At 49.4% G+C, this 141,339-nt stretch overlaps 1 protein-coding gene, 3 pseudogenes and 22 gene segments (V, D, J or C); all 26 read right to left on the bottom strand.

Moving 5' to 3' along the window:
• Positions 1 to 1,587: 1,587 nt before the first annotated feature.
• LOC117023244 (immunoglobulin heavy variable 1-46-like) lies at positions 1,588 to 2,109 on the bottom strand. The segment is given in 2 exon segments: positions 1,588 to 1,907; positions 1,991 to 2,109. Coding segments are annotated over 2 exon segments (366 nt in total).
• Positions 2,110 to 5,207: 3,098 nt separating this feature from the next.
• Positions 5,208 to 7,164, bottom strand: LOC117024124 (immunoglobulin heavy variable 1-2-like). The segment is given in 3 exon segments: positions 5,208 to 5,252; positions 6,677 to 6,987; positions 7,071 to 7,164. Coding segments are annotated over 3 exon segments (402 nt in total).
• A 2,555-nt stretch (positions 7,165 to 9,719) lies between these two features.
• On the bottom strand, positions 9,720 to 10,358 carry LOC117024123 (immunoglobulin heavy variable 2-5-like; annotated as a pseudogene).
• Positions 10,359 to 13,669: 3,311 nt separating this feature from the next.
• LOC117024121 (immunoglobulin heavy variable 4-38-2-like) lies at positions 13,670 to 16,852 on the bottom strand. The segment is given in 3 exon segments: positions 13,670 to 13,962; positions 16,310 to 16,630; positions 16,714 to 16,852. Coding segments are annotated over 3 exon segments (660 nt in total).
• A 4,900-nt stretch (positions 16,853 to 21,752) lies between these two features.
• LOC117023387 (immunoglobulin heavy variable 3-23-like) lies at positions 21,753 to 22,325 on the bottom strand (the record flags this gene model as incomplete). The annotated part of the segment is given in 2 exon segments: positions 21,753 to 22,093; positions 22,195 to 22,325. Coding segments are annotated over 2 exon segments (387 nt in total), but the record flags the coding sequence as incomplete, so codon positions are not given.
• A 5,007-nt stretch (positions 22,326 to 27,332) lies between these two features.
• LOC117024119 (immunoglobulin heavy variable 1-3-like) lies at positions 27,333 to 27,845 on the bottom strand. The segment is given in 2 exon segments: positions 27,333 to 27,664; positions 27,747 to 27,845. Coding segments are annotated over 2 exon segments (378 nt in total).
• A 6,479-nt stretch (positions 27,846 to 34,324) lies between these two features.
• LOC117024111 (immunoglobulin heavy variable 3-23-like) lies at positions 34,325 to 34,947 on the bottom strand. The segment is given in 2 exon segments: positions 34,325 to 34,749; positions 34,853 to 34,947. Coding segments are annotated over 2 exon segments (471 nt in total).
• Positions 34,948 to 40,002: 5,055 nt separating this feature from the next.
• On the bottom strand, positions 40,003 to 40,508 carry LOC117023381 (immunoglobulin heavy variable 1-18-like). The segment is given in 2 exon segments: positions 40,003 to 40,349; positions 40,432 to 40,508. Coding segments are annotated over 2 exon segments (378 nt in total).
• Positions 40,509 to 47,021: 6,513 nt separating this feature from the next.
• On the bottom strand, positions 47,022 to 47,685 carry LOC117024107 (immunoglobulin heavy variable 3-23-like). The segment is given in 2 exon segments: positions 47,022 to 47,446; positions 47,550 to 47,685. Coding segments are annotated over 2 exon segments (471 nt in total).
• A 4,267-nt stretch (positions 47,686 to 51,952) lies between these two features.
• On the bottom strand, positions 51,953 to 52,499 carry LOC117024104 (immunoglobulin heavy variable 1-46-like). The segment is given in 2 exon segments: positions 51,953 to 52,326; positions 52,410 to 52,499. Coding segments are annotated over 2 exon segments (420 nt in total).
• Positions 52,500 to 58,763: 6,264 nt separating this feature from the next.
• Positions 58,764 to 59,356, bottom strand: LOC117024100 (immunoglobulin heavy variable 3-74-like). The segment is given in 2 exon segments: positions 58,764 to 59,188; positions 59,292 to 59,356. Coding segments are annotated over 2 exon segments (471 nt in total).
• A 4,009-nt stretch (positions 59,357 to 63,365) lies between these two features.
• Positions 63,366 to 65,358, bottom strand: LOC117024096 (immunoglobulin heavy variable 1-3-like). The segment is given in 3 exon segments: positions 63,366 to 63,509; positions 64,875 to 65,185; positions 65,269 to 65,358. Coding segments are annotated over 3 exon segments (501 nt in total).
• Positions 65,359 to 65,961: 603 nt separating this feature from the next.
• On the bottom strand, positions 65,962 to 71,843 carry LOC117024093 (immunoglobulin heavy variable 4-30-4-like). The segment is given in 3 exon segments: positions 65,962 to 66,085; positions 71,315 to 71,621; positions 71,705 to 71,843. Coding segments are annotated over 3 exon segments (477 nt in total).
• A 4,558-nt stretch (positions 71,844 to 76,401) lies between these two features.
• On the bottom strand, positions 76,402 to 76,998 carry LOC117023378 (immunoglobulin heavy variable 3-23-like; annotated as a pseudogene).
• Positions 76,999 to 81,284: 4,286 nt separating this feature from the next.
• Positions 81,285 to 81,797, bottom strand: LOC117023379 (immunoglobulin heavy variable 1-3-like). The segment is given in 2 exon segments: positions 81,285 to 81,604; positions 81,688 to 81,797. Coding segments are annotated over 2 exon segments (366 nt in total).
• Positions 81,798 to 84,333: 2,536 nt separating this feature from the next.
• On the bottom strand, positions 84,334 to 84,948 carry LOC117024090 (immunoglobulin heavy variable 2-5-like). The segment is given in 2 exon segments: positions 84,334 to 84,815; positions 84,903 to 84,948. Coding segments are annotated over 2 exon segments (528 nt in total).
• Positions 84,949 to 85,042: 94 nt separating this feature from the next.
• LOC117024089 (immunoglobulin heavy variable 4-59-like) lies at positions 85,043 to 91,215 on the bottom strand. The segment is given in 5 exon segments: positions 85,043 to 85,122; positions 85,227 to 85,395; positions 88,756 to 89,060; positions 89,144 to 89,195; positions 91,174 to 91,215. Coding segments are annotated over 5 exon segments (648 nt in total).
• A 62-nt stretch (positions 91,216 to 91,277) lies between these two features.
• On the bottom strand, positions 91,278 to 107,497 carry LOC117024087 (immunoglobulin heavy variable 3-11-like). The segment is given in 3 exon segments: positions 91,278 to 91,291; positions 93,700 to 94,026; positions 107,254 to 107,497. Coding segments are annotated over 3 exon segments (519 nt in total).
• Positions 99,718 to 100,230, bottom strand: LOC117023380 (immunoglobulin heavy variable 1-3-like). The segment is given in 2 exon segments: positions 99,718 to 100,037; positions 100,121 to 100,230. Coding segments are annotated over 2 exon segments (366 nt in total).
• Positions 107,498 to 111,707: 4,210 nt separating the features above from the next.
• LOC117023628 (immunoglobulin heavy variable 1-3-like) lies at positions 111,708 to 112,210 on the bottom strand. The segment is given in 2 exon segments: positions 111,708 to 112,039; positions 112,123 to 112,210. Coding segments are annotated over 2 exon segments (378 nt in total).
• A 3,507-nt stretch (positions 112,211 to 115,717) lies between these two features.
• On the bottom strand, positions 115,718 to 116,221 carry LOC117023629 (immunoglobulin heavy variable 1-3-like). The segment is given in 2 exon segments: positions 115,718 to 116,049; positions 116,131 to 116,221. Coding segments are annotated over 2 exon segments (378 nt in total).
• A 1,944-nt stretch (positions 116,222 to 118,165) lies between these two features.
• LOC117024085 (uncharacterized) lies at positions 118,166 to 123,207 on the bottom strand. Its single transcript, XM_033109431.1, has 4 exons — positions 123,178 to 123,207; positions 122,924 to 122,975; positions 122,536 to 122,840; positions 118,166 to 118,570 (listed from the first exon to the last, which is right to left on the bottom strand). Exons 1-4 carry the CDS (start codon positions 123,205 to 123,207, stop codon positions 118,166 to 118,168), a joined length of 792 nt encoding a protein of 263 aa, XP_032965322.1.
• A 1,082-nt stretch (positions 123,208 to 124,289) lies between these two features.
• On the bottom strand, positions 124,290 to 128,093 carry LOC117024084 (immunoglobulin heavy variable 3-11-like). The segment is given in 3 exon segments: positions 124,290 to 124,355; positions 127,458 to 127,768; positions 127,871 to 128,093. Coding segments are annotated over 3 exon segments (555 nt in total).
• A 5,351-nt stretch (positions 128,094 to 133,444) lies between these two features.
• Positions 133,445 to 133,984, bottom strand: LOC117024041 (immunoglobulin heavy variable 1-3-like). The segment is given in 2 exon segments: positions 133,445 to 133,791; positions 133,875 to 133,984. Coding segments are annotated over 2 exon segments (378 nt in total).
• Positions 133,985 to 136,525: 2,541 nt separating this feature from the next.
• On the bottom strand, positions 136,526 to 137,257 carry LOC117024083 (immunoglobulin heavy variable 2-5-like). The segment is given in 2 exon segments: positions 136,526 to 137,007; positions 137,095 to 137,257. Coding segments are annotated over 2 exon segments (528 nt in total).
• A 2,851-nt stretch (positions 137,258 to 140,108) lies between these two features.
• LOC117024080 (immunoglobulin heavy variable 3-23-like) lies at positions 140,109 to 140,583 on the bottom strand (annotated as a pseudogene).
• Positions 140,584 to 141,339: the final 756 nt, after the last annotated feature.

The raw sequence follows: 141,339 nt of genomic DNA, 5'->3' as shown, positions 1-141,339 counted from the left end.
AGTGAGCTTTTGGGGGATGGTGGGAGGTTCTAACTGTGATTGGCCTGTGGGATGCGTGTGAATACATGGAGGGCTGAGGGAGCTCTGAGATGGTCTGAGTCATGCTTGGACCCTGGGAGTGTTTTATGGGAAAAGGGGCTTTGTCATCCTTGGTTTATTTAGCCATCATGGGAAGAAAACATTTTTCTGAGTGACTCCTAATGCATCCACAGTGTTCATAGCAGAGGGAGGCAGAGGGAGAAGAAAGCAATGTGACCTCTGATGGAAGGTGACCTCCTCCTGGCGGTGACGTTGGAGGAAGAGGACATGGGATGCAAGAAATGCACCTCTAGAAGCTGGATAATAAAAATAAACAGTCTTTACCATTCTATTCCATCCGGGTTGCTATAAAAAGTTTCATATGCTGGGTACATTGTAAACAACAAATATTTATTCCCCACAGCTGTGCAGGTGGCAATCCAACACCCAGGCCCCACACGGTCACCACTGGTGAGGACCCTCTGCCTGATTCACATCCGGTGGCTTCCTGCTGTGTCCTCACAGGTTGGAGGGGACAGCTAAGCTGTTGGTCTCATTAGAGGGGCTCTGCTCCCCTTCCTGAGGGCTGAGCTCTGATGACCTAGCTCCCCAAGTCCCCACCTGCTAACACAACCCTCCCTGGGGGTCACATATTCAACATACAAAACGTGTGCCACACATTGTCAGACCACAGCCTTCCCGCAGACCTTCTGGGGTGTGTGTGGTGCTGCCAAGACCTTGATACCAACCAGTGAAACTGCGCACGTGCTCTGAGCCCCAGACTGTGAGGGAATCACGTGAGTGGATCTGAGCCCAGAGTGTGTGGTAATTAGATTCACTTGTCCTGGGACAGTAACAGGCTGGACGTGGGTCTCACATCATCCAGGGTCTCCCCACGCTGCTCCCTGTGGTGTGAAGACCCCCAGGACTCCCCAGGGACAGGGACACCCGCAGGCTGGGGTCTGAGGGGAGGAGCCTCTTCAGGAACTCACCCCTGCAGGAGAGGCTGAGGGACGGTGAGCTGACGTAGACTGTGCTTGACCTGGCACACCTGTCACCTATGACATTGTCACCACGTGTCATGAAGGTCCTCCCAGATGTCATGTGTGTGGTGCTTGATCACAGGTGGGAAGTAAAAATTCTCCACTCACGCCTATAATCACTTTCCCACAAGCACAGGTCAGTTTTTCAGAATTAAGGGAAACTGAGAGAACTTCCTAGGGAGACACTACAGGCCAATCCCAGAATCTGCTTCCCACCAAGTGATCCCAGGTGACGGCTGAACTACCCTCCCTCATTCAGAGAACACGGAGGCTCCAGATGTGCCCTCTGCAAGGACAATGACGCATGACAGGTCCTTTCAGGAAAGGCTTTCCCTGGTTCTTCCTTGCAGATGTTTGGACCCTGGAAACCTTTCCCTGAATGACTGAGGGGCCCCTGAGGGCCTCACTCCTCGTCTCAGGTCGTGACTCTGTGTGAGGAAGTCAGGAGACTCATCGTCCCTGTCGTCTCCTCAGCCCCGCACAGCTGTCCTCTCCCTCAGGGTTTCTGACACTCTCAGGATGTGGGTCATCTCACTGTGTCCCTCGCACAGTAATACACGGCCGTGTCCTCCGGTCTCAGACTGCTCAGCTCCATGTAGGCTGTGCTGGTGGACGTGTCTGCGGTGATGGTGACTCTGCCCTGGAACTTCTGTGCGTACTTTGTGTCACTATCTTCAGGGTCAATTCGTCCCATCCACTCAAGCCCTTGTCCCGGGGCCTGTCGCACCCAGTGCATATAAGAGCTGGTGAAGGTGTATCCGGAAGCCTTGCAGGACACCTTCATGGAGGCCCCAGGCTTCCTCACCTCAGCCCCAGGCTGCACCAGCTGGACCTCAGAGTGGACACCTGTGCAGAGGAGACAGGAGTGGGTGGAACCCCCGTGACTGGCACAGGTCCCCTCACCAGCCAGGGACTGGGGAGCCCCTTACCTGTCGCCACTGCCACCAGGAAGAGGACTGTCCATCTCCAGTCCATGGTGAGGGCTGTGCTGTCAGGACGTCTGTAGGGGAGCGTGTGGCTGTGGGGCGATGCTCTCAGGGCCCAGACATGTCCGTATTTAACCCCGCCCACCTCAGCTCATTTGCATATTCATGAGCAGAGGGTTTCATAGCTGAAGACTTGGCCCAGCTGAGAGAAGATCGATGACACAGGGACCGTGATCAGTGGGCCTCTGAGGGGCCAAGTCCTAATCCTTGTTGGAGGATGTGTGTCCCCTGCCAGATTCCAGAATCTGTGCAGAGAGAGCTCCTCACACTAAGGAACAAGCCCCCCAGGACGTGATCCTCACTGAGAATCCACCTTTGAATGACACGGAGACAACCTGAGCCTGTGCTGGGCTTTGATCTGAATGACTCAATCCTAGGGTCAGTGTCCCCAAATTTTAAAATTTCAAGTTAGTAAAGCGATCCTTGCCATTCAGATTCTTTGTAGGACATCTTGAAGTCATGGAAACCCCAATTTAAAATTGATCTTATTGACCATAGTGTTTGGGAAATTCTCCTAGTAGAACAGGATATTTACAGACACTTCAGGAGTCCTTGCCCAAATCTTGTTTTACATGTTTTTCTCTTCTGTAAAGAGGAAGGAAGCCCCAGCCCCTCAAGGAAGCCCCTCCTCCGCTCTCTCCCCTCCTTCTCCTGGGGCTGCAGCCGGGGGTGGTACCGGAGCGCCCCCTGCAGCCCAGCCTGTGCCCTGCAGGGGAGGTTCTGTCAGAGCTCACAGGGCATCACCTGGAGCGTCTCTAGTCCAGTGTTGCATGTCTGTGCCCTGACCTCACAATGCTCTGTCAGGGACACCATGAGCTTTGACATCCTCCTGGGAAACCGTGATTTGGCGTCACTAAACCCCAATGACACTGTACATTGTCCCCATGCAAGGGCTTTGTAAAACCACCAGGGAGCCCCTTCCCTGGGGCTGCGAGATGCACTGACAGAGCCCTGAGTCCACAAGCTCAGGGGGAGGGGCTCTCATCTCCTGTAGGTTCCTCTGGTTGAAGGTCACATCTGACTATATCTGCAGGTGCAGACTCACGGAGCTGAAAGCCCACTCCACATCTGGTCGTCAGTAAAACACACACACACACACACACACACACACACACAATCACACAATCACAAACACACACACACTGAATTTCGTGCTAAGGAACTCCAAATCTGCCTTCATCTCTGTAGCTCACAATGGAGTGACCCGCACACCCACTCAACCTGGGTGTGTGACCTGCTTTGACAAACAGAACAAAAGCAAACATGACTGATACTGAGGGGACCTGGATTGATCCCTCTTGAAATAGTCTTCAGGGAACCAGGGTCTGCTGGTACCTGTCACCCTTCCATTCCTGGATTAAGTGCACATGATAGGAGCTTAATGAACGGTCGGATGCTATGAAGTGCTAAGTGCACAGGTACCTACTGTGCGTGAGGCATGTCGCCAGCAGGTAAGAGGTGTGACCTCCCCTGACTGACAGTCCTTGCTGTCCATTTGACCCAGGACAAGGTGTCCGTCAGGTCTTTAGAAGAAAACACAGGGTCAGCTCCCTGGGAAGGACCTGCGAGGGGCTGCTGACCACCTGCACTGCCGTCCACGGAACAGGGAAGGCCTCCTGCATCCTTGCAGCCCACTCTAAATAGACCCAGGGCATCACCCTAAGACCACTGGAGTCTGTCCCTGCAGGTGACCTGAAACCTGGCACTGCCAGGGCCACTGGCCAGGCCCCAGAGCAGATGGCACCATGATGTGACAGCTTTCCCCAGGTCACAGGTCGGAGACTTGGCATTTACTTCTTCCTTAAAATAACCGTCATGTACACTCTGTGAAAATGTAGGAAACTGTTCTCTTATAAGTTAACACTTCCTGCACTTATTATTTACTCTAAAGCTGCCTGGGGAGTGCTGCTCTCTTTCTATCCACCTTCCCTCTCTGTGTTTCCACTATGACTCCTTTTCAACCTGTGTCCTGCACTAATTAACTGTCTCTTTTTCAACAGCTTGTGCAGACACTAACACCCTCTTATGACAGTTTACCAAACGCTGGTGACATTAACTAACCAATGTGATGGCTGGTTATGTCGACACCTCAATAGTGCAAAAGCACCAGGCTGTGTTCCTGCCGATGTGAACACCTGGTGGACTGGGGACATGCCTGTGACAGACAGGGTGTGGTGTCCATGACAACACAGACATCACTTGGCCTCTTCTGCTGCTCAGTCACTCAGGACCAGGGAATTCTACACAAGCTCAGGGACTGTACTTACCTGGAGGGAGACACAGGAGAGAAACGTCCCCTGAGCACTGGAAGCAGATATGAAACTGGGCATTCCTGGTAACATATCAGGACAGCACTGCACTCAAACTTTGTGGTCTGAGTCCACAGGGGGCACGACCAAACCTCCAAGGAGACTAAGTGACTGTAGCCCCACCTTCTGGGCCCAGGTTCCTGCCGGCTCACCAGGTGTTTGGTGGCTCATCCACCTCCCCCATGTGACTCGGTTATTGAAGCTGCTCCCGAATCAGCTGCCAGATACCACAGACTGTGTGTGTGTGTGTGTGTGTGTGTATACCAAACATGTGGACTGTCTCAGCCAGACAGCAAGACGCAGCTTTACAGCTGCCACAGGCCGATGACAGTCGGTCTACAGCAGCTATTTCACACCCGTACTGCTCTCACACACCGACACAGCACGTGGAGGCTGGAGACACTGACGTGACTCATGAAATACTTCAGATCCTGAGATCTACAGATTCCACTGTGACCCTGTCTGTGAGGCAAGGTCGTTTACTTGTGTGTTTGTTTAAAGTATTGAAGGGATCCCACCAAAACTGTCAGGACCACGTGGACTCGGGTATGTGGCTGCTTCTGTCCCTCCACACGCCACCCTGAAAGCAGCCACATTACACATTTAGGGCCCTGTGTTCATAAGTGTGTCCCTTACACCTGCCATGTGAGAATGGCAGGAAGTCCACCTGCATATCACAAGTCCAAGTTCTTTTCAGTGCTGAGGGTCTGATTCCCACTCTTTGGAGACTATGAATTGGAAGAAGTGACCTTAAGTCTCTCCAGGGCAATGGAACGAGAGCTCCCCACCACTGCACACACTGCAGGACGTGAACCCACGAGTCTCTGTGGTACCTCAGGTACACTGACCCCCTAGGAGGAGGAGCCTGTGTCGTCACAGATGAAAATGCTGCTTTTCTGTAAAGTGAACGGGACACACGGAATCTCACTCAATCTGGTAAAAGGGCTGTTCACACTTTCCATCAGATCAATGATGCAGAGGTGTCACTGGACAGGCCTGTCCCCAGGGACGGGGACTGGTCTGATGGGTTTGTGGAAAGAGCTGCACTGCAAAGTGTCCTTTCCTGTTTGTCATCCTCGTTCTGTCTCCTTCTCTCCTTTGCAGATGTCTTAGCACTCAACTTCCCACCCGTTGTCTCTCTCCACAGCCAGCAGTGCAGCTCTCACTACAGGAGACTTTCAGGACTTTCAGAGGAAGAAACTATTGGGGCCGCGGGCAGGCTCCCCAGGATACCCCACAATAGAGTATAACTTTCAAACGAGTTACTTGCAAAGGAGGCAGAGAAAGAAGGGTATATGGACCCTCCATTGTGTCCTCAAATGAATTAAATAAATCTCCCCTGTGTAAAGGGCTGTCCTTGATCCAAGGGTGGGCTCCTAAGGTATCAAGGTCTTTATCCCAAGAAATGGAAGGAATTTTGAAAATATGATACATTAAAAAATTTTTTTCTTTTTTTTTTAATATATTGGGGTGACAAAAAAAAATGTTAAGATGGAGAGACTGACTGGACCTCTTGCATGGACACTGATGCCCACACACTGTCCTTGGAACAAAAAAGTAGGGGGAGATTCTACTCCAGGGTCAAAAGCCACACAGGAATGGATGGGACGTGTAGGGACCTGCCATGAGCCTCAAATGCAAGGGATGCAGCTCTGATGGTGGAACAAGCCCCGGCAGCCTCTGGGAGACGCACAGCTCTGGGGACACTTTGATTTAGACCCAGTTTAGCTCTTTTCCTGAACAGTAAGAGGATAAGTCTGCTTTTCAAACCATGTTGTGGTGTTTTGGGACAGTTTCCAGAGACACCAACGTGCAGGTCCTACACGTACGTCCACACAGGACTGTGGATGCCTGCGTTCTCCAATGACTGTTTAGGGACAGAGACATATGTCAGGACTTCTGTGTTCTCTGTCCTCCATTCTGCTTCCTGCCGTGACCCTTAGACTGTGATGCAGTTTATCTTCTCTGACCACAGAGAGGGAGCCGCCTGCTCCTGCTCCAAGGAGAAGATTCTGGCATCTTTTGAGGACTCAGTTATAGGATGTCATGTTCCAATCCACCATCATGGTCATATATACACAATGAAAATAAGTAAACACTACAGAAAGTTTAATTATTTTCTCTCCTCCTAGGGGTTGGTTTGCCAACGCAGAACTGAAAATATTCCAAAAATAATTAATGAAAGCAGTCCCTTTGTCTCTCTATCCATAACCCTAAGTTAAAGAAAGGCTGTGCCCAGCTGCCTCTGTCGTCTCCTCCGCCCCACACAGCTGCCCTCTCCTCAGGGTTTCTGACACTCTCAGGATGTGGGTCGTCTCACTGTGTCCCTCGCACAGTAATACACGGCCGTGTCCTCAGGTCTCAGACTGCTCAGCTCCATGTAGGCTGTGCTGGTGGACGTGTCCCTGGTCATAGTGACTCTGCCCTGGAACTTCTGTGCGTAGTTTGTACCGCCACTGTTAGGGTTAATTTCCCCTATCCATTCAAGCCCCTGTCCCGGGGCCTGTCGCACCCAGCTCATCCAGTAGCTGGTGAAGGTGTATCCGGAAGCCTTGCAGGACACCTTCACGGAGGCCCCAGGCTTCCTCACCTCAGCCCCAGGCTGCACCAGCTGGACTTCGGAGTGGACACCTGTGGGGAGGAGACAGGAGTGGGTGGAACCCCCGTGACTGGCCCAGGTCCCCTCATGAGCCAGGGACTGGGGAGCCCCTTACCTGTCGCCACTGCCACCAGGAAGAGGACTGTCCATCTCCAGTCCATGGTGAGGGCTGTGCTGTCAGGACGTCTGTAGGGGAGCGTGTGGCTGTGGGGCGATGCTCTCAGGACACAGACATGTCCGTATTTAACCCCGCCCACCTCAGCTCATTTGCATATTCATGAGCACAGGGTTTCATAGCTGAAGACTTGACCCACCTGAGAGAAGCTCGATGACACAGGACCATGTTCAGTGGGCGTCTGAGGGTCCAAGTCCTAATCCTTGTTGGAGGATGTGTGTCCCCTGCCAGGTCCCTGAATCTGTGCAGACAGAGCCCCTCCCACTAAGGAACAAGCCCCCCAGGACGTGATCCTCACTGAGAATCCACCTTTGAATGACACGGAGACCACCTGAGCCTGTGCTGGGCTTTGATCTGAATGACTCAATCCTAGGGTCAGTGTCCCCAAATTTTAAAATTTCAAGTTAGTAAAGCGATCCTTGCCATTCAGATTGTTGCTGTAAGATATCTTGAAGTCATGGAAACCCCAATTTAAATTTTATTTTATTGCCCATTGTGTTTGGGAAATTCTCCTAGTAGAACGGGATATTTACAGACACTTCAGCAGTCTTTGCCCAAATCTTGTTTTACATGTTTTTATAAAGAGGAAGGAAGCCCCAGGCCCTCAGAGGAAGCCCCTCCCCCGCTCTCTCCCCACCTGTTCCTGGGGCTGCAGCTCCTGCTGGGTGGGTCCTGAGCGCCCCCTGCAGCCCAGCCTGTGCCCTGCAGGGGAGGGTCCTGTCAGAGCTCACAGGGCGTGACCTCTAGCGTCTCTAGTCCAGTGTTACATATCTGTGCCCTGACTTCACAATGCTCCCTCAGGGACACCATAAGCTTTGACCTCATTTCTAGACATAGTGAATTGGCCTGAATAATTCCCGATGACACTGAAGATTGTCCCCAAGTAAGGGGCTTATGAAACCTCCAGGGAATCCATTCCTGGGGTTGCCAGATGCAATGACACAGTCCTGAGTCCACAAGCTCAGGGGGCTTTCAGGGCCTCTCATCTCCTTTAAGTTCCTCTGTTTGAAGGTGACATCCGACTGTATCTGCAGGTGCAGACTCATGGAGCTGAAAGCCTACTCCACATCTGGTCGTCAGTAGGTCACAGACACACACAGACACACACACACACACACACACACACACACACACACACACACACACTGCATTTCGTGTTAAGGAACTCCAAATTTGCCGTTCGTCTCTGTAGCTAGCACATGGGTAGTATCCCCGCACTGACAGTTGCCCTGGCTGTATGACCTGTTTTGACAAACATAATTTTCATGATTATTAGTTGCCTGTAAATAATTTCATCATTTGCAATTGATCTAAAAAATGTCTTTTCTGATGTCTTAAAGTGGTGACATCGTCACTCATTCACATGTGTTAACACCTTATTTCTTTACTAATTTGTAGACTCTGGTGATTCTTCTTCATGGTATGGTCTTCATAAAATGACGACAATTCTAGTTTCATGCTCCAAATTTAACTTGAGACGCACTGAGAGATGCTTTGCTGTATATTTTCTGCCAGATTGCTCGTCAGATGTAATACATGTGCTTCTGGTGTGAAACTTAGGCATCTCTGTTTCCAGGTTTAAATGTATCACTATCGCGGCCTGTCATGGCTCTCTGGGCACAAAATCAAGTTCCTGGAGCAAGTTTTATGCGTCACACCTCCCGTGTGACACCACTGACCATCATCTGTGCACGGCCACTGTCAGTCACTCCATGAGGAGAGCACCGTCCATCTGTGCTGTCATTTCGTACATTATTGATTCGTGCATTTTGGACCACTTTTTCTTCTTCATGGCAAGAGAAGCTGGGATATGAAACTCTGGAATTCATTAGGATTTCTTATCACCTAATGCTACTTCAACATGAAATCCAGCATTTTTTTTTTAATTTATTGCGGTGACAATTGTTAGTAAAATTACTTAGATTTCAGGTGTACAATTCTGTATCACATCATCTATAAATCCCATTGTGTGTTCACCACCCAGAGGCAGTTCTCCTTCCATCACCATATATTTGATCCCCTTTACCCTCATCTCCCACCCCTCACCCCTCCTTACCCTCTGGTAACCACTAAACTATCGTCTGTGTCTATGAGTTTTTGTTTCTCACTTGTTTGTCTTGTTCTTTTGTTGTTTTTGGTCTATATACCACATATCAGTGAAATCATAAGGTTCTCTGCTTTTTCTCTCTTATTTCGCTTAGCATCATACTTTGAAGATCCATCCATGTTGTCACAAATGTTCCTATATCATCTTTTCTTACCAACAAATAGTATTCCATTGTGTATATATATACCACAACTTCTTTATCCATTCATCTATCGAAGGACATTTTGGTTGTCTCCCTGTATTGGCCACCGTAAATAAAGCTGCAATGAACATTGGAGCACACGTGTCTTTACATATAAATGATTTCAGGAAATCCACATTTTAATCAAAGATGACCTTGTGTTTGTTTGTATTCTGTCACTTACAGGGACAGCAGCCCCTGAAACAGCAGCATTCTGTGGGTGACCTTGCGTCCACGTACCTGACCTTGTCAGGTTAAATGCTGATGAAACAGAATTGAGCCTCTCACCTGTATGCAGCACTCACAGGGCTGTGGGTCTTCTAAGGAGAGAAGAGATAGGAAGACGGGGATCCGAGGCTGTGGGTGGGGAGGAACCCCAGAGCCTGGCAGGAAATGCCATGTGCCACACGTTCCTGGGCTGCAGACGTGGGGGCCAGTTGAGGCCCAGCCTGGGTTCTTGTACAGGAGCCCCCTGGGCTGTGTCTCTGTGCCTCCGTGCACAGAAATACGTGGCTGTGTCTGCAGGGTCCATGCTGGTCATTTTTAGGACCACCTGGTTTCTGGAATTGTCCTTGGAGATGGAGAGCCAGCTCTTCAGAGATGGGCTGTAATACTTATCATCATCCCACCAAATGTCTGCGAGCCACTCCAGGGCCTTCCCGGGGGGTTGACGGACCCAGCCCACAGCCATACCACTAGTGCTCAGTGAGAACCCCGAAAGGAGCAGGTCAGCGTAAGGGTCTGGGTGGGTCTCACCAGCCCAGGACCCGACTCCTGCAGGGTGACCTGGGACAGACAGAACCCCTGTGGAGAAAGCACGAGAAAGGTGAAGCTACTTCTGGACGAGAACTGGAGTCCCTCCATCCCTGAGTGTGTCCTGACCAGAGCACTCACAGGAAGGGACGGTCAGCAGCAGGAGAGTGGAGCAGAGCGTGTCCATGGTGGGGCACAGTCACTGCCCCAGGCCAGGGCTCGGCTTTTCAATCCACGGAGGGGGGTGGGGAGATTTGCATGGTGTCACACGGTGCTGACCCCTATGGGTGACTCAGGTCTGTGCAGTAGGGGAGCGAGTCTGTGCTGTAGGAGAAGCGAGCCCTGGGCGTGGGCTCCACGTCTGCTCTCCATGGGACTCAGGACTGGGTGTCAGGAGACAAGTCCTCAGAAGTGCCCAGTGGGTGGATGGAGTCTGGGCTGTGACACCTCTCTTCCCACAGACAGTGTCCTCTGCGTGGACGCCCCTCCAGGGACCCTCGCCCTGGGGGTCCTGTCCTAGAGGAGTGGGAGTGGAGAACTGGCCGAACGGTGCTCCTCCTGCCTCCAGGGCTGATGTGTGAGCCTGGGCAGAGCAGGAGGCTGAGCCCGCTGTCGTGTCCGAGCTTCCCTGTGGTTAGGAGACGGAGGGTCAGTGGACACGTCACTCACACTTACTGTGTGAACAAGTGCAGCTCATGGGCGTGTTCCCACTGCGTGTGCATCCCACAGGGTGGTCCCGACGTGGACCTCGTCAGGGGGCACAGTCACCTCTGTGGGCTCAGTGACCTCACGTCGGCCTCCCCTCTTCTCCCCCGTGACCCCGACATTCTAGGGCATCCAGTGCTCTGTATGCTCCTCCGTGCTGGCCGTTCTGAGCTCCATGATTTTCCATAACTGTGGTCACTCCCTGTCCTGTAATGTTGCTCTGAACCCACAGTTCTGTCGTGATTAAACACGTGTGGTTTGTGTGGGGTCTATTGCCTCAGGTTTCGGGGCCAAGAGCATGAAACGTGCCTGAGTGACAGTGCTATTAGAATACTGCACAGGCACAGTGCGCTCAGCGTCAGGAAGAGCCTGGAGGAAGCCTGCAAAGGGCTGAGTGTCAGTCAGGGTCACACCTGATAAGCCCTGGACTTATGTCACTGCCTCTCACAGAATGACCGGGTGACAACTAAGCTTCCTATATCCTCGGGTCAATCCACGTTTCAGAATCCTGGGAAGAGCATATGGGCCTACATTTGGTCACACATTCAATTTATGAGAAAGAAGGAGTTGCTGGGAATAAATTGCTTTCATTAAAGCAATTTAATCAGCTTCTCAAATAAAACTATTTGATATCAAAAGTTGGAATGATGATAGATAGAGATGAAAATATTATTACCCTGCAATTTGGCCCCTCCCACACACGGACACACACACACACGCACACACACACACACACGAATGGACTCACACACACAGGGACAGACTCAAGCACAAACTGTTCACTCAGATCTGCATTAAATTACTGCTGTGTCCAGTGAATGCAGCAAACTCATATACAATGTAAAGCAAATCCACACACACATTAAACTCTTCTGCTGAGGGAAACTCCATTTAATTAATGGGGTAAAATGTATTCCACATAGGACATCATGTCCTGTGTCACAATGCTAATTGTACATCTTCCTTTCCAATTTGGAGCCTTCATTTAATTTTTTGGTGAAATTTCTTTGGGTCTGACCTGCACCCCTGTGATGGACGGGAGTGGAGAGTGTGGCATCTTTGTCTTCCTCCTCATCCTCGAGGGAAAGGTCTTATTCTTTCCCTGTGGAGAATGAAGTTATGTGTGCACTTGTGACATAGGGCCTTTATTGTATGTCACAGTTTCCTTCTATTCCCATTGTGTTGCATGATATTAAAATAAAAAACCATGCTGAATTTTGTCATTTTATTTTCGTGCATTGATTGATCTCCTGATGGAAAAAGAGCAGTGTCATCAAGAAATGGTGCTGGGATCAGTGGACATCCTCCTGCAAAAGAATATAACTGAACCTTGTCATATACTATATACAAAAATTAATTCAAAATGGTTGAAGGACCCGAATATAAGACGTAAAAGCATAAAATCCCTAGAGAACACACAAAGGAAAGCTTCATGACAATGGATTTGGCAATAGTTTATTCAATATGATAGGAAAACACAGGCTACGAGCACAACAATAGACAAATCAGGATAGATGAAACTCGAAATTGTATGTGCATTAGAAAGGCACAATGGACATCATGAAAAGGAACTTATTGAATCCTAGAAAATAATTGCAAATTATATATCTGATAGTGTGATAATATCTAGATTGTAAAAGAACCTCTAAAACTGAAACCCAGAAAACAAAATAGCATAATCACAAAAAAGTAACAAATCTGTATTAACAAGAACAAAAAAGAGATAATAAATGGTGGCACAGAGGTGCAGGAAAGGGAACTCTCATGTCCTATTGTTGGTAAATAAATGGGTGCAGCTACTGCAGAAAACAGTATGCAGGTTCCTCAAAATACTAAAAATAAAACTATCCAGCAATCCCACCTCTGGGTATTTATCTAAATGAAACAAAGTCACCATGTCGCAGAGTTATCTGTGCTCCCATGTTTACTGAAGCTTTATGTACCATAGCCGAGACATGGAAACAACCTAAGTGTCCATCAACAAGTGAGTGAATAAAGTATGTGTAATGGAATAGTATTCAGCCATAAAAAGAAGGAAATGCTACTATTTGCAGGAACGTAAATGGACCTCTAGGGCATAACGGTAAACTATGTAAGTCACACAGAGAAAGGCAAACACTGTATGACCTAACTTATGTGTGGAATCTAAAGAGAATCACACAAAAAGGGATCGTATGTGTCGTGACCGTGGGTGGGGGCTGGGCAGTGGGAGAAGTGCGTGATGATGATGAAAAGGTACAAACTTCCAGTTACAGGAGAAGTGAGCGCCGGGATGTAGTGGACAACTCGCTGGCTGCAGTGAACACTGCTGTGTGCTGTGTTGGACGTCGGTGAGGGAGTCGACCCTCAAAGTACTCAGCACACGGAAAACACACTTTCCCTCCTTGTTCTTTTGTTGTCTATTTTCTCACTTTTTTTGTAACTATATGAGATGATAGATATTAACAAAACTTATGTGGCAATCATTTTACAGGGTATGAAGACACAATTTTATTTATAATAATTGTTCTGCTACTTGCTCAGTACACACACTCCACAGATGCACTCACACACACATACACACTCAAACACACCCACCCTGTGCCACATTTTCTTGTCTATTGAAGAATTCATCCTGACATTTTATTTAAAGTTGACAAGTGCTTATCTGTTACTTTCTAGAAGAGCTTTGATAGAAATCCACACCCTCTGACCATCACGATTATGGATGGTGCTTGTGGAACATTCAGCCCCAGGGAGTGCGGTGGTCCCCACGGGCTGCCGCTGGGATTCCAGCATGCTTCTGATAAAATCTCACTGCAGCAAAGCTTGAAAGCCACAGATCCAGGAGGAAATCTGGGAGAAATTCGGTGATACACATCCCAGCGCTCCCTGGCACATGTCCCCACTGTGGTGCTGCCACTGCTTCCTGCAGGGCACTGGCTCCTCTGGAGGATAGATGTGGGGGATCCCTCTGTTCGGAGCACTGAGCTGACAGCTCTCCTTGGGAAGCCGTGTGTTCCCAGAGATGACAGGGTGAGTTCCACCAGCCGAGAGCTTGACCAGTCCTGTCAGCAGATACAGCGCCCGGCTGCCGTCCCTGGAACCTGGACAGGGAGAGGGTGTGGAGCTCTGTGTCCACCTGTGAGACGCATGTGGAACTGGTCCCAGAGCCACATCAGTCAGCAATAGACCTGTGGTGTTGAGACCCTCAGTGAAAAGCTAAAAAGACACCGAGGAAAATCACACACACTTAGAACACATTGTTATCAGGCATATTTTTCATTATCTGAGCCATTTTGTAGAAAAATTAGAACATGCTATGAAGACACATGAACGTCTTGCCTTTCCATGAGAGTTACGCCAGTACAAAGAGTATAACAGTCAGAAACATGTAGGTTACACATGCACTAATGCACACAGCACACACACTGACACATAAAACAGCACGTACTAGGGAGAGCACAACCAGTTACATCCACACACTGAAACACCAAACTTACACATGATGAAATGCACACATGTCACACACACAATCTTTAATAGACACACTCACACAGATAGACTAACAGTTGCCCACACAGATACGAGAGTAGGAAGGAAGGTGTGCTAGAAAATACTTTCAGTGCAAGGAGAAGAAATGCCAGGCTAATTCAGGAAACGTGTTCTCAGCCTCCCTCTTCACCTGCTCCCCACATGGGCCCCTGTGTGACCTGTGGTCCTGAGCGCCCCCTGCACCCCGACCTCACCCTTGCTCCCTGAAGTGGGACTTTGGTGTCTGCACCCGTACTGCCTCCGTCCCTGTGTATGAAGCAGGGATACACAGCCGTGCCCTCGTGCCGCCAGTGGTCACGCAGCTCAGCTGCAGGGAGAGCTGGTCTTTGGACTTGTCTCTGGAGTCACGATTGTGCTCTGTAGGAAAGTTTGGGGCGTGCACAACCTCTGCTTCCCATGTATCCCGTCCATTGCAGCCCCCCTCCTGGGCCTTCACCAGTCCTGTGTCTGACCCATGCAGCTCTCCTGGGACAGGACACCTGGGGACAAGATGGACACTGTGATTGGGGGACCCTCACCCTGAAGCCTTTTTATATCAAAGTCTGAGACACTCACAGAGGTGAGTTTTCATCAAGGAGAAGAAGATCCCCAAAGATGCTGTGTCCCTGACTCTCTCTTCTCCTCAGGCTGACACTCACCCAACAGACATGGGTAACAGGTTTTCACTTCCAGGAGCCCGGTTATCATTTACAAGTGAGAAAGTCCTTGTTCCCTGAGCCCTGGGGGCTTACAGAACAGAGACTCAAAACATACATGCGCACAGCCTCACAAACACACATGCAAAGACGTTAACAAGTGCACACACATCCATAACAAGTGCAAAAACTTTACGCGTGCCCACACACTCACACTTAGACACGTGCAAACTAATTAACATGTATACACATACACTCACACGTTCACACACTTGCAAGCAAGTGAACTTGCACACAGACACACTGTCACACATGTGCACACAAATTTACATGTGCACATACACACACACACTCTCTCACACAACTCCCAGCACCACAGGAAACATAACCTTCTCCAGGTTCCTGAGTGGCCGTTGAGGACCTGATCTCCAGCGGGGGTGTGATGAGCTGAACAGGGACCCTCAGGAATATGGAGAATCTTATCGCTGGGACCTGTGAGTGTTCTCTAATACGACAGGACTTCGCAGACCTGACTAAGGGTGCTGACGTGGCAGATCACCCTGCATTATGCAGCTGGGACCTAACTGTCATCCCAAGTGTGCTTCTCAGAGGGAAACAGAAGGAAATTGGCCTGAAAGAGGCATTGTGACAGTGGAGACAAGATGTTTGGGTGGGTTTCTACATCCAGCTGAGTAAATGGTGATCAACAGGGTAATGTGTTGTAGGGAGGACAGAGACCCTGGGTGGGTGTCTTGGGCTGTTGATCCCCCGTGGAACCACGTGTGCCGGTGGGAAGGAGAGGCCATGTGGGGACACCGTGGTCGTGTGGGGGGCAGAGAGCCTGAGCTCGGCACACGGGACCTGGACTGTGCCGGGTCTGTCTTTGTAGAACGTGTTTCCCGACCACAGGGAAGACGAGAATCCTCCAGGTGGTCACTTTACCAAGAAAAAAATGACACACAGGACATTGGTGAAGGAGTGGTCCCCAGTGACTGATATATCATCTGCAAACAGGCAATGTCCCTTCTTCACTTGTCTGCAGTGAGAGGATGAGAAAACAGCCACAAAGAAGAAGCAAGTGTTGTCCCTGGGGGCAGCTGAGAGCTCTGAGAGGAAATCCCTGCTCCAAAAAAAGAACCCATTCCCAACCCAGATGCACAGCTGTTCCCTGTCCCTCTTGAGCGTGACCTGGTGTCCCAACCATCCTCTGCAGCCCAGCCCCCCTGTCACCTGCAGGGAGGTTTGTGTCTGGGCTCACACTGACTTCCCCTCACTGTGTCCCTCGCACAGTAATACACGGCCGTGTCCTCGGTGGTCACAGAGCTCAGCTGCAGGGAGAACTGGTTCTTGGACGTGTCTCTGGAGATGGAGGAGCGGCTCTTGAGGGACGGGCTGTAGTATGTGTTCCCATTATAGCATATGCGCCCGATCCACTCCAGTCCCTTCCCCGGGGGCTGTCGGATCCAGTGCCAGCAGTAACCACTGGTGATGGAGAATCCAGAGACAGCGCAGGTGAGGGACAGGGTCTGCGAGGGTTGCACCAGTCCTGGGCCCGACTCCTGCAGCTGCACCTGGGACAGGACACCTGGGGACAAGGAGAATCAGTCTGTCACTCACCTGCAGTCACATCCATCCCACAGACCCGTGTCTGACACCTGGGACCCTCACCTTGGGGGGCTGTCACCAGGCACAGGAGAAGACCCAGCAGTGCCATCTTCTTCTAGACCACAGCTCTGCCTTCCCCAGAGACCTCAGCCCTGTGTGAGGAGAGAGCTGGGAGCTCACAGCCCAAGGAGGGTTTTACCCTGGAGCCTGAGGAGAAATTTGCATGTGGGGCAGCCTGTTCCTATAAGTGGGGAGGGACTGAGTCAGGCTCCCCTGGTCCTTATGGGCCCAGTAGGGTCTCTCTCTTGAATTCATACAGCCTCTGAGTCTGGGATGAAAGAGCCCATGGTCTATAAGATACACTGAAAAGGTCAAAGACAAGCCCAGCTTTTCTGTGTATAAAACTAAATGCTGGACTAGTTGAGTAGATCATCAGTTTTTAAAACTTTAGGATATTTGTAATAATTGTTAAAGTGATTAGCGTTCTCTGCAGACACATTCTGACAGTGAACAGACTAAATATACTTAGTAACAAAGTATTTATAGTCATAATTGAGATATAATATTTTAGTCAACATTAGTGTAAACATAATCCCAAAATTAAAGCCAGTCCTTCCCAATGTCCTGTTTCCTGTTGCTTTTCTAAGGGCTGTACTGTCTGTGTCACATCAGGAAACCCTTGTCTTATCCAGGGTCCCACCCATTCTGCTCCATTGACGTGTGTCTCTCCCTCCACCAATGACACACAGTCTTGATTATTGCAGCCACTTCACAAGTCTCTTCCCACTTTCAGAAACTCTTCAGTAGTAACTAAAATAACAGAACACTGGGCAGGGTTGGATTCTGGAGCATCCTGAGAAGGGCTGCAGGCAGATCTTTGTCTCCATGTCCATCATCTGTAGGTCCCGGGAAGCCCACATCCTGGTCTGAGGACTGGGGGCCCCCCATCCCTTTCTGATGGACGTCAGGGACAGGTGGTGTCGGCTGTGGGGTCACTGATGACTCAGGGACATGTGCACATGGCCTGCAGCCTCCTCGTTCCCCACTGTCTATTCTGATGCCCAGGGCTGGGGTGTGCTGACCGCTGGCCCTTTGTGACATAGGTTAGAGGTCAATGAAGCCGTCCCAGGACAGGGCTGAGCCTGTTCTCTCTCTTCTCTGCTCAGGGAGGTTCCCAGTGTCTGGGCTCAGCTCCAGAGGCTTCTGGACAGGTGCTCAGAACCCACAAAACCCCACCCCTGAGAGAGACATAAACCTCTGCCCACAGTTTAACACAGGAGGTGATGACTGATTCCAAATGAGGCCACAGAGAGTAGCACAGAGACACTCTCAGGAAACCCCATGTGACACTGAGTTTTCCCAGATGTCAGAGTCCAACTGAGACAGCCAATCGTGAAGACAAGCAGTTATGGGGCGTCTCTAAGACCCCCCTCAATACTAGACCTTCCTGCTTTAGTACCAATTGTCTGCATTCTTCCATGAGATGTCAGTCAGGCACGGCCACCAGAGGACACACAGGAGGGGATCAGGGGAAAACAGAGTTTATCACGCTCACAGGTCCTACAAACAGGAAGCTCGGGACCACGTGAGACCACATGGAAGGACCAGGGTGGTCAGCAGGCAGGAGACAGGGAGCAGAGGGCAGCTGAGGACCTGGTCTCACTGGCCTTTCCCTGGGAAAGGAGGGGCAGGCAGGTGATCAGCGTTGGATGGACCAGGTTGAGTAATGTCAGTGGGCTCAGACATGAGGGGCGTGTCCCTGTGCCGGGCACGTGGGCCTGGGATGATGAAGGCAGAGAAGTGTGTCCTGGTGTGCGGGCCAGAGAGAGGCGGTGCTCTGGGTGGGTGAGTTTGTGTGTGAAAGGCCTGCTCCAGCCTGGGCCTGTGCTGCCTCTGAGGACTGGGTGTCCACGAGGGGCTGTCTCTCCCCAGCAGGAAAGGTCTGTAAAGACGTGGAAACATGATAAGTAGATAAGGTGATAAAGTGCATGAACACACACGATGCAGGAGGTGCCTTTCTGCATTCCCAGCAGCTGCTCCTTGCCCTGTTCTGTCCCCATTTTATGCAGGAAAACCATGGGTCCTCTATCCTCTACCGTGAACCACGGAGACAGGCCTGGGAAACAGAGTCGTACCCCCAGGAATCTCCTATTCAGACCCCTGAGAACCCCAGGTTCCAGCACCCAAGTTCCTCTCCAGACTCGGGGTTCAGCTCCCCTCTGCTCGTCAGCTCGGGCTCAGGCTTCATGTGGGCGTGTGGGTGGGGCTGTAGGCTGTACACTGTGTGCTGGGCGGGGGCTCCGATACACTCGGGGTCTAGTGTGTGAGCTCTCTACCCTCTCCCATGATTCCTTTCTATTTGATAAAGTAGATGAGCCCATATTTATCCAGGACACAATGGGATGGATGACAGAAGGCTAGCTTCTATAAAAACAGATCTAACAGGTGGAACGGTCTACACCATACAGTGAATTAATCCTGTTCTCCTTGGATTAGGGATGCTGGGCCGTCCCCATGAGGAGTGGACACAGAAATGTCCCTCATAGCGACGAGGGGCCACTTCTGTGAGAAGCTCAAATGCTCCTTAGTCTCTCCGACCAGGAAACTCAGACAGAAATGCAAACATATGGGGTTCCCTACATGGGAAATCTCAGCCCTTCTGATCACACCCACCTGCATCAACCCCTCTGAATGGATGTCTTCCTGAGTGTGGTGAGTCCTTACAGCAAAGACCTTTACGTGGGTGTAAAGCTAAAGTCACCAGCAGACCACCTGTGCCATGTCAGGGCCCCGTGCAAATCAGTGTGAGGGACCCTTGTTAAAGGTTAAGAATTCAGTGACACTGAGAGCACAGCATACACTCTCAGTGATGCACAAATGCTGTTTCTCACTTCTCTTCAGTTGAATGGCTTTAACATGACTCCCAGACTTTAGCTTCATTCTGCAACAGGAAGTGTCTCCTCTTCTTATTGATACCAAGTTGGGCTTATGCCACCAGGTGACCTGGTGCAGGATCGTGGAAGTGACCTGTCCCCCGGTGGTCACGCTGAGCCACACGGGCTGCAGGACGCAGGCGCGTTGTCAGGATTCCTTTCCTTCTATCAAAGACTTTGGGATGAAAGACTGACATTTAAGTTCAGTGTTTTCTCTGCAAAGAGAATAGGACATGAAGACCCAGGGTGAGAACACCTTTCATCACTTACAACTCTTTTAATTGCAGAAATGTGTTGTGTGGGGAGCCATGATTTCTTGATGCTTTGGAACTTTAAGAACTGGCTCAGTTTATCATTAACTTGTTTCTGCTCCTGAGGCATTGTCTTGCCTGCACCTGGAGGGTGCTTGCACACTGCTGAGGTATGCGGTGGGAACGGCCAGTTTCTTGGACACAGATCACTGATGGCTATCAGGATAATGGATAGATTCTGTCATGGGATAATAGCTTTTGAGGAGTTCTTTAGTGATTTTGTAAGTTTCTGGGTAGAAGTTAAAAATTTACTTTCTGTGAGGTAATGCACACTTGTGATTGTTAAACTGCACATACTCAAAGGGTATATAAACGGTGGTAGTGAATAAAGACGGTGCTTCAGGATCACTGAAGACCGGCCGCATCATCATTTGTGTAAGTGTCTCTTTTTCATTCCCACTCCCCTTGTCAGGAACTGTTCGACTCGTAACGGCTGGTCCGCTACAGTTTTGTATCTGCTTGACTCAAAAGTGCAATTGTTTGGTGATTACTTCTATATGGGTACAACCAAATGGATACTTTAAGAAAAACTGTGTAAATGTTAAGACAAGTCAGAAAACAATATTTTATATATTTTCACTGAGAGTAATACTCAATTATTTTCCATTCTTTATCCAGCTTCTTACGTACACTCAGCTCATATGTCTCTGCTGTATTTTAAAATTTCTCCTAAACAAACTTCCATTGTGGGTTCTGTCTGTCCTACTTCATGTCTTTCCCATAACTTAGCTCACAAATATCTGACTATACATATGGGCTGGTCACTGAGACGTGACAAGAGACCAGCACACCCACTACACGTATGTTCCCTGACCTGTCTCAACATTGCGACTCATGAAGTGTCCACCACCGTGGTCTGTACAGGGGGCTCTGTAAGAATGTCCTGTGTCATAAAGCTTCTGAATTGTTAGTGGTGCCTCGTGGTCAGCAGCCAGCTGTTCCCCCACCTGACACAGGCCTGTCCCGCAATAGTGCCTGTGTCACCATGAGTCACATGATTCCATGACATGTGGGCTCAGCAGGGCCACCTGAAAACCCTAGTGAGTGTAACCTGCCCTGGGTGCCCACAAAGGACAGACATGTTAGATGAATTAGATGACATGGGGACACATGAATGCCCATGTATTTACTGGACCTCCCTGCTGTGAAGGGCACTGTGGGGAGAGCTGGGGGTGTGAGCAGAGCTCCAGCCCCGTGGAGCTTAGGGTCTAGGACAGAGTGAGTGAGAATTAGGACAGGAGGTGACAGAAGGTGATGTTGGGGAGGGTTTCAACATTGATTTCACGAAATGAGGAACCAGACACTAAAGGTAAAGAGTTGTAGGGAACACGGAGACCGTGGATGGCAGAGGTCCTGGGGGACTGACCCCCATGGGGCTATGTGAGCCTGTGTGAAGTATGGGCCCCTGTGGGGACACCGTGGGCATGTGGGGGGCAGAGAGCGTGGGCTTAGCCCACAGAGGCCTGCACAGAGCTGGGGTCTCTCTGTGTGGGAAATGTTTCCCAACCACAGGGGAGACGGCAGCCCTCAGGATGGTCTCTCTGTGACAACCAGGACACACAGGAATTTGGTGAAGGAAAGGCCCCAGTGCCTGGCGATATGTCATTGTAAACACTGCTTCCACTTTGTTGGCTGCTGAGAATCCGCAACATTAGAGTCAGAAAGATGATTCACGACTTGTCCCTGGGGGCAGCTGAGAAATTTCAGAGGAAATCTCTGTTCTCAACAGGAAGCCCCTTCCCCACCCAGGTCCCACCTGCTCCTGGGGCTGGTCCCTGTGCTGGGTGTGTCTTGAGCGCCCCCTGGTGTCCTGAGTGTCCCCTGCAGCCCAGCCCCCCTGTCCCCTGCAGGGAGGTTTGTGTCTGGGCTCACACTGACTTCCCCTCACTGTGTCCTTCCCACAGTAATACACGGCCGTGTCGTCAGCTCTCAGGCTGGTCATTTGCAGATACAGCGTGTTCTTGGCATTGTCTCTGGAGATGGTGAATCGGCCCTTCACGGAGTCGGCGTAGTATGTGCTACCACCACTGCTACTAATGTATGAGACCCACTCTAGTCCCTTCCCTGGAGCCTGGCGGACCCAGTCCATGCAATAGCTACTGAAGGTGAAACCTGAGGCTGCACAGGAGAGGCGCAGAGACCCCCCAGGCTGCACCAAGCCTCCCCCAGACTCCACCAGCTGCACCTCACACTGGACACCTGCAAACAGAGACATCCTGGTCAGAAACTGTCACACATCCACTGTTTCTCGCACTCATATTCTCTCACATATTCAGAGTCTCCTGTTCTCCATAATTTACCTCTTAAAACAGCCACAAGGAAAACCCAGCTGAGCCCAAATTCCATGGTGTGTCGTCTGTGCTCAGTCCTGATCACGGAATGGGGACACCTGGGGATCCCGGGGCTGGGGCTCCAGTCCCACAGCTGCAGGGTCAGGGCTGGGCTGGTTTTCATCAGCACAGGGGCCCCTATTTGCATATCCTCCTTCCATATAGGGAGCTCCGGGCTTGGACACCTAGACAAGGGCAGGGCCTCATGCAGGCGTGAGTGTCCTGGTTGGTTGTTGGTCACGTGAGAGTTCAGGAAAACATGATTTCTTACACGGGATGGTGCTGGAGTGAGTGCTCAGCACCCATGACCTCATTTCATTTGTGTGTGAGCACCCAGAGCAAGTGACCGAGGTATCAATCCCACCTGCATGTTGCAGAGGTAAAGCTACACACGGCAGCCTGAGGAGCCGTGTGATGTGTCCAAGGGCACATATCAGCTGAGAGGGAGCCCCAGTACCCTTCCCATGGACCCTACTGCTCCGTCATCCCACTCCAGGGCAGGGATGGACGTGCCAGGTGAGGTTCCAGAACCTCTTTCCTGTAATGAGAGTATGTGTGATTTTCTGCATGGTAGTATTTACCTAAGAATGTAGAGAATCTGAGTTCATGCAGATGTATTTTCATAAGTGTGACATTTTGCATGCTGTTGTCTGTTGTCTATAAGTCTTTCCTTAGCAATTGTCCATTTATTTACTTGTACTGGCTTTAATGATGAATATTTGACCATAGTAAATGGCAGAGTTTAGCATCATGCAGGTCTTACCTGAATCTATAGATATTTTATTGGACCTGGAAGCCAGGAGCACGAGTAAGACAGCCCCACCCATTGTCCTCTCGCTGGGTCATTCCCAGTGTCCCACCTGAGGGACTTGTGGTGATGCCCAGCTCAGGTGGGCTTCTCGTGCAGGAGACTAGCAGGCAGGGAAAGAGCCACCATGGCAGGGACAAGGGACCCTATCAGTAGTGTGGGGCTGTGACTTCCCAGTGGGGAACGAAGACGTTTAAGTCTTAGTGAACCCACAAGGGTACATTTGGAACTGCTCAGTTTTGATGACATGTGGACAAGTGCCAATATCAATATATAATTGAGTGAATGATACTAAATCTAGTGGTGTGTGGACATAGCAGGGGGAAGATGTAAGTGTATGTTGTCAGCCACATTGTATGTAGTGAAATGTCGACATGCATGTTCTTCAAAGCAGAAAAATAAAATAACCCCTATTTATCCTCGGACACCTACTGACTGACAATCCACCAGAATTCCCAGTTCTGTCAATATTATAAGTTAGATTCCTAACAGTATTTCAAAGTCGATGCCAATTCTGACAACGGCCTGGTGTGTCCTCCCCAGCCTGCAGCATCCCCACACCACGTCACTGCCCTGTGCAAACAGCCCACTGGGTCTCCACCAGGAGACTGAGGAGGAGGACACCTGCCCTCACCTGCCATCACCGTCAGTCCCAGACCTCAGTGTTTGCCTTCCTGAGCTGCACGTGCTGAGCCATACGGGCAGCTGGACAGCAGTGAGGGGTGGGTGTGCTCTTCTTCCTGGGAGATGGTCCTGGGGTCTGGGGACACATGTGCCCTGGGAAAGGGGCCCCGGGCTGCACATCCTGTAAGAGTGCACTCGGTGTGCACGTGATGGTGGTGCCCTCACCCCTGGGCACCTCTGGCTTCCCGACCTTCAAGGAGACCAAGAAGACGGAAGAGTTGAGAGGATGCTTTTCTATCCCTGGGACTTGGAGATCCTGAGAAGTTAGAGAGAGAGTCATGGAGCTGATGGAGAGGCTGAGGGTTCTCAGTGACCACAAGGGCCATTTCCACAGAGTCTCTGCCTGGACAGTCAGGAAAGAGCGTCAACAAGTTAATACAATAGAATAATTGGTGACGTCAGTTAGGAACACCCGCCATCAGGAGGAATGCTGTTATTGAAGGTTGGTTATTTATCTATGACACAGAAGTCACTGCCGTCCCAAACTCATGGCTATTACATGATTATAGGAGAGGAAGACGTCGCAGTGCCTGGCCCTTGGGAACTGTGCTCATTACCGTGATGACAGCGTATGTCACGTCCAGCGCAACACGGGCAGTGAGGGAACGAAAAGGGGCGGCATTAGGTTAAGTTTTGAGAAAGAAAGAAACAGACTTGATGCAGTTGAATCTCAGAGGGCCCAGGGTCTCAGAGTCGTGAGACTGGTGTGCAGAATCAGGCCAACTGGTGGCTTTTATTGATTATACAAGGGAGTAAAAATGATCTCATCTACGGTCTGTGAAACTCATCCATCAGATCACAAAGGTGATTTAATCCAATTACCCCTGTCTGCAAACAGCCGGAGCAGAAAGTCCTATGATGACTTATTTAAGGTATGTTCCCTCCTGGGGACAAGCCTCTCATGATAAAACGTTGTTATTGAGCTAAACAGGGAGAGCGGATATTACTGCTCTCCTAATCCTCTCTCACAATCAGGTGAGAGAGAAAGCCAGTGTCAGCAACGGCTTCCTTTTGGCAGGGGAAGGGAGGCAATACTCCTTCCCTTATTTTCCATCATAGCTCATTGGGGTCCGCACACGGTTCCGCCTGTGTTAGGTTGTTCCTCATGTGAGAAATCTGACCCATCCCGGCTGCAAACCATCTTTTGGGGACCGAACAGAGAGACATGAGGTGTAAACATAAAGATGAAGCAAAGTCCCAAGAAAGCAGTCTCACAGACTCTTCTTTCCTTAGGGAACGGTACGAGGGGACAGTCGGCTAGACTGCGGCGTGACAACCAGCGTATTCTAAATAGGAAAGTACAGTGCGGGGAATACAGTCAACAGCATTGTGAAGACTGTACAGTGTCAGACGGGTAGTCGCATATTAGGCGTTCCCGTCATAAATTATATAAATGTCTAACCACTACGCTGCACACATGACACTAATATAAAACTATTGGACGTCAGCTATAATTTGAAATTTAGTCACGTGGATGTGTAGTGCAGCATGTGGAATATAGTCAGTAAAGTTCTAATAGAAAAAAAAGGGGGGAGAGGACACTTCTGTGTTTCCAGAACGTTTAGAAAACACTTTCTGCTGCGTGAACGTCAGGAGGAGGATTGAGGAGCCTGGAGACCAAACCCTGACAGGAGAGCAGCCCTCAGCCCACTCCTCCCGGGACGTGAATTGAGTGCGTCCCGAGCGCCCCCTGGTGGTGCGCGAGCGCCTTTGTCCCAAAGCCCCTGCGGACAGACTGTGTCCCTTCCCCTTTATCCAGCGTCAGTGTGGGACCCTTGGAGCACAAGTGCTCTACACCCTCCTGTGCACAGAATTTATCATTACCTGACCCCTCCATTTCATCTCTTTGGAATGCAAGCGTCCGTAACTCTTATCCTTTGCCTGCCCTGCTGTTGTATTTTAAGAGACAACTTGTCTTCTAGTGTCAGACAGAGAGGATTTTACCCCAGGATAGATCCACCCAAATTGTGACCCATAACTGATTCAGAGATTGTATTTGGGACTTTTGAGATGATGGTACTCAGACATTTCAGACTGGATTTCATGCTTTAATGAGTAAGCTTTTGGGGGATGGTGGGAGGTTCTAACTGTGATTGGCCTGTGGGATGCGTGTGAATACATGGAGGGCTGAGGGAGCTCTGAGATGGTCTGAGTCATGCTTGGACCCTGGGGGTGTTTTATGGGAAAAGGGGCTTTGTCATCCTTGGTTTATTTAGGCATTATGGGAGGAAAAGTTTTTCCTGTGTTTTCTGAGTGACTCCTAATTCAACCACAGTGTTCATAGCAGAGGGAGGCAGAGGGAGATTAGATCCAGGAGAAGAAAGCAATGTGATCTCTGATGGAAGGTGACCTCCTCCTGGTGTGACATTGGAGGAAGAGGACATGGGATCAAGGAAAGCACCTCTAGAAGCTGGAAAATAAAAATAAACAGTCTTTACCATTCTATTCCATCCGGGATTCTGTTCCATATTCTGGGTACATTATAAACAACAATCATTTATTCCCACAGTTCTGCAGGTGGCAATCCAACACCCAGGCCCCACATGATGACAACTGGTGAGGACCCTCTGCCTGGGTCACATCCGGTGGCTTCCTGCTGTGTCCTCACAGGGTGGGAGGGACAAGTAAGCTGCCTGGGGCTCTGCTCCCCTTCCTGAGGGCTGCGCTCTGATGACATAGCCCCTCCCAAATCCCCACCTGCTAACACAACACTTCCTGGGGGTCAGGATTTCAACACACACATTGTCAGAGCACAGCCTCCCCCAGACCCTCCGGGGTGTGTGTGGTGCTGCCAACACCTTGATATCGTCCAGTGAAACTGCCCACGTGCTCTGAGCCCCAGACTGTGAGGGAATCACGTGAGTGGATCTGAGCCCCGCGTGTGTGGAATTAGATTCACTTGTCCTGGGACAGTAACAGGCTGGACGTGGGTCTCACATCATCCAGGGTCTCCCCACGCTGCTCCCTGTGGTGTGAGGACCCCCAGGACTCCCCAGGGACAGGGACACCCGCAGGCTGGGGTCTGAGGGGAGGAGCCTCTTCAGGAACTCACCCCTGCAGGAGAGGCTGAGGGGACGGTGAGCTGACGTAGACTGTGCTTGACCTGACACACCTGTCACCCATGACGTTGTCACCACATGTCATGATGGTCCTCCCAGATGTCATGTGTGTGGTGCTTGATCACAGGTGGGAAGTAAAAAGTCTCCACTCACTCCTATAATCACTTTCCCACAAGCACAGGTCAGTTTTTCAGAATTAAGGGAAACTGAGAGAACTCCCTAGGGAGACACTACAGGCCAATCCCAGAATCTGCTTCCCACCAAGTGATCCCAGGTGACGCCTGAACTACCCTCCCTCATTCAGAGAACACGGAGGCTCCAGATGTGCCCTCTGCAAGGACAATGACACAGGACAGGTCCTTTCAGGAAAGGCTTTCCCTGGTTCTTCCTTGCAGATGTTTGGACCCTGGACACCTTTCCCTGAATGACTGAGGGGCCCTGAGAGCCTCACTGCTCGTCTCAGGTCCTGACTCTGTGTGAGGAAGTCAGGAGACTCATCGTCCCTGTCGTCTCCTCAGCCCCGCACAGCTGCCCTCTCCTCAGGGTTTCTGACACTCTCAGGATGTGGGTCGTCTCACTGTGCCCCTCGCACAGTAATACACGGCCGTGTCCTCAGGTCTCAGACTGCTCAGCTCCATGTAGGCTGTGCTGGTGGACGTGTCTGTGGTGATGGTGACTCTGCCCTGGAACTTCTGTGCGTAGTTTGTGCCACCACTGCCAGGGTAGATCCATCCCATCCACTCAAGACCTTGTCCTGGGGCCTGTCGCACCCAGTGCATATAGTTACTGGTGAAGGTGTATCCGGAAGCCTTGCAGGACACCTTCACGGAGGCCCCAGGCTTCCTCACCTCAGCCCCAGGCTGCACCAGCTGGACCTCGGAGTGGACACCTGTGGGAGGAGACAATAGTGGGTGGATCCCCCGTGACTGGCCCAGGTCCCCTCATCAGCCAGGGACTGGGGAGCCCCTTACCTGTCGCCACTGCCACCAGGAAGAGGACTGTCCATCTCCAGTCCATGGTGAGGGCTGTGCTGTCAGGACGTCAGTCGGGGAGCGTGTGGCTGTGGGGCGATGCTCTCAGGGCCCAGACATGTGCGTATTTAACCCCGCCCACCTCAGCTCATTTGCATATTCATGAGCAGAGTGTTTCATAGCTGAAGACTTGGCCCAACTGAGAGAAGCTCGATGACACAGGACCATGCTCAGTGGGCGTCTGAGGGTCCAAGTCCTAATCCCTGATGGAGGATATGTGTCCCCTGCCGGGTCCCTGAATCTGTGCAGATAGACCCCTCCTACCGAGGAACGAGCCCCCAGGACGTGCTCCTCACTGAGAACCCCCTTTGAACGACACGGAGACCACCTGAGCCTGTTCTGGGCTTTGATCTGAATGTCTCAATCCGGGTTAGTGTGTGTCCCCAGTTCTTTAAGTTAGTAAAACCATCCTTGTCATTCATATTGTTGGTGTAAGACACCTTGAAGTCATGGAAAACTCATTTGAAATTTGATTTTATTGCACATTGTGTTTGGTAAATTCTCCTAGTAGAATAGGAGTTTTACAGACACTTCAGGAGTCCTTGCCGAAATGTTGTTTCACATGTTTTTTAAAGAGGAAGGAAGCCCCAGGCCCTCAGAGGAAGCCCCTCCTCCACTCCCTCCCCACCTGCTCCAGGGGCTGCAGCCCCTGCTGGTTGGGTGTGAGCGCCCCCTGCAGCCCAGCTGTGCCCTGCAGGGGAGGGTCCTGTCTGGGCTCACAGGGCATGACCTCTAGCGTCTCTAGTCCAGTGTTACATGTCTGTGCCTGACCTCACAGTGCTCCCTCAGTGACACCATAAGCTTTGACATCATCTGTGGAAATAGTCAATTGGCCTCACTAAACCCCAATGACACTGCAAAGAGACCTTAAACAAAGGTTTCATAAAACCCCAGGGAGACCTTTCCTGGGGCTGCCAGATGCACTGACACTCCTGAGTCCAGAAACTCAGGGGGCTTTGGGGGCCTCTTACTTCCTTTGACTTCCTCTGATTGAAGGTGACATCTGAGAATCCCTGCGTTGTATCACAGACCGCACTACCTCTGCTCGTGAATAAATTAGACACACAGAGTGGATGATTTTAGCAGTAATGAACCCCAAATTGTCCTTGTCCCCTGTACCAACTACATGGGCAGTCCCCCAATCTGACCCTAGGCATCTGTGTATGATTTCTCTTCTCTTGTCAATAGAACCCCAGGAAATGTGTCAAACACACAGACTTGGGAAGAACCTACACCCTGGCTCTACTATTCCTCAGACAATGGAATACGTGCAGAGGACCCATGAGATGGGACAGTCTTGTCCCTCAGATTGTCAGATATGATGTCCAATCACACTATTGCCCACTCACGGCACCTGCAGTGGGCGTCCTTTGGAGAACCCATGTCTGCGGGAGGGGAGACACCTGAGAATTTGGAGGAGGAGGAGGCAGCACCATTGTCAGCTGACTCAGGTGAGACTGCTCGTGTGTGTGTGACGTTATGTATCCTTGTGATTAATCACCTGTGAGGTGGTCCCCTGGGTCTGGCTGTGACCTCCTCAAGGGCTCTCCCGTGGTCAGCTCACTTCCCTGTGACCCCGCCCTTCCCCCTGCAGCACCCATAGTCTCTTCCTGACTCCGTTAACCTGGCAACTGTGCCCCCTCCCCAGGTCTGTCATAGGTAAGAATTCCCGCCCACCACTCAAAATAGGGTTCAGGAAAAGTCCTTCCCCTGGAGGGTCTGCCTGAGGGAAGTTCTGGGTGGATTTCTCAGTGTTCGTCCTCCCCTCCCCCTGTCAGGGACATGAGGGGACCCACATGCATCCTCCCTGGAGAACCTGGATGTGTCTGGAGGGAAAGCCCCCAGAAGTGTGGGGTGTGGCCCCAGGACCCCTCCCCCCCAGGAGCCCACCCGTGTGCTCCATCCACTCAGAATACTCACCTGGAAGTGCTCCTACCAGCTGAACCTCCAGCAGCTTCTGCCCCAGGTGAGCAGAATCACCTGCACTCTGGATGTGCCTGTGTTTCCAGTTATCACAGTGGAGGCTGTTCTTGCAATTTTAGTTCTGTGACGGGTTCAGGACACATGATTGATCTTCATTTTTCCAGGTTCTCTTCTAAGAAAGGGAGTGATGATTTCCAAGGTCTTTAATGTTGGTGCAGAAAGCAGATGGACCTTCACAGGTCATCTTTGACCTGTTACTAGAGGTGGGAATCTCACCTCACTAAGAGTAAGAGGCACCTGGACAGACATAAGTGAACATAACATCCCTGAATGTCTAAGGAACTACAACTCCTTCCCAGGAAGCTGGAAAATGGAATGTACAACAGGCCAGGAACCTGTTAAGCCTCAGGTGATGTCACACTTGGAAGGGCATCCGTGCCCCTGGCTGGACCCAGGAGGTGCCCCTGCAGCCTCACACCAGAAAGAGGAGCTCCCACTCCTTCAACACAAGCCAACAGGTGAGAATGCTGTTTCCCAGGTGGGTGCAGAGCAGGGTGGGGAGATGGAGGTGCCCTTGGCTTCCAGGATGCACTGGACACGGGGCCCCAAATCCCATCTGAGAGGCTCTGATCTAAGTGTGAGGACGTCTCATTAGCTCTGCCTTCTGAAACCTGTGGCTGAGTCAGGATGATCAGGAATGTGACTTATTCCCTCTGGTCATGAAACCTGCTTCACAGGGAGCTTGTGAGGGAGTGAATTCTCTCCCCCACCAGTCACATATTGAAGCCCTAAGACCCAGTGGCCTGTTCTTGGAGAAGGGCTTGTAGGAAGTACTGATGGTTAAGTGAGGTCATTAATTATGTTTAAATGAGGTCATTCAGTAGCATTGGTGGCCTTATAAGAAGAGGGAGAGAAAGAGAGATGTCCCTCTCTCTCCACCACATGAGATTACAGTGAGACGTCAGCTGTCTGCCCATCAGGATGAGTTCCCACTGGTAATCGATTCATCTGGCAACTTGACCTTGGCCTTCTGGTCCCTCAGAATGTGAGAAAATAGATTTCTGTTGTTTAAGCCACCCAGACGTTGGTTTTGGTACATAGATCATCGTGAACACAGTGGTGGTTGAAACGTGGACCTAAGAAGCCACTCTGCTGAGGCTCAGATGGAAATAAGGAGCATGTTATGGGTCCCTGAGGAATGGTGATCCTTGTTATAAAGTGTCGAAGAGCTTGGCTGAACTGGTTTCCTGTGTCATGTGGAAGGTAGAACTTGTGAGCAATGGAACTGGATGTTCAGCTGAGGAGATTTCTAAGCCAAGTGTAGGAGGGGCTTGGCTCCTCCTGGCTGCTTCTCCTAAAAGGTGAGGGAGGCAGATGGACTGAGCATCGCAGTATTAATCGAATGCTAATCTGAATTTGGAGATTTGAAAAACTGTCAGCGTATCCATATTTCCACAATAAGCTAGAAAGCTGATTGTGAAGAGGGCATGAAAGGTGTTGCTGAAAAACCCTTTGACAAATAAAATCATGGGTATGCCTCACTGGTTTAATCAGGTGTCTCAGCATAAGCCGGGAGTAGAGATGAGGCCATACCAGCAGATACACTGTCATTTAATAATACACAGGGACGAGAAGGTGGGGCAGAAGGAAGGAATGCTGTCAGACTCCTGGGAATCTAAAGAACAGGATCATAGTTCAAATTGGCTGTGGATATGCATTACTGGATAAAAAGAAGGAACGAAGACCTTAAAGAGGATTTAGAGGTCATCAGGGCTGACTGCTGGTTTCAAAGACTTTAACCATCTCCTTGGTTTGAACAGGCGACACGACCAGCAGCAAAAGCCTTTGGGTGGGACCCACCCGGCAGAGCCTGCGATGCGTGACCCCTGCCAGCACAGCCGTGGTGAGACTGCCCTAGTGGCTCCAGAAAGTGAAAGATCACCTGAGTGGGGTTGGTAAGTGGGACCATCACCCTGTTCCATACAGAATGGGGGCCATCCAGCCAAAGAAGACAGTTCTCCAAACTTCATGTCCCATGGAATTTTCCTGGCAGGTTACAGAGCAGATGGGGATCCATCACTCCTTCCTTCTTTCCTATTCATCACTTTCCAAATGGAAATGTCTCCCCTATGCCTGACCCACCTTCACATTTAGGAAGCACATAACTTGTCTGGTTTCATAGGTTCACAGCTGGAGAGGAATTTTGCCTCAGGATGAATCACACCTCAAGGTCACCAATATCTCATGAGACTATACTTAGGTGAGATTTTGGACCTAGCCTTAGAGCTGATGCTGAAATGAGTCAGGCTTTAGGGCTGTGGGGGTAATGTCAGACTCTTTTATATGTGAGGAAGGCATGAATTTGGGGGGACCAGAGGTGGGATGTTATGGATTGAACTGGGTGCCTCCCAAATTTGTATGTTGGAGTCTTACTGCTCAATGATGGTGTGTAAAATAGAGCTTTGAGAAGACAAGTAAGGTCACACGAGGTCAGAATGTGGTGGTGGAACTCCAATAGGTTTGGAGCATTGTACGAAGAGGAGGAGAGAGATCTCCCTCCACCATTTAAGGCACGTAAGGACTCAGTAAGAACGTGGTCAACTGCGAGCCAGGTCAGACCTTTCACCAGGACCTAAATCAGCCGGGCCTTGGTTTTGAACTTTCCAGCCTCCACAACAGTCAAAATCAATTACTGTCGTTTAAGCCACGTGGCCTTTGGTACCTTTTCCTGGCAGTCCAAGCTGAGTGAGAAAGCTTGGTATTCGTAATTATACAAAAATATTTGATACTTTCATGGAAGGGAACACATATGTAAGTGATTGATAAATACAAAGTAAAATGGAGACAAAATAGTGATGTTAAATAAAGATAAACAATATTAGAAATTCGCTTAGGAAAAGAAAATGAAATATTGTGCTTCTGCATTTTTCTTATAAGAATGTATCTTCTAATAACACATACATTAAATACATCTGTGTGTATGTGTTTGTGTATGTGTGTGTGTGTATGTGTGTATGACGATAACAACATTGCATAAAATAAAGTTATTTATTAAGTGTCTCTTAGGAAGTCCGGGGACGTGATCCTCAATGGCCACATAAGATGGAAAAAAAATCGAATGAGGCACCAGCTGCTTCACCCACAGACACTTAGGCTTTCCTCTTTCTTCTCTTTTCTCCTGAGGACACGAGACTCTACATAGGGTCGGGGACTAAGCCTGGGAAATTGCATTCCTGAAAGCTGCTGAACTAAGAGGGATAGACCATATTTTGCTGTGTATAATGTGCATTCATGTTTTTGGTCCAAACTCTCAGGGAAAAATCTTTTGTTTTAATTTTTGAATTCACAGTTTTCTTTGTTTACCTACAGGTACTTGATTTTGTATTACAGAGGAACTTCAGCATTTTTAAAACATATTATTGTACAAGAAATTTTACATAACATATAATTGCAAAACACAGAACAGGTATAAGGTACAAAAAATTTATGTATTGGCAACAAATTTGTGATATTTATGCATCATAGAAGGCCAGGAACTCTTCGTCGTTGCAAGTTTGTCATAAGTTCAACAAAATTGATTATTGTCTTCCAGCGTATTGTTTTCCATATGGATAGCTTTATTGGTTTCTAGTGTTACACCATTAATTCACAAGCATAAATAAAAGAATCAAAAACATTTACCCCCCCTTCTTCGTTCTCCTTCCTCCCTCCAGTTCAAGCCGTTGTTTCTCAGTCTAGTTGTGTGGGACACAGCTCCTTGGCCTGTGCTGGTATTAAGAGCCATGCGCTCCTCCCTGAGGCTTTCGGTCACCAGTCATCGGTAGGCTGCTCACAGCTGCTCACGGCAGCTCAGTTCCAGGGAGAGCTGTTGGTCACAATCTTAGCTGTACGGGCTCAGCACACCAGCTGGGAATCGAACTGTCGGCCTTCGGCATTAGGAGCACGGAGCTCCAACCGCCTGAGCCACCGGGCTGGCCCAAAAACATTTATATAGATATGGAGTTAGTACTTCCCATGTATAATGCTCATGCTTATTTTTCCCTCACACATTTGGGGAAAAAACTGCACACTGTACACGGCAAAATGTATATGTTCTCAGGTTATTTGGGTAAATAATATTGGAGATTTAAATTCCAATACAGATTAATTTTCTATACCAAAACTTACTGTTCCTAATATTATACAAATAAACATGTGGAATTTATTATTATTATTATTATTATTATTATTACTATTATTATTATTACTATTATATTAGCTGAAGATTCCTGAGACTATCCAGACAGGGACCTACATTGTGCAAATTCACTTCAGTGACAACTGCATGAGACTCTTGTGCACAATACAGACCCTATTTAAGAGATGAAGCAAAAAATATGTACCTACGTAAATGTGTGCCATGTGTAAATGTCTATTGTGTTTGAATACTTAACACACCATGTCATTATTTAGAATAGATAAATAATGGGGGAGTCTCTAGTGGTACATATTTTTAATTAAATTAAGCTGACTCTACATGGTGACAGGACACTCCCTTCCCATGTCCCCTCCTTCCCTGTTACACCTGCCCTCAGGCTCCTTCCTGAGTTGAAATGTCACAAGTGTCCCAGGAGGTCGGAGCACAGCCTCCTGGACCTGACCGCCCCCTGGTGTCCTGAGTGTCCCCTGCAGGGAGGTTTGTGTCTGGGCTCACACTGACTTCCCCTCACTGTGTCCCTCGCACAGTAATACACGGCCGTGTCGTCAGCTTTCAGGCTGGTCATTTGCAGATACAGCGTGTTCTTGGCGTTGTCTCTGGAGATGGTGAATCGGCCCTTCACGGAGTCGGCGTAGTATGTGCTACCACCACCATTACTAATGGCTGAGACCCACTCCAGGCCCTTCCCTGGAGCCTGGCGGACCCAGCTCATCCAGTAGCTACTGAAGGTGAATCCAGAGGCTGCACAGGAGAGGCGCAGAGACCCCCCAGGCTGCACCAAGCCTCCCCCAGACTCCACCAGCTGCACCTCACACTGGACACCTGCAAACACAGAGACATCCTGGTCAGAAACTGTCGCACAGCCACTGTTTCTCTCACTCATATTCTCTCACATACTCAGAGTCTCCTGTTCTCCATAAATTACCTCTTAAAACAGCCACAAGGAAAACCCAGCTGAGCCCAAACTCCATGGTGTGTCGTCTGTGCTCTGTCCTGATCACAGGAATGGGGACACCTGGGGATCCCGGGGCTGGGGCTCCTGTCCCACAGCTGCAGGGTCAGGGCTGGGCTGGTTTTCATCAGCACAGGGGCCCCTATTTGCATGTCCTCCTTCCATATAGGGAGCTCCGGGCTTGGACACCTAGACAAGGGCAGGGCCTCATGCAGGGGTGAGTGTCCTGGTTGGTTGGTGGCCACGTGAGAGTTCAGGAAAACATGATTTCTTATACGGGATGGTGCTGGAGTGAGTGCTCAGCACCCATGACCTCATTTCATTTGTGTGTGAGCACCCAGAGCAAGTGACCGAGGATATCAATCCCACCTGCATGTTGCAGAGGTGAAGCTACACACGGCAGCCCAAGGAGCCGTGTGATGTGTCAAGGGCACATATCAGCTGAGAGGGAGCCCCAGTACCCTCCCCATGGACCCCACTGCTCCCTCATCCCACTCCAGGGCAGGGATGGACGTGCCAGGTGAGGTTCCAGAACCTCTTTCCTGTAATGAGAACATGTGCGATTTTCTGCATTGTAGTATTTACCTAAGAATGTAGAGAATCTGAGTTCATGCAGATGTATTTTCATAAGTGGGACATTTTGCATGTTATTGTCTGTGTCTGTAAGTCTTTCCGTACCAATTGTCCATTTGTTTACTTATAGTAGCTTTAATGATGCATATTTGACCATAGTAAACAGCAAGATTAGGAGGATGCAGGTATTACCTGAATCTATAGACATTTTATTGGACCTGGAAGCAAGGAGCACGAGTAGGAACAGCCCCACCGATTGTCCTCTCTCTGGGTCATTCCCAGTGTCCCAGCAAGTGGAGGGACTTGTGGTGATGCCCAGCTCAGGTGGGCTTCTCGTGCAGGAGACTAGCAGGCAGGGAAAGAGCCACCATTGCAGGGACAAGGGACCCTGTCAGTAGAGTGGGGCTGTGACTTCACAGTGGGGAACGAAGACGTTTAACTCTTAGTGCACCCATGTGGGTATATTTGGAACTGCTCAGTTTTGATGACATGTGGACAAGTGCCAATATCAATATATAATTGAGTGAATGATACTAAATCTACTGGTGTGTGGACATAGCAGGGGGAAGATGTAAGTGTATGTTGTCAGCCACATTGTTTCTAGTGAAATGTCCACATACATGTTCCTCGAAGGAGAAAACTAAAATAAACCCTAATTCTCCTCTGACACCTACTGACTGACAAACCACCAGAATCCGCAATCTGTCTATATTATAAGTTATATCCCTAACTGTATTTCAAAGTCAATGTCAATTCTGACAACGGCATGGTGTGTCCTCCCCAGCCTGCAGCATCCCCACACCACGTCCCTGCCCTGTGCAAACAGCCCACTGGGTCTCCACCAGGAGACTGAGGAGGAGGACACCTGCCCTCACCTGCCATCACCTCAGTCCCAGACCTCAGGGTTTGCCTTCCTGAGCTGCACGTGCTGAGCTATACGGGCAGCTGGACAGCAGTGAGGGGTGGGTGTGCTCTTCTTCCAGGGAGATGGTCCTGGGGTCTGGGGACACATGTGCCCCTGGGAAAGGGGCCCCGGGCTGCACATCCTGTAAGAGTGCACTCGGTGTGCACGTGATGGTGGTGCCCTCACCCCTGGGCACCTCTGGCTTCCTGACCTTCCAGGAGACCAAGAAGACAAAGTGTTGAGAGGATGCTTTTCTATCCCTGGGACTTGGAGATCCTGAGAAGTTAGAGAGAGAGTCATGGAGCTGATGGAGATGCTGAGGGTTCTCAGTGACCACAAGGGCCATTTCCACAGAGTCTCTGCCTGGACAGTCAGGAAAGAGCGTCAACAAGTTAATACAACAGAATAATTGGTGACGTCAGTTAGGAACACCCGCCATCAGGAGGAATGCTGTTATTGAAGGTTGGTTATTTATCTATGACACAGAAGTCACTGCCGTCCCAAACTCATGGCTATTACCTGATTATAGGAGAGGAAGATGTCGCAGTGCCTGGCCCTTGGGAACTGTGCTCATTACCGTGGTGACCGTGTATGTCACGTCCAGCGCAACACGGGCAGTGAGGGAACGAAAAGGGGCGGCGTTAGGTTAAGTTTTAAGCAAGAAAGAAACAGAGACTTGATGCAGTTGAATCTCAGAGGGCCCAGGGTCTCAGAGTCGTGAGAGACTGGAGTGCAGAATCAGGCCAACTGGTGGCTTTTATTGATTATACAAGGGAGTAAAAATGATCTCATCTACGGTCTGTGAAACTCATCCATCAGATCACAAAGGTGATTTAATCCAATTACCCCTGTCTGCAAACAGCCGGAGCAGAGAGTCCTATGATGACTTATTTAAGGTATGTACCCTCCTGGGGACAAGCCTCTCATGATAAAACTTTGTTATTGAGCTAAACAGGGAGAGCGGATATTACTGCTCTCCTAATCCTCTCTCACAATCAGGTGAGAGAGAAAGCCAGTGTCAGCAACGGCTTCCTTTTGGCAGGGGAAGGGAGGCAATACTCCTTCCCTTATTTTCCATCATAGCTCATTGGGGTCCGCACACGGTTCCGCCTGTCTTAGGTTGTTCCTCATGTGAGAAATCTGACCCATCCCGGCTGCAAACCATCTTTTGGGGACCGAACAGAGAGACATGAGGTGTAAACATAAAGATGAAGCAAAGTCCCAAGAAAGCAGTCTCACAGACTCTTCTTTCCTTAGGGAAAGGTACGAGGGGACAGTCGGCTAGACTGTGGCGTGACAACCAGCGTATTCTAAATAGGAAAGTACAGTGCGGGGAATACAGTCAACAGCATTGTGAAGACTGTACAGTGTCAGACGGGTAGTCGCATATTAGGGGTTCCCGTCATAAATTATATAAATGTCTAACCACTACGCTGCACACATGACACTAATATAAAACAGTATTGGACGTCAGCTATAATTTGAAATTTAGTCACGTGGATGTGTAGTGCAGCATGTGGAATATAGTCAGTAAAGTTCTAATAGAAAAAAAAGGGGGGAGAGGACACTTCTGTGTTTCCAGAACGTTTAGAAAACACTTTCTGCTGCGTGAACGTCAGGAGGAGGATTGAGGAGCCTGGAGACCAAACCCTGACAGGAGAGCAGCCCTCAGCCCACTCCTCCCGGGACGTGAATTGAGTGCGTCCCGAGCGCCCCCTGGTGGTGCGCGAGCGCCTTTGTCCCAAAGCCCCTGCGGACAGACTGTGTCCCTTCCCCTTTATCCAGCATCAGTGTGGGACCCTTGGAGCACAAGTGCTCTACACCCTCCTGTGCACAGGATTTATCATTACCTGACCCCTGCATTTCATCTCTTTGGAATGCAAGCGTCCGTAACTCTTATCCTTTGCCTGCCCTGCTGTTGTATTTTAAGAGACAACTTGTCTTCTAGTGTCAGACACAGAGGATTTTACCCCAGGAGAGATCCACCCAAATTGTGACCCATAACTGATTCAGAGATTGTATTTGGGACTTTTGAGATGATGGTACTCAGACATTTCAGACTGGATTTCATGCTTTAATGAGTAAGCTTTTGGGGGATGGTGGGAGGTTCTAACTGTGATTGGCCTGATTGGCCTGTGGGATGCGTGTGAATACATGGAGGGCTGGGGGAGCTCTGAGATGGTCTGAGTCATGCTTGGACCCTGGGGGTGTTTTATGGGAAAAGGGGCTTTGTCATCCTTGGTTTATTTAGGCATTATGGGAGGAAAAGTTTTTCCTGTGTTTTCTGAGTGACTCCTAATTCAACCACAGTGTTCATAGCAGAGGGAGGCAGAGGGAGATTAGATCCAGGAGAAGAAAGCAATGTGATCTCTGATGGAAGGTGACCTCCTCCTGGTGTGACATTGGAGGAAGAGGACATGGGATCAAGGAAAGCACTTCTAGAAGCTGGAAAATAAAAATAAACAGTCTTTACCATTCTATTCCATCCGGGATTCTGTTCCATATTCTGGGTACATTATAAACAACACACATTTATTCCCACAGTTCTGCAGGTGGCAATCCAACACCCAGGCCCCACATGGTCACCACTGGTGAGGGCCCTCTGCCTGGGTCACATCTGGTGGCTTCCTGCTGTGTCCTCACAGGGTGGGAGGGACAAGTCAGCTGCCTGGGGCTCATTAGAGGGGCTCTGCTCCCCTTCCTGAGGGCTGCGCTCTGATGCTTAGCCCCTCCCAAATCCCCACCTGCTAACACAACCCTTCCTGGGGGTCAGGATTTCAACACACACATTGTCAGAGCACAGCCTCCCCCAGACCCTCCGGAATGTGTGTGGTGCTGCCAACACCTTGATATCGTCCAGTGAAACTGCCCACGAGCTCTGAGCCCCAGACTGTGAGGGAATCACGTGAGTGGATCTGAGCCCCGCGTGTGTGGAATTAGATTCACTTGTCCTGGGACAGTAACAGGCTGGACGTGGGTCTCACATCATCCAGGGTCTCCCCACGCTGCTCCCTGTGGTGTGAGGACCCCCAGGACTCCCCAGGGACAGGGACACCCGCAGGCTGGGGTCTGAGGGGAGGAGCCTCTTCAGGAACTCACCCCTGCAGGAGAGGCTGAGGGATGGTGAGCTGACGTAGACTGTGCTTGACCTGGCACACCTGTCACCTATGACGTTGTCACCACGTGTCATGCTGGTCCTCCTAGATGTCATGTGTGTGGTGCTTGATCACAGGTGGGAAGTAGAAATTCTCCACTCGCTCCTATTCTCACTTTCCCCCAAGCACAGCTCTGCTTTTCAGAAATAAGGGAAACTGAGGGAACTTCCTAGGGAGACACTACAGCCAATCCCAGAATCTGCCTCCCACCAACTAAACCCAGGTGATGCCTGAACTACCCTCCCTCATTCAGAGAACACAGAGGGTCCAGATGTGCCCTCTGCAAGGACAATGACACATGACCCGTCCTTTCAGGAAAGGCTTTCCCTGGTTCTTCCTTGCAGATGTTTGGACCCTGGACACCTTTCCCTGAATGACTGAGGGGCCCTGAGAGCCTCACTGCTCGTCTCAGGTCCTGACTCTGTGTGAGGAAGTCAGGAGACTCATCGTCCCTGTCGTCTCCTCAGCCCCGCACAGCTGCCCTCTCCTCAGGGTTTCTGACACTCTCAGGATGTGGGTCGTCTCACTGTGTCCCTCGCACAGTAATACACGGCCGTGTCCTCAGGTCTCAGACTGCTCAGCTCCATGTAGGCTGTGCTGGTGGACGTGTCTGGGGTGATGGTGACTCTGCCCTGGAACTTCTGTGCGTAGTTTGTGCCACCACTGCCAGGGTAGATCCATCCCATCCACTCAAGCCCTTGTCCTGGGGCCTGTCGCACCCAGCTCATCCAGTAGCTGGTGAAGGTGTATCCGGAAGCCTTGCAGGACACCTTCACGGAGGCCCCAGGCTTCCTCACCTCAGCCCCAGGCTGCACCAGCTGGACCTCGGAGTGGACACCTGTGGGAGGAGACAATAGTGGGTGGATCCCCCGTGACTGGCCCAGGTCCCCTCATCAGCCAGGGACTGGGGAGCCCCTTACCTGTCGCCACTGCCACCAGGAAGAGGACTGTCCATCTCCAGTCCATGGTGAGGGCTGTGCTGTCAGGACGTCAGTCGTGGAGCGTGTGGCTGTGGGGCGATGCTCTCAGGGCCCAGACATGTGCGTATTTAACCCCGCCCACCTCAGCTCATTTGCGTATTCATGAGCAGAGTGTTTCATAGCTGAAGACTTGGCCCAACTGAGAGAAGCTCGATGACACAGGACCATGCTCAGTGGGCGTCTGAGGGTCCAAGTCCTAATCCCTGATGGAGGATATGTGTCCCCTGCCAGGTCCCTGAATCTGTGCAGATAGACCCCTCCTACCGAGGAACGAGCCCCCAGGACGTGCTCCTCACTGAGAACCCCCTTTGAACGACACGGAGACCACCTGAGCCTCTTCTGGGCTTTGATCTGAATGTCTCAATCCGGGTTAGTGTGTGTCCCCAGTTCTTTAAGTTAGTAAAACCATCCTTGTCATTCATATTGTTGGTGTAAGACACCTTGAAGTCATGGAAAACTCATTTGAAATTTGATTTTATTGCACATTGTGTTTGGTAAATTCTCCTAGTAGAATAGGAGTTTTACAGACACTTCAGGAGTCCTTGCCGAAATGTTGTTTCACATGTTTTTTAAAGAGGAAGGAAGCCCCAGGCCCTCAGAGGAAGCCCCTCCTCCACTCCCTCCCCACCTGCTCCAGGGGCTACAGCCCCTGCTGGTTGGGTGTGAGCGCCCCCTGCAGCCCAGCCTGTGCCCTGCAGGGGAGGGTCCTGTCTGGGCTCACAGGGCATGACCTCTAGCGTCTCTAGTCCAGTGTTACATGTCTGTGCCTGACCTCACAGTGCTCCCTCAGTGACACCATAAGCTTTGACATCATCTGTGGAAATAGTCAATTGGCCTCACTAAACCCCAATGACACTGCAAAGAGACCTTAAACAAAGGTTTCATAAAACCCCAGGGAGACCTTTCCTGGGGCTGCCAGATGCACTGACACTCCTGAGTCCAGAAACTCAGGGGGCTTTGGGGACCTCTTACTTCCTTTGACTTCCTCTGATTGAAGGTGACAGCTGAGAATCCCTGCGTTGTATCACAGACCGCACTACCTCTGCTCGTGAATAAATTAGACACACACAGAGTGGATGATTTTAGCAGTAATGAACCCCAAATTGTCCTTGTCCCCTGTACCAACTACATGGGCAGTCCCCCAATCTGACCCTAGGCATCTGTGTATGATTTCTCTTCTCTTGTCAATAGAACCCCAGGAAATGTGTCAAACACACAGACTTGGGAAGAACCTACACCCTGGCTCTACTATTCCTCAGACAATGGAATACGTGCAGAGGACCCATGAGATGGGACAGTCTTGTCCCTCAGATTGTCAGATATGATGTCCAATCACACTATTGCCCACTCACGGCACCTGCAGTGGGCGTCCTTTGGAGAACCCATGTCTGCGGGAGGGGAGACACCTGAGAATTTGGAGGAGGAGGAGGCAGCACCATTGTCAGCTGACTCAGGTGAGACTGCTCGTGTGTGTGTGACGTTATGTATCCTTGTGATTAATCACCTGTGAGGTGGTCCCCTGGGTCTGGCTGTGACCTCCTCAAGGGCTCTCCCGTGGTCAGCTCACTTCCCTGTGACCCCGCCCTTCCCCCTGCAGCACCCACAGTCTCTTCCTGACTCCGTTAACCTGGCAACTGTGCCCCCTCCCCAGGTCTGTCATAGGTAAGAATTCCCGCCCACCACTCAAAATAGGGTTCAGGAAAAGTCCTTCCCCTGGAGGGTCTGCCTGAGGGAAGTTCTGGGTGGATTTCTCAGTGTTCGTCCTCCCCTCCCCCTGTCAGGGACATGAGGGGACCCACATGCATCCTCCCTGGAGAACCTGGATGTGTCTGGAGGGAAAGCCCCCAGAAGTGTGGGGTGTGGCCCCAGGACCCCTCCCCCCCAGGAGCCCACCTGTGTGCTCCATCCACTCAGAATACTCACCTGGAAGTGCTCCTACCAGCTGAACCTCCAGCAGCTTCTGCCCCAGGTGACCAGAATCACCTGCACTCTGGATGTGCCTGTGTTTCCAGTTATCACAGTGGAGGCTGTTCTTGCAATTTTAGTTCTGTGACGGGTTCAGGACACATGATTGATCTTCATTTTTCCAGGTTCTCTTCTAAGAAAGGGAGTGATGATTTCCAAGGTCTTTAATGTTGGTGCAGAAAGCAGATGGACCTTCACAGGTCATCTTTGACCTGTTACTAGAGGTGGGAATCTCACCTCACTAAGAGTAAGAGGCACCTGGACAGACATAAGTGAACATAACATCCCTGAATGTCTAAGGAACTACAACTCCTTCCCAGGAAGCTGGAAAATGGAATGTACAACAGGCCAGGAACCTGTTAAACCTCAGGTGATGTCACACTTGGAAGGGCATCCGTGCCCCTGGCTGGACCCAGGAGGTGCCCCTGCAGCCTCACACCAGAAAGAGGAGCTCCCACTCCTTCAACACAAGCCAAGCAGTGAGAAAGCTGTTTCCCAGGTGGGTGCAGAGCAGGGTGGGGAGATGGAGGTGCCCTTGGCTTCCAGGATGCACTGGACACGGGGCCCCAAATCCCATCTGAGAGGCTCTGATCTAAGTGTGAGGACGTCTCATTAGCTCTGCCTTCTGAAACCTGTGGCTGAGTCAGGATGATCAGGAATGTGACTTATTCCCTCTGGTCATGAAACCTGCTTCACAGGGAGCTTGTGAGGGAGTGAATTCTCTCCCCCACCAGTCACATATTGAAGCCCTAAGACCCAGTGGCCTGTTCTTGGAGAAGGGCTTGTAGGAAGTACTGATGGTTAAGTGAGGTCATTAATTATGTTTAAATGAGGTCATTCAGTAGCATTGGTGGCCTTATAAGAAGAGGGAGAGAAAGAGAGATGTCACTCTCTCTCCACCCCATGAATTTACAGTGAGACGTCAGCTGTCTGCCCATCAGGATGAGTTCCCACTGGTAATCGATTCATCTGGCAACTTGACCTTGGCCTTCTGGTCCCTCAGAATGTGAGAAAATAGATTTCTGTTGTTTAAGCCACCCAGACGTTGGTTTTGGTACATAGATCATCGTGAACACAGTGGTGGTTGAAACGTGGACCTAAGAAGCCACTCTGCTGAGGCTCAGATGGAAATAAGGAGCATGTTATGGGTCCCTGAGGAACGGTGATCCTTGTTATAAAGTGTCGAAGAGCTTGGCTGAACTGGTTTCCTGTGTCATGTGGAAGGTAGAACTTGTGAGCAATGGAACTGGATGTTCAGCTGAGGAGATTTCTAAGCCAAGTGTTGGAGAGGCTTGGCTCCTCCTGGCTGCTTCTCCTAAAATGTGAGGGCAGACAGATGGACTGAGCATCACAGTATTAATCGAATGCTAATCTGAATTTGGAGATTTGAAAAACTGTCAGCGTATCCATATTTCCACAATAAGCTAGAAAGCTGATTGTGAAGAGGGCATGAAAGGTGTTGCTGAAAAACCCTTTGACAAATAAAATCATGGGTATGCCTCACTGGTTTAATCAGGTGTCTCAGCATAAGCCGGGAGTAGAGATGAGGCCATACCAGCAGATACACTATCATTTAATAATATACAGGGACGAGAAGGTGGGGCAGAAGGAAGGAATGCTGTCAGACTCCTGGGAATCTAAAGAACAGGATCAGAGTTCAAATTGGCTGTGGATATGCATTACTGGATAAAAAGAAGGAACGAAGACCTTAAAGAGGATTTAGAGGTCATCAGGGCTGACTGCTGGTTTCAAAGACTTTAACCATCTCCTTGGTTTGAACAGGCGACACGACCAGCAGCAAAAGCCTTTGGGTGGGACCCACCCGGCAGTGCCTGTGACGCGTGACCCCTGCCAGCACAGCCGTGGTGAGACTGCCCTAGTGGCTCCAGAAAGTGAAAGATCACCTGAGTGGGGTTGGTAAGTGGGACCATCACCCTGTTCCATACAGAATGGGGGCCATCCAGCCAAAGAGGACAGTTCTCCAAACTTCATGTCCCATGGAATTTTCCTGGCAGGTTACAGAGCAGATGGGGATCCATCACTCCTTCCTTCTTTCCTATTTATCCCTTTCAGAATGGAAATGTCTCCCCTATGCCTGACCCACCTTCACATTTAGGAAGCACATAACTTGTCTGGTTTCATAGGTTCACAGCTGGAGAGGAATTTTGCCTCAGGATGAATCACACCTCAAGGTCACCAATATCTCATGAGACTATACTTAGGTGAGATTTTGGACCTAGCCTTAGAGCTGATGCTGAAATGAGTCAGGCTTTAGGGCTGTGGGGGTAATGTCAGACTCTTTTATATGTGAGGAAGGCATGAATTTGGGGGGACCAGAGGTGGGATGTTATGGATTGAACTGGGTGCCTCCCAAATTTGTATGTTGGAGTCTTACTGCTCAATGATGGTGTGTAAAATAGAGCTTTGAGGAGACAAGTAAGGTCACACGAGGTCAGAATGTGGTGGTGGAACTCCAATAGGTTTGGAGCATTGTACGAAGAGGAGGAGAGAGATCTCCCTCCACCATTTAAGGCACGTAAGGACTCAGTAAGAACGTGGTCAACTGCGAGCCAGGTCAGACCTTTCACCAGGACCTAAATCAGCCGGGCCTTGGTTTTGAACTTTCCAGCCTCCACAACAGTCCAAATCAATTACTGTCGTTTAAGCCACGTGGCCTTTGGTACCTTTTCCTGGCAGTCCAAGCTGAGTGAGAAAGCTTGGTATTCGTAATTATACAAAAATATTTGATACTTTCATGGAAGGGAACACATATGTAAGTGATTGATAAATACAAAGTAAAATGGAGACAAAATAGTGATGTTAAATAAAGATAAACAATATTAGAAATTCGCTTAGGAAAAGAAAATGAAATATTGTGCTTCTGCATTTTTCTTATAAGAATGTATCTTCTAATAACACATACATTAAATACATCTGTGTGTATGTGTTTGTGTATGTGTGTGTGTGTATGTGTGTATGACGATAACAACATTGCATAAAATAAAGTTATTTATTAAGTGTCTCTTAGGAAGTCCGGGGACCTGATCCTCAATGGCCACATAAGATGGAAAAAAAATCGAATGAGGCACCAGCTGCTTCACCCACAGACACTTAGGCTTTCCTCTTTCTTCTCTTTTCTCCTGAGGACACGAGACTCTACATAGGGTTGGGGACTAAGCCTGGGAAATTGCATTCCTGAAAGCTGCTGAACTAAGAGGGATAGACCATATTTTGCTGTGTATAATGTGCATTCATGTTTTTGGTCCAAACTCTCAGGGAAAAATCTTTTGTTTTAATTTTTGAATTCACAGTTTTCTTTGTTTACCTACAGGTACTTGATTTTGTATTACAGAGGAACTTCAGCATTTTTAAAACATATTATTGTACAAGAAATTTTACATAACATATAATTGCAAAACACAGAACAGGTATAAGGTACAAAAAATTTATGTATTGGCAACAAATTTGTGATATTTATGCATCATAGAAGGCCAGGAACTCTTCGTCGTTGCAAGTTTGTCATAAGTTCAACAAAATTGATTATTGTCTTCCAGCGTATTGTTTTCCATATGGATAGCTTTATTGGTTTCTAGTGTTACACCATTAATTCACAAGCATAAATAAAAGAATCAAAAACATTTACCCCCCTTCTTCGTTCTCCTTCCTCCCTCCAGTTCAAGCCGTTGTTTCTCAGTCTAGTTGTGTGGGACACAGCTCCTTGGCCTGTGCTGGTATTAAGAGCCATGCGCTCCTCCCTGAGGCTTTCGGTCACCAGTCATCGGTAGGCTGCTCACAGCTGCTCACGGCAGCTCAGTTCCAGGGAGAGCTGTTGGTCACAATCTTGGCTGTACAGGCTCAGCACACCGGCTGGGAATCGAACTGTCGGCCTTCGGCATTAGGAGCACGGAGCTCCAACCGCCTGAGCCACCGGGCTGGCCCAAAAACATTTATATAGATATGGAGTTAGTACTTCCCATGTATAATGCTCATGCTTATTTTTCCCTCACACATTTGGGGAAAAAACTGCACACTGTACACGGCAAAATGTATATGTTCTCAGGTTATTTGGGTAAATAATATTGGAGATTTAAATTCCAATACAGATTAATTTTCTATACCAAAAGTTACTGTTCCTAATATTATACAAATAAACATGTGGAATTTATTATTATTATTATTATTATTATTATTATTATTATTACTATTATTATTATTACTATTATATTAGCTGAAGATTCCTGAGACTATCCAGACAGGGACCTACATTGTGCAAATTCACTTCAGTGACAACTGCATGAGACTCTTGTGCACAATACAGACCCTATTTAAGAGATGAAGCAAAAAATATGTACCTACGTAAATGTGTGCCATGTGTAAATGTCTATTGTGTTTGAATACTTAACACACCATGTCATTATTTAGAATAGATAAATAATGGGGGAGTCTCTAGTGGTACATATTTTTAATTAAATTAAGCTGACTCTACGTGGTGACAGGACACTCCCTTCCCATGTCCCCTTCTTCCCTGTTACACCTGCCCTCAGGCTCCTTCCTGAGTTGAAATGTCACAAGTGTCCCAGGAGGTCTGAGCACAGCCTCCTGGACCTGACCGCCCCCTGGTGTCCTGAGTGTCCCCTGCAGGGAGGTTTGTGTCTGGGCTCACACTGACTTCCCCTCACTGTGTCCGTCGCACAGTAATACACGGCCGTGTCGTCGGCTCTCAGGCTGGTCATTTGCAGATACAGCGTGTTCTTGGCGTCGTCTCTGGAGATGGTGAATCGGCCCTTCACGGAGTCGGCATAGTATGTGCTACCACCACCATTACTAATGGCTGAGACCCACTCCAGGCCCTTCCCTGGAGCCTGGCGGACCCAGCTCATCCAGTAGCTACTGAAGGTGAATCCAGAGGCTGCACAGGAGAGGCGCAGAGACCCCCCAGGCTGCACCAAGCCTCCCCCAGACTCCACCAGCTGCACCTCACACTGGACACCTGCAAACACAGAGACATCCTGGTCAGAAACTGTCACACAGCCACTGTTTCTCTCACTCATATTCTCTCACATACTCAGAGTCTCCTGTTCTCCATAAATTACCTCTTAAAACAGCCACAAGGAAAACCCAGCTGAGCCCAAACTCCATGGTGTGTCGTCTGTGCTCTGTCCTGATCACGGAATGGGGACACCTGGGGATCCCGGGGCTGGGGCTCCTGTCCCACAGCTGCAGGGTCAGGGCTGGGTTGGTTTTCATCAGCACAGGGGCCCCTATTTGCATGTCCTCCTTCCATATAGGGAGCTCCGGGCTTGGACACCTAGACAAGGGCAGGGCCTCATGCAGGCGTGAGTGTCCTGGTTGGTTGGTGGCCACGTGAGAGTTCAGGAAAACATGATTTCTTACACGGGATGGTGCTGGAGTGAGTGCTCAGCACCCATGACCTCATTTCATTTGTGTGTGAGCACCCAGAGCAAGTGACCGAGGTATCAATCCCACCTGCATGTTGCATAGGTAAAGCTACACACGGCAGCCTGGGGAGCCATGTGATGTGTGCAAGGGCACATATCAGCTGAGAGGGAGCCCCAGTACCCTCCCCATGGACCCCACTGCTCCCTCATCCCACTCCAGGGAAGGTATGGACATGCCAGGTGAGGTTCCAGTACCTCTTCCCATAATGATATGTGTGATTTTCTGCATTGTAGTAATTACCTAAGAATGTAGAGAATCTGGGTTCATGGAGATGTAATTTCACAAGCGTGACATTTTGCATGTTATTGTCTGTAAGTCTTTCCTTACCAATTGTCCATTTGTTTCCTTGTAGTAGCTTTAATGATGTATTTTTGTCCGTAGTAAACAGCACAGATCAGGAGGATGCAGGTCTTACCTGAATCTATAGACATTTTATTGAAACTGGAAGCAAGGAGCACGAGTAGGAACAGCCCCACCCATTGTCCTCTCGCTGGGTCATTCCCAGTGTCCCACCTGAGGGACTTGTGGTGATGCCCAGCTCAGGTGGGCTTCTCGTGGAGGAGACTAGCAGGCAGGGAAAGAGCCACCATCGCAGGGACAAGGGAACCTGTCAGTAGTGTGGGGCTGTGACTTCACAGTGAGGAACAAAGACGTTTAACTCTTAGTGAACAAGCAAGGGTATATTTGGAACTGCTCAGTTTTGATGACATATGGACAAGTGCCAATATCAATATATAATTGAGTGAATGATACTAAATCTACTGGTGTGTGGACATAGCAGGGGGAAGATGTAAGTGTATGTTGTCAGTCACATTGTATGTAGTGAAATGTCCACATGCATGTTCCTCGAAGCAGAAAACTCAAATAGCCCCTTAATTCTCCTTGCTCACACCTACTGACTGACAATCTGCCAGAATCAACAATCTTCTAGTATTTGTAAATAAAATCCACCTTTTATTTCAAAGTCGATGCCAATTCTGACAACGGCATGGTGTGTCCTCACCAGCCTGCAGCATCCCCACACCACGTCACTGCCCTGTGCAAACAGCCCACTGGGTCTCCACCAGGAGACTGAGGAGGAGGACACCTGCCCTCACCTGCCATCACCGTCAGTCCCAGACCTCAATGTTTGCCTTCCTGAGCTGCACGTGCTGAGCTATACGGGCAGCTGGACAGCAGTGAGGGGTGGGTGTGCTCTTCTTCCTGGGAGATGGTCCTGGGGTCTGGGGACACATGTACCCCTGGAAAAGGGGCCCCGAGCTGCACGTCCTGTAAGAGTGCACTCGGTGTGCACGTGATGGTGGTGCCCTCACCCCTGGGCACCTCTGGCTTCCTGACCTTCAAGGAGACCAAGAAGACGGAAGTGTTGAGAGGATGCTTTTCTATCCCTGGGACTTGGAAATCCTGAGAAGTTAGAGAGAGAGTCATGGAGCTGATGGAGAGGCTGAGGGTTCTCAGTGACCACAAGGGCCATTTCCACAGAGTCTCTGCCTGGACAGTCAGGAAAGAGCGTCAACAAGTTAATACAATAGAATAATTGGTGACGTCAGTTAGGAACACCCGCCATCAGGAGGAATGCTGTTATTGAAGGTTGGTTATTTATCTATGACACAGAAGTCACTGCAGTCCCAAACTCATGGCTATTACATGATTATAGGAGAGGAAGACGTCGCAGTGCCTGGCCCTTGGGAACTGTGCTCATTACCGTGGTGACCGTGTATTCTAAGTAGGAGAGTACAGTGCGGGGGACACAGTCAGCAGCATTGTGGAGACTGTACAGTGTCAGAGGGGGGCTCCTTCATAAATTATATAAATGTCTAACCACTACGCTGCACACATGACACTAAGATAAAATAGTATTGACGTCAGCTGCAATTTGGAAAGTAGTCACACGGATGTGTAGTGTCATATGGGGAATGTGGTCGATAATGTTCTAATACCTGAAAAAGGGAGGACACTTCTGTGTTTCCAGAACGTTTAGAAAACACTTTCCGCTGCGTGAACGTCAGGAGGAGGTTTGAGGAGCCTGGAGACCAAACCCTGACAGGAGAGCAGCCCTCAGCCCACTCCTCCCGGGACGTGAATTGAGTGCGTCCCGAGCGCCCCCTGGTGGTGCGCGAGCGCCTTTGTCCCAAAGCCCCTGCGGACAGACTGTGTCCCTTCCCCTTTATCCAGCATCAGTGTGGGACCCTTGGAGCACAAGTGCTCTACACCCTCCTGTGCACAGAATTTATCATTACCTGACCCCTCCATTTCATCTCTTTGGAATGCAAGCGTCCGTAACTCTTATCCTTTGCCTGCCCTGCATGTATTTTAAGAGACAACTTGTCTTCTAGTGTCACAGGTGTACAGACGGAGATTTTACTCCACGATGTGTCCACCCAAATTGTCACCCTTACCTTAGTTAGAGATTATATTTGGGACATTTGAGAGGATGGCACTCAGATACATTTCAGACTGGATTTCAATCTTTAACGAGGTAGCGTTTTGGGGAATATTGGGATGTGCTAAGTATAATCAGTCTGTGGCCTGGATGTGAATACATGGAGGGCTGAGGGTGGACTGGGATGGTCTCAGTCATGCTTGGACCCTTTGAGTGTTTTATGGGAAAAGGGACTTGCCATCCTTGGTTCATTTAGGCACCAGGGGAAGAAAAGGTTTTCTGTGTTATCTGAGTGACTCCTAATTCAACCACAAGTGTCCGTGGCAGAGGGAGGCAGACAGAGATTAGACTCCAGGAGAAGAAAGCAATGTGACTTCTGATGGAGGGTGACCTCCTCCTGGCTGTGACGATGGAGGAAGAAGACATGGGATCAAGGAAAGCCCCTCTAGATGCTGGAAAATAAACATAAACAGTCTTTACCAGTTATACTCCATCCTGGCTGCTATAAAAAGTTCCATATCCTGGTAAATTATAAACAATATACATTTATTCCCCACAGCTCTGCAGGTGACAATCCAACACCCAGGCCCCACATAGTGACAACTGGTGAGGGCCCTCTGCCTGGGTCACATCCGGTGGCTTCCTGCTGTGTCCTCACAGGGTGGGAGGGACAAGTCAGCTGCCTGGGGCTCATTAGAGGGGCTCTGCTCCCCTTCCTGAGGGCTGCGCTCTGATGACATAGCCCCCCAAGCCCTCTCTTGCTTACACAACCCTCCCTGGGGTTAGGATTTCAACACACCAATATGAGGGGAACACACAGTTTTGGACCACAGCCTCCCCCAGATGCTGTGGGGTGTGTGTGGTCCTGCCAACACCTTGATACCAACCAGTGAAACTGCCCACGTGCTCCGAGCCCCAGACTGTGAAGGAATCACGTGAGTGGATCTGAGCCCCGAGTGTGTGGTAATTAGATTCACTTGTCCTGGGACAGTAACAGGCTGGACGTGGGTCTCACATCATCCAGGGTCTCCCCACGCTGCTCCCTGTGGTGTGAGGACCCCCAGGACTCCCCAGGGACAGGGACACCCGCAGGCTGGGGTCTGAAGGGAGGAGCCTCTTCAGGAAATCACGCCTGCAGGAGAGGCTGAGGGGACGGTGAGCTGACGTAGACTGTGCTTGACCTGGCACACCTGTCACCCATGAGGTTGTCACCACGTGTTATGATGATTCTCCCAGTTGTCATGTGTGTGGTGCTTGATCACAGGTGGGAAGTAGAAAGTCTCCACTCACTCCTATAATCACTTTTCCCACAAGCACAGGTCAGTTTTTCAGAATTAAGGGAAACTGAGAGAACTCCCTAGGGAGACACTACAGGCCAATCCCAGAATCTGCTTCCCACCAAGTGATCTCAGGTGACGCCTGAACTACCCTCCCTCATTCAGAGAACACGGAGGCTCCAGATGTGCCCTCTGCAAGGACAATGACACATGACCCGTCCTTTCAGGAAAGGCTTTCCCTGGTTCTTCCTTGCAGATGTTTGGACCCTGGACACCTTTCCCTGAATGACTGAGGGGCCCCTGAGGGCCTCACTGCTCATCTCAGGTCCTGACTCTGTGTGAGGAAGTCAGGAGACTCATCGTCCCTGTCGTCTCCTCAGCCCCGCACAGCTGCCCTCTCCTCAGGGTTTCTGACACTCTCAGGATGTGGGTCTCTCACTGTGTCCCTCGCACAGTAATACACGGCCGTGTCCTCAGGTCTCAGACTGCTCAGCTCCATGTAGGCTGTGCTGGTGGACGTGTCCCTGGTCATAGTGACTCTGCCCTGGAACTTCTGTGCGTAGCTTGTGCCACCACTACTAGGGTTGATATATCCCATCCACTCAAGCCCTTGTCCTGGGGCCTGTCGCACCCAGTGCATATTGTAGCTGGTGAAGGTGTATCCGGAAGCCTTGCAGGACACCTTCACGGAGGCCCCAGGCTTCCTCACCTCAGCCCCAGGCTGCACCAGCTGGACCTCCGAGTGGACACCTGTGGGGAGGAGACAGGAGTGGGTGGAACCCTCGTGACTGGCCCAGGTTCCCTCATCAGCCAGGGACTGGGGAGCCCCTTACCTGTCGCCACTGCCACCAGGAAGAGGACTGTCCATCTCCAGTCCATGGTGAGGGCTGTGCTGTCAGGACGTCTGTCGGGGAGCGTGTGGCTGTGGGGCGATGTTCTCAGGGCACAGACATGTGCGTATTTAACCCCGCCCACCTCAGCTCATTTGCATATTCATGACCACAGGGTTTCATAGCTGACCACTCGGCCCTCCTGTAAGAAGCTTGATGACACGGGATCGTGCTCAGTGGGCGTCTGAGGGTCCAAGTCCTAATCCTTGTTATAGGATGTGTGTCCCCTGCCGGGTCCCTGATTCAGTGCAGACAGAGCTCCTCCCACTGAGGACACAACCCCCAGGATACGATCGTCACTGAGAACCCCCTTTGAATGACACGGAGACCACCTGAGCCTGTTCTGGGCTTTGTTCTGAAAGTCTCAATCCGGGGGTCAGTGTGTCTGCCAATTTAAAAAATTTCAAATTAGTAAATTCATTCTTTTCATCCAGGTTTTTTTTTCAACTAAAGTTTATTTTGGTGACAATTGTTAGTTTTTATTAAGATATGCTGTAGCCCTAGAAACCCCACTTTCAATTAGGTTTTACTGCTTATTCTCTTTGGTACATACTCCCGATAGAATAGGATATTTACAGACACTTCAGCAGTCTTTGCTCAAATTTTGTTTTAGATGTTTTTATAAAGAGGAAGGAAGCTCCAGGCCCTCAGAGGAAGCCCCTCCCCCGCTCTCTCCCCACCTGCTCCGGGGGCTGCAGCCCCGCTGGGTGGGTCCTGAGCGCCCCCTGCAGCCCAGCCTGTGCCCTGCAGTGGAGGTTCTCTCCGGGATCGCAGGGCATCACCTGTAGCATCTCTAGTCCTGTGTTACATGTCTGTGCCTGACCTCACAATGCTCCCTCACGGACACCATAAGCTTTGCCATCATTTCTGGAAATAGTGAATTGGCCTCACTAAACCCCAATGACACTGCAGGGAGACCTGAAACAAAGGTTTTATAAAACCCTCAGGGAGACCTTTCCCTGGGGCTGCCAGATGCCCTGACACACTCAACACTCCTCTGAGCCCACAACCTCTCAGGGGTTTTGCAGGCCTCTCATCTCCTTTAGCATTTTCTGGATGAAGGTCACGTCTGACTATATCTGCGATGCAGACTCACGGAGCTGAAAGCCCACTCCACATCTGGTCGTCAGTAGGACACACACACACACACACACACACGCACGCACACACACACACACACACACACTGATTTTTGAGCGGAGGAACTTCAAATTTGCCATCCTCGGTGTAGCTTTCACATGGGTACTGTCCCTGCACTGACACTCGGCCTCCGTATGTGACCCTTTTGACAAATACAAGAAAAGCAAACATGACTCAAACCCAGGGGACCTGGATTGATCCCTCTTCCAATAGTGTTCAGGGAATCGGGGTCTGCTGGCACCTGTCATCCTGCCATTCCTGGATTAAGTGCACATGATAGGAGCTTAATGAACGATCAGATGCCATGAAGTGCTAAGTGCACAGGTACCTACTGTGCGTGAGGCATGTTGCCAGCAGGTAAGAGGTGTGACCTCCCCTGACCAGCAGGTCTTGTTATCCGTTTGTATCCGAGCCCAGGTGTCCGTCAGGTCTGTAGAAGAAAACACACGGTCAGCTCCCTGGGAAGGACCTACGCGGGGCTGCTGACCACCTGCACTGCCGTCCACGGAACAGGGAAGACCTCCTGCATCCATGCAGCCCACTCAGAATACTCACCTGGAAGTGCTCCTACCAGCTGAACCTCCAGCAGCTTCTGCCCCAGGTGAGCAGAATCCCCTGCACTCTGGATGTGCCTGTGTTTCCAGTTATCACAGTGGAGCCTGTTCTTGCAATTTTACTTCTGTGCTGGGTTCAGGAGACATGACTGATCTTCATTTCTCCTGGTTCTCTTCTAAGAATGGGAGTGATGATTTCAAAGATCTTAAGCATTGGTGCAGAAAGCAGATGGACCTTCACAGGTCATCTTTGACCTGTTACTAGAGGTGGGAATCTCTCCTCACTAAGAGTAAGAGGCACCTGGACAGACATACGTGAACATAACATCCCTGAATGTCTAAGGAACTACAACTCCTTCCCAGGAAGATGGAAAATGGAATGTACAACAGGCCAGGAACCTGTTAAGCCTCAGGTGATGTCACACTTGGAAGAGCATCCGTGCCCCTGGCTGGACCCAGGAGGTGCCCCTGCAGCCTCACACCAGGGACAGGGGCTCCCACTCCTTCAACACAAGCCAACAGGTGAGAATGCTGTTTCCCAGGTGGGTGCAGAGCACGGTGGGGAGATGGAGGTGCCCTTGGCTTCTAGGATGCACTGGACATGGGGCCCCAAATCCCATCTGAGAGGCTCTGATCTAAGTGTGAGGACGTCTCATTAGCTCTGCCTTCTGAAACCTGTGGCTGAGTCAGGATGATCAGGAATGTGACTTATTCCCTCTGGTCATGAAACCTGCTTCACAGGTATTTATAACTGGGGAGCTTGTGAGGGAGTGAATTCTCTCCCCCACGAGTTACATGTTGAAGCCCTAAGACCCAGTGGCCAGTACTGGGAGAAGGGCTTGTAGGAAGTACTGATGGTTAAGTGAGGTCATTAATTATGTTTAAATGAGGTCATTCAGTAGCATTGGTGGCCTTATAAGAAGAGGGAGAGAAAGAGAGATGTCACTCTCTCTCCACCCCATGAATTTACAGTGAGACGTCAGCTGTCTGCCCATCAGGATGAGTTCCCACTGGTAATCGATTCATCTGGCAACTTGACCTTGGCCTTCTGAGCCCTCAGAATGTGAGAAAATAGATTTCTGTTGTTTAAGCCACCCAGACGTTGGTTTGGGTACATAGATCATCGTGAACACAGTGGTGGTTGAAACGTGGACCTAAGAAGCCACTCTGCTGAGGCTCAGATGGAAATGAGGAGCACGTTATGGGTCCCTGAGGAACGGTGATCCTTGTTATAAAGTGTCGAAGAGCTTGGCTGAACTGGTTTCCTGTGTCATGTGGAAGGTAGACCTTGTGAGCAATGGAACTAGATGTTCAGCTGAGGAGATTTCTAAGCCAAGTGTAGGAGAGGCTTGGTTCCTCCTGGCTGCTTCTCCTAAAATTTGAGGTGAGACAGATGGACTGAGCATCGCAGTATTAATCGAATGCTAATCTGAATTTGGAGATTTGAAAAACTGACAGCGTATCCATGTTTCCACAATAAGCTAGAAAGCTGATTGTGAAGAGGGCATGAAAGGTGTTGCTGAAAAACCCTTTGACAAATAAAATCATGGGTATGCCTCACTGGTTTAATCAGTGTCTCAGCATAAGCCGGGAGTAGAGATGAGGCCATACCAGCAGATACACTATCATTTAATAATACACAGGGACGAGAAGGTGGGGCAGAAGGAAGGAATGCTGTCAGACTCCTGGGAATCTAAAGAACAGGGTCATAGTTTAAATTGGCTGTGGATATGCATTACTGGATAAAAAGAAGGAACGAAGACCTTAAAGAGGATTTAGAGGTCATCAGGGCTGACTGCTGGTTTCAAAGACTTTAACCATCTCCTTGGTTTGAACAGGTGACACGACCAGCAGCAAAAGCCTTTGGGTGGGACCCCCCCCCCCCGGCAGTGCCTGCGACGCGTGACCCCTGCCAGCACAGCCGTGGTGAGACTGCCCTAGTGGCTCCAGAAAGTGAGAGATCACCTGAGTGGGGTTGGTAAGTGGGACCATCACCCTGTTCCATACAGAATGGGGGCCATCCAGCCAAAGAGGACAGTTCTCCAAACTTCATGTCCCATGGAATTTTCCTGGCAGGTTACAGAGCAGATGGGGATCCATCACTCCTTCCTTCTTTCCTATTTATCCCTTTCAGAATGGAAATGTCTCCCCTATGCCTGACCCACCTTCACATTTAGGAAGCACATAACTTGTCTGGTTTCATAGGTTCACAGCTGGAGAGGAATTTTGCCTCAGGATGAATCACACCTCAAGGTCACCAATATCTCGTGAGACTATACTTAGGTGAGATTTTGGACCTAGCCTTAGAGCTGATGCTGAAATGAGTCAGGCTTTAGGGCTGTGGGGGTAATGTCAGACACTTTTATATGTGAGGAAGGCATGAATTCGGGGGGACCAGAGGTGGGATGTTATGGATTGAACTGGGTGCCTCCCAAATTTGTATGTTGGAGTCTTACTGCTCAATGATGGTGTGTAAAATAGAGCTTTGAGGAGACAAGTAAGGTCACACGAGGTCAGAATGTGGTGGTGGAACTCCAATAGGTTTGGAGCATTGTACGAAGAGGAGGAGAGAGATCTCCCTCCACCATTTAAGGCACGTAAGGACTCAGTAAGAACGTGGTCAACTGCGAGCCACGTCAGACCTTTCACCAGGACCTAAATCAGCCGGGCCTTGGTTTTGAACTTTCCAGCCTCCACAGCAGTCAAAATCAATTACTGTCGTTTAAGCCACGTGGCCTTTGGTACCTTTTCCTGGCAGTCCAAGTTGAGTGAGAAAGCTTGGTATTCGTAATTATACAAAAATATTTGATACTTTCATGGAAGGGAACACATATGTAAGTGATTGATAAATACAAAGTAAAATGGAGGTAAAATAGTGATGTTAAATAAAGATAAACAATATTAGAAATTCGCTTAGGAAAAGAAAATGAAATATTGTGCTTCTGCATTTTTCTTATAAGAATGTATCTTCTAATAACACATACATTAAATACATCTGTGTGTGCTTGTGTTGTGTGTATGTGTGTGTGTGTATGTGTGTATGACGATAACAACATTGCATAAAATAAAGTTATTTATTAAGTGTCTCTTAGGAAGTCCGGGGACGTGATCCTCAATGGCCACATAAGATGGAGAAAATCGAATGAGGCACCAGCTGCTTCATCCACAGACACTTAGGCTTTCCTCTTTCTTCTCTTTTCTCCTGAGGACACGAGACTCTACATAGGGTCGGGGCCTAAGCCTGGGAATCTGCATTCCTGAAAGCTGCTGAACTAAGAGGGATAGACCATGTTTTGCTGTGTATAATGTGCATTCATGTTTTTGGTCCAAACTCTCAGGGAAAAATCTTTTGTTTTAATTTTTGAATTCACAGTTTTCTTTGTTTACCTACAGGTACTTGATTTTGTATTACAGAGGAATTTCAGCATTTTTAAAACACATTATGGTACAAGAAATTTTACATAACAAATAATTACAAAACACAGAACAGATATAAGGTACAAAAAATTTATGTATTGGCAGCAAATTTGTGATATTTATGCATCATAGAAGGCCAGGAACTCTTCGTCGTTGCAAGTTTGTCATAAGTTCAACAAAATTGATTATTGTCTTCCAGCGTATTGTTTTCCATATGGATAGCTTTATTGATTTCTAGTGTTACACCATTAATTCACAAGCATAAATAAAAGACTCAAAAACATTTACCCCCCTTCTTCGTCGTCCTCCCTCCCTGCAGTTCAAGCCGTTGTTTCTCAGTCTAGTTGTGTGGGACACAGCTCCCTGGCCCATCCCGTGCTGGTATTAAGAGCCATGCGCTCCTCCCTGAGGCTTTCGGTCACCAGTCATCGGTAGGCTGCTCACAGCTGCTCAGGGCAGCTCAGTTCCAGGGAGAGCTGTTGGTCACAATCTTGGCTGTACAGGCTCAGCACACCGGCTGGGAATCGAACTGTCGGCCTTCGGCATTAGGAGCACGGAGCTCCAACCGCCTGAGCCACCGGGCTGGCCCAAAAACATTTATATAGATATGGAATTTGTACCTCTCATGTATAATGCTCATGCTTATTTTTCCCTCACACATTTGGGCAAAAAACTGCACACTGTACACGGCAAAATGTATATGTTCTCAGGTTATTTGGGTAAATAATATTGGAGATTTAAATTCTAATACAGATTAATTTTCTATACCAAAAGTTAACTCTTCCTAATATTATATAAATAAACATGTGGAATTTATTATTATTATTATTATTATTACTATTATTATTTTAGCTGAAGATTCCTGAGACTATCCAGACAGGGACCTACATTGTGCGAATTTACTTCAGTGTCAACTGTATGCGACTCCTGTTCACAGTACAGACCCAATTTAAGAGATGAAGCAAAAAATATGTACCTACGTAAATGTGTGCCATGTGTAAATGTCTATTGTGTTTGCATAGTTAACACACCATGTCATTATTTAGAATAGATGCAGTGGGGGGTCTCTAGTGGTACATATTTTTAATTAAATTAAGCTGAGTCTTCGTGGTGACAAGACACTCCCTTCCCATGTCCCCTTCTTCCCTGTTACACCTGCCCTCAGGCTCCTTCCTGAGTTGAAACTTCACAAGTGTCCCAGGAGGTCTGAGCACAGCCTCCTGGACCTGACCGCCCCCTGCTGTCCTGAGTGTCCCCTGCAGGGAGGTTTGTGTCTGGGCTCACACTGACTTCCCCTCACTGTGTCCGTCGCACAGTAATACACGGCCGTGTCGTCAGCTTTCAGGCTGGTCATTTGCAGATACAGCGTGTTCTTGGCGTTGTCTCTGGAGATGGTGAATCGGCCCTTCACGGAGTCGGCGTAGTATGTGCTACTTCCATCAGTATTAATTTGACCAACCCATTGCAGCCCCTTCCCTGGAGCCTGGCGGACCCAGCTCATCCAGTAGCTACTGAAGGTGAATCCAGAGGCTGCACAGGAGAGGCGCAGAGACCCCCCAGGCTGCACAAAGCCTCCCCCAGACTCCACCAGCTGCACCTCACACTGGACACCTGCAAACACAGAAACATCCTGGTCAGAAACTGTCACACATCCACTGTTTACCTCACTCATCTTCTCTCACATATTCAGAGTCTCCTGCTCTCCATAAATTACCTCTTAAAACAGCAACAAGGAAAACGCAGCTGAGCCCAAACTCCATGGTGTGTCGTCTGTGCTCAGTCCTGATCACAAAATGGGGACACCTGGGGATCCCGGGGCTGGGGCTCCTGTCCCACAGCTGCAGGGTCAGGGCTGGGATGGTTTTCATCAGCACAGGGGCCCCTATTTGCATGTCCTCCTTCCATAAAGGGAGCTCCGGGCTTGGACACCTAGACAAGGGCAGGGCCTCATGCAGGCGTGAGTGTCCTGGTTGGTTGGTGGCCACGTGACAGTTCAGGAAAACATGATTTCTTATACATCATGGTGCTGGAGTGAGTGCTCAGCACCCATGACCTCATTTCATTTGTGTGTGAGCACCCAGAGCAAGTGACCGAGGTATCAATCCCACCTGCATGTTGCAGAGGTAAAGCTACACACGGCGGCCGGAGGAGCCATGTGATGTGTCCAAGGGCACATATCAGCTGAGAGGGAGCCCCAGTACCCTTCCCATGGACCCTACTGCTCCCTCATCCCACTCCAGGGCAGGGATGGATGTGCCAGGTGAGGTTCCAGAACTTCTTTCCTGTAATAAAACCACGTGTGATTTTCTGCATTGTAGTATTTACCTAAGAATGTACAGATCAGGGTTCATGCAGATGTATTTTCATGAGTGTTACATTTTGCATGTTATTGTCTGTCTTTACTTACCAATTGTCCCTTTGTTTCTTTGTAGTAGCTTTAATGATGCGTATTTCAGCACAGTAAATGGCACAGATCAGGAGGATGCAGGTCTTACCTGACTCTATAGGCATTTTATTGCACCTGGAAGCAAGGAGTACGATTAGGAACAGCCCCATCCATTGTCCTCTCTCTGGGTCATTCTCAGTGTCCCACCTGAGGGACTTGTAGTGATGCCCAGCTCAGGTGGGCTTCTCGTGCAGGAGACTAGCAGGCAGGGAAAGAGCGCACATGGCAGGGACAAGGGACCCTGTCAGTAGTGTGGGGCTGTGACTTCACAGTGGGGAACGAAGACGTTTAAATCTTAGTGAATCCACAAGGGTATATCTGGAACTGCTCAGTTTTGATGACACATGGACAAGTGCCAATATCAATATATAATTGAGTGAATGATACTAAATCTACTGGTGTGTGGACATAGCAGGGGGAAGATGTAAGTGTATGTTGTCAGCCACATTGTCTCTAGTGAAATGTCCACATGCATGTTCCTCGAAGGAGAAAACTAAAATAACCCCTAATTCTCCTAGGACACTTACTGACTGACAAACCACCAGAATCCCCAATCTGTCTATATTATAAGTTAGATCCCTGATTGTATTTCAAAGTTGATGCCAATTCTGACAACGGCCTGGTGTGTCCTCCCCAGCCTGCAGCATCCCCACACCACGTCCCTGCCCTGTGCAAACAGCCCACTGGGTCTCCACCAGGAGACTGAGGAGGAGGACACCTGCCCTCACCTCCCATCACCGTCAGTCCCAGACCTCAGTGTTTGCCTTGAATCATGGAAACTCATTTTAAATTTGAATTTATTGCCCGTGATGTTTGGTAAATTCTCCCAACAGAATAGGATATTTACAGACACTTCAGCAGTACTTGCACAAACCTTGTTTTAAAATCTTTTCTTTTACATAAAGAGGTAGGAAGCCCCAGGCCCTCCGAGGAAGCCCCTCCCCTTCCCACTTCCCAACTACTCAGGGGCTGCAGCTCTTATTTGGTGGGTCCTGAGCGCCCCCTGCAGCCCAGTTTGCACCCTGCAAGGGAGGGTCCTTTCAGGGCTCACAGGGCATGACCTCCACCAGCGTCTCTAGTCCAGTGTTACATGTCTGTGCCCTGACTCACAATGCTCCCTGAGGGACTCCATAAGCTTTGACATCGTACTGGGAAACTGATTTGGCGTCACTAAACCCAATGACACTGTACATTGTCCCCATGCAAGGTCTTTATGAAACCACCAGGGAGCCCCTTCACCCTAGGCCTGGGAGATGCAACAATACAGTCGTGAGTCCACAAGCTCAGGGGGCTTTGGGGGCCTCTCATCTCCTTTAGGTTCCTCTGGTTGAAGGTAAGTGCAGGTGCAGACTCACGGGGCTGAAAGCCCGCTCCAAATCTGGTCTTCAGTGGCTCACACTCACACTCACACAAACACTCACACACACTCACACACACACACAATTAATTTCGTGCTAGCAACTCCAAATCTGCCTTTCATCTCTGTAGCTCACAATAGGCCTGGGTGTGTGACCTGCTTTGACAAACAGAACAAAAGCAAACATGACTGATACTGAGGGGACCTGGATTGATCCCACTTGAAATAGTCTTCAGGGAACGAGGGTCTGCTGGCACCTGTCACCTTTCCATTCTTGGATAGAGTGAGCATTATAGGAGCTTAATGAACGATCGGATGCCATGAAGTGCTAAGTGCACAGGTACCTACTGTGCGTGAGGCGTGTCGCCAACAGGTAAGAGGTGTGACCTCCCCCGACCGGCAGGGCTTGCCGTCCCTTTGGACCTGGGACCAGGTGTCCGTCAGGGCTTTAGAAGAAAACACACGGTCAGCTCCCTGGGAAGGACCTACGCGGGGCTGCTGACCACCTGCACTGCCGTCCACGGAACAGGGAAGGCCTCCTGCATCCATGCAGCCCACTCTAAACAGACCCAGGGCATCACCCCAAGGCCACTGGAGGCTGTCCCTGCAGGTGACCTGAAACCTGGCACTGCCAGGGCCACTGGCCAGGCCCCAGAGCAGATGGCACCATGATGTGACAGCTTTCCCCAGGTCATAGGTCAGGAGACTTGGCTTTCACTTCTTCCTTAAAATAACCGTCATGGACACTCTGTGAAAATGTAGGAAACAGTTCTCTCATGAGTTAACACCTCTCACACTATTATTTACTCTAAAGCTGCCTGGGGAGTGCTTCTCTCTTTCTATCCACCTTCCCTGTCTGCGTTTCCACTATGACTCCTTTTCAAACTGTGTCATGCACTAATTAACTTTCTCTTTTTCAACAGGTTGTACAGACACCAAATGCCCTTTTATGCCAGTTTACCAAACCCTGGTGACATTAACTAACCAATGTGATGGCTGGTTATGTCGACACCTCAATAGTGCAGAAGCACCAGGCTGTTTTCCTCCCGATGTGAACACCTGGTGGACTGGGGACATGCCTGTGACAGACAGGGTGTGGTGTCCATGACAACACAGACATCACTCCACCTCTTCTGCTGCTGAGTCAGTCGGGCCCAGGGTGTTCTACACAAGCTCAAGGACTGTACTTACCTGGAGGGAGACACAGGAGAGAAACGTCCCCTGAGCACTGGAAGCAGGTATGACACTGGGCGTTCCTGGTGACATATCAGGACAGCACTGCACTCAAACTCTGTGCTCTGAGTCCACAGGTGGCACATCCAAACCTCCCAAGGAGACTAAGTGACTGTAGCACTACCTTCTGGGCCAAGAAGGTGTTTGGTGGCCCACCTCCACCCCATGTGTCTCGGTTATGGCAGCTTTTCCCTAGTCACTTCTCGATACCATGTACTCTGTGTGTGTGTGTGTGTGTGTGTGTGTGTGCGTGTGTGTCTGCACCAAACATGTGGACTGGCTCGGCAAGGCAACAGGACCCAGCTTTACAGCTACCGCAGACCAATGACAGGCTGTCTACTGCAGCTATTCCATATATGTTCTGCTGCCACACACTGACACAGCACGTGGAGGCTGGAGACACTGATGTGACTCATGAAATACTTCAGATCCTGAGAACTACAGATTCCACCGTGACCCTGTCTGTGAGCCCAGGTCCTTTATTTTGTGTGTGTGATTAAAGTATTAAAGGGATCCCACCAAAACGGTCAGGACAACGTGGACTCGGGTATCTGGCTCCTTCTGTCCCTCCACACGCCACCCTGAAAGCAGCCACATTACACATTTAGGGCCCTGTGTTCATAAGTTGTGCCCCATACACATGCCAGGTGAGAATGGTAGGACATCCACCTATGTATCACAAGTCCCAGTTCTTTTCATCGCTGAGGGTCTGATTCTCACACTTTTGAGACTAATAATTGGAAGAAGTGACCTTAAGTCTGTCCAGGGCAATGGAACGAGAGCTCCCCACCACTGTGCAAACTGCAGGACGTGAACCCCTGAGTCTCTGTGGCCTCAGGTACAATGACCACCCAGGAGGAGGAGCCTATGTCGTCACTGATGAAAATGCTGCTTTTCTGTAAAGTGAACGGGACACACGGAATCTCACTCAATCTGTTAAAAGGACTGTTCACACTTTCTATCAGATCAATGATGCAGAGGTGTCATTGGACTGGCCTGTCCCCAGGGATGGGGACTGGTCTGATGGGTTTTCAGAAAGAGCTGCAAAGTGTCCTTTCCTGTTTGTCCCTCCTCGTTCTGTCTCCTTCTCTCCTTTGCAGATGTCTTAGCACTCAGCTTCCCACCCGTTGTCTCTCTCCACAGCCAGAAGTCCAACCATCACTACATGACACTTTCAGGGACGTTTAGAGAAGGTAACTGTTGGGGCCCTGGGCAGGTTCCCCAGGATATCCCACAATGGGGTGTAACTATTTAGAATGAGTTAATTGAAAAGCAGCCAGAGCAAGAAGGGCACGTGGACTCTCGTTCTGTCCTCAAATGGAAGAAATTAATCTCCCCTGTGTAAGAGGCTGTCCTTGCTCCAAGGGTGGGCTCCTAAGGTATCAAGGTCTTGAACCCAGAAATAGAAGACATTTTGAAAGTATGATACATTGAAATACTTGAAATGGAGACTGAATGGACCTCTTGTATGGACACTGATGGCCACACACCGTCCTTGGAACAACAAGGTGGGGGGAGATTCTGCTCCAGGGAAGAAGGCCACATGCTGCTGGGTGGGACGTGTAGGGACCTGCCATGAGCCCCAAATGCAAGGGATGCAGCTCTGATGGTGGAACGAGACCCTGCAGCCTCTGGGAGACGCACCGTCCTGGGGACGCTGTAATGTAGACCCAGTTTAGCTCTTTTCATGAACAGTTAGAGGATAAGTCTGCCTTTCAAACCCGAGTTGTGATGCTTTGGGACAGTTTCCAGAGACACCAACGTGCAGGTCCTACACGTCCACACACGACGGTGGATGCCTGTGTTCTCATAACTACCAGGGGCGGGGACATATCTCAGGGCTTCTGTGTTCTCTGTCCTCCATTCTGCTTCCTGCCGTGACCCTTAGACTGTGATGCAGTTTATCTTCTCTGACCACAGAGAGGGAGCCGCCTGCGACTGCTCCAAGGAGAAGATTCTGGAATCTTTTGAGGACTGAGTTCAGGGATGTCATTTTTCAGCCACCATCATGGTCACATTTATACTGTGAAAATTAGAAAACATTACAGAAAGTTTAATATTTTTTCTCCTGTTGGGAGTTGGTCTGTCACACAGAACTGAAAATATTCCATAAATAATTAACGAAAGCAGTTCCTTCATCTCTATATCCTTAATCCTAAGTCAAAGACAGGCTGTGCCCAGCTGTCCCTGGCGTCTCCTCAGCCCCGCACAGCTGCCCTCTCCTCAGGGTTTCTGACACTCTCAGGATGTGGGTCTCTCACTGTGTCCCTCGCACAGTAATACACGGCCGTGTCCTCAGGTCTCAGACTGCTCAGCTCCATGTAGGCTGTGCTGGTGGACGTGTCTGCGGTGATGGTGAATCTGCCCTGGAACTTCTGTGCGTACTTTGTGCTACTATTTTCAGGGTCAATTCGTCCCATCCACTCAAGCCCTTGTCCTGGGGCCTGTCGCACCCAGTGCATATTGTAGCTGGTGAAGGTGTATCCGGAAGCCTTGCAGGACACCTTCACGGAGGCCCCAGGCTTCCTCACCTCAGCCCCAGGCTGCACAAGCTGGACCTCGGAGTGGACACCTGTGGGGAGGAGAGAAGAGTGGGTGGAATCCCCGTGACTGGCCCAGGTCCCCTCATCAGCCAAGGACTGGGGAGCCCCTTACCTGTCGCCACTGCCACCAGGAAGAGGACTGTCCATCTCCAGTCCATGGTGAGGGCTGTGCTGTCAGGACGTCTGTCGGGGAGCGTGTGGCTGTGGGGCGATGCTCTCAGGGCCCAGACATGTGCGTATTTAACCCCGCCCACCTCAGCTCATTTGCATATTCATGAGCAGAGGGTTTCATAGCTGAACACTTGGCCCAGCTGAGAGAAGCTCGATGACGCAGGACCATGATCAAAATGGGCGTCTGAGGGTCCAAGTCCTAATCCCTGTTGGAGGATATGTGTCCCCTGCCAGGTCCCTGAATCTGTGCAGACAGAGCCCCTCCCACTGAGGAACAACCCCTCCCCCAGGATACGATCCTCACTGAGAACCTCCTTTGAACGACACGGAGACCACCTGAGCCTGTTCTGGGCTATGATCTGAATGTCTCATCCTATGTTCGTGTCTGTCTTCAAATTTTGAAAATTTCAAACTGGGAAATTCATCCTTTTCATCCAGGTTTTTTTTTTTTTTTTTTTTTAACTAAAGCTCATTGGGGTGCCAATTGTTAGGTTTTATTACGACATACCGTATTCTTAGAAACTTCAATTTCAATTAGATTTTACTGCTCATTGTCTTAGGTAAATTCTCCCGATAGAACAGGATATTTACAGACACTTCAGCAGTCTTTGCACAAATCTTGCTTTAGAGGTTTCTAGAAAGAGGAAGGAAGCCCCAGGCCCTCAGAGGAGGCCCCATCCTTTCCCCTCAACACCTGCTCCTGGGGCTGCAGCCCCTGCTGGTGGGTCCCGAGCGCCCCCTGCTGCCCAGTCTGCACCCTGCAGGGGAGGGTCCGCTCTGGGCTCACAGGGCGTGACCTCTAGCGTCTCTAGTCCAGTGTTAAATGTCTGTGCCTGACCTCACTATGCTCCTTCGGGGACACTCTAAGTTTTTAACATCATGGATAAAATAATGAATCGATATTACTAAACCCCAATGACTCTGCAGGGAGATGTTAAGAAAGTGTTTTTTAAAAGACCCAGAGAGCCCTTCCCTGCGGCTTCCAGATGCACAGACACTGTCCTGAGTCCCGAAGCTCTCGGGAACTTTGGGGGTGGGGAGGGAGGCTCTTATCTCCTTAAGATTCCTCTCCTTAAAGGTGACATCTGGAAATTCCTGGATTGTCTCACAGCCCACTCACCTCTGCTCGTCAATAAAATAGACGCACACAGAGGGAATGATTTTAGGAGGAATGGACCACAAAGTGTCCTAGTCCCCTGTACTTAATACGTGGGTGTGGGGGCAGAGCCCCAGAGAGCAGTTTCCAGGCTCTCGGCCTCACGGGGAAAGGTTCTGGCTCGGGTAGTAGATGGCCGTCAGCTGTGGCTAGTTGGCCATCAGCTGTGGCCCTTGAGCCATTGGCCACTAATATAAGTGCCGCGGGTGCGTTAGGGAGGGAAGTCGAAGAGAGAGTCGGTCAGGTGGCAGAAAGTGGACAGCAAGTCACACGTTGTGTGAATCCAGCCTCCAGTGAGACTATAGTGGTGTGACTCCCCTACCTATGGTTCCGTGGGTGTTCCTTTTTGGCCTCGCCACATCCTGCATTCTTATGTGGGGAGCGGGAGCAGAGACCCCGCAGGCCGCCCTGCACGACACATGGCACAGCAAGCAGGGTCTCCTGCATGACAGTTACCCTGGTAACTGTGCCTCTTCTCTAGGGTGTCATAGGTAAGAATTCCCACCCACCACTCAGAATAGGGTTCTGGAAAAGTCCTTCCCCTGGAGGGTCTGCCTGAGGGAAGTTCTGGGTGGATTTCTCAGTGTCCGTCCTCCCCTCCCCCTGTCAGGGACATGAGGGGACCCACATGCATCCTCCCTAGAGAACCTGCATGTGTCTGGAGGGAAAGCCCCCAGAAGTGTGGGGTGTGGCCCCAGGACCCCTCCCCCACAGGAGCCCACCCGTGTGCTCCATCCACTCAGAATACTCACCTGGAAGTGCTCCTACCAGCTGAGCCTCCAGCAGCTTCTGCCCCAGGTGAGCAGAATCACCTGCACTCTGGATGTGCCTGTGTTTCCAGTTATCACAGTGGAGGCTGCTCTTGCAATTTTACTTCTGTGACGGGTTCAGGAGACATAATTGATCTTCATTTCTCCTGGTTCTCTTCTAAGAAAGGGAGTAATGATTTCCAAGATCTTTAATGTTGGTTCAGAAAGCAGATGGACCTTCACAGGTCATCTTTGACCTGTTACTAGAGGTGGGAATCTCTCCTCACTAAGTGTAAGAGGCACCTGGACAGACATACTGAACATGGCGTCACTGAAAGTCTTAGCGATTTCAAGTCCCTCCCAGGATGCTGGAACATGGAAAGTACAACAGGCCAGGTTCCTGTTAAACCTCAGGTGATATCACACTTGGAAGGGCATCCGTGTCCCTGGCTGGACCCAGGAGGTGCCCCTGCAGCCTCACACAAGGGACAGGAGCTCCGACTGGTTAATCACAAGCCAAGCAGTGAGAATGCTGTTTCCCAGGTGGGTGCAGAGCAGGGTGGGGAGATGGAGGTGTCCTTGGCTTCCAGGATGCACTGGACACGGGCCCCAAATCCCATCTGAGAGGCTCTGATCTAAGTGTGAGGACGTCTCATTATCTCTGCCTTCTGAAACCTGTGGCTGAGTCAGGATGATCAGGAATGTGACTTATTTCCCTCTGATCATGAATCCTGCTTCACAGGTATTTATAACTGGGGAGCTTGTGATGGAGTGAATTCTCTCCCCCACCAGTCACATGTTGAAGCCCTAAGACCCAGTGGCCTGTTCTTGGAGAAGGGTTTGTAGGAAGTACTGATGGTTCAGTGAGGTCATATGGTTGGGGTCCTCATCTGCTAGAACTGGTGGCCTTATGTGTAGAGGGAGAGGAAGAGAGATGTCCCTCTCTCCACCACAGGAGATTACAGTGAGCAGTCAGCTGTCTGGCCATTAGGACGAGTTCCCACCAGTAACTGATTAACCTGCCAACTTGACCTTGGACTTCCCAGCCCCCAGTATGTGATGAAATAAATTTCTGTAGTTTCAGCCACCTGGTCATTGGTTTTGTGATGGAAGTTTGAGCAGATGGGATGGAGTTTTGGTCCTGAGAGTGGGGTGCTGCTGAACAAATACTTAAGATGGTGTTAGTGACTTTGGAAGTGGGTGATGAGTAGAAGGTAGAAGATTTTTCAAATGCACACGTGAAAATTCCAAGATTGCTGTGAAGGGATGTGAAAGGTCACTGTGCTGAGAGCTCAGAAAGAAGACCGGAGAGCTGTCGAGAAGGCTCCATATTCTAAGACGATACATAGATCACCGTGAACACAGTGTTGGTTGAAACGTGGACCTAAGAAGCCACTCTGCTGAGGCTCAGATGGAAATGAGGAGCACGTTATGGGTCCCTGAGGAACAGGGATCCTTGTTATAAAGTGTCGAAGAGCTTGGCTGAACTGGTTTCCTGTGTCATGTGGAAGGTAGATCTTGTGAGCAATGGAACTGGATGTTCAGCTGAGGAGATTTCTAAGCCAAGTGTAGGAGGGGCTTGGCTCCTGGCTGCTTCTCCTAAAATGTGAGGGAGGCAGATGACTCCATGATGGCAGTAATAATCAAATGCTGATCAGAATTTGGAGATTAGAAACACTGTCAGCCTATCCATATAACCAAAATCCAGAAAGCTTATTGTGAAGAGGGCATGAGAGGTGTTGCTGAAAAACAATCTGATTGAAAAAAAAACCAAGGGCGTGTCCAATGGATTTCATCAGCTGTCTCAACATGAGCCAGGAGTAGAGATGGGGTTATACCAGCAGACACACTGTCACTTAATAATAATCGGGGATGAGAAGGGGGACAGAACGAAAAAAGGTTTATTTGGATTTTATACAACAGGATCATAACTCAAATTGGCTGTGAAAATGCAATATCATTGAAGAAAAGGAAAGAATGACCTTGAATGAAATTTAGAGGTTATCAGGGCTGACTCCTTGGTTTCAAAAACTTCAACCATCTCCTCTGTTTCAACAGGTAACACAAACAACAACCAAAGCCTTTGGCTTGGACCTCCGTCCTGTCAGAGCTTGGGATGTGTGACCCCTGCCAGCACAGCCATAGTGAGATAGTTCTGGTGGGTCCAGAAAGTGAGGCAGCACCTCAGTGGGGTTGGGAGGTGGGACCACCACCCCATTGGGTGCAGAATAAGGGGCATCCGGGCAAAGAGGACTCTTCTCCAAACTTCATGCCCCATGGGATTTTCCTGGCAGGTTTTGGACCAGGTTGGGCCCATCACTCCTTCCTTCTTCCCTATTTACCCTTTCAGAATGGGAACGTCTCCCCTCTGCCTGACCCACCATCACATTTTGGAAGCATGTAACTTGTCTAGATTCCTAGGTTCAGAGCTCGAGCGGAATTTTGCCTCAGGGTGAATCACAGCTCAAGGTCCCCAGGATCTGATGAGACTATATTTAGGTCACGCTTTAAACCTTAGGGTTTAGAGTCGATGCTAAAATATGTCATAACGTGGGTCTGTTTGTGTACAGCTCATGTCGTTGCCTGTGAGGAGGGGACCCTAGGTGGGATGTTGTGGATTGAACCGGGTGCCTCCCAAATCGTATGTTGGTGTCCCAGTGCTGAATGGTGGTGTGTGAAATAGGGTTTGAGTGGACGAGTAAGGTTACCTGAAGTCATAATGTGCTGGTCCAACCCCAATAGGATAGGAGTGTTGTACAAGGAGACAGATCTCTTCCATTGCCACCATTTAAGGCACGTAAGGACTCAGTAAGAGCGTGGTCAACAGCGAGCCAGGTCAGACCTTTCGCCAGGACCTAAATCAGCCGGCATCTTGATGTTGAACTTTCCAGCCTCCACAGCAGTGAAAATCAGTAACTTGTTTAAGCCACATGGCCTGTGAGCTTTTTTTCTGGCAGTCCAAGCTCAGTGAGAAAACTTGACATTTTTAATTTATGGAAATATTTGCAAATTTTACAGAAAAAGAATATACATGAAAGTGATAGATAAATAAGAAGTAAAAGTATAGTTTAAACAGAGGTATTGAATAACATGAGGAATTCTCTTTGGAAAAAGGAAATGAAACATTTTGAATCTGCATTTTCCATTTTATAAGAATATATTTTCTACTAACACATACACTAAGAACTGTGTGTGCTCGTATGTGTGAGTGTGTGTATATTTGAGTGTGTGTGACACTAATAGCATTCCAGAAAATACTCATCTATTAAGTGTCTCTCAGGAAGCCCAGGGACCTGGTCCTCGATGGCCACAGAAGTTGGAGAAGATCCAGTGAAGCCCCAGCTGCTTCACCCACAGACGCTCAGGCTTTCCTCTCCTCATTCTCTTTCCTCCTGAGGACACTGGGCTCAACATAGGGTTGGGGACGAAGCCTGGGGACCTGCATTCCTGAAAACTGCCGGGTGAAAACTGCCGGGGAAAGAAGGATGTATGTGTTCTCAGGTCCTTTGGGAAAACAATATGGGAGTTCTAATTTCCAATTCAGATTAATTTGTTATACCGAGTTCACCCTACCTAATGTTAAACAAGTAAACGTGGAGTTTTCTATTTTATTATTATTATTTTACCTGAGGATTCCTAAGACAACCAAGACAGGGCCGTACATTCTGAGACTTTCCTGTAGTGTCAGCTGTATGCGACTCCTGCCCACAATACAGACCCAATGTAAGAGATGCAGCAAAAAAACATGTATGCCATGTGTAAATGTGTGTTGTGTTTGAAGTGTTAATACACCATGTCATTGTTTCGATTAGACGCACTGGAGTGACTAGCAGTAGATATTTTTAAATAGAACTGAGTCTACCTGGTGACAGGACACTCCCTCCCCTGTCCCCTTCCTCCCTGTACCACCTGCCCTCAGGCTCCTTCCTCAGCTCAACTGTCACAAGTGCCCCAGGAGGTCCGAGCACAGCCATGGACCCCGAGCGCCCCCTGGTGTCCTGAGCGCCCCCTGCAGCCCAGCCCCCTGTCCCCTGCAGGGAGGTTTGTGTCTGGGCTCACACTGACTTCCCCTCACTGTGTCCCTCGCACAGTAATACACGGCCGTGTCCTCGGTGGTCACAGATTTCAGCTGCAGGGAGAACTGGTTCTTGGATGTGTCTCTGGAGATGGAGGTGCGGCTCTTGAGGGCCGAATTATATGCTATGCTCCCATCATAACATATGATCGCAATCCAGTCCAGTCCCTTCCCCGGGGGCTGTCGGATCCAGTCCCAGCAGTAACCACTGGTTGTGATGGAAAATCCAGAGACAGCGCAGGTGAGGGACAGGGTCTGCGAGGGCTTCACCAGTCCTGGGCCCGACTCCTGCAGCTGCACCTGGGACAGGACACCTGGGGACAAGGAGAATCAGTCTGTCACTCACGTGCAGTCACATCCATCCCACAGACCCGAGTCTGACACCTGGGACCCTCACCTTGGGGGGCTGTCACCAGGCACAGGAGAAGACCCAGCAGTGCCATCTTCTTCTAGACCACAGCTCTGCCTTCCCCAGAGACCTCAGCCCTGTGTGAGGAGAGAGCTGGGAGCTCACAGCCCAAGGAGGGTTTTACCCTGGAGCCTGAGGAGAAATTTGCATGTGGGGCAGCCTGTTCCTATAAGTGGGGAGGGACTGAGTCAGGCTCCCCTGGTCCTTATGGGCCCAGTAGGGTCTCTCTCTTGAATTCATACAGCCTCTGAGTCAGGGACGAAAGAGCCCATGGTCTATAAGATACAATGAAAAAGGTCAAAGACAAGCCCAACTTTTCTATGTATAAAACTAAATACTGGACTAGTTGAGTAGATCAACAGTTTTTAAAACTTAAGGATATTTGTAATAATTATTAAAGTCATTAGTATGATGCACAGACACATTCTGACAGTGAACAGACTAAATATACTTAGTAACAAAGTATTTGTAGTCATAATTGAGATATAATAATATTTTAGTCAACCTTGGTGTAAACAGAATCCCACAATTAAAGCCAGTCCTTCCAAATGTCCTGCTTCTTATTGCTTTTCTAAGGGCTGTACTGTCTGTGTCACATCAGGAAACCCTTGTCTTATCCAGGGTCCCACCCATTCTGCTCCATTGACGTGTGTCTCTCCCTCCACCAATGACACACAGTCTTGATTATTGCAGCCACTTCACAAGTCTCTTCCTACTTTCAGAAACTCTTCAGTAGTAACTAAAACAACAGAACACTGGGCAGGGTTGGATTCTGGAGCATCCTGAGAAGGGCTGCAGACAGATCTTTGTCTCCATGTCAATCATCTATAGGTCCCGGGGAGCCCACATCCTGGTCTGAGGACTGGGGTCCCCCATCCCTTTCTGATGGACGTCAGGGACAGGTGGTGTCGGCTGTGGGGTCACTGATGACTCAGGGACATGTGCTCATGACCTGCAGCTTCCTCGTTCCCCACTGTCTATTCTGATGCCCAGGGCTGGGGTGTGCTGACCACTGGCCCTTTGTGACATAGGTTAGAGGTCAATGAAGCCGTCCCAGGACAGGGCTGAGCCTGTTCTCTCTCTTCTCTGCTCAGGGAGGTTCCCAGAGTCTGGGCCCAGCTCCAGAGGCTTCTGGACAGCTGCTCAGACCACACAACACCCCACCCTTGAGAGAGACACATACCTCTGCCCACAGTTTAGAACAGGAGGTGTTGCCTCTTTCCAAATGAGGCCACAGAGAGCAGCACAGAGACACACACAGGAAACCCACGTGACATCGAGGTTTCCAATCGATTGCTGTGCCCAACCGAGATGTGCAATTGTGAAGACAAGCAGTTACGGGGCGTCTCTAAGACCCCCCTCAATACTAGACCTTCCTGCTTTAGTACCAATTGTCTACAATCTTCCATGAGATGTCAGTCAGGCACGGCCACCAGAGGGCGCACAGGAGGGAATCAAGGGAAAACAGAGTTTATCACACTCACAGGTCCTACAAACAGGAAGCTCAGGACCACGTGAGACCACATGGAAGGACCAGGGTGGTCAGCAGGCAGGAGACAGGGAGCAAGAAGCAGCTGAGGACCTGGTCTCACTGGCCTTTCCCTGGGAAAGGAGGGGCAGGCAGGTGATCAGCTTTGGATGGACCAGGTTGAGTAATGTCAGTGGGCTCAGCGATGAGGGGCGTGTCCCTGTGCCGGGCACCTGGGCCTGGGATGATGAAGGCAGAGAAGTGTGTCCTGGTGTGCGGGCCAGAGAGAGGCGGTGCTCTGGGTGGGTGAGTTTGTGTGTGAAAGGCCTGCTCCAGCCTGGGCCTGTGCTGCCTCTGAGGACTGGGTGCCCACGAGGGGCTGTCTCTCTCCAGCAGGAAAGGTCTGTAAAGATGTGGAAACATGACAAGTAGATAAGGTGATAAAGTGCATGAACACACACGATGCAGGAGGTGCCTTTCTGCATTCCCAGCAGCTGCTCCTTGCCCTGTTCTGTCCCCATTTTATGCAGGAAAACCTTGGGTCCTCTACCCTCTACCATGAACCATGGAGACAGGCCTGGGAAACAGAGTCGTACCCCCAGGAATCTCCTATTCAGACCCCTGAGCACCCCAGGTTCCAGCACCCAAATTCCTCTCAAGACTCGGGGTTCAGCTCCCCTCTGCTTGTCAGCTCGGGCTCAGGCTTCATGTGGGCGTGTGGGTGGGGCTGTAGGCTGTACACTGTGTGCTGGGCGGGGGCTCCTATAAACTCGGGGTCTAGTGTGTCAGCTCTCTACCCTCGCCCATGATTCATTTCTATTTGATAAAGTAGATGAGCCCGTATTTATCCAGGACACAATGGGGTGGATGACAGAAGGCTAGCTTCTATAAAAACAGATCTAACAGGTGGAACGGTCTACACCATGCAGTGAATTAATCCAGTTCTCCTTGGATTAGGGATGCTGGGCCGTCCCCATGAGGAGTGGAAACAGAAATGTCCTCATAGCGACGAGGGGCCACTTCTGTGAGAAGCTCAAATGCTCCTTAGTCTCTCCGACCAGGAAACCCAGAGAGAAATCCAAACACACGAGGTTCCCTAAACGGGAAATCTCAGCCCTTCTGATCACACCCACCTGCATCCACCCCTCTGAATGGATGTCTTCCTGAGTGTGGTGAGTCCTTACAGCAAAGACCTTTACGTGGCTGTAAAGCCAAAGTCACCAGCAGACCGACTGTGCCATGTCAGGGCCCCGTGCAAAATCAGTGTGAGGACCCTTGTTAAAGGTTAAGAATTCAGTGACACTGAGAGCACAGCATACACTCTCAGTGATGCCCAAATCCTGTTTCTCACTTCTCTTCAGTTGAATGGCTTTAACATGACTCCCAGACTTTAGCTTCATTCTGCAGCAAGAAAGTGTCTCTTCTTCTTGTGATACCAAGTTAGATACTCATGCCACCAGGTGACCTGGTGCAGGATCGTGGAAGTGACCTGTCCCCTGGTGGTCACGCTGAGCCACACGGGCTGCAGGAGGCAGGCACGTTGTCAGGATTCCTTTCCTTCCATCAAAGAGTTTGGGATGAAAGGCTGACATCTAGCTCAGTGTTTTGCTCAAAGAACAGAATTGGAAATGGAGACAAAAGATGAGGACACCTTTTAGCACCTACACTTCGCTTTAATTGCAAAAGTTTGACGATAGCTGTTTCGTTTGATATATCGAGGCTACCAAAAAATGTACACACATGACTCGTATTTATCTTTCATTATTGGTATATGTTGAGTATTACAATTTTAATGCACTTTTTTCCTTTCTTAAAATGTGCATATATTTTTTTCACCCTCTGTATGTTCATTTTTTGTAGCTATTTCTTTAATTCTACAATCAAATAGATTGAAACTTTTAGAGAATTTGAGTGAATATAAATTGAGAAAACAATATTTTAAATACTTGTATTGAGAGCAATACTCAATTATTCTCTATTCTGTATTGAGTTTCTTTAGTACATTCAGCTCATATGCCTTTGCGATATTTTTAATTTAATGTCCTAAACAATGTTTCAGTTCTGGGTTCCCTGTCAGTCCTGCTTCATGTCTTTCCCATAACTTTAGCTCACAATATCTGACTCGGCACGTGGACCGCTCACTGTCACATGAGAAGTGACCAACACACCAACTGTGCTCCATGATCAGTGTCTCGACACAGCCACCTATGAGGTGTTCACCGTGATTCTCTCTAAATGTGGTCCGTTGGGGTGTCCTGTGTCATAAAGCTCCTGACTTGTTAGTGGTGCTTGTTGGTCAGCAGCCAAATCTGTCCCCACCTGACACAGGCCTGTCCTGCAATAGTGCCTGTGTCACCATGAGTCACATGTTTCCATGACACATGGGCTCAGCAGGGCCCCTTCAAACCACCTGAGCATAACCTGACCTGTCCTGTCCACAAACGGACACACATATTAGATGGATCAGATGACATGGGGACACGTGAATGCCCATGTATTTACTGGACCTCCCTCCTGTGACGGGTACTGTGGGGACAGCTGGGAGTGTGAGCAGAGCTCCAGCCCATAGAGCTCAGGGTCTGGGACAGAGTGAGTGAGAATTAGGACAGTAGGTGATAGCAGGAAATGTTGGGGTGGGTTTCAACCTCCACCCAGTAAATGAGGAATAAGAGGTTAATGTGTTATAGGGAGGACAAAGACCGTGTGGGTGGAGGTCCTGGGGGCTGCACACAATTCCGTGGGGCCGTGTGTGCCTGTGGGAAGGACGTGCCCATGTGGGGGGCACAGAGCCTGAGCTCAGCACACAGGGGCCTGGGCTGTGCTGGGGTCTCTCTGTGTGGGAGATGTTTCCCGACCACAGATGGTCTCCACCGAGAACTAAAACCAGGACACAGACAAACTTGATGGAGGAAAGGTCCCCAGTGACTAGTGATAGTCGTTGTAAACAATGTTACCTCCTTGTAACATCTGCTGAGAATATCAGATGTTAGACTATTAAAGGTGATTCATGACTGACTTGTCCCTGTGGGCAGCTGAGAAATTTCAGAGGAAATCTCTGTTCTCAACAGGAAGCCCCTTCCCCACCCAGGTCTCCACCTGCTCCTGGGGCTGGTCCCTGTGCTGGGTGTGTCCTGAGCGCCCCCTGGTGTCCTGAGCGCCCCCTGGTGTCCTGAGAGCCCCCTGCAGCCCAGCCCCCCTGTCCCCTGCAGGGAGGTTTGTGTCTGGGCTCACACTGACTTCCCCTCACTGTGTCCCTCGCACAGTAATACACGGCCGTGTCGTCGGCTCTCAGGCTGGTCATTTGCAGATACAACGTGTTCTTGGCGTCGTCTCTGGAGATGGTGAATCGGCCCTTCACGGAGTCGGCATAGTATGTGCTACCACCACCATTACTAATGGTTGAGACCCACTCCAGGCCCTTCCCTGGAGCCTAGCGGACCCAGCTCATCCAGTAGCTACTGAAGGTGAATCCAGAGGCTGCACAGGAGAGGCGCAGAGACCCCCCAGGCTGCACCAAGCCTCCCCCAGACTCCACCAGCTGCACCTCACACTGGACACCTGCAAACACAGAGACATCCTGGTCAGAAATGTCACACAGCCACTGTTTCTCTCACTCATATTCTCTCACATATTCAGAGTTTCCTGTTCTCCATAAATTACCTCTTAAAACAGCCACAAGGAATACCCAGCTGAGCCCAAACTCCATGGTGTGTCGTCTGTGCTCAGTCCTGATCACGGAATGGGGACACCTGGGGATCCCGGGGCTGGGGCTCCTGTCCCACAGCTGCAGGGTCAGGGCTGGGCTGGTTTTCATCAGCACAGGGGCCCCTATTTGCATGTCCTCCTTCCATATAGGGAGCTCCGGGCTTTGACACCTAGACAAGGGCGGGGCCTCATGAAGGCGTGAGTGTCCTGGTTGGTTGGTGGCCACGTGAGAGTTCAGGAAAACATGATTTCTTATACGTGATGGTGCTGGAGTGAGTGCTCAGCACCCATGACCTCATTTCATTTGTGTGTGAGCACCCAGAGCAAGTGACCGAGGTATCAATCCCACCTGCATGTTGCAGAGGTGAAGCTGCACACGGCAGCCTGAGGAGCCATGTGATGTGTCCAAGGGCACATATCAGCTGAGAGGGAGCCCCAGTACCCTCTCCATGGACCCCACTGCTCCCTCATCCCACTCCAGGGCAGGGATGGACATGCCAGGTGAGGTTCCAGAACCTCTTTCCTGTAATGAGAACATGTGCGATTTTCTGCATTGTAGTATTTACCTAAGAATGTGGAGAATCTGAGTTCATGCAGATGTATTTTCATTAGTGGGACATTTTGCATGTTATTGTCTGTTGTCTGTAAGTCTTTCAGTACCAATTGTCCATTTATTTACTTGTAGTAGCTTTAATGATGAATATTTGACCATAGTAAATTGCTGAGTTTAGCACGATGCAGGTCTTACCTGACTCTATAGACATTTTATTGGACCTGGAAGCAAGTAGTACGAGTAGGAACAGCCCCACCCATTGTCCTCTCTCTGGATCATTCCCAGTGTCCCACCTGAGGGACTTGTGGTGATGCCCAGCTCAGGTGGGCTTCTCGTGCAGGAGACTAGCAGGCAGGGAAAGAGCCACCATCGCAGGGACATGGGACCCTATCAGTAGTGTGAGGCTGTGACTTCACAGTGGGGGAACGAAGATGTTTAACTCTTAGTGAACCCACAAGGGTATATTTTGAACTGCTCAGTTTTGATGACACATGGACAAGTGCCAATATCAATATATAATTGAGTGAATGATAAGTAAATCTACTGGTGTGTGGACATAGCAGGGGGAAGATGTAAATGTATGTTGTCAGCCACATTGTATCTAGTGAAATGTCCACATGCATGTTCCTCGAAGCAGAAAAATAAAATAACTTCCTAATTCTCCTCTGACACCTACTGACTGACAATCACCAGAATCCCCAATCTGTCTATATTATAAGTTAGATCCCTGATTGTATTTCAAAGTCGATGCCAATTCTGACAACGGCATGGTGTGTCCTCACCAGCCTGCAGCATCCCCACACCACGTCACTGCCCTGTGCAAACAGCCCACTGGGTCTCCACCAGGAGACTGAGGAGAAGGACACCTGCCCTCACCTGCCATCACCGTCAGTCCCAGACCTCAGTGTTTGCCTTCCTGAGCTGCACCTGCTGAGCTATACGGGCAGCTGGACAGCAGTGAGGGGTGGGTATGCTCTTCATCCTGGGAGATGGTCCTGGGGTCTGGGGACACATGTGCCCCTGGGAAAGGGGCCCCGGGCTGCACATCCTGTAAGAGTGCACTCGGTGTGCACGTGATGGTGGTGCCCTCACCCCTGGGCACCTCTGGCTTCCTGACCTTCAAGGAGACCAAGAAGACGGAAGTCCTTGACAGGATGCTTTTCTATCCCTGGGACTTTGAGATCCTGAGAAGTTAGAGAGAGAGTCATGGAGCTGATGGAGAGGCTGAGGGTTCTCAGTAACCACCAGGGCCATTTCCAAGGAGTCTCTGCCTGGACAGTCAGGAAAGAGCGTCAACAAGTTAATACAACAGAATAATTGGTGACGTCAGTTAGGAACACCCGCCATCAGGAGGAATGCTGTTATTGAAGGTTGGTTATTTATCTATGACACAGAAGTCACTGCCGTCCCAAACTCATGGCTATTACATGATTATAGGAGAGGAAGACGTCGCAGTGCCTGGCCCTTGGGAACTGTGCTCATTACCGTGGTGACCGTGTATTCTAAGTAGGAGAGTACAGTGCGGGGGACACAGTCAGCAGCATTGTGAAGACTGTACAGTGTCAGACGGGGGCTCCTTCGTAAATTATATAAATGTCTAACCACTACGCTGCACACCTGATACTAATATAAAACAGTATTGACGTCAGGTGCAATTTGGAAAGTAGTCACACGGATGTGTAGTGTTATATGGGGAATGTAGTCGATAATGTTCTAGTACAAAAAAAAGGGGGGGGAAGGACGCTTCTGTGTTTCCAGAACGTTTAGAAAACACTTTCTGCTGCGTGAACGTCAGGAGGAGGTTTGAGGAGCCTGGAGACCAAACCCTGACAGGAGAGCAGCCCTCAGCCGACTCCTCCCGGGACGTGAATTGAGTGCGTCCCGAGCGCCCCCTGGTGGTGCGCGAGCGCCTTTGTCCCAAAGCCCCTGCGGACAGACGGTGTCCCTTCCCCTTTATCCAGCATCAGTGTGGGACCCTTGGAGCACAAGTGCTCTACACCCTCCTGTTCACAGAATTTATCGTTACCTGACCCCTCCATTTCATCTCTTTGGAATGCAAGCGTCCGTAACTCTTATCCTTTGCCTGCCCTGCTGTTGTATTTTAAGAGAAATTGTCTTCTAGTGTCACAGACAGAGAGGATTTTACCCCAGGATAGATCCACCCAAATTGTGACCCATAACTGATTCAGAGATTGTATTTGGGACTTTTGAGATGATGGTGCTCATACATTTCAGACTGGATTTCATGCTTTAATGAGTGAGCTTTTGGGGGATGGTGGGAGGTTCTAATTGTGATTGGCCTGTGGGATGCGTGTGAATACATGGAGGGCTGAGGGAGCTCTGAGATGGTCTGAGTCATGCTTGGACCTGGGAGTGTTTTATGGGAAAAGGGGCTTTGTCATCCTTGGTTTATTTAGGCATCAGGGGAGGAAAAGGTTTTCCTGTGTTTTCTGAGTGACTCCTAATTCAACCACAGTGTTCATAGCAGAGGGAGGCAGAGGGAGATTAGACTCCAGGAGAAGAAAGCAATGTGACATCTGATGGAAGGTGACCTCCTCCTGGTGTGACGTTGGAGGAAGAGGACATGGGATCAAGGAAAGCACCTCTAGAAGCTGGAAAATAAAAATAAACAGTCTTTACCATTCTATTCCATCCGGGATTCTGTTCCATATTCTGGGTACATTATAAACAACATACATTTATTCCCACAGCTCTGCAGGTGGCAATCCAACACCCAGGTCCCACATGGTCACCACTGGTGAGGACCCTCTGCCTGGGTCACATCAGGTGGCTTCCTGCTGTGTCCTCACAGGGTGGGAGGGACAAGTAAGCTGCCTGGGGCTCATTAGAGGGGCTCTGCTCCCCTTCCTGAGGGCTGCGCTCTGATGCTTAGCCCCTCCCAAATCCCCACCTGCTAACACAACCCTCCCTGGGGGTCAGGATTTCAACACACACATTGTCAGAGCACAGTCCTCCCCAAGACCCTCCGGGGTGTGTGGTGCTGCGAACACCTTGATATCGTCCATTGAAATTTACTGAATGCGGCGAGTCCCAGACTGTGAGGGAATCACGTGAGTGGATCTGAGCCCCGAGTGTGTGGTAATTAGATTCACTTGTCCTGGGAAAGTAACAGGCTGGACGTGAGTCTCACATCATCCAGGGTCTCCCCACGCTGATCCCTGTGGTGTGAGGACCCCCAGGACTCCCCAGGGACAAGGACACCCGCAGGCTGGGGTCTGAGGGGAGGAGCCTCTTCAGGAACTCACCCCTGCAGGAGAGGCTGAGGGGACGGTGAGATGACGTAGACTGTGCTTGACCTGGCACACCTGTCACCCATGACGTTGTCACCACGTGTCATGCTGGTCCTCCCAGATGTCATGTGTGTGGTGCTTGATCACAGGTGGGAAGTAGAAATTCGCGCTTCATTTTATACTCTCTTTTCCCCAAAACATAGTTCTGTTTTTCAGAAATACGGGAAACTGAGAGAACTTCCTAGGAAACTCTAGAGTCCAATTTCATAATCTACCTCCCACCACGTGATCCTACGTAGTGTCTGAATTAACCTCCCTCATTCAGAGAAGAAGGATGTTCCATACCTGTCCTTTTCAGGGAATTTGAGACATGATAGAATCCTTCCAGGAAAGGCTTTTCCTGGTTCTTCCTTGCAGATGTTTGGACCCTGGAAACCTTTCCCTGAATGACTGAGGGGCCCTGAGAGCCTCACTCCTCGTCTCAGGTCCTGACTCTGTGTGAGGAAGTCAGGAGACTCATCGTCCCTGTCGTCTCCTCAGCCCCACACAGCCGCCCTCTCCTCAGGGTTTCTGACACTCTCAGGATGTGGGTCATGTCACTGTGTCCCTCGCACAGTAATACACGGCCGTGTCCTCAGGTCTCAGACTGCTCAGCTCCATGTAGGCTGTGCTGGTGGACGTGTCTGCGGTGATGGTGACTCTGCCCTGGAACTTCTGTGCATACTTTGTGCCACCATTGCCTGCATAGATCTCCCCTATCCACTCAAGCCCTTGTCCTGGGGCCTGTCGCACCCAGTGCATATAGTAGTCAGTGAAGGTGTATCCGGAAGCCTTGCAGGACACCTTCACGGAGGCCCCAGGCTTCCTCACCTCAGCCCCAGGCTGCACCAGCTGGACCTCGGAGTGGACACCTGTGGGGAGGAGACAGGAGTGGGTGGAACCCCCGTGACTGGCCCAGGTCCCCTCACCAGCCAGGGACTGGGGAGCCCCTTACCTGTCGCCACTGCCACCAGGAAGAGGACTGTCCATCTCCAGTCCATGGTGAGGGCTGTGCTGTCAGGACGTCTGTAGGGGAGCGTGTGGCTGTGGGGCGATGCTCTCAGGGCCCAGACATGTCCGTATTTAACCCCGCCCACCTCAGCTCATTTGCATATTCATGAGCAGAGGGTTTCATAGCTGAAACTTGGTCCACGTGAGAGAAGATCGATGACGCAGGACCATGATCAGTGGGCGTCTGAGGGTCCAAGTCCTAATCCTTGTTGGAGGATATGTGTCCCCTGCCAGGTCCCTGAATCTGTGCAGACAGAGCCCCTCCGACCGAGGAACGAGCCCCCAGTACATGATCCTGACTGAGAACCCCCTTTGAATGACACGGAGACCACCTGAGCCCGTTCTGAGCTTTGACCTAAATGCTTCAATCCTGGGGTCAGTGTGTGTCCCCAAATTTTTAAAATTGTGAGTAAAACCACCGTCATCAGTTAGATTGTTGCTGTGAGACATCTTGAAGACATGGAAACACCATTTTAAATTTAATTTTATTGCCCCTTGTGCTTGTTAAGTTCTCCCAATAGATTACGATATTTACAGACACTTCAGGAGTCCTTGCCCAAATCTTGTTTTACATGTTTTTATAAAGAGGAAGGAAGCCCCAGGCCCTCAGAGGAAGCCCCTCCCCCGCTCTCTCCCCACCTGTTCCTGGGGCTGCAGCCCCTGCTGGGTGGGTCCTGAGCGCCCCCTGCAGCCCAGCCTGTGCACTGCAGGGAGGGTCCTGTCTGGGCTCACAGGGCGTGACCTCTAGCGTCTCTAGTCCAGTGTTACACGTCTGTGCCCTGACTTCACAATGCTCCCTCAGGGACACCATAAGCTTTGACCTCATTTCTAGACAGTGAATTGGCCTGACTAATTCCTGATGACACTGAAGATTGTCCCAAGTAAGGGGCTTATGAAACCTCCAGGGAGTCCATTCCTGGGGCTGCCAGATGCACTGACAGAGGCCTGAGTCCACAAGCTCAGGGGGCTTTCAGGGCCTCTCATCTCCTTTAAATTCCTCTGCTTGAAGGTAACATCCGACTGTATCTGCAGGTGCAGCCTCACGGAGCTGAAAGCCCACTCCACATCTGGTCGTCAGTAGGTCACAGACACACTCACACACACACACACACACACAGACACACACACACACACTGAATTTCATGTTAAGGAACTCCAAATTTGCCGTTCGTCTCTGTAGCTAGCACATGAGCAGTGTCCCCGCACTGACAGTTGGCCTGGCTGTATGACCTGTTTTGACAAACATAATTTTCATAATTATTAGTTGCCTGTAAACAATTTCATCATTTGCAATTGATCTAAAAAATTTCTTTTCTGATGTCTTAAAGTGGTGACATAGTCACTCATTCACATGTGTTAACACCTTATTTCTTTATTTCTTTGTAGACTGGTGATTCTTTTTCATGGTATGGTCTTCATAAAATGACGACAATTCTAGTTTCATGCTCCAACTTTAACTTGAGACGCACTGAGAGATGGTTTTCTGTATCTTTTCTGCGAGATTGCTCGTCAGATGTAATACAGGTGCTTCTGGTGTGAAACTTAGGCATCTCTGTTTCCAGGTTTAAATGTATCACTATCGTGGCCTGTCATGGCTCTCTGGGCACAAAATCAAGTTCCTGGAGCAAGTTTTATGTGTCACACCTCCCGTGTGACACCACTGACCATCATCTGTGCACGGCCACTGTCAGTCACTCCATGAGGAGAGCACCGTCCATCTGTGCTGTCATTTCGTACATTATTGATTCGTGTATTTTGGACCACTTTTTCTTCTTCATGGCAAGAGAAGCTGGGATACGAAACTCTGGAATTCATTAGGATTTCTTATCAGCTAATGCTATTTCAACATGAAATCCAGCATTTTTTTAAAAATTTATTGTGGTGACAATTGTTATTAAAATTGCATAGATTTCAGGTGTACAATTCTGTATTACATCATCTATAAATCCCATTGTGTATTCACCACCCAGAGGCAGTTCTCCTTCCATCACCATATATTTGATCCCCCTTACCCTCATCTACCACCCCCCTCCCCCCTTACCCTCTGGTAACCACTAAACTATTGTCTGTGTCTATGAGTTTTTGTTTCTCATTTGTTTGTCTTGTTCTTTTGTTGTTTTTGGTCTATATACCACATATCAGTGAAATCATATGGTTCTCTGCTTTTTCTCTCTTATTTCGCTTAGCATCATACTTTGAAGATCCATCCATGTTGTCACAAATGTCCCTATATCATCTTTTCTTACCGCCGAATAGTATTCCATTGTGTATATATACCACAACTGCTTTATCCATTCATCTATCGAAGGACATTTTGGTTGTTTCCTTGTCTTGGCCACCGTAAATAAAGCTGCAATGAACATTGGAGCACACGTGTCTTTACATATAAATGATTTCAGGAAATCCACATTTTAATCAAAGATGACCTTGTGTTTATTTGTATTCTGTCACGTGCAGGGACAGCAGCCCATGAAACAGCGGCATTCTGTGGGTGACCTTGTGTCTACGTACCTGACCTTGTCAGGTTGAATGTGATGAAACAGAATTGAGCCTCTCACCTGCATGCAGCACTCACAGGGCCGTGGGTCTTCTAAGGAGAGAAGAGATAGGAAGATGGGGCTCTGAGGCTGTGGGTGGGGAGGAACCCCAGAGCCTGGCAGGAAATGCCATGTGCCACATGTTCCTGGGCTGCAGACAAGGGGGCCCAGCTGAGGCCCAGCCTGGGTTCTTGTACAGGAGCCCCCTGGGCTGTGTCTCTGTGCCTCCGTGCACAGAAATACGTGGCTGTGTCTGCAGGGTTCATGCTGGTCATTGTTAGGACAACCTGGTTTCTGGAAGTGTCCTTGGAGATCGAGAGCCGGCTCTTCAGAGATGGGCTGTAATACTTATCATCATCCCACCAAATGTGTGCAAGCCACTCCAGGGCCTTCCCGGGGGGCTGACGGACCCAGCCCACACCCATACCACTAGTGCTCAGTGAGAACCCCGAGAAGGAGCAGGTCAGCGTAAGGGTCTGGGTGGGTCTCACCAGCCCAGGACCCGACTCCTGCAGGGTGACCTGGGATAGAGCCCCTGTGGAGAAAGCACGAGAAAGGTGAAGCTACTTCTGGACGAGAACTGGAGTCCCTCCATCTCTGAGGTCTTGACCAGAGCACTCACAGGAAGGGACGGTCAGCAGCAGGAGAGTGGAGCAGAGCGTGTCCATGGTGGGGCACAGTCACTGCCCCAGGCCAGGGCTCGGCTTTTCAATCCACGGAGGGGGATGGGGAGATTTGCATGGTGTCACACGGTGCTGACCCCTATGGGGGACTCAGGTCTGTGCAGTAGGGGAGCGAGTCTGTGTTGTAGGAGAAGCGAGCCATGGGTGTGGGCTCCACGTCTGCTCTCCATGGGGACCCGATTCAGGACTGGGTGTCAGGAGACAAGTCCTCAGAAGTGCCCAGTGTGTGGATGGAGTCTGGGCTGTGACACCCCTCTTCTCACAGACAGTGTCCTCTGCGTGGACACCCCTCCAGGGACCCTTGCCCTGGGGGTCCTGTCCTAGAGGAGGGGGAGTGGAGAACTGGCCGGACGGTGCTCCTCCTGCCTCCAGGGCTGAGGTGTGAGCCTGGGCAGAGCAGGAGGCTGAGCCCGCTATCGTGTCCGAGCTTCCCTGTGGTTAGGAGACGGAGGGTCAGTGGACACATCACTCACACTTACTGTGTGAACAAGTGCAGCTCCTGGGCGTGTTCCCACTGCGTGTGCATCCCACAAGGTGGTCCCGACATGGACCTCGTCAGGGGGCACAGTCACCTCTGTGGGCTCAGTGACCTCACGTCGGCCTCCCCTCTTCTCCCCCGTGACCCCGACATTGTAGGGCATCCAGTGCTCTGTATGCTCCTCCGTGCTGGCCGTTCTGAGCTCCATGATTTTCCATAACTGTGGTCACTCCCTGTCCTGTAATGTTGCTGTGAACCCACAGTTCTGTCGTGATTAAAGACATGTGGTTTGTGTGGGGTCTATTGCTCCAGGTTTCGGGGCCAAGAGCACGAAACATGCCTGAGTGACAGTGCTATTAGAATACTGCACAGGCACAGTGCGCTCAGCGTCAGGAAGAGCCTGGAGGAAGCCTGCAAAGGGCTGCAGTGTCAGTCAAGGTCACACCTGATAAGCCCAGGACTTATGTCACTGCCTCTCACAGAATGACCCAGTGACAACTAAGTTCCCTATATCCTCGGGTCAATCCATCTTTCAGAATCCTGGGAAGAACATATGGGCCTACATTTGGTTACACACTGAATTTATGATGTAGAAGGAGTTGCTTCGAATAAATTGCTTTCTTTGAAGTGAGGTAATTGCACGTAACAAGGAGAGTTTCTCAAATAAAACTGTTTGTTATCAAAAGATGGACTGGTGACAGATACAAATGAAAATATTATTACCCTGCAATTTGGCCCCCTCCACACACACACACGAATGGACTCACACACACAGGGACAGACCCAAGCACAAACTGTTCACTCAGATCTGCATTAAATTACTGCTGTGTCCAGTGAATGCAGCAAACTCATATACAATGTAAAGCAAATCCACACACACATTAAACTCTTCTGCTGAGGGAAACTCCATTTAATTAATGGGGTAAAATGTATTCCACATATGACATCATGTCCTGTGTCACAATGCTAATTGTACGACTTCCTTTCCAATTTGGAGCATTCATTTAATTTTTTGGTGAAATTTCTTTGGGTCTGACCTGCACCCCTGTGATGGATGGGAGTGGAGAGTGTGGCATCTTTGTCTTTCTCCACGTTTTTGAGGGAAGGTTTTATTTTTTCCCTGTGGAGCATGAAGTTATGTGTGCACTTCATACAGGGCCTTTATTATATGTCACAGTTTCCTTCTATTCCCATTGTTGTTGCACGATATTAAAATAAAAAACCATGCTGAATTTTGTCATTTTATTTTCATGCAATGATTGATCACCTGATGGAAAAAGAGCAGTGTCATCAAGAAATGGTGCTGGGATCAGTGGACATCCTCCTGCAAAAGAATGTGACTGAACCCCATCATATACCATATACAAAAATTACTCAAAATGGTTTAAGGACCCGAATATAAGACGTAAAAGCATAAAATCCCTAGAGAACACACAAAGGAAAGCTTCATGACAATGGATTTGGCAATAGTTTATTCAATATGATAGGAAAACACAGGCTACAAGCAGAACAATAGACAAATCAGGATAGATGAAACTCACAATTGTATGTGCAGTAGAAAGACACAATGGACATCATGAAAAGGAACTTATTGAATCCTAGACAATAATTGCAAATTATATATCTGATAGTGTGATACTGTCTAGATTGTAAAAGAACCTCTAAAACTGAAACCCAGAAAACAAAATAGCATAATCATAAAAAAGTAACAAATCTGTATTAACAACAACAAAAAAGAGATAATAAATGGTGGCACAGAGGTGCAGGAAAGGGAACTCTTATGTCCTATTGTTGGTAAATAAATGGGTGCAGATACTACAGAAAACAGTATGCAGGTTCCTCAAAATACTAAAAATAAAACTATCCAGCAATCCCACCTCTGGGTATTTATCTGAATGAAACAAAGTCACCATGTCGCAGAGTTATCTGTGCTCCCATGTTTACTGAAGCTTTATGTACCATAGCCGAGACATGGAAACAACCTAAGTGTCCATCAACAAGTGAGTGAATAAAGTATGTGTAATGGAATACTATTCAGCCATAAAAAGAAGGAAATGCTGCCGTTTGCAGCAACATAAATGGACCTCTAGGGCATAACGGTAAACTATGTAAGTCACACAGAGAAAGGCAAACACTGTATGACCTAACTTATGTGTGGAATCCAAAGAGAATCATACAAAAAGGGATCGTATGTGTCGTGACCGTGGATGGGGGCTGGGCAGTGGGAGAAGTGCGTGATGATGATGAAAAGGTACAAACTTCCAGTTACAGGAGAAGTGAGCGCCGGGATGTAGTGGACAACTCGCTGGCTGCAGTGAACACTGCTGTGTGGTGTGTTGGACGTTGGTGAGGGAGTCGACCCTCAAAGTACTCAGCACTAGGAAAGCACACTTTCCCTCCTTGTTCTTTTCTTTGTTTTCTTCTCTTTTCTTATTTCCATATGAGATGATGGATGTTATCAAAAACTTATGTGGTAATCATTTCTGACGATATGGAGACATAGTTTTATTTATAGTATTTGATACTGTAGTGGGTAAAAATGAAGCGAATTCTAGTAAATGGTCATTATGAGCTACACGTCATGGCAATATCAGGAGGACGGGCCGTCTGCCCTGAGAACATTGCACACTGTACGTCACTGTGCAGGAGGCGTCGGGACACCGTTCAGAGGAAACCATGTGCAACATCATGTGCCCTCAGAACACGTTTCTGTGTGATTGTGCATGTGTGAATGCATTTGTTTTTCTAAAACGTGTGTGTCTGAGTGTGTGAGTATGTGTGTGTGTGTGTGTGTGTGTGTGTGTGCTGATCAAGTAGCATGACAACAGCGTGAAACCTGATCACTACCTGTGTGAGCAGACACACTCTGGGGCACATTTTGTTGTGTATTGAAGAGCTCACATGACATTTTACGGAAAGTTGTCAAGAGCTCATCTGCTCCTTTCTAGAAGAGCCTTCAGGATGGTCGTTTTATCAAGAAAGAAATAAAGGACACTCAGGAATTTGGTGAAGGAGTGGTCCCCAGTCACTGTGATATGTCATCTGAAAACAGACAATGTCGCTTCATCACTTGTTGTCTGAGTGAGAGTATGAGAAAACAGAGCCACAAAGAAGAACCAATTATTTTCCTGACGGCAGCTGAGAGCTTTGAGAGGAAATCCCTGCTCCCAACAAAGAGCTCCTTCCCCTCCAGGTGCACACTTGTTCTCATTGGGTCTGGAGCGCCCCCTGGTGTCCTGAGCGCGTCCTGCAGCCCAGAGCCCCTGTCACCTGCAGGGAGGTTTGTGTCTGGGCCCACACTGACTTCCCCTCACGGTGTTCCTCGCACAGTAATACACGGCCGTGTCCTCGGAAGTCACAGAGCTCAGCTGCAGGGAGAACTGGTTCCTTGATGTGTCAGCCGTGATGGGGATTCGGCCCTGGAACGCTGGGTTGTAGCTTGTGCTCCCTGTCCAGTACCCCATCCACTCCAACCCTTTACCAGGGCTCTGGCGGATCCAATGCCAGTAGTAAATGCTGGTGACAGAGCCCCCCGAAACGGTGCAGGTGAGGGACAGGGTCTGCGAGGGCTGCACCAGTCCTGGGCCCGACTCCTGCAGCTGCACCTGGGACAGGACACCTGGGGACAAGGAGGATCAGTCTGTCACTCACGTGCAGTCACATCCATCCCACAGACCCGTGTCTGACACCTGAGACCCTCACCTTGGGGGGCTGTCACCAGGCACAGGAGAAGACCCAGCAGTGTCCTCTTCTTCTAGACCACAGCTCTGCCTTCCCCAGAGACCTCAGCCCTGTGTGAGGAGAGAGCTGGGAGCTCACAGCCCAAGGAGGGTTTTACCCTGAAGCCTGGGGAGAAATTTGCATGTGGGGCAGCCTGTTCCTATAAGTGGGGAGGGACTGAGTCAGGCTCCCCTGGTCCTTATGGGCCCAGTAGGGTCTCTCTCTTGAATTCATACAGCCTCTGAGTCTGGGATGAAAGAGCCCTAGTCTATAAGATTCACTGAAATAGGTCAAAGACTTGCCGTACTTTTGTGAGTCGATCACCAGTTTTTAAAACTTACCGGTATTTGTAATAACTATTAAAGTTCTTAGCATTCCGTGCAGACACATTATTACAACCAACACATTAAACATATTCACAGTTTCCAAATGTTCATAGATAAAAATTCAACTAAAATAAAATGTTGATGTCAATTTCCTGTAAATATATCAGAAACACAAACAGTCCTTCCCACCTCTACTTCGTTTGTGCTCATGTGACTTCATTTTTCTCTAAGTAACTGACTCCCTGCACAGTCAGGGTTGGAGGCTAATCATTAAAGAAGTTGGACATTTATACTGTGGTGTGTCTCACTTCTTGATAAGCAGTAAACAGTCTTTCCATATTCTATACACTGCTTCATAAGATATCTATCTTAGTGTAGTTTGTAATGTGGTTTTTATATTAATTTGCTTGAAATAAAATTTTAATTATCAAAAATTACTTTTATAAAAATTGGCACATTTTTTTCTTCCCAATAAAGTTTATTCTTTCTTTTTTATGTAGATTTTTTTTAATTTAAATTTTAAATTTTTTAAGTTTATTGGGGTGACAATTGTGCTCCAGTGTTCATTGCAGCTTTATTTACGGTGGCCAAGACGTGGAAACAACCAAAATGTCCTTCGATAGATGAATGGATAAAGCAGTTGTGGTATATATACACAATGGAATGGTATTCGGCGGTAAGAAAAGATGAAATAGGACCATTTGTGACAACATGGATGGATCTTGAGATTATAATGCTAAGCGAAATAAGTCAGACAGAAAAGGCACATGCTTTCTTAAAGAACGTGCTTTGTGTTTCATATCAGGAAACCCTTGTCTTATCCAAGGTCCCACGCATTCTGCTCCATTGACGTGTGTCTCTCCCTCCACCAATGACACACAGTCTTGATTATTGCAGCCACTTCACAAGTCTCTTCCCACTTTCAGAAACTCTTCAGTAGTAACTAAAACAACAGAACACTGGGCAGGGTTGGATTCTGGGGCATCCTGAGAAGGGCTGCAGGCAGATCTTTGTCTCCACGTCAATCATCTGTAGGTCCCGGGAAGCCCACATCCTGGTCTGAGGACTGGGGTCCCCCATCCCTTTCTGATGGATGTCAGGGACAGGCGGTGTCGGCTGTGGGGTCACTGATGACTCAGGGACATGTGTCATGACCTGTAGCCTCCTCGTTCCCCACTGTCTATTCTGAAACCCAGGGCTGGGGTGTGCTGACCGCTGGCCCTTTGTGACATAGGTTAGAGGTCAATGAAGCTGTCCCAGGACAGGGCTGAGCCTGTTCTCTCTCTTCTCAGCTCAGGGAGGTTCCCAGAGTCTGGGCTCAGCTCCAGAGGCTTCTGGACAGCTGCTCAGACCACACAACACCCTGACCTCAAACAGACTCCTACCTTTGCCCACAGTTTAGGACAGGAGGTGTTGCCTCTTTCCAAATGAGGCCACAGAGAGCAGCACAGAGACACACACAGGAAACCCACGTGACATCGAGGTTTCCAATCGATTGCTGTGCCCAACTGAGATGTGCAATCGTGAAGGCAAGCAGTTACGGGACATCTCTAAGACCCCCCTCCATACTAGACCTTCCCGCTTTAGTACCAATTGTCTGCATTCTTCCATGAGATGTCAGTCAGGCACGGCCACCAGAGGACACACAGGAGGGGATCAGGGGAAAACAGAGGTTATCACACTCACAGGTCCTACAAACAGGAAGCTCGGGGCCACGTGAGACCACATGGAAGGACCAGGGTGGTCAGCAGGCAGGAGACAGGGAGCAAGAAGCAGTTGAGGACCTGGTCTCACTGGCCTTTCCCTGGGAAAGGAGGGGCAGGCAGGTGATCAGCTTTGGATGGACCAGGTTGAGTAATGTCAGTGGGCTCAGACATGAGGGGCGTGTCCCTGTGCCGGGCACCTGGGCCTGGGATAATGAAGGCAGAGAAGTGTGTCCTGGCGTGCCGGCGAGAGAGAGGCGGTGCTCTGGGTGGGTGAGTTTGTGTGTGAAAGGCCTGCTCCAGCCTGGGCTGTGCTACCTCTGAGGACTGGGTGCCCACGAGGAGCTGTCTCTCCCCAGCAGGAAAGGTGTGTAAAGATGTGGAAACCTGTTAAAGTAGATAAGGTGATAAAATGCATGAACACACAGGATGCAGGAGGTGCCTTTCTGCATTCCCAGCAGCTGCTCCTTGCGCTGTTTTTTTCCCATATCAAAAGATAGACTGGTGACAGATACAAATGAAACTATTATTACCTTGAAATTTGGCCTCTCCCACACACACGCACACACACACACACACACACACACACACACGCGAATGGACTCACACACACAGGGACAGACCCAAGCACAAACTGTTCACTCAGATCTGCATAAAATTACTGCTGTGTCCAGTGAATGTAGCAAAGTCATATACAATGTAAAGCAAATCTACACACACATTAAACTCTTCTGCTGAGGGAAACTCCATTTAATTAATGGGGTAAAATTTATTCCACATAGGACATCATGTCCTGTGTCACAATGCTAATTGTACGTCTTCCTTTCCAATTTGGAGCCTTCGTTTAATTTTTGAGTGAAATGTCTTTGGGTCTGACCTGCACCCTGTGATGGATGGGAGTGGAGAGTGTGGCATCTTTGTCTTTCTCCTCGTCTTCGAGGGAAAGGTTTTATTCTTTCACTGTGGAGCATGAAGTTATGTGTGCACTTCATACAGGGCCTGTATTATATGCAGCAGTTTCTTCTATTCCCAGTGTGTTGTATGATTTTTTTTTAAATTAGAAGCCATGTTGAATTTTGTCCTAAGTGCCCATCAACAAGTGAGTGAATAAAGTATGTGTAATGGAATACTATTCAGCTATAAAAGGAAGGAAATGCTGCCGTTTGCAGCAACATAAATGGACTTCTAGGGCATAACGTTAAACTATGTAAGTCACACAGAGAAAGGCAAACACTGTATGACCTAACTTATGTGTGGAATCTAAAGAGAATCACACAAAAAGGGATCGTATGTGTCGTGACCGTGGGTGGGGGCTGGGCAGTGGGACAAGTGCATGATGATGATGAAAAGGTACAAACTTCCAGTTACAGGAGAAGTGAGCGCCGGGATGTAGTGGACAACTCGCTGGCTGCAGTGAACACTGCTGTGTGGTGTGTTGGACGTTGGTGAGGGAGTCGACCCTCAAAGTACTCAGCACAAGGAAAGCACACTTTCCCTCCTTGTTCTTTTCTTTGTTTTCTTCTCTTTTCTTATTTCCATATGAGATGATGGATTTTATCAAAACTTATGTGGTAATCACTTCTGAAGATATGGAGAAATATTTTATTTATAATAATTGTTACTGTAGTGGGTAAAAATAAAACAAATTCTAGTGAAAGGTCATCTCTAAAGTACAAATAGTAACAATATTAGGAGGACGGACCATGTGCCTCGAGAATATTGTTGATGGTCCATGAACAGGTGGAAGGTGTCTGGACACATTTTAGAGGAAACCACATGCAACATCATGTGCCCTCAGAACACATTTGTATGACGGCTTGTGTTTGAATGTATTTCTTTTTCTAAAACCTGTGTGTGTGTGAGTTTGAGGATGTGAGTTTTCTGTGCTTGTGTGTGAGTGTCTCTGTGTGTGTGTGTGAGTGTGTGTGTCTGTGAGCCTGTGTGAGTGTCAGTGCACGTGTGTGAGTCCGTGTGTGTGTATGTGTGTGTGTGTGTGTGTGTGCTGATCAAGTAGCGTGAGAACAGCATGAAACCTGATCACTACCTATGTGAGCAGACACACTCTGGGGCACATTTTGTTGTGTATTGAAGAGTCAACATGACATTTTACTTAAAGTTGTCAAGAGCTCATCTGCTCCTTTCTAGAAGAGCCTTCAGGATGTTTTTTTTTCAAGAAGTAAATAAAGGACACACAGGAACTTGTTGAAGGAGTGGTTCCAAGTCACTGCCATATGTCATCTGAAAACAATGTCCCTTCTTCACTTGTCTGCAGTGAGAGTATGAGAAAACAGAGCCACAAAGAAGAAGTAAGTGTTCTCCCTGGGGGCAGCTGAGAGCTTTGAGAGGAAATCCCTGCTCCCAACAAGGAGCCCCTTCCCCACCCAGGAGAACACCTGTTCTCTGTGGGTCTGGAGCGCCCCCTGGTGTCCCGAGCGCCCCCTGGTGTCCTCACCGCCCCCTGCAGCCCAGCCCCCCTGTCCCCTGCAGGGAGGTTTGTGTCTGGGCTCACACTGACTTCCACTCAATGTGTCCCTCGCACAGTAATACACGGCCATGTCGTCAGCTCTCAGGCTGGTCATTTGCAGATACAGCGTGTTCTTGTTGTTGTCTCTGGAGATGGTGAATCGGCCCTTCACGGAGTCGGCGTAGTTTATGTAACCACCATTATAACTGATGTATGAGACCCACTCCAGGCCCTTCCCTGGAGCCTGGCAGACCCAGTTCATGCCATAGTCACTGAAGGTGAAACCTGAGGCTGCACAGGAGAGGCGCAGAGACCCCCCAGGCTGCACCAAGCCTCCCCCAGACTCCACCAGCTGCACCTCACACTGGACACCTGCAAACACAGAGACATCCTGGTCAGAAACTGTCACACAGCCACTGTTTCTCTCACTGATATTCTCTCACATATTCAGAGTTTCCTGTTCTCCATAAACTACCTCTTAAAACAGCCACAAGGAAAACCCAGCTGAGCCCAAACTCCATGGTGTGTCGTCTGTGCTCTGTGCTGATCACGGAATGGGGACACCTGGGGATCCCGGGGCTGGGGCTCCTGTCCCACAGCTGCAGGGTCAGGGCTGGGCTGGTTTTCATCAGCACAGGGGCTTCTATTTGCATGTCCTCCTTCCATATAGGGAGCTCCAGGCTTGGACACCTACACAAGGGCGGGGCCTCATGCAGGCGTGAGTGTCCTGGTTGGTTGGTGGCCACGTGAGAGTTCAGGAAAACATGATTTCTTACACATGATGGTGCTGGAGTGAGTGCTCAGCACCCATGACCTCATTTCATTTGTATGTGAGCACCCAGAGCAAGCGACCGAGGTATCAATCCCACCTGCATGTTGCAGAGGTAAAGCTGCACACGGCAGCCTGAGGAGCTGTGTGATGTGTGCAAGGGCACATATCAGCTGAGAGGGAGCCCCAGTACCCTCCCCATGGACCCCACTGCTCCCTCATCCCACTCAAGGGCAGGGATGGACATGCCAGGTGTGGTTCCAGAACTTCTTTCCTGTAATAAAAACACATGTGATATTCTGCATTGTAGTATTTACCTAATAATGCAGCTGTATTTTCATGAGTATTACATTTTGCATGTTATTGTCTGTCTGTCTTTACTTACCAGTTGTCCCTTTATTTCCTTGTAGTAGCTTTAATGATGCATATTTCACCACAGTAAATGGCCCAGATCAGGAGGATCAGGTCTTACCTGAATCTATAGACATTTTATTGGACCTGGAAGCAGGAGCACGAGTAGGAACAGCCCCACCCATTGTCCTCTCTCTGGGTCATTCTCAGTGTCCCAGCTGAGGGACTTGTGGTGATGCCCAGCTCAGGTGGGCTTCTCGTGCAGGAGACTAGCAGGCAGGGAAAGAGCCACCATGGCAGGGACAAGGGACCCTATCAGTAGTGTGGGGCTGTGACTTCACAGTGGGAGAACGAAGACGTTTAACTCTTAGTGAACCCACAAGGGTATATTTGGAACTGCTCAGTTTTGAAGACATATGGACAAGTGCCAATATCAATATATAATTGAGTGAATGATACTAAATCTACTGGTGTGTGGACATAGCAGGGGGAAGATGTAAGTGTATGTTGTCAGCCACATTGTATGTAGTGAAATGTCCACATGCATGTTCCTCGAAGCAGAAAACTAAAATAACCCCTAATTCTCCTCTGACACCTACTGACTGACAATCCACCAGAATCCCCAATCTGTCTATATATAAATTAGATCCCTGATTGTATTTCAAAGTCGATGTCAATTCTGACAACAGCCTGGTGTGTCCTCCCCAGCCTGCAGCATCCCCACATCACGTCACTGCCCTGTGCAAACAGCCCACTGGGTCTCCACCAGGAGACCGAGGAGGAGGACACCTGCCCTCACCTCCCATCACCGTCAGTCCCAGACCTCAGTGTTTGCCTTGAATCATGGAAACTCATTTTAAATTTGAATTTATTGCACATTATGTTTGGTAAATTCTCCCAACAGAATAGGATATTTACAGACACTTCAGCAGTACTTGCACAAACCTTGTTTTAAAATTTTTTCTTTTACATAAAGAGGTGGCAAGCCCCAGTCCCTCCGAGGAAGCCCCTCCCCTTCCCACTTCCCAACTACTCCTGGGCTGCAGCTCTTATTTGGTGGGTCCTGAGCGCCCCCTGCAGCCCAGTTTGCACCCTGCAAGGGAGGGTCCTTTCAGGGCTCACAGGGCGTGACCTCTAGCATCTCTAGTCCAGTGTTACATGTCTGTGCCCTGACTTCACAATGCTCCCTCGGGGACGCCATAAGCTTTGACATCATTTCTGGAAATAGTGAATTGGCCTCACTAAACCCCAATGACACTGCAGGGAGACCTGAAACAAAAGTTTTATAAAACTCCCAAGGAGACCTTTCCTGGGGCTGCCAGATGCACTGACACACTCAACACTCCCCTGAGCCCACAACCTCTCAGGGGATTAGGGGGCCTCTCATCTCCTTTAGCTTCTTCTGGATGAAGGTCACGTCTGACTGTATCTGCAGGTGGAGACTCACGGAGCTGCAAGCCCACTCCACATCTGATCGTCAGTAGGACACACACACACACACACACACACACACACACACACTGATTTTTGAGCTAAGGAACTTCAAATTTGCCTTCCTCAGTGTAGTTTCACATGGGCACTGTCCCTGCACTGACACTCGGCCTCAAAATGTGACCCCTTTGACAAATACAAGAAAAGCAAACATGACTCACACCCAGGGGACCTGGATTGATCCCTCTTGAAATAGACTTCAGGGAACCGGGGTCTGCTGGCAATGGTCACCCTAAATTTCCTGGATTAAGTGCACATAATAGGAGTTTAATGAACGATCCGATGCGGTGAAAGGCTAAGTGCACAGCTACCTACTGTGCGTGAGGCATGTCGCCAGCAGGTAAGAGGTGTGACCTCCCCTGACCAGCAAGCCTTGTTGTCCATTTGACCCAGGACAAGGTGTCCATCAGGTCTTTAGAAGAAAACACGGGGTCAGCTCCCTGGGAAGGACCTACGCGGGGCTGCTGACCACCTGCACTGCCATCCATGGAACAGGGAAGGCCTCCTGCATCCATGCAGCCCACTCTAAATAGACCCAGGGCATCACCCCAAGACCACTGGAGGCTGTCCCTGCAGGTGACCTGAAACCTGGCACTGCCAGGGCCACTGGCCAGACCCCAGAATAGATGGCACCATGATGTGACAGCTTTCCCCAGGTCACAGGTCGGGAGACTTGGCTTTCACTTCTTCCTTAAAATAACCGTCAGGGACACTCTGTGAAAATGCAGGAATCAGTTCTCTTATGAGTTAACACCTCTCACACTATTATTTACTCTAAGGCTGACTAAGGAGTGCTTGTCTCTTTCTATCCACCTTCGTCTCTGCGTTTCCACTATGACTCCTTTTCAACCTGTGTCCTGCACTAATTAACTGTCTCTTTTTCAACAGGTTGTGCAGACACCAAACGCCCTCTTATGCGAGTTTACCAAACCCTGGTGACATTAACTAACCAATGTGATGGCTGGTTATGTTGACACCTCAATAGTGCAAAAGCACCAGGCTGTGTTCATGCCGATGTGAACACCTGGTGTACTGGGGACATGCCTGTGACAGACAGGGTGTGGTGTCCATGACAACACAGACATCACTCGGCCTCTTCTGCTGCTGAGTCAGTCGGGCCCAGGGTGTTCTAAAAAAGCTCAGGGACTGTGCTTACCTGGAGGGAGGCACAGGAGAGAAACGTCCCCTGAGCACTGGAAGCAGATATGATACTGGACGTTCCTGGTGACAGATCAGGACAGCACTGCACTCAAACTCTGTGGTCTGAGCCCACAGGTGGCATGTCCAAACCTCCCAAGACTAAGTGACTGTAGCCCCACCTTCTGGGCCCAGGTTCCTGCCAGCTCACCAGGTGTTTGGTGGCTCATCCACCTTCCCCATGTGACTCGGTTATTGAAGCTGCTCCCGAGTCAGCAGCCCGATACCACGTACTGTGTGTGTGTGTGTGTGTGTGTGTGCACCCAACCTGTGGAGTGGCTCGGCAAGGCAACGGGACACAGCTTTACAGCTACCGCAGACCAATGACAGGCTGTCTACAGCAGCTATTTCACAACCGTTGTGCTCTCACACACCGACACAGCACGTGGAGTCTGGAGACACTGACGTGACTCAAGAAATACTTCAGATCCTGAGAACTACAGATTCGACTGTGACCCTGTCTGTGAGCCAAGATCCTTTATTTTGTGTGTATGATTAAAGTATTAAAGGGATCCCACCAAAATGGTCAGGATGACATGGACTCGGGTTTATGGCTCCTTCTGTCCCTCCACACGCCACCCTGAAAGCAGCCACATTACACATTTAGGGCCCTGTGTTCATAAGTTGTGCCCCTTACACCTGCCATGTGAGAATGGCAGGAAGTCCACCTGCATATCACAAGTCCAAGTTCTTTTCAGCGCTGAGGGGCTGATTCCCACACTTTGGAGACTATGAATTGGAAGAAGTGACCTTAAGTCTGTCTAGGGCAATGGAACGAGAGCTCCCACCACTGTGCAAATTGCAGGGCGTGAACCCCCGAGTCTCTGTGGTGCCGCAGGTACACTGACCACCCAGGAGGAGGAACCTGTGTCGTCACTGATGAAAATGATGCTTTTCTGTAAAGTGAACGGGACACATGGAATCTCACTCAATCTGTTAAAAGGATCGTTCACACTTTCCATCAGATCAATGATGCAGAGTTGTCATTGCACTGGCCTGTCCCCAGGGATGGGGACTAGTCTGATGGGTTTGCGGAAAGAGCTGCAAAGTGTCCTTTCCTGTTTGTCCATCCTCGTTCTGTCTCCTTCTCTCCTTTGCAGATGTCTTAGCACTCAGCTTCCCACCCGTTCTCTCTCTCCACAGCCATCAGTCCAGCTCTCACTACATGACACTTTCAGGGACGTTCAGAGGATAAAACTGTTGGGGACCAGGGCAGGCTCCCCAGGATATCCCACAATGGGGTGTAATTCATTTAGAATGAGTTACTTGAAAAGCAGCCAGAGCAAGAAGGGCACGTGGACTCTCGTTCTGTCCTCAAATGGAAGAAATTAATCTCCCCTGTGTAAGAGGCTGTCCTTGCTCCAAGGGTGGGCTCCTAAGGTATCAAGGTCTTGAACCCAGAAATAGAAGACATTTTGAAAGTATGATACATTGAAATACTTGAAATGGAGACTGAATGGACCTCTTGTATGGACACTGATGGCCACACACCGTCCTTGGAACAACAAGGTGGGGGCAGATTCTGCTCCAGGGAAGAAGGCCACATGCTGCTGGGTGGGACGTGTAGGGACCTGCCATGAGCCCCAAATGCAAGGGATGCAGCTCTGATGGTGGAACGAGACCCTGCAGCCTCTGGGAGACGCACCATCCTGGGGACACTGTGATGTAGACCCAGTTTAGCTCATTTTCTGAACAGTAAGAGGATAAGTCTGTCTTTCAAACCCGAGTTGTGATGTTTTGGGACAGTTTCCAGAGACACCAACGTGCAGGTCCTACACGTCCACACACGACTGTGGGTGCCTGTGTTCTCATGACTATTTGGGGGCAGGGACATATCTCAGAGCTTCTGTGTTCTCTGTCCTCCATTCTGCTTCCTGCCGTGACCCATAGACTGTGATGCAGTTTATCTTCTCTGACCACAGAGAGGGAGCCGCCTGCGACTGCTCCAAGGAGAAGATTCTGGAATCTTTTGAGGACTGAGTTCAGGGATGTCATGTTTCAGCCACCATCATGGTCACATTTATACCGTGAAAATTAGAAAACATTACAGAAAGTTTAATATTTTTTCTCCTGTTGGGAGTTGGTTTCTCACACAGAACTGAAAATATTCCATAAATAATTAACGAATGCAGTTCCTTCATCTCTCTATCCATAACCCTAAGTCAAAGACAGGCTGTGCCCAGCTGCCTCTGTCGTCTCCTCAGCCCTGCACAGCTGCCCTCTCCTCAGGGTTTCTGACACTCTCAGGATGTGGGTCATCTCACTGTGTCCCTCGCACAGTAATACACGGCCGTGTCCTCAGGTCTCAGACTGCTCAGCTCCATGTAGGCTGTGCTGGTGGATTTGTCTGCGGTGATGGTGACTCTGCCCTGGAACTTCTGTGCGTAGTCTGTACCACCACTGTTAGCGTAGATATATCCCATCCACTCAAGCCCTTGTCCCGGGGCCTGTCGCACCCAGTGCATCCCGTAGCTGGTGAAGGTGTATCCGGAAGCCTTGCAGGACACCTTCACGGAGGCCCCAGGCTTCCTCACCTCAGCCCCAGGCTGCACCAGCTGGACCTCGGAGTGGACACCTGTGGGGAGGAGACAAGAGTGGGTGGATCCCCCGTGACTGGCCCAGGTCCCCTCATCAGCCAGGGACTGGGGAGCCCCTTACCTGTCGCCACTGCCACCAGGAAGAGGACTGTCCATCTCCAGTCCATGGTGAGGGCTGTGCTGTCAGGACGTCTGTAGGGGAGCGTGTGGCTGTGGGGCGATGCTCTCAGGGCCCAGACACGTGCGTATTTAACCCCGCCCACCTCAGCTCATTTGCATATTCATGAGCAGAGGGTTTCATAGCTGAAGACTTGGCCCAACTGAGAGAAGATCGAGGACGCAGGACCGTGTTCAGTGGGCGTCTGAGGGTCCAAGTCCCAATCCCTGGAATAGGATTGTGTCCTCTGCAGATCCCTGAATCTGTGCAGACAGAGCTGTTCCCACTGAGGAACAAATCCTCCAGGACGTGATCCTCACTGAGAACCCCCCTTTGAATGACCACCTGAGCCTGTTATGCTCTTTGATCTGATTGACTGAATCCTATGTTCAGTGTGTATACCAGAATTTTGAAAATTTCAAAGTGTAAAACCATCCTCATCATTCAGATTGTTGCTCTTAATACATCCTAGAGTTGTAGAAACCCCATTTTTAATTTGATTTTATTGCCCATTATATTTGGTAAACACTCCCAATTGAATAGGATATTTAGACACTTCAGCAGTACTTGCACAAATCTTGTTTTAAATGTTTTTTTCCTTTTTAAAGAGGAAGGAAGCCCCAGGCCCTCAGAGGACGCCCCTTCCTTTCCTCTCCCCACCTGCTCCTGGGGCTGCCTCCCCTGCTGCGTGGGTCCTGAGCGCCCCCTGCAGCCCAGCCTGTGTCCTGCAGGGTCGGGTTCTGTCAGGGCTCACAGGGCATGACCTCTAGTGTCTCTAGTCCTGTGTTAAATGTCTGTGACCTGACCTCACAATGCTCCCTCAGAGATACCACAAGCTTTGACCTCATTTTTAGACATAGTGAATTGGCCTCACTAAACCCCAATGCACTGTAGATTGTCCCCAAGCAAGTAGCTTATGACACCACCAAGGAGTCTCTTCCTGGGGATGCCAGATGCACTGACAGAGCCCTGAGTCCACAAGCTCAGGGGGCTTTGTGGACCTCTCAGCTCGTTTAGGTTCCTCTGGTTGAAGGTCACATCCGACTGTATCTGCAGGTGCAGACTCATGGAGCTGAAAGCCCACTCCACATCTGGTCGTCAGTAGGTCACAGACACACACAGACACACACACACACTGAATTTCATGTTAAGGAACTCCAAATTTGCCTTTCGTCTCTGTAACTAGCACATGGACAGTGTCCCCGCACTGACAGTTGGCCTGGCTGTATGACCTGTTTTGACAAACATAATTGTCATGATTATTAGTTGTCTGTAAATAATTTCATCATTTGCAATTTATCTAAAAAATTTCTGATGTCTTAAAGTGGTGACATAGTCACTCATTCACATGTGTTAACACCTTATTTCTTTACTAATTTGTAGACTCTGGTGATTCTTCTTCATGGTATGGTCTTCATTAAATGACGACAATTCTAATTTCACGCTCAAACTTTAACTTGAGACGCACTGAGAGATGCTTTGCTGTATCTTTTCTGCGAGATTGCTTGTCAGATGTAATACATGTGCTTCTGGTGTCAAACTTAGGCATCTCTGTTTCCAGGTTTAAATGTATCACTATCGTGGCCTGTCATGGCTCTCTGAGCACAAAATCAAGTTCCTGGAGCAAGTTTTATGTGTCACACCTCCCGTGTGACACCACTGACCATCAGCTGTGCACGGCCACTGTCAGTCACTCCATGAGGAGAGCACCGTCCATCTGTGCTGTCATTTCGTACAGTATTTATTCGTGCATTTTGGGCCACTTTTTCTTCTTCATGGCAACAGAAGCTGGGATATGACACCTGGGAATTCATTCGGATTTCTTATGAGCTAATGCTACTTCAACATGAAATCCAGATTTTAATCAAAGATGACCTTGTGTTTGTTTGTATTCTGTCACTTACAGGGACAGCAGCCCGTGAAACAGCAGCATCCTGTGGGTGATCTTGTGTCCACGTACCTGACCTTGTCAGGTTGAATGCTGATGAAACAGAATTCAACCTCTCACCTGCATGCAGCACTCACAGGGCCGTGGGTCTTCTAAGGAGAGAAGAGAAAGGAAGACGGGGCTCTGAGGCTGTGGGTGGGGAGGAACCCCAGAGCCTGGCAGGAAATGTCATGTGCCACACGTTCCTGTGCTGCAGACGTGGGGGCCCAGCTGAGGCCCAGCCTGGGTTCTTGTACAGGAGCCCCCTGGGCTGTGTCTCTGTGCCTCTGTGCACAGAAATACGTGGCTGTGTCTGCAGGGTCCATGCTGGTCATTGTTAGGACCACCTGGTTTCTGGAAGTGTCCTTGGAGATCGAGAGCCGGCTCTTCAGAGATGGGCTGTAATACTTACCATCATCCCACCAAATGGTTGCGAGCCACTCCAGGGCCTTCCCAGGGGGCTGACGGACCCAGCTCACATCCATACCACTAGTGCTCAGTGAGAACCCCGAGAAGGAGCAGGTCAGCGTAAGGGTCTGGGTAGGTCTCACCAGCCCAGGACCCGACTCCTGCAAGGTGACCTGGGACAGAACCCCTGTGGAGAAAGCACGAGAAAGGTGAAGCTACTTCTGGACGAGAACTGGAGTCCCTCCATCCCTGAGGCCCTAACCGGAGCACTCACAGGAAGGGACGGTCAGCAGCAGGAGAGTGGAGCAGAGCGTGTCCATGGTGGGGCACAGTCACTGCCCCAGGCCAGGGCTCGGCTTTTCAATCCACGGAGGGGGATGGGGAGATTTGCATGGTGTCACACGGTGCTGACCCCTGTGGGGGACTCAGGTCTGTGCAGTAGGGGAGCGAGTCTGTGCTGTAGGAGAAGCAAGCCCTGGGTGTGGGCTCCACGTCTGCTCTGCATGGGGACCCGACTCAGGACTGGGTGTCAGGAGACAAGTCCTCAGAAGTGCCCAGTGGGTGGATGGAGTCTGGGCTGGGACACCCCTCTTCCCACAGATAGTGTCCTCTGCGTGGACGCCCCTCCAGGGACCCTCGCCCTGGGGGTCCTGTCCTTGAGGAGGGGGAGTGGAGAACTGGCTGGACGGTGCTCCTCCTGCCTCCAGGGCTGAGGTGTGAGCCTGGGCAGAGCAGGAGGCTGAGCCCGCTGTCGTGTCCGAGCTTCCCTGTGGTTAGGAGACGGAGGGTCAGTGGACACATCACTCACACTTACTGTGTGAACAAGTGCAGCTCCTGGGCGTGTTCCCACTGCGTGTGCATCCCACAGGGTGGTCCCGACGTGGACCTCGTCAGGGGGCACAGTCACCTCTGTGGGCTCAGTGACCTCACGTCGGCCTTCGCTCTTCTCCCCCGTGACCCCGACATTGTAGGGCATCCAGTGCTCTGTATGCTCCTCCGTGCTGGCCGTTCTGAGCTCCATGATTTTCCATAACTGTGGCCACTCCCTGTCCTGTAATGTTGCTGTGAACCCACAGTTCTGTCGTGATTAAACACGTGCGATTTCTGTGGGGTCTATTGCTTCAGGTTTCAGGGCCAAGAGCATGAAACGTGCCAGAGTGACAGTGCTATTAGAATACTGCACAGGCACAGTGCGCTCAGCGTCAGGAAGAGCCTGGAGGAAGCCTGCAAAGGGCTGCAGTGTCAGTCAAGGTCACACCTGGACTCATGTCACTGCCTCTCACAGAATGACCGGGTGACAACTAAGTTCCCTATATCCTCGGGTCAATCCATGTTTCAGAGTCCTGGGAAGAGCATATGGACCTACATTTGGTTACACACTGAATTTATGATGAAGAAGGAATTGCTTCGAATAAATTGCTTTCTTTGAAGTGAGGTAATTGCACGTAACAAGGAGAGTTTCTCAAATAAAACTGTTTGATATCAAAAGATGGACTGGTGATAGATACAAATGAAAATATTATTACCCTGCAATTTGGCCACACACACACACACACACACACACTCACACACACACGAATGGACTCACACACACAGGGACAGACTCAAGCACAAACTGTTAACTCAGATCTGCATTAAATTACTGCTGTGTCCAGTGAATGCAGCAAACTCATATACAATGTAAAGCAAATCCACACACACATTAAACTCTTCTGCTGAGGGAAACTCCATTTCATTAATGGGGTAAAATGTATTCCACATATGACATCATGTCCTGTGTCACAATGCTAATTGTACATCGTTCTTTCCAATTTGGAGCCTTCTTTTAATTTTTTGGTGAAATTTCTTTGGGTCTGACCTGCACCCTGTGATGGATGGGAGTGGAGAGTGTGGCATCTTTGTCTTACTCCTCGTCTTCGAGGGAAAGGTTTTATTCTTTCACTGTGGAGAATGAAGTTATGTGTGCACTTCATACAGGGCCTGTATTATATGCAATAGTTCCTTCTATTCCCAGTGTGTTGCATGGGTTTTTTATAAATCAGAAGCCATGTTGAATTTTGTCATTTTATTTTCCTGCATTCTTTGATCACCTTATGGAAAAAGAGCAGTGTCATCCAGAAATGGTGCTGGGATCACCGAATATTCTCCTTCAAAAGAATATAACTGAACCTTGTCATATTCTATATACAAAAATTAGTTCAAAATGGTTGAAGGACCCGAATATAAGACGCAAACGTATAAAATCCCTAGAGAAAACACAAAGGAAAGCTTCATGACAATGGATTTGGCAATAGTTTATTCAATATGATAGGAAAACAAAGGACACAAGCACAACAATAGACAAATCGGGATTGATGAAACTCGAAATTGTATGTGCAGTAGAAAGACACAATGGACATCATGAAAAGGAACTTATTGAATGGTAGAAAATAATTGCAAATTATACATCTGATAGTGTGATAATATCTAGATTGTAAAAGAACCTCTAACACTGAACCCCAGGAAAAAAAAGAGCAAAATCACAAAAAAGGAAAAAGTCTGTATTAACAACAACAAAAAAGAGATAATAGATATGCAGGAAGGGGACCCCTTATGCACTATTAGTGGTAAATGAATGGGTGCAGCTCCTACAGAAAACAGTATGCACGTTGCTGAAAATATTAAAAATAAAACTATCGTATTATCCAGCAATCCCACCTCTGGGTATTTATCTAAATGAAACAAAGTCACCATGTCGCAGAGTTATCTGTGCTCCCATGTTTACTGAAGCATTATGTACCATAGCCGAGACATGGAAACAACCTAAGTGTCCATCAACAAGTGAGTGAATAAAGTATGTGTAATGGAATAGTATTCAGCCATAAAAAGAAGGAAATGCTGCTGTTTGCAGGAACATAAATTGACCTTGAGGGCATAATGGTAAACTACGTAAGTCACACAGAGAAAGGCAAACACTGTATGACCTAAGTTATGTGTGGAATCTAAAGAGAATCACACAAAAAGGGATCGTATGTGTCATGACCGTGGGTGGGGGCTGGGCAGTGGGAGAAGTGCATGATGATGATGAAAAGGTACAAACTTCCAGTTACAGGAGAAGTGAGCGCCGGGATGTAGTGGACAACTCGCTGGCTGCAGTGAACACTGCTGTGTGCTGTGTTGGACGTTGGTGAGGGAGTCGACCCTCAAAGTACTCAGCACTAGGAAAGCACACTTTCCCTCCTTGTTCTTTTCTTTATTTTCTTCTCTTTTCTTATTTCCATATGAGATGATGGATTTTATCAAAACTTTATGTGACAATCATTTCTGAAGATATGAAGACATAATTTTATTTATAATAATTTTATTCTGGTATTACAGAATGGTACGCCCAATATCTATGTAACTTTACTACCAATTGTCTCCCCAGTAAACTTTAATTTAAATAAAAAAATAATTGTTACTGTATTGGGAAAAATAAAACAAATTCCAGTAAAAGATCATCTCTAAAGCACATGTAGTAACAATATTAGGAGGACGGACCATGTGCCCCGAGAATATTGCTGATGGTCCATGAACAGGTGGAAGGTGTCTGGACACATTTCAGAGGAAACCATGTGCAACATCATGTGCCCTCAGAACACATTTGTATGACGGCTTGTGTTTGAATGTATTTCTTTTTCTAAAACATGTGTGTGTGTGAGTTTGAGTGTGTGACTTTTCTGTGCTTGTGTTGAGTGTCTGTGTGTGTGTCTGAGTGTGTGTGTCTGTGAGCCTGTGTGAGTGTCAGTGCACGTGTGTGAGTCCGTGTGTGTGTGTGTGTGTGTGTGTGTGTGTGTGCTGATCAAGTAGCATGAGAACAGCATGAAACCTGATCACTACCTATGTGAGCAGACACGCTAGGGGGCACATTTTGTTGTGTATTGAAGAGTCAACATGACATTTTACTTAAAGTTGTCAAGAGCTCATCTGCTCCTTTCTAGAAGAGCCTTCAGGATGGTCGTTTTATCAAGATATAAATAAAGGACACACAGGAACCTTTATGTGTGAGGAGTGGTCCACAGTCACTGCAATATGTCATATGAAAACAGACAATGTCCCTTCATCACTTGTCTGCAGTGAGAGTATGAGAAAACAGAGCCACAAAGAAGAAGCAAGTGTTGTCCCTGGGGGCAGCTGAGAGCTTTGAGAGGAAATCCCTGCTCCCAACAAGGAGCCCCTTCTCCACCCAGGAGAACACCTGTTCTCTGTGGGTCTGGAGCGCCCCCTGGTGTCCTGAGCGCCCCGGGCTGTCCTGAGCGCCCCCTGCAGCCCAGCCCCGCTGTCCCCTGAAGGGAGGTTTGTGTCTGGGCTCACACTGACTTCCCCTCACTGTGTCCCTCGCACAGTAATACACGGCCGTGTCGTCGGCTCTCAGGCTGGTCATTTGCAGATACAACGTGTTCTTGTTGTTGTCTCTGGAGATGGTGAATCGGCCCTTCACGGAGTCGGCGTAGTATGTGCTACTTCCATCACCATAAATAACTGCCACCCACTCCAGGCCCTTCCCTGGAGCCTGACGGACCCAGTGCATCCAGTAGCTACTGAAGGTGAATCCAGAGGCTGCACAGGAGAGGCGCAGAGACCCCCCAGGCTGCACCAAGCCTCCCGCAGACTCCACCAGCTGCACCTCACACTGGACACCTGCAAACACAGAGACATCCTGGTCAGAAACTGTCACACAGCCACTGTTTCTCTCACTCATATTCTCTCACATAGTCACAGTCTCCTGTTCTCCATAAATTACCTCTTAAAACAGCCACAAGGAAAACCCAGCTGAGCCCAAACTCCATGGTGTGTCGTCTGTGCTCAGTCCTGATCACGGAATGGGGACACCTGGGGATCCCGGGGCTGGGGCTCCTGTCCCACAGCTGCAGGGTCAGGGCTGGGCTGGTTTTCATCAGCACAGGGGCCCCTATTTGCATGTCCTCCTTCCATATAGGGAGCTCCGGGCTTGGACACCTAGACAAGGGCAGGGCCTCATGCAGGCGTGAGTGTCCTGGTTGGTTGGTGGCCACGTGAGAGTTCAGGAAAACATGATTTCTTATACGGGATGGTGCTGGAGTGAGTGCTCAGCACCCATGACCTCATTTCATTTGTGTGTGAGCACCCAGAGCAAGTGACCGAGGTATCAATCCCACCTGCATGTTGCAGAGGTAAAGCTGCACACGGCAGCCTGAGCAGCCGTGTGATGTGTCCAAGGGCACATATCAGAGAGGGAACCCCAGTACCCGCCCCATGGACCCTACTGCTCCCTCATCCCACTCCAGGGCAGGGATGGACGTGCCAGGTGAGGTTTCAGAACCACTTTCCTGTAATGAGAGTATGTGTGATTTTCTGCATGGTAGTATTTACCTAAGAATGTAGAGAATCGGGGTACATGTACATGTAATTTCATAAGTGTGACATTTTGCATGTTGTTGTCTGTCTGTAAGTCTTTCCTTACAAACTGTCCATTTATTTGCTTGTAGTAGCTTTAAAGATGCATAGTTAACCATCGTAAATGGCACAGATCAGGAGGATGCAGGTCTTACCTGAGTCTATACGCATTTTATTGGACCTGGAAGCAAGGAGTACGAGTAGGAACAGCCCCACCGATTTTCCTCTCTCTGGGTCATTCCCAGTGTCCCACGTGAGGGACTTGTGTTGATGCCCAGCTCAGGTGGGCTTCTCGTGCAGGAGACTAGCAGGTAGGGAAAGAGCCACCATGTCAGGGACAAGGGACCCTGTCAATAGTGTGGGACTGATTCCACAGTGAGGGAACGAACATTTTTAACTCATTGAATCCATGAGGATATATTTGGAACTGCTCAGTTTTGATGACACGTGGACATGTGCCATCTCAATATATATGATTAAATGATACTAAATCTACTGGTGTGTGGACATAGCAGGGGGAAGATGTAAGTCTATGTTGTCAGCCACATTGTATCTAGTGAAATGTTCACATGCATGTTCCTCGAAGCAGAAAACTCAAATAGCCCCTTAATTCTCCTCAGACACCTACTGACTGACAATCCACCAGAATCACCAGATCTGTCTATATTATAAGTTAGATCCCTAATTGTATTTCAAAGTCAATGTCAATTCTGCACAGCTGCATGGTGTGTCCTCTCCAGCCTGCCGCTCCCCACACCACGTCACTGCCCTGTGCAAACAGCCCACTGGGTCTCCACCAGGAGACTGAGGAGGAGAACACCTGCCCTCACCTCCCATCACCGTCAGTCCCAGACCTCAGTGTTTGCCTTCCTGAGCTGCACGTGCTGAGCTATACGGGCAGCTGGACAGCAGTGAGGGGTGGGTGTGCTCTTCTTCCTGGGAGATGGTCCTGGGGTCTGGGGACACATGTGCCCCTGGAAAGGGGCCCCGGGCTGCACATCCTGTAAGAGTGCACTCGGTGTGCACGTGATGGTGGTGCCCTAACCCCTGGGCACCTCTGGCTTCCTGACCTTCAAGGAGACCAAGAAGACGGAAGTGTTGAGAGGATGCTTTTCTATCCCTGGGACTTGGAGATCCTGAGAAGTTAGAGAGAGAGTCATGGAGCTGATGGAGAGGCTGAGGGTTCTCAGTGACCACAAGGGCCATTTCCACAGAGTCTCTGCCTGGACATTCAGAAAATAGTGTCAACAAGTTAATACAATAGAATAATTGGTGACGTCAGTTAGGAACACCCGACATCAGGAGGAGTGCTGTTATTGAAGGTTGGTTATTTATCTATGACACAGAAGTCCCTGCCGTCCCAAACTCATGGCTATTACATGATTATAGGAGAGGAAGACGTCGCAGTGCCTGGCCCTTGGGAACTGTGCACATTACCGTGGTGACCGTGTATTCTAAGTAGGAGAGTACAGTGCGGGGGACACAGTCAGCAGCATTGTGAAGACTGTACAGTGTCAGACGGGGGCTCCTTAATAAATTATATAAATATGTAACCACTACACTGCACACCTGATACTAATATAAAACAGTATTGACGTCAGCTGTAATTTGGAAAGTAGTCACACGGATGTGTAGTGTCATATGGGGAATGTAGTCGATAATGTCCTAATACCTAAAAAGGGAGGACACTTCTGTGTTTCCAGAACGTTTAGAAAACACTTTCCGCTGCGTGAACGTCAGGAGGAGGATTGAGGAGCCTGGAGACCAAACCCTGACAGGAGAGCAGCCCTCAGCCGACTCCTCCCGGGACGTGAATTGAGTGCGTCCCGAGCGCCCCCTGGTGGTGCGCGAGCGCCTTGTCCCAAAGCCCCTGCGGACAAACTGTGTCCCTTCCCCTTTATCCAGCATCAGTGTGGGACCCTTGGAGCTCAAGTGCTGTATACCCTCCTGTGCACGGGATGTTTCCTCCAGAATTTATCATTACCTGATACCTTCATTTTATCTCTTTGGAATGCAAGCGTCCATAACTCTGATCCTTTGCCTGCCCTGCAAGTATTTTAAGAGACAACTTGTCTTCTAGTGTCACAGGTGTACAGACGGAGATTTTACTCCACGATGTGTCCACCCAAATTGTCACCCTTACCTTAGTTAAAGATTATATTCGGGACATTTGAGAGGATGGCACTCAGATACATTTCAGACTGGATTTCAATCGTTAACGAGGTAGCGTTTTGGGGAATATTGGGACGTGCTAAGTATAATCAGTCTGTGGCCTGGATGTGAATACATGGAGGGCTGAGGGTGGACTGGGATGGTCTCAGTCATGCTTGGACCTTGTGACTGTTTTATGGGAAACGGGACTTGCCATCCTTGGTTCATTTAGGCACCAGGAGAAGAAAAGATTTTCTGTGTTTATCTGAGTGACTCCTAATTCAACCACAGTGTTCATAGCAGAGGGAGGCAGAGGGAGATTAGACTCCAGGAGAAGAAAGCAATGTGACTTCTGATGGAGGGTGACCTCCTCCTGGCTGTGACGATGGAGGAAGAAGACATGGGATCAAGGAAAGCCCCTCTAGATGCTGGAAAATAAACATAAACAGTCTGTACCAGTTTTAGTCCATCTGGGCTGCTATAAAAAGTTCCATATCCTGGTAAATTGTAAACAACATACATTTATTCCCCACAGCTCTGCAGGTGACAATCCAACACCCAGGCCCCACATAGTGACAACTGGTGAGGACCCTCTGCCTGGGTCACATCCGGTGGCTTCCTGCTGTGTCCTCACAGGGTGGGAGGGACAAGTAAGCTTCCTGGGGCTCATTAGAGGGGCTCTGCTCCCCTTCCTGAGGGCTGCGCTCTGATGACATAGCCCCCCCAAGCCCTCACTTGCTTACACAGCCCTCCCTTGGGTTAGGATTTCAACACACAAATATGAGGGGAACACACAGTTTTGGGCCACAGCCTCCCCCAGATGCTGTGGGGTGTGTGTGGTGCTGCCAACACCTTGATACCAACCAGTGAAACTGCCCACGTGCTCCGAGCCCCAGACTGTGAAGGAATCACGTGAGTGGATCTGAGCCCCGAGTGTGTGGTAATTAGATTCACTTGTCCTGGGACAGTAACAGGCTGGACATGGGTCTCACATCATCCAGGGTCTCCCCTCGCTGCTCCCTGTGGTGTGAGGACCCCCAGGGACTCCCCAGGGACAGGGACACCCGCAGGCTGGGGTCTGAGGGAGGAGCCTCTTCAGGAACTCACCCCTGCAGGAGAGGCTGAGGAACGGTGAGCTGACGTAGACTGTGCTTCACCTGGCACACCTGTCACCCATGACGTTGTCACCACATGTCATGATGGTCCTCCCAGATGTCATGTGTGTGGTGCTTGATCACAGGTGGGAAGTAGAAATTCACGCTTCATTTTATACTCTCTTTTTCCCAAAACATAGTTCTGGTTTTCAGAAATAAGGGAAACTGAGAGAACTTCCTAGGAAACTCTAGAATCCAATTTCATAATCTACCTCCCACCACGTGATCCTACGTGGTGTCTGAATTAACCTCCCTCATTCAGAGAAGAAGGATGCTCCATACCTGTCCTTTTCAGGGAATTTGAGACATGATAGAGTCCTTTCAGGAAAGGCTTTCCCTGGTTCTTCCTTGCAGATGTTTGGACCCTGGAAACCTTTCCCTGAATGACTGAGGGGCCCCTGAGAGCCTCACTGCTCGTCTCAGGTCCTGACTCTGTGTGAGGAAGTCAGGAGACTCATCGTCCCTGTCGTCTCCTCAGTCCCGCACAGCTGCCCTCTCCTCAGGGTTTCTGACACTCTCAGGATGTGGGTCGTCTCACTGTGTCCCTCGCACAGTAATACACGGCCGTGTCCTCAGGTCTCAGACTGCTCAGCTCCATGTAGGCTGTGCTGGTGGATTTGTCTGCGGTGATGGTGAGTCTGCCCTGGAACTTCTGTGCGTACTTTGTATCACTATCCGAAGGGTCTATTCGTCCCATCCACTCAAGCCCTTGTCCCGGGGCCTGTCGCACCCAGTGCATAAAGTAGCTGGTGAAGGTGTATCCGGAAGCCTTGCAGGACACCTTCACGGAGGCCCCAGGCTTCCTCACCTCAGCCCCAGGCTGCACCAGCTGGACCTCGGAGTGGACACCTGTGGGGAGGAGACAGGAGTGGGTGGATCCCCCATGACTAGCCCAGGTCCCCTCACCAGCCAGGGACTGGGGAGCCCCTTACCTGTCGCCACTGCCACCAGGAAGAGGACTGTCCATCTCCCGTCCATGGTGAGGGCTGTGCTGTCAGGACGTCTGTAGGGGAGCGTGTGTCTGTGGGGCGATGCTCTCAGGGCACAGACATGTGCGTATTTAACCCCGCCCACCTCAGCTGATTTGCATATTCATGAGCAGAGGGGTTCATAGCTGAAGACTAGACCCACCTGAGAGAAGCTCGATGACACAGGGACCATGTTCAGTGGGCGTCTGAGGGTCCAAGTCCTAATCCCTGTTGGAGGATATGTGTCCCCTGCCAGGTCCCTGAATCAGTGCAGACAGAGCTCCTCTCACTGAGGAACAAACCCCCAGAAAGTGCTCCTCACTGAGAACCCCCTTTGAACGACACGGAGACCACCTGAGCCTGTGCTGGGCTTTAATCTAAATGTCTCAATCCGGGGGTCAGGGAGTGTCGCCAAATTTTGAAAATTTCAAATTGGTAAAACCATCCTTGTCATTCAGATGGTTGCTGTAAGACTTCTTGAAGTCCTAGAAAACCCATTTTAAATTTGATTTTATTGTCCATTTTGTTTCGTAAATCATCCCAATAGGATAGGATATTTACAAACACTTCAGCAGGCCTTGCCGAAATGTTGTTTTACATGTTTTTGTAAAGAGGAAGGAAGCCCCAGGCCCTCAGAGGAAGCCCCTACCTTTCCTCTCCCCACCTGCTCCTGTGATAAGAGCTTAATGAATGACCAGATGCCATGAAGTGCTAAGTGCACAGGTACCTACTGCGTATGAGGCATATCGCCAGCAGGTAAGAGGTGTGACCTCCCCTGACCAATAGGCCTTGTTGTCCATTTGTACCCGGGACCAGGTGTCCGTCAGGTCTTTAGAAGAAAACACGGTCAGCTCCCTGGGAAGGACCTACGTGGGGCTGCTGACCACCTGCACTGCCATCCACGGAACAGGGAAGGCCTCCTGCATCCATGCAGCCCACTCTAAACAGACCCAGGGCATCACCCCAAGGCCACTGGAGGCTGTCCCTGCAGGTGACCTGAAACCTGGCACTGCCAGGGCCATTGGCCAGGCCCCAGAGCAGATGGCACCATGATGTGACAGCTTTCCCCAGGTCACAGGTTGGAGACTTGGGTTTCACTTCTTCCTTAAAATAACCGTCATGGACACTCTGTGAAAATGCAGGAAACAGTTCTCTCATGAGTTAACACATCTCACACTATTATTTACTCTAAAGCTGCCTGGGGAGTGCTGCTCTCTTTCTATCCACCTTCCCTCTCTGCGTTTCCACTATGACTCCTTTTCAACCTGTGTCCTGTACTAATTAACTGTCTCTTTTTCAACAGGCTGTGCAGACACTAAACGCCCTCTTATGCCAGTTTACCAAACCCTGGTGACATTAACTAACCAATGTGATGGCTGGTTATGTCGACACTTCAATACTGCAAAAGCACCAGGCTTTGTTCCTGCCGATGTGAACACCTGGTGGACTGGGAACATGCCTGTGACAGACAGGGTGTGGTGTCCATGACAACACGGACATCACTCAACCTCTTCTGCTGCTGAGTCACTCAGGACCAGGGAATTCTACACAAGCTAAAGGACTGTACTTATCCAGAAGGGGACACAGGAGAGAAACGTCCCCTGAGCACTGGAAGCAGAAATGACACTGGGCGTTCCTGGTGAAAGATGAGGACAGCACTGCAATCAAACTCTGTGGTCTGAGCCCACACGTGGGACATTCAAACCTCCAAGGAGACTAAGTGACTGTAGCACCACCTTCTGGGCCCAGGTTCCTGCCGGGTCACCAGGTGTTTGGTGGCTCATCCACCTCCTCCATGTGACTCGGTTATTGAAGCTGCTCCCGAGTCAGCAGCCCGATACCACAGACTGTGTGTGTGTGTGTGTGTGTGTGTGTGTGTGCACCAAACATGTGGACTGTCTCAGCCACGCAGCAGGACCCAGCTTTACAGCCGCCACAGGCCGACGACAGGCTGTCTACAGCAGCTATTTCACACCTGTACTGCTCTCACACACTGACAGAGCACGTGGAGGCTGGAGACACTGATGTGCCTCATGAAATACTTCAGATCCTGAGAACTACAGATTCCACTGTGACCCTGTCTGTGAGGCAAGGTTGTTTACTTGTGTGTTTGATTAAAGTATTAAAGGGACCCCACCAAAACTGTTAGGACGATGTGGACTCGGGTATGTGGCTGCTTCTGTCCCTCCACACGCCACCCTGAAAGCAGCCACATTACACATTTAGGGCCCTGTGTCATAAGTTGTGCCACTTACACCTGTCATTGCACTGGCCTGTCTCCTGGGACGAGGACTGGTCTGATGGGTTTGTGGAAAGAGCTACAACGTGTCCTTTCCTGTTTGTCCATCCTGTTCTGTCTCCTTCTCTCCTTTGCATATGTCTTAGCACTCAGCTTCTGACCCGTTCTCTCTCTCCACAGCTAGCAGTGCAGCTCTCACTACAGGAGACTTTCAGGACTTTCAGAGGAAGAAACTGTTGGGGCCCAGGGCAGGCTCCCCAGGATGTCCCACAATGGAGTATAACTTTCAAATGAGTTACTTGAAAAGCAGGCAGAGTAAGAAGGGTATATGGACCCTCCATTGTGTCCTCAAATGAATGAAATAAATCTTCCCTGTGTAAGGGCCTGTCCTTGATCCAAGGGTGGGCTCCTAAGGTATCAAGGTCTTTATCCCAAGAAATAGAAGAAATTTTGAAAATATGATACATTAAAAATTTTTTTTCTCTTTTTCTTTTTTAATTTATTGGGGTGACAAAAATAATCTTAAGATGGAGAGACTGTTTGAACCTCTTGTATGGACACTGATGCCCACACACTGTCCTTGGAACAAAAAAGTAGGGGGAGATTCTGCTCCAGGGTCAAAAGCCACACAGGGATGGATGGGACATGTAGGGACCTGCCATGAGCCCCAAATGTAAGGGATGCAGCTCTGAAGATGGAACGAGCCCTGCAGCCTCTGGGAGATGCACGGCCCTGGGGACGCTGTGATTTAGACCCAGTTTAGCTCTTTTCCTGAACAGTAAGAGGATAAGTCTGCTTTTCAAACCATGTTGTGCTGTTCTGGGACAGTTTTCAGATTCACCAACATGCAGGTCCCACTTGTGACACTGGATGCCTGGGTTCTCATGACTGTTTTGGGGCGGGGACATATCTCAGGGCTTCTGTGTTCTCTGTCCTCCATTCTGCTTCCTGCTGTGACCCTTAGACTGTGATGCAGTTTATCTTCTCTGACCACAGAGAGGGTGCCTCCTGCTCCTGCTCCAAGGAGAAGATTCTGGCATCATTTGAGGACTCAGTTCTAGGGTGTCATGTTCCAATCCACCATCGTGGTCATATATACACAATGAAAATAAGTAAACACTTCAGAAAGTTTAATTATTTTCTCTCCTCCTAAGGGTTGGTTTGCCAATGCAGAACTGAAAATATTCCAAAAATAATTAACGAAAGCAGTCCCTTTGTCTCTCTATCCATAAACCTAAGTCAAAGACAGGCTGTGCCCAGCTGCCTCTGTCGTCTCCTCAGCCCCACACAGCTGCCCTCTCCTCAGGGTTTCTGACACTCTCAGGATGTGGGTCGTCTCACTGTGTCCCTCGCACAGTAATACACAGCTGTGTCCTCAGGTCTCAGACTGCTCAGCTCCATGTAGGCTGTGCTGGTGGATTTGTCTGCGGTGATGGTGACTCTGCCCTGGAACTTCTGTGCGTAGCTTGTGCCACCACTGTTAGGGTAGATATATCCCATCCATTCAAGCCCTTGTCCTGGGGCCTGTCTCACCCAGTGCATATTGTAGCTGGTGAAGGTGTATCCGGAAGCCTTGCAGGACACCTTCACGGAGGCCCCAGGCTTCCTCACCTCAGCCCCAGGCTGCACCAGCTGGACCTCGGAGTGGACACCTGTGGGAGGAGACAGGAGTGGGTGGATCCCCCGTGACTGGCTCAGGTCCCCTCACCAGCAGGGACTGGGGAGCCCCTTACCTGTCGCCACTGCCACCAGGAAGAGGACTGTCCATCTCCCGTCCATGGTGAGGGCTGTGCTGTCAGGACGTCTGTAGGGGAGCGTGTGGCTGTGGGGCGATGCTCTCAGGGCACAGACAAGTCCGTATTTAACCCCGCCCACCTCGGCTCATTTGCATATTCATGAGCAGAGGGTTTCATAGCTGAAGACTTGGCCCACGTGAGAGAAGCTCGATGACGCAGGACCATGTTCAATGGGCGTCTGAGGGTCCAAGTCCTAATCCCTGATGGAGGATATGTGTCCCCTGCCATGTCCTGAATCTGTGCAGACAGAGCCCCTCTCACTGAGGAACAACCCCTCCCCCAGGACGTGATCCTCACTGAGAATCCACCTTTGAACGACACAGAGACCACCTGAGCCTGTTCTGAGCTTTGATCTGAATGTCTCATCCTATGGTCAGTGTCTGTCTTCAATTTTTGAAAATTTCAAAGTGGGAAATTCATCCTTTTCCTCCAGGTTTTTTTTTTGTTTGTTTTTTTTAACTAATGCTCATTGGGGTGCCAATTGTTAGGTTTTATTACGACATACCGTATTCTTAGAAACTTCAATTTCAATTACATTTTACTGCCCATTGTCTTTGGTAAATTCTCCCGATAGAACAGGATATTTACAGACACTTCACCAGTCTTTGCCCAAATCTTGCTTTAGAGGTTTCTAGAAAGAGGACGGAAGCCCCAGGCCCTCAGAGGAGGCCCCATCCTTTCCCCTCAACACCTGCTCCTGGGGCTGCAGCCCCTGCTGGTGGGTCCCGAGCGCCCCCTGCTGCCCAGTCTGCACCCTGCAGGGGAGGGTCCGCTCTGGGCTCACAGGGCGTGACCTCTAGTGTCTCTAGTCCAGTGTTAAATGTCTGTGACCTGACCTCACAATGCTCCCTCGGGGACACTCTAAGTTTTTAACATCATGTATGAAATAATGAATTGATATAACTAAACCCCAACGACTCAGCAGGGAGACGTTAAGCAAGTGTTTTATAAAACACCCAGGAGCCCCTTCCCTGCGGCTGCGAGACACACAGACAATGTCCTGAGTCCAGAAGCTCTCGGGAACTTTGGAGCGGGCGGGAGGGAGGCTCTTATCTCCTTAAGATTCCTCTCCTTGAAGGTGACATCTGGAAATTCCTGGATTGTCTCACAGCCCACTCACCTCTGCTCGTCAATAAAATAGAGACACACAGAGGGTATGATTTTAGGAGGAATGGACCACAAAGTGTCCTAGTCCCCTGTACTTAATACATGGGTGTGGGGGCAGAGCCCCAGAGAGCAGTTTCCAGGCTCTCAGCCTCACGGGGAAAGGTTCTGCCTCAGGTAGTAGATGGCCGTCAGCTGTGGCTAGTTGGCCATCAGCTGTGGCCCCTGAGCCATTGGCCACTAATATAACTGCCGCGGCTGCGTTAGGGAGGGAAGTCGAGGAGAGAGTCGGTCGGTTGGCAGAAAACGGACAGCAAGTCGCACGTTGTGTGAATCCAGCCTCCAGTGAGACTATAGTGGTATGACTCCCCTACCTATGGCTCCGTGGGTGTTCCTTTTTGGCCTGGCCACATCCTGAGTTCTGTGGGGAGCAGGACCAGAGGCCTGGCAGGCCGCATCGCATGACAAAGGAGCGGGACCAGAGACCCCGCAGGACACCCTGCATGACAATGGGCCGTCCCCCACTCTGATCCTAGGCTTGGGGTGTGTGACTTCTCTTGTCAACAGAACCCCAGGAAATGTGACACATGCACAGACTTGGGAAAAACCTACACGCTGGCTCTGCTTTTTCTCACAGCCCTTGGGCCCTGTGCAGAGGACCCATGAGATGGACCGATCTTGTCCCTCAGATTGTCAGATACGAGGCCCAATCACACTATTGTCCACTCACGGCACCTGCAGTGGGCGTCCCTTGGAGAACCCATCTCTGCAGGAGGGGAGGGACCTGAGAAGTTAGGGGAGGAAGAGGCAGCACCGTTGTCAGCTGACTCAGGTGAGGCTGCTCGTGCGTGTGTGACATTATGTATCCTTAGGATAAATCACCTGAGAGGTGGTCCCCTGGGTCTGGCTGTGACCTCCTCAAGGGCTCTCCCGTGGTCAGCTCACTTCCCTGTGACCCCTCCCTTCCCCCATGCAGTCTCCGTGCACAGAAATATGTGACTGTGTCTGCAGGGTCCATGCTGGTCATTGTTAGGACCACCTGGTTTCTGGAAGTGTCCTTGGAGGTCGAGAGCCGGCTCTTCAGAGATGTGCTGTAATACTTATCATCATCCCACCAAATGTTTGGAAGCCACTCCAGGGCCTTCCCGGGGGGCTGATGGACCCAGCCCACACCCATACCACTAGTGCTCAGTGAGAACCCCAAGAAGGAGCAGGTCAGCGTAAGGGTCTGGGTAGGTCTCACCAGCCCAGGACCCGACTCCTGCAGGGTGACCTGGGATAGAGCCCCTGTGGAGAAAGCACGAGAAAGGTGAAGGTAATTCTGGACGAGAACTGGAGTCCCTCCATCTCTGAGGTCTTGACCAGAGCACTCACAGGAAGGGACGGTCAGCAGCAGGAGAGTGGAGCAGAGCGTGTCCATGGTGGGGCACAGTCACTGCCCCAGGCCAGGGCTCGGCTTTTCAATCCACGGAGGGGGATGGGGAGATTTGCATGGTGTCACATGGTGCTGACCCCTGTGGGGGACTCAGGTCTGTGCAGTAGGGGAGCGAGTCTGTGCTGTAGGAGAAGCAAGCCCTGGGTGTGGGCTCCACGTCTGCTCTCCATGGGGACCCGACTCAGGACTGGGTGTCAGGAGACAAGTCCTCAGAAGTGCCCAGTGTGTGGATGGAGTCTGGGCTGTGACACCTCTCTTCCCACAGACAGTGTCCTCTGTGTGGACACCCCTCCAGGGACCCTCGCCCTGGGGGTCCTGTCCTAGAGGAGTGGGAGTGGAGAACTGGCCGGACGGTGCTCCTCCTGCCTCCAGGGCTGAGGTGTGAGCCTGGGCAGAGCAGGAGGCTGAGCCTGCTGTCGTGTCCGAGCTTCCCTGTGGTTAGGAGACGGAGGGTCAGTGGACACATCACTCACACTTACTGTGTGAACAAGTGCAGCTCCTGGGCGTGTTCCCACTGTGTGTGCATCCCACAGGGTGGTCCCGACGTGGACCTCGTCAGGGGGCACAGTCACCTCTGTGGGCTCAGTGACCTCACGTCGGCCTCCGCTCTTCTCCCCCGTGACACCGACATTCTAGGGCATCCAGTGCTCTGTATGCTCCTCCGTGCTGGCTGTTCTGAGCTCCATGATTTTCCATAACTGTGGTCACTCCCTGTCCTGTAATGTTGCTGTGAACCCACAGTTCTGTCGTGATTAAACACGTGCGATTTCTGTGGGGTCTATTACTTCAGGTTTTAGGTCCAAGAGCATGAAACGTGCCAGAGTGACAGTGCTATTAGAATACTGCACAGGCACAGTGCGCTCAGCGTCAGGAAGAGCCTGGAGGAAGCCTGCAAAGGGCTGAGTGTCAGTCAAGGTCACACCTGGTAAGCCCTGGACTTATGTCAGTGCCTCTCACAGAATGACCGGGTGACAACTAGGTTCCCTATATCCTCGGGTCAATCCATGTTTCAGAATCCTGGGAAGAGCATATGGGCCTACATTTGGTCACACATTCAATTTATGAGAAAGAAGGAGTTGCTGGGAATAAATTGCTTTCATTAAAGCAATTTAATCAGCTTCTCAAATAAAACTATTTGATATCAAAAGTTGGAATGATGATAGATAGAGATGAAAATATTATTACCCTGCAATTTGGCCCCTCCCACACACATGCACACACACACACACACACACACACACACACACACGAATGGACTCACTTACACAGGGACAGACCCAAGCACAAACTGTTCACTCAGATCTGCATTAAATTACTGCTGTGTCCAGTGAATGCAGCAAACTCATATACAATGTAAAGCAAATCCACACACACATTAAACTCTTCTGCTGAGGGAAACTCCATTTCATTAATGGGGTAAAATGTATTCCACATAGGACATCATGTCCTGTGTCACAATGCTAATTGTACATCGTTCTTTCCAATTTGGAGCCTTCATTTAATTTTGTGGTGAAATTTCTTTGGGTCTGACCTGCACCCCTTTGATGGATGGGAGTGGAGAGTGTGGCATCTTTGTCTTTCTCCACGTCTTTGAGGGAAGCTTTTATTTTTTCACTGTGGAGCATGAAGTTATGTGTGCACTTGTGACATAGGGCCTTTATTGTATGTCACAGTTTCCTTCTATTCCCATTGTGTCGCACGATATTAAAATAAAAAACCATGCTGAATTTTGTCATTTTATTTTCGTGCAATGATTGATCACCTGATGGAAAAAGAGCAGTGTCATCAAGAAATGGTGCTGGGATCAGTGGACATCCTCCTGCAAAAGAATGTGACTGAACCCCATCATATGCCATATACAAAAATTACTCAAAATGGTTTAAGGACCCAAATATAAGACGGAAAAGCATAAAATCCATAGAGAACACACAAAGGAAAGCTTCATGACAATGGATTTGGCAATAGTTTATTCAATATGATAGAAAAACACAGGCTACAAGCACAAAACTAGACAAATCAGGATAGATGAAACTCGAAATTGTATGTGCAGTAGAAAGACACAATGGACATCATGAAAAGGAACTTATTGAATCCTAGAAAATAATTGGAAATTACATATCTGATAGTGTGATACTGTCTAGATTGTAAAAGAACCTCTAAAACTGAAACCCAGAAAACAAAACAGCATAATCATAAAAAAGTAACAAATATGTATTAACAACAACAAAAAAGAGATAATAAATGGTGGCACAGAGGTACAGGAAAGGGAACTCTTATGTCCTATTGTTGGTAAATAAATGGGTGCAGCTACTACAGAAAACAGTATGCAGGTTCCTCAAAATACTAAAAATAAAACTATCCAGCAATCCCACCTCTGGGTATTTATCTGAATGAAACAAAGTCACCATGTCGCAGAGTTATCTGTGCTCCCATGTTTACTGAAGCTTTATGTACCATAGCCGAGACATGGAAACAACCTAAGTGTCCATCAACAAGTGAGTGAATAAAGTATGTGTAATGGAATACTATTCAGCCATAAAAAGAAGGAAATGCTGCCGTTTGCAGCAACATAAATGGACCTCTAGGGCATAACGGTAAACTATGTAAGTCACATAGAGAAAGGCAAACACTGTATGACCTAACTTATGTGTGGAATCTAAAGAGAATCACACAAAAAGGGATCGTATGTGTCGTGACCGTGGGTGGGGGCTGGGCAGTGGGAGAAGTGCATGATGATGATGAAAAGGTACAAACTTCCAGTTACAGGAGAAGTGAGCGCCGGGATGTAGTGGACAACTCGCTGGCTGCAGTGAACACTGCTGTGTGCTGTGTTGGATGTCGGTGAGGGAGTCGACCCTCAAAGTACTCAGCACAAGGAAAGCACACTTTCCCTCCTTGTTCTTTGTTTTGTTTTCTTCTCTTTTCTTATTTCCATATGAGATGATGGATGTTATCAAAACTTATGTGGTAATCATTTCTGAAGATATGGAGACATAATTTTATTTATAGTATTTGATACTGTAGTGGGTAAAAATGAAGCGAATCCTAGTAAATGGTCATTATGAGCTACACGTCATGGCAATATCAGGAGGACGGGCCGTCTGCCCTGAGAACATTGCACACTGTACGTCACTGTGCACACGGCGTCGGGACACCGTTCAGAGGAAACCATGTGCAACATCATGTGCCCTCAGAACACGTTTCTGTGTGATTGTGCATGTGTGAATGCATTTGTTTTTCTAAAATGTGCGTGTCTGAGTGTGTGAGTGTGTGTGTGTGTGTGTGTGTGTGTGCTGATCAAGTAGCATGAGAACAGCGTGAAACCTGATCACTACCTGTGTGAGCAGACACACTCTGGGGCACATTTTGTTGTGTATTGAAGAGCTCAACATGACATTTTACGGAAAGTTGTCAAGAGCTCATCTGCTCCTTTCTAGAAGAGCCTTCAGGATGGTCGTTTCATCAAGAAGTAAATAAAGGACACACAGGAGCTTGGTGAGGAGTGGTCCCCAGTCACTGAGAGATGTCATCTGAAAACAGACAATGTCCCGTCTTCACTTGTCGCCTGAGTGAGAGTATGAGAAAACAGAGCCACAAAGAAGAACCAATTATTTTCCTGACGGCAGCTGAGAGCTTTGAGAGGAAATCCCTGCTCCCAACAAAGAGCTCCTTCCCCTCCCAGGTGCACACTTGTTCTCAGTGGGTCTGGAGCGCCGCCTGGTGTCCTTAGCGCGTCCTGCAACCCAGAGCCCCTGTCACCTGCAGGGAGGTTTGTGTCTGGGCCCACACTGACTTCCCCTCACGGTGTTCCTCGCACAGTAATACACGGCTGTGTCCTCGGAAGTCACAGAGCTCAGCTGCAGGGAGAACTGGTTCCTTGATGTGTCAGCCGTGATGGAGATTCGGCCCTGGAACGCTGGGTTGTAGCTTGTGCTCCCTGTCCAGTACCCCATCCACTCCAACCCTTTACCAGGGCTCTGGCGGATCCAATGCCAGTAGTAACTGCTGGTGACAGAGCCCCCCGAAACGGTGCAGGTGAGGGACAGGGTCTGCGAGGGCTGCACCAGTCCTGGGCCCGACTCCTGCAGCTGCACCTGGGACAGGACACCTGGGGACAAGGAGGATCAGTCTGTCACTCACGTGCAGTCACATCCATCCCACAGACCCGTGTCTGACACCTGAGACCCTCACCTTGGGGGGCTGTCACCAGGCACAGGAGAAGACCCAGCAGTGTCCTCTTCTTCTAGACCACAGCTCTGCCTTCCCCAGAGACCTCAGCCCTGTGTGAGGAGAGAGCTGGGAGCTCACAGCCCAAGGAGGGTTTTACCCTGGAGCCTGAGGAGAAATTTGCATGTGGGGCAGCCTGTTCCTATAAGTGGGGAGGGACTGAGTCAGGCTCCCCTGGTCCTTATGGGCCCAGTAGGGTCTCTCTCTTGAATTCATACAGCCTCTGAGTCAGGGATGAAAGAGCCCATGGTCTATAAGATACAATGAAAAAGGTCAAAGACTTGCCGTACTTTTGTGAGTAGATCACCAGTTTTTAAAACTTATCGGTATTTGTAATAACTATTAAAGTTCTTAGCATTCCGTGCAGACACATTATTACAACCAACACATTAAACATATTCACAGTTTCCAAATGTTCATAGATAAAAATTCAACTAAAATAAAATGTTGATGTCAATTTCCTGTAAATATATCAGAAACACAAACAGTCCTTCCCACCTCTACTTCGTTTGTGCTCATGTGACTTCATTTTTCTCTAAGTAACTGACTCCCTGCACAGTCAGGGTTGGAGGCTAATCATTAAAGAAGCTGCACATTTATACTGTGGTTTATCTCACTTCTTGATAAACAGTAAACAGTCTTTCCATATTCTATACACTGCTTCATAAGATATCTATCTTAGTGTAGTTTGTAATGTGGTTTTTATATTAATTTGCTTGAAATAAAATTTTAAGTATCAAAAATTACTTTTATAAAAATTGGCACATTTTTTTCTTCCCAATAAAGTTTATTCTTTCTTTTTTATGTAGATTTTATTTAATTTAAATTTTAATTTTTTTAAGTTTATTGGGGTGACAATTGTGCTCCAGTGTTTATTGCAGCTTTATTTACGGTGGCCAAGACGTGGAAACAACCAAAATGTCCTTCGATAGATGAATGGATAAAGCAGTTGTGGTATATATACACAATGGAATGGTATTCGGCGGTAAGAAAAGATGAAATAGGACCATTTGTGACAACATGGATGGATCTTGAGATTATAATGCTAAGCGAAATAAGTCAGACAGAAAAGGCACATGCTTTCTTAAAGAACGTACTTTGTGTGTCACATCAGGAAACCCTTGTCTTATCCAAGGTCCCACGCATTCTGCTCCATTGACGTGTGTCTCTCCCTCCACCAATGACACACAGTCTTGATTATTGCAGCCACTTCACAAGTCTCTTCCCACTTTCAGAAACTCTTCAGTAGTAACTAAAACAACAGAACACTGGGCAGGGTTGGATTCTGGGGCATCCTGAGAAGGGCTGCAGGCAGATCTTTGTCTCCATGTCAATCATCTGTAGGTCCCGGGAAGCCCACATCCTGGTCTGAGGACTGGGGGCCCCCCATCCCTTTCTGATGGACGTCAGGGACAGGGGGTGTCGGCTGTGGGGTCACTGATGACTCAGGGACATGTGTCATGACCTGCAGCCTCCTCGTTCCCCACTGTCTATTCTGAAACCCAGGGCTGGGGTGTGCTGACCGCTGGCCCTTTGTGACATAGGTTAGAGGTCAATGAAGCTGTCCCAGGACAGGGCTGAGCCTGTTCTCTCTCTTCTCAGCTCAGGGAGGTTCCCAGAGTCTGGGCTCAGCTCCAGAGGCTTCTGGACAGCTGCTCAGACCACACAACACCCTGACCTCAAACAGACTCCTACCTTTGCCCACAGTTTAGGACAGGAGGTGTTGCCTCTTTCCAAATGAGGCCACAGAGAGCAGCACAGAGACACACACAGGAAACCCACGTGACATCGAGGTTTCCAATCGATTGCTGTGCCCAACTGAGATGTGCAATCGTGAAGGCAAGCAGTTACGGGACATCTCTAAGACCCCCCTCCATACTAGACCTTCCCGCTTTAGTACCAATTGTCTGCATTCTTCCATGAGATGTCAGTCAGGCACGGCCACCAGAGGACACACAGGAGGGGATCAGGGGAAAACAGAGTTTATCACACTCACAGGTCCTACAAACAGGAAGCTCGGGGCCACGTGAGACCACATGGAAGGACCAGGGTGGTCAGCAGGCAGGAGACAGGGAGCGAGGGGCAGCTGAGGACCTGGTCTCACTGGCCTTTCCCTGGGAAAGGAGGGGCAGGCAGGTGATCAGCTTTGGATGGACCAGGTTGAGTAATGTCAGTGGGCTCAGCGATGAGGGGCGTGTCCCTGTGCCGGGCACCTGGGCCTGGGATGATGAAGGCAGAGAAGTGTGTCCTGGTGTGCGGGCCAGAGAGAGGCGGTGCTCTGGGTGGGTGAGTTTGTGTGTGAAAGGCCTGCTCCAGCCTGGGCTGTGCTACCTCTGAGGACTGGGTGCTCACGAGGAGCTGTCTCTCCCCAGCAGGAAAGGTCTGTAAAGACGTGGAAACATGATAAGTAGATAAGGTGATAAAGTGCATGAACACACACGATGCAGGAGGTGCCTTTCTGCATTCCCAGCAGCTGCTCCTTGCGCTGTTTTTTCCCGTATCAAAAGATAGACTGGTGACAGATACAAATGAAACTATTATTACCTTGAAATTTGGCCTCTCCCACACACACGCACACACACACACACACACGAATGGACTCACACACACAGGGACAGACCCAAGCACAAACTGTTCACTCAGATCTGCATTAAATTACTGCTGTGTCCAGTGAATGCAGCAAACTCATATACAACGTAAAGCAAATCCACACACACATTAAACTCTTCTGCTAAGGGAAACTCCATTTAATTAATGGGGTAAAATGTATTCCACATATGACATCATGGCCTGTGTCACAATGCTAATTGTACGTCTTCCTTTCCAATTGGAGCCTTCGTTTAATTTTTGGGTGAAATGTCTTTGGGTCTGACCTGCACCCTGTGATGGATGGGAGTGGAGAGTGTGGCATCTTTGTCTTTCTCCTCGTCTTCGAGGGAAAGGTTTTATTCTTTCACTGTGGAGCATGAAGTTATGTGTGCACTTCATACAGGGCCTGTATTATATGCAACAGTTCCTTCTATTCCCAGTGTGTTGTATGATTTATTTTTAAATTAGAAGCAATGTTGAATTTTGTCCTAAGTGTCCATCAACAAGTGAGTGAATAAAGTATGTATAATGGAATACTATTCAGCCATAAAAGGAAGGAAATGCTGCTGTTTGCAGCAACATAAATGGACTTCTAGGGCATAATGGTAAACTATGTAAGTCACACAGACAAAGGCAAACACTGTATGACCTAACTTATGTGTGGAATCCAAAGAGAATCATACAAAAAGGGATCGTATGTGTCGTGACCGTGGGTGGGGGCTGGGCAGTGGGAGAAGTGCATGATGATGATGAAAAGGTACAAACTTCCAGTTACAGGAGAAGTGAGCGCCGGGATGTAGTGGACAACTCGCTGGCTGCAGTGAACACTGCTGTGTGCTGTGTTGGACGTTGGTGAGGGAGTCGACCCTCAAAGTACTCAGCACAAGGAAAGCACACTTTCCCTCCTTGTTCTTTTCTTTGTTTTCTTCTCTTTTCTTATATCCATATGAGATGATGGATGTTATCAAAACTTTATGTGGTAATCACTTCTGAAGATATGGAGAAATATTTTATTTATAATAATTGTTACTGTAGTGGGTAAAAATAAAACAAATTCTAGTGAAAGGTCATCTCTAAAGTACAAATAGTAACAATATTAGGAGGACGGACCATGTGCCCCGAGAATATTGCTGATGGTCCATGAACAGGTGGAAGGTGTCTGGACACATTTCAGAGGAAACCATGTGCAACATCATGTGCACTCAGAACACATTTGTATGACGGCTTGTGTTTGAATGTATTTCTTTTTCTAAAACCTGTGTGTGTGTGAGTTTGAGGATGTGAGTTTTCTGTGCTTGTGTGTGAGTGTCTGTGTGTGTGTGTCTGAGTGTGTGTGTCTGTCAGCCTGTGTGAGTGTCAGTGCACGTGTGTGAGTCCGTGTGTGTGTGTGTGTGTGTGTGTGTGCTGATCAAGTAGCATGAGAACAGCATGAAACCTGATCACTACCTATGTGAGCAGACACGCTAGGGGGCACATTTTGTTGTGTATTGAAGAGCTCAACATGACATTTTACTTAAAGTTGTCAAGAGCTCATCTGCTCCTTTCTAGAAGAACCTTCAGGATGTTTTTTTTTCAAGAAGTAAAGAAAGGACACACAGGAACTTGTTGAAGGAGTGGTTCCAAGTCACTGCAATATGTCATCTGAAAACAGTGTCCCTTCTTCACTTGTCTGCAGTGAGAGTATGAGAAAACAGAGCCACAAAGAAAAAGCAAGTGTTCTCCCTGGGGGCAGCTGAGAGCTTTGAGAGGAAATCCCTGCTCCCAACAAGGAGCCCCTTCCCCACCCAGGAGAACACCTGTTCTCTGTGGGTCTGGAGCGCCCCCTGGTGTCCTGAGCGCCCCCTGCAGCCCAGCCCCGCTGTCCCCTACAGGGACGTTTGTGTCTGGCCTCACACTGACTTCCCCTCACTGTGTCACTCGCACAGTAATACACGGCCGTGTCATCAGCTCTCAGGCTGGTCATTTGCAGATACAGCGTGTTCTTGTTGTTGTCTCTGGAGATGGTGAATCGGCCCTTCACGGAGTCGGCGTAGTTTATGTAACTACCACCACTACTAATGTATGAGACCCACACCAGGCCCTTCCCTGGAGCCTGGCGGACCCAGCTCATGCCATAGCTACTGAAGGTGAATCCAGAGGCTGCACAGGAGAGGCGCAGAGACGCCCCAGGCTGCACCAAGCCTCCCCCAGACTCTACCAGCTGCACCTCACACTGGACACCTGCAAACACAGAGACATCCTGGTCAGAAATGTCACACAGCCACTGTTTCTCTCACTCATATTCTCTCACATACTCAGAGTCTCCTGTTCTCCATAAATTACCTCTTAAAACAGCCACAAGGAAAACCCAGCTGAGCCCAAACTCCATGGTGTGTCGTCTGTGCTCTGTCCTGATCACGGAATGGGGACACCTGGGGATCCCGGGGCTGGGGCTCCTGTCCCACAGCTGCAGGGTCAGGGCTGGGCTGGTTTTCATCAGCACAGGGGCCCCTATTTGCATGTCCTCCTTCCATATAGGGAGCTCCGGGCTTGGACACCTAGACAAGGGCAGGGCCTCATGCAGGCGTGAGTGTCCTGGTTGGTTGGTGGCCACGTGAGAGTTCAGGAAAACATGATTTCTTACATGGGACGGTGCTGGAGCGAGTGCTCAGCACCCATGATCTCATTTCATTTGTGTGTGAGCACCCAGAGCAAGTGACCGAGGTATCAATCCCACCTGCATGTTGCAGAGTAAAGCTGCACACGGCAGCCTGAGGAGCCGTGTGATGTGTCCAAGGGCACATATCAGCTGAGAGGGAGCCCCAGTATCCTCCCCATGGACCCCACTGCTCCCTCATCCCACTCAAGGGCAGGGATGGACATGCCAGGTGAGGTTCCAGAACTTCTTTCCTGTAATAAAAACACATGTGATATTCTGCATTGTAGTATTTACCTAAGAATGCAGCTGTATTTTCATGAGTATTACATTTTGCATGTTATTGTCTGTCTGTCTTTACTTACCAGTTGTCCCTTTATTTCCTTGTAGTAGCTTTAATGATGCATATTTCACCACAGTAAATGGCCCAGATCAGGAGGATCAGGTCTTACCTGAATCTATAGACATTTTATTGGACCTGGAAGCAAGGAGCACGAGTAGGAACAGCCCCACCCATTGTCCTCTCGCTGGGTCATTCTCAGTGTCCCACCTGAGGGACTTGTGCCCAGCTCAGGTGGGCTTCTCGTGCAAGAGACTAGCAGGCAGGGAAAGAGCGACCATGGCAGGGACAAGGGACCCTGTCAGTAGTGTGGGGCTGTGACTTCACAGTGGGGAACGAAGACGTTTAACTCTTAGTGAATCCACGAGGGTATATTTGGAACTGCTCAGTTTTGATGACATGTGGACAAGTGCCAATATCAATATATAATTGAGTGAATGATACTAAATCTACTGGTGTGTGGACATAGCAGGGGGAAGATGTAAGTGTATGTTGTCAGCCACATTGTGTCTAGTGAAATGTTCACATGCATGTTCCTCAAAGCAGAAAACTAAAATAACCCCAAATTCTTCTGTGACACCTACTGACTGACAGTCCACCAGAATCCCCAGTCTGTCAATATTATAAATTAGATCCCTGATTGTATTTCAAAGTCGATGTCAATTCTGACAACGGCCTGGTGTGTCCTCCCCAGCCTGCAGCATCCCCACACCACGTCACTGCCCTGTGCAAACAGCCCAGTGGGTCTCCACCAGGAGACTGAGGAGGAGGACACCTGCCCTCACCTCCCATCACCGTCAGTCCCAGACCTCAGTGTTTGCCTTGAATCATGGAAACTCACTTTAAATTTGAATTTATTGCACATTATGTTTGGTAAATTCTCCCAATAGAAAAGGATATTTACAGACACTTCAGCAGTACTTGCACAAACCTTGTTTTAAAATATTTTCTTTTATATGAACAGGTAGGAAGCCCCAGGCCCTCCGAGGAAGCCCCTCCCCTTCCCACTTCCCAACTACTCTGGGGCTGCAGCTCTTATTTGGTGGGTCCTGAGCGCCCCCTGCAGCCCAGTTTGCACCCTGCAAGGGAGGGTCCTTTCAGAGCTCACAGGGCGTGACCTCTAGCGTCACTAGTCCAGTGTTACATGTCTGTGCCCTGACTCACAATGCTCCCTCAGGGACGCCATAAGCTTTGACATCGTACTGGGAAACCGTGCTTTGGCGTCACTAACCCCTATGACACTGTACATTGTCCCCATGCAAGGTCTTTATGAAACCACCAGGGAGCCCCTTCACCCTAGGCCTGGAAGATGCAACAACACAGTCGTGAGTCCACAAGCTCAGGGGGCTTTGCGGGCCTCTCATCTCCTTTAGGTTCCTCTGGTTGAAGGTCACGTCTGACTGTATCTGCAGGTGTAGACTCACGGAGCTGAAAGCCTGCTGCACATCTGGTCTTCAGTGGCTCACACACTCACACTCACACTCACACTCACACACACTCACACACACACACAATTAATTTCGTGCTAGCAACTCCAAATCTGCCTTTCATCTCTGTAGCTCACAATAGGCCTGGGTGTGTGATCAGCTTTGACAAACAGAACAAAAGCAAACATGACTGATACTGAGGGGACCTGGATTGATCCCTGTTGAAATAGTCTTCAGGGAACCAGGGTCTGCTGGCACCTGTCACCTTTCCATTCCTGGATAGAGTGAGCATTATAGGAGCTTAATGAACGATCGGATGCCATGAAGTGCTAAGTGCACAGCTACCTACTGTGCGTGAGGCGTGTCGCCAGCAGGTAAGAGGTGTGACCTCCCCTGACCAGCAGGCCTTGTTGTCCATTTGTACCCAGGACCAGGTGTCAGTCAGGGCTTTAGAAGAAAACACAGGGTCAGCTCCCTGGGAAGGACCTACGTGGGGCTGCTGACCACCTGCACTAACGTCCACGGAACAGGGAAGTCCTCCTGCATCCATGCAGCCCACTCTAAATAGACCCAGGGCATCACCCCAAGATCACTGGAGGCTGTCCCTGCAGGTGACCTGAAACCTGGCACTGCCAGGGCCACTGGCCAGGCCCCAGAGCAGATGGCACCATGATGTGACAGCTTTCCCCAGGTCACAGGTCAGGAGACTTGGCTTTCACTTCTTCCTTAAAATAACCGTCATGGACACTCTGTGAAAATGTAGGAAACAGTTCTCTCATGAGTTAACACCTCTCACACTATTATTTACTCTAAAGCTGCCTGGGGAGGGCTGCTCTCTTTCTATCCACCTTCCCTCTCTGCGTTTCCACTGTGACTCCTTTTCTACCTGTGTCTTGCTCTTATTCACTATCTTTTTCAACAGGTTGTGCAGACACCAAACGCCCTCTTATGCCAGTTTACCAAATGCTGGTGACATTAACTAACCAATGTGATGGCTGCTTATGACGACACCTCAATAGTGCAAAAGCACCAGGCGGTGTTCCTGCCGATGTGAACACCTGGTGCACTGGGGACATGCCTGTGACAGACAGGGTGTGGAGTGCATGACAACACAGACATCACTCGGCCTCTTCCGCTGCTGAGTCACTCGGGCCCAGGGTGTTCTACACAAGCTCAGGGACTGTACTTACCTGGAGGGAGACACAGGAGAGAAACGTCCCCTGAGCACTGGAAGCCGATATGACACTGGGTGTTCCTGGTGACAGATCAGGACACTATTGCCATCAAACTCTGTGGTCTGAGTCCACACGTTCAAACCTCCCAAGGAGACTAAGTGAATATCTTCTGGGCCCAGGTTCCTGCCAGCTGACCAGGTGTTTGGTGGTTCACCCACCTCCCCAGTGGGATTCGGTTATTGCAGCTGCTCCCCAGTCAGCTGCCTGTTACCATGTACTGTGTGTGTGTGTGTGTGTGTGTGTGCACCAAACATGTGGACTGACTTGGCCAGACGGCAAGACCAAGCTTTACAGCTACCGCAGACCGATGACAGGCTGTCTACAGCAGCTATTTCATACCCATTCTGCTCTCACACACTGACACAGCACGTGGAGGCTGGAGACACTGACATGACTCATGAAATACTTCAGATCCTGAGAACTACAGATTCCACCGTGACCCTGTCTGTGAGGCAAGGTCGTTTACTTTTGTGTGTGTGACTAAAGTATTAAAGGGATCCCACCAAAATGGTCAGGACGACGTGGACTCGGGTATGTGGCTCCTTCTGTCCCTACATACACCACACTGAAAGCAGCCACATTACACATTTAGGCCCCTGTGTTCATATGTTGTGCCCCCTACACCTGCCATATGAGAATGGTAGGAAGTCCACCTGCTTATCACAAGTCCAAGTTCTTTTCAACATTGAGGGTCTGATTCCCACACTTTGGAGTCTGTGAATTAGAAGAAGTGACCTTAAGTCTGTCCAGGGCAATGGAACGAGAGCTCCCCACCACTGTGCAAACTGCAGGGCGTGAACCCCCGAGTCTCTGTGGTGCCTCAGGTACACTGACCCCCCAGGAGGAGGAGCCTGTGTCGTCACTGATGAAAATGCTGCTTTTCTGTAAAGTGAACGGGACACAGGGAATCTCACTCAATCTGTTAAAAGGATCGTTCACACTTTCCATCAGATCAATGACAGAGGTGTCACTGGACAGGCCTGTCCCCAGAGATAAGGACAGGTCTGATGGGTTTGCAGACAGAGCTGCAAAGTGTCCTTTCCTGTTTGTCATCCTCGTTCTGTCTCCTTCTCTCCTTTGCAGATGTCTTAGCATCCAGCTTCGCACCCGTTGTCTCTCTCCACAGCCAGGAGTCCAGCTCTCACTACACGAGACTTCCTGGGACGTTCAGAGGATAAAACTGTTGGGGCCCAGGGCAGGCTCCCCAGGATATCCCACAGTGGGGGATAACTATTTAGAATGAGTGACTTGAAAAACAGCCAGAGGAAGAAGGGCACGTGGACCCTCCATTTTGTCCTCAAATGAAGGAAATTAATCTCCCCTGTGTAAGAGGCTGTCCTTGCTCCAAGGGGGGTTCCTATGATATCAAGGTCTTGAACCCAGGAAATAGAAGAAATTTTGAAAATGTGATACTTTACGAATCTTAGGATGGAGAGACTAAGATTCGTAAAGTATCACATTTTCAAAATTTGGACTGTCCATCTCCAGTCCATGGACACTGAAGCCCTCACACCACACTTGGAACAACAAGGTGGGGGGAGATTCTGCTCCAGGGACAAAAGCCACACAGGGACGGATGGGAAGTCTAGGGAGCTGCCATGAGCCCCAAATGCAAGGGATGCAGCTCTGATGGTGGAATGAGCCCCTGCAGCCTCTGGGAGGCACACAGCCCTGGGGACGCTGTGATTTAGACCCAGTTTAGCTCATTTTCTGAACAGTAAGAGGATAAGTCTGCCTTTCAAACCCATGTTGTGATGTTTTGGGACAGTTTCCAGAGACACCTACGTGCAGGTCCTACACGTACGTCCACACAGGACTGTGGATGCCTGCGTTCTCCAATGACTGTTTAGGGACAGGGACATATGTCAGGACTTCTGTGTTCTCTGTCCTCCATTCTGCTTCCTGCCGTGACCCTTAGACTGTGATGCAGTTTATCTTCTCTGACCACAGAGAGGGAGCCGCCTGTGACTGCTCCAAGGAGAAGATTCTGGCATCTTTTGAGGACTCAGATCAGGGATGTCACGATGAAAATCGCCATCATGGTCATATACACACCATGAAAATAAGAAATCACTACAGAAAGGTTAGTTATTTTCTCTCCACCTGGCAGTTGGTTTGCTAGCATAGAACTGAAAATACTTCATAGATAATTAACGAAAGCAGTCCCTTTGTCTCTATATCCATAACCCTAAGTCAAAGACAGGCTGTGCCCAGCTGTCCCTGTCGTCTCCTCAGCCCCGCACAGCTGCCCTCTCCTCAGGGTTTCTGACACTCTCAGGATGTGGGTCGTCTCACTGTGTCCCTCGCACAGTAATACACGGCCGTGTCCTCAGGTCTCAGACTGCTCAGCTCCATGTAGGCTGTGCTGGTGGATTTGTCTGCGGTGATGGTGACTCTGCCCTGGAACTTCTGTGCGTACTTTGTTTCACTATCCGAAGGGTCTATTCGTCCCATCCACTCAAGCCCTTGTCCTGGGGCCTGTCGCACCCAGCTCATCCAGTAGCTGGTGAAGGTGTATCCGGAAGCCTTGCAGGACACCTTCACGGAGGCCCCAGGCTTCCTCACCTCAGCCCCAGGCTGCACCAGCTGGACCTCGGAGTGGACACCTGTGGGGAGGAGACAGGAGTGGGTGGATCCCCCGTGACTGGCCCAGGTCCCTTCACCAGCCAGGGACTGGGGAGCCCCTTACCTGTCGCCACTGCCACCAGGAAGAGGACTGTCCATCTCCAGTCCATGGTGAGGGCTGTGCTGTCAGGACGTCTGTAGGGGAGCGTGTGGCTGTGGGGCGATGCTCTCAGGGCCCAGACATGTCCGTATTTAACCCCGCCCACCTCGGCTCATTTGCATATTCATGAGCAGAGGGTTTCATAGCTGAAGACTTGGCCGAACTGAGAGAAGATCGATGACACAGGACCATGCTCAGTGGGCGTCTGAGGGTCCAAGTCCTAATCCTTGTTATAAGATGTGTGTCCCCTGCCAGGTCCCTGAATCTGTGCAGACAGAGCTCCTCACACTAAGGAACAAGCCGCCCAGGACGTGATCCTCACTGAGAATCCACCTTTGAACGACACAGAGACAAACTGAGCCTGTTCTGGGCTGTTCTGAATGACTCAATCCTGGGGTCAGTGCCCCCAAATTTTAAAATTTCAAGTTAGTAAAGCGATCCTTGCCATTCAGATTGTTGCTGTAAGACATCTTGAAGTCATGGAAACCCCAATTTAAATTTATTTTATTGCCCATTTTGTTTGGGAAATTCTCCTAGTAGAACGGGATATTTACAGACACTTCAGCAGTCTTTGCCCAAATCTTGTTTTACATGTTTTTATAAAGAGGAAGGAAGCCCCAGGCCCTCAGAGGAAGCCCCTCCCCCGCTCCCTCCCCACCTGTTCCTGGGGCTGCAGCCCCTGCTGGTTGGGTCCTGAGCGCCCCCTGCAGCCCAGCCTGTGCCCTGCAGGGGAGGGTCCCTTCTGGGCTCACAGAGCATGACCTCTAGCGTCTCTAGTCCAGTGTTACATGTCTGTGCCCTGACTTCACAATGCTCCCTCAGGGACACCATAAGCTTTGACCTCATTTCTAGACATAGTGAATTGGCCTGAATAATTCCCGATGACACTGAAGATTGTCCCCAAGTAAGAGGCTTATGAAACCTCCAGGGAATCCATTCCTGGGGTTGCCAGATGCAATGACACAGTCCTGAGTCCACAAGCTCAGGGGGCTTTCAGGGCCTCTCATCTCCTTTAAGTTCCTCTGTTTGAAGGTGACATCCGACTGTATCTGCAGGTGCAGCCTCACGGAGCTGAAAGCCCACTCCACATCTGGTCGTCAGTAGGTCACACACACACACACACACACACACACACACACACACACACACACACTGCATTTCGTGTTAAGGAACTCCAAATTTGCCGTTCGTCTCTGTAGCTAGCACATGGGCAGTGTCCCCGCACTGACAGTTGGCCTGGGTGTGTGACCTGTTTTGACAAACATAATTTTCATAATTATTAGTTGCCTGTAAACAATGTCATCATTTGCAATTTATCTAAAAAATGTCTTTTCTGATGTCTTAAAGTGGTGACATAGTCACTCATTCACATGTGTTAACACTTTATTTCTCTATTAATTTGTAGACTCTGGTGATTCTTCTTCATGGTATGGTCTTCATAAAATGACGACAATTCTAGTTTCGTGCTCCAAATTTAACTTGAGACGCATTGAGAGATGCTTTGCTGTATCTTTTCTGCCAGATTGCTCGTCAGATGTAATACATGTGCTTCTAGTGTCAAACTTAGGCATCTCTGTTTCCAGGTTTAAATGTATCACTATCGTGGCCTGTCATGGCTCTCTGGGCACAAAATCAAGTTCCTGGAGCAAGTTTTATGCGTCACACCTCCCGTGTGACACCGCTGACCATCATCTGTGCACGGCCACTGTCAGTCACTCCATGAGGAGAGCACCGTCCATCTGTGCTGTCATTTCGTACATTATTGATTCGTGCATTTTGGACCACTTTTTCTTCTTCGTGGCAAGAGAAGCTGGGATACGAAACTCAGGAATTCATTCAGATTTCTTATCAGCTAATGCTACTTCAACATGAAATCCAGCATTTTAAAAAAAAATTTATTGGGGTGACAATTGTTAGTAAAATTACATAGATTTCAGGTGTACAATTCTGTATCACATCATCTATAAATCCCATTGTGTGTTCACCACCCAGAGGCAGTTCTCCTTCCATCACCATATATTTGATCCCCCTTTACCCTCATCTCCCACCCCCCACCCCCCTTACCCTCTGGTAACCACTAAACTATCGTCTGTGTCTATGAGTTTTTGTTTCTCATTTGTTTGTCTTGTTCTTTTCTTGTTTTTTGTCTATATACCACATATCAGTGAAATCATGTGGTTCTCTGCTTTTTGTCTCTGACATTTCGCTTAGCATCATACTTTGAAGATCCATCCATGTTGTCACAAATGTTCCTATATCATCTTTTCTTACCGCCGAATAGTATTCCATTGTGTATATATACCACAACTGCTTTATCCATTCATCTATCGAAGGACATTTTGGTTATTTCCCTGTATTGGCCACCGTAAATAAAGCTGCAATGAACATTGGAGCACACGTGTCTTTACATATAAATGATTCAGGAAATCCACATTTTAATAAAAGATGACCTTGTGTTTGTTTGTATTCTGTCACGTGCAGGGACAGCAGCCCATGAAACAGCAGCATTCTGTGGGTGACCTTGCGTCTACGTACCTGACCTTGTCAGGTTGAATGCTGATGAAACAGAATTGAGCCTCTCACCTGCATGCAGCACTCACAGGACCGTGGGTCTTCTAAGGAGAGAAGAGATAGGAAGACGGGGATCCGAGGCTGTGGGTGGGGAGGAACCCCAGAGCCTGGCAGGAAATGCCATGTGCCACACGTTCCTGTGCTGCAGACTTGGGGGCCCAGCTGAGGCCCAGCCTGGGTTCTTGTACAAGAGTGCCCTGGGCTGTGTCTCTGTGCCTCCGTGCACAGAAATACGTGGTTGTGTCTGCAGGGTCCATGCTGGTCATTGTTAGGACCACCTGGTTTCTGGAAGTGTCCTTGGAGATCGAGAGCCGGCTCTTCAGAGATGGGCTATAATACTTATCATCATCCCACCAAATGGTTGCGAGCCACTCCAGGGCCTTCCCGGGGGGCTGACGGACCCAGGCCACACCCATGCCACTAGTGCTCAGTGAGAACCCAGAGAAGGAGCAGGTCAGCGTAAGGGTCTGGGTGGGTCTCACCAGCCCAGGACCCGACTCCTGCAGGGTGACCTGGGACAGAACCCCTGTGGAGAAAGCACGAGAAAGGTGAAGCTACTTCTGGACGAGAACTGGAGTCCCTCCATCCCTGAGGCCCTAACCGGAGCACTCACAGGAAGGGACGGTCAGCAGCAGGAGAGTGGAGCAGAGCGTGTCCATGGTGGGGCACAGTCACTGCCCCAGGCCAGGGCTCGGCTTTTCAATCCACGGAGGGGGATGGGAAGATTTGCATGGTGTCACATGGTGCTGACCCCTATGGGGGACTCAGGTCTGTGCAGTAGGGGAGGAGTCTGTCCTGCAGGAGAAGCGAGCCCTGGGTGTGGGCTCCACGTCTGCTCTCCATGGGGACCCGATTCAGCACTGGGTGTCAGGAGACAAGTCCTCAGAAGTGCCCAGTGTGTGGATGGAGTCTGGGCTGTGACACCCCTCTTCCCACAGACAGTGTCCTCTGCGTGGACGCCCCTCCAGGGACCCTCGCCCTGGGGGTCCTGTCCTGGAGGAGGGGGAGTGGAGAACTGGCCAGACGGTCCTCCACCTGACTCCGGGGCTGAGGTTGAGCCTGGGCAGAGCAGAAGGCTGAGCCCGCTGTCGTGTCCGAGCTTCCCTGTGGTTAGGAGACGGAGGGTCAGTGGACACATCACTCACACTTACTGTGTGAACAAGTGCAGCTCATGGGCGTGTTCCCACTGCGTGTGCATCCCACAGGGTGGTCCCGACGTGGTTTGGAGGCCTTCATTAATTTTGTGGTGAAATTTCTTTGGGTCTGACCTGCACCCCTGTGATGGATGGGAGTGGAGAGTGTGGCATCTTTGTCTTTCTCCACGTCTTTGAGGGAAGCTTTTATTTTTTCACTGTTGAGCATGAAGTTATGTGTGCACTTCATATGGGGCCTGTATTATATGTCACAGTTTCCTTCTATTCCCAGTGTGTTGCACGATATTAAAATAAAAAACCATGCTGAATTTTGTCATTTTATTTTCATGCAATGATTGATCACCTGATGGAAAAAGAGCAGTGTCATCAAGAAATGGTGCTGGGATCAGTGGACATCCTCCTGCAAAAGAATGTGATGGAACCCCATCATATGCCATATACAAAAATTACTCAAAATGATTTATATATAAATATACAAGACGTGTAAGTATAAGATGTAAAAGTATAAAAACCCTAGAGAAAACATAAAGGAAAGCTTCATAACAATGGATTTGGCAATAGTTTATCCAATATGATATCAAAACACAGGCTACGAGCACAATAGACAAATCAGGATAGCTGAAACTCACAATTGTAGGTGCATTAGGAAGACACAATGGACATCATGAAGAGGAACTTATTGAATGGTAGAAAATAATTGCAAATTATATATCTGATAGTGTGATACTGTCTAGATTGTAAAAGAACCTCTAAAAGTGAAACCCGGAAAACAAAATAGCATAATCACAAAAAAGTAAAAAATCTGTATTAACAGCAACAAAAAAGATAACAGATGTGCAGGAAAGGGAATTCTTATGTCCTATTGTTGGTAATAAATGGGCTGCAGCTACTACAGAAAAACAGTATGCAGGTTCCTCAAAAATATTAAAAATAAAACTATCCAGCAATCCCACTGCTGGGTATTTATCTAAATGAAACAAAGTCACCATGTCGCACAGTTATCTGTGCTCCCATGTTTACTGAAGCATTATGTACCATAGCCGAGACATGGATGTAATCTAAGTGTCCATCAACAAGTGAGTGAATAAAGTATGTGTAATGGAATACTATTCAGCCATAAAAAGAAGGAAATTCTGCCATTTGCAACATCATAAGTGGATCTTGAGGACACTGTGGTAAACTCAGTAAGTCACACAAAGGCAAATACTGCATAATCTAAGGTATCTGTGGAATATAAAACAAAAAAAGCCTACAAAAAGGGATCGTGGGTGGGGGCTGGGCACTGGGAGAAGTGCGTGATGATGATGAAAAGGTACAAACTTCCAGTTACAGGAGAAGTGAGCGCCGGGATGTAGTGGACAACTCGCTGGCTGCAGTGAACACTGCTGTGTGCTGTGTTGGACGTCGGTGAGGGAGTCGACCCTCAAAGTACTCAGCACAAGGAAAACACACTTTCCCTCCTTGTTCTTTTCTTTGTTTTCTTCTCTTTTCTTATTTCCATATGAGATGATGGATGTTATCAAAACTTTATGTGGTAATCATTTCTGAAGATATGGAGAAATATTTTATTTATAATAATTGTTACTGTAGTGGGGTAAAAATAAAACAATTCTAGTGAAAGGTCCTCTCTAAAGTACAAATAGTAACAATATTAGGAGGACGGACCATGTGCCCGAGAATATTGCTGAGGGTCCATGAACAGGTGGAAGGTGTCTGGACACATTTCAGAGGAAACCACGTGCAACATCATGTGCCTCAGAACACATTTGTATGACGGCTTGTGTTTGAATGTATTTCTTTTTCTAAAACCTGTGTGTGTGTGAGTTTGAGTGTGTGAGTTTTCTGTGCTTGTGTGTGAGTGTCTCTGTGTGTGTGTCTGAGTGTGTGTGTCTGTGAGCATGTGTGAGTGTCAGTGCACGTGTGAGTCCGTGTGTGTGTGTGTGTGTGTGTGTGCTGATCAAGTAGCATGAGAACAGCATGAAACCTGATCACTATTTATGTGAGCAGACACACTACGGCACATTTGTTGTGTATTGAAGAGTCAACATGACATTTTACTTAAAGTTGTCAAGAGCTCATCTGCTCCTTTCTAGAAGAGCTTCGTTTTTTTTTCAAGAAGTAAAGAAAGGACACACAGGAACTTGTTGAAGGAGTGGTTCCAAGTCACTGCAATATGTCACCTGAAAACAATGTCCCTTCTTCACTTGTCTGCAGTGAGAGTATGAGAAAACAGAGCCACAAAGAAGAAGTAAGTGTTCTCCCTGGGGGCAGCTGAGAGCTTGAGAGGAAATCGCTGCTCCAACAAGGAGCCCCTTCCCCACCCAGGAGAACACCTGTTCTCTGTGGTCTGGAGCGCCCCCTGGTGTCCGAGCCCCCTGGTGTCCTGAGCGCCCCTGGTGTCCTGAGCGCCCCCTGCAGCCCAGCCCCCTGTCCCCTGCAGGGAGGTTTGTGTCTGGGCTCACACTGACTTCCCTCACTGTGTCCTCGCACAGTAATACACGGCCGTGTCGTCAGCTCTCAGGCTGGTCATTTGCAGATACAGCGTGTTCTTGTTGTTGTCTCGAGATGGAGATGGTGAATCGGCCCTTCACGGAGTCGGCGTAGTATATGCTACCACCACCATAAGTAATGTATGAGACCCACTCCAGGCCCTTCCCTGGAGCCTGGCGGACCCAGTTCATGCCATAGCTACTGAAGGTGAATCCAGAGGCTGCACAGGAGAGTCGCAGAGATCCCCCAGGCTGCACAAGCCTCCCCCAGACTCCACCAGCTGCACCTCACACTGGACACCTGCAAACACAGAGACATCCTGGTCAGAAACTGTCACACATCCACTGTTTCTTTCACTCATATTCTCTCACATACTCAGAGTCTCCTGTTCTCCATAAATTACCTCTTAAAACAGCCACAAGGAAAACCCAGCTGAGCCAAACTCCATGGTGTGTCGTCTGTGCTCAGTCCTGATCACGGAATGGGGACACCTGGGGATCCCGGGCTGGGGCTCCTGTCCCACAGCTGCAGGGTCAGGGCTGGGCTGGTTTTCATCAGCACAGGGGCCCCTATTTGCATGTCCTCCTTCCATATAGGGAGCTCCGGGCTTGGACACCTAGAGGGCAGGGCCTCATGCAGGCGTGAGTGTCCTGGTTAGTTGGTGGTCACGTGAGAGTTCAGGAAAACATGATTTCTTATACGTGATGGTGCTGGAGTGAGTGCTCAGCAGCCATGACCTCGTTTCATTTGTGTGTGAGCACCCAGAGCAAGTGACCGAGGTATCAATCCCACCTGCATGTTGCAGAGGTAAAGCTACACACGGCAGCCTGAGGAGCCGTGTGATATGTCCAAGGGCACATATCAGCTGAGAGGGGACCCAGTACCCTCCCCATGGACCCCACTGCTCCCTCATCCCACTCCAGGGCAGGGATGGAAGTGCCAGGTGAGGTTCCAGAACCTCTTTCCTGTAATGAGAACATGTGCGATTTTCTGCATTGTAGTATTTATCTAAGAATGTAGAGAATCAGGGTTCATGGAGATGTATTTTCATGAGTGTGACATTTTGTATGTTATTGTCTGTTGTCTATAAGCCTTCCCTTAGCAATTGTCCATTTATTTACTTGTACTGGCTTTAATGATGAATATTTGACCATAGTAAATGGCAGATTTTAGCACGATGCAGGTCTTACCTGAATCTATAGACATTTTATTGG

This window comes from Rhinolophus ferrumequinum, chromosome 6 (genome assembly GCF_004115265.2).
Source record: "Rhinolophus ferrumequinum isolate MPI-CBG mRhiFer1 chromosome 6, mRhiFer1_v1.p, whole genome shotgun sequence".
NCBI classification, from domain to species: Eukaryota; Metazoa; Chordata; class Mammalia; order Chiroptera; family Rhinolophidae; genus Rhinolophus; species Rhinolophus ferrumequinum.
This window is presented reverse-complemented; position numbering and strand designations above follow the sequence as displayed.

Excerpts from the sequence above, each read along its gene's own strand:
- LOC117024085 (XM_033109431.1), bottom strand. The coding sequence starts at position 123,207 with ATGGGCTCTTTCATCCCTGACTCAGAGGCT. Across the intron at positions 122,841-122,923 it reads CCTGGTGACAGCCCCCCAAG|GTGTCCTGTCCCAGGTGCAG; the intron begins GTGAGGGTCTCA and ends CCTTGTCCCCAG. Across the intron at positions 118,571-122,535 it reads ATTACTGTGCGAGGAACACC|GTCACCCTGCAGGAGTCGGG; the intron begins GTGAGGGGAAGT and ends GCTCTATCCCAG.